We start from the raw sequence: 136410 nt of genomic DNA, 5'->3' as shown, positions 1-136410 counted from the left end.
CATCTCTCTCCATGGATCTCAGCCCCAGGACACCAGGTCCTTGTTTGGTCCCTGGGCAAATCTCAAGAGCCAGAGGCCAGCCAGCATGCAGCAGGTGTTCAGCACACCGCGGACATGGTGAATGGCTTGCTTTTCATCGAATGTCCCTTTGCAGTGTCATCATGCGGGCATCGTCCATGGATTCGGCATCTGTGACTAGAGGGAGATGCTATCCCTTCTCCACAGCTGTCATAAAATAGCCGAGGCCGGTACCTAAAAGGAGAGAGCTTTATTTAGCCAACCAATTTAGAGGCTGAAAGCCCAAAAAGAGCAATCAGAGGGCCCACAGGTAACACGGAGAGAGGGAAGAAGAGAGGGCTGCAGGAAGGGCTGACACCAGGCAGGAGGCACCACCGGGCCGTGGGGGCTCCTCAGGCCTGGCCCCCAGCTGCAGAAGTCTGACTGTCCTGTGTCCTCAAGGCCACTGAGCTTTTCTACTGGGCTTCCCGGGTCATCACTGCCCACCCACAGAGCCTTGGCCAGGACCCCAAGGTGAGCGTGCCCTTACAGAAATAAATCTCATGCTGCCCACCCTCCCTGGGCAACCTCAACAACCCTGTGTAATCCCATCCCCAGGTTTGGGAAGGGGATCTTGGAGCAGGTGCCTGGGCACCTCACCACACAGGCCGGTGCCAGGTGCTCTCCAGCCACACCATGGGAGCTACACCCATTCCCAGTGCCCCTCCCTGCCATCAGGCTGGTCCCCAAGCTGCTGGCTCAAGGGTCCCAGTGGCAACTTCTGTACTCCCCCACTCCACACTCTGTCCCAGGGCACAGGAGCGCTCAGGGTCTGTGTGGCCCGGGCTTGCTTGCATCTGATCGGTGGGGCTGTCCTGCCAAAGACAGAGTCTGGGCAGTACAAGTTCCATGGCCGAGGACACCGATGGCTTTCCAGTAACTCAGAGATGGGGCACCCCAGGCTCGGCCCAGCTTGGGGGAGCCTGGTTCCTTGGTGAGAGGAGTCCCAGGAGTCAAGTGGCCAAGCTAGTCGGGACCAGAGGCCCAGTGGGGCGTGTGAGGAAAGCTTGTGACCCTGCTTGCTCTTCCATCTCTCCTGCCATTCCACTGACGGGACCAGAAGGGAACAGGGGGTCACAGCCTGGGCCCCAGGGAGCAGCCGTGGGACAGCATGAGCGTGGGGCCGTGACTGGACCCTGCACCTGAAATCCCCATGGATTTTAGGTGCATTGCACCGTGATTAAAATAATGTTTAAAACAGGATGTAGAAAAGATGAGAAGCACATTCTTAAAAATAGGGCTTTAGTTCCTTTCTGCCTACACTTGCTGGAACACAGGATGCTCAGGGAGGCTGGGACCCCAACAGCCAGGGCCCCCAAGGCGTGCAGTACTTGTGGAGCATTAATCCCTTCCTCCAGCAGCAGCCCGCAGCCCTCCCCCTGCCACTGCAGAGTTAGCCGGGAGGAGGGCAGGCTGGGGACATGAGCCCGCCTGGGGAGAAGGCTGGGAATTTCAGTAGTCAACCCAGGCACTGCAATTGCAGGAGGCACGCGTGTTTTCTCCCCTGGCTCCTCCGGAAGAAGCCGTGAGGAATTGATGCAGAAAGACTGTTGGATAAGTCTGGGCCCAGGAGGCCTGCGCAGAGCCTGACAGCTGACCCATGGCAGGTTTATCGAGACATAATGATGTCTGCACTCCCATGAGTTGTGGCTTAATACCCCGTGGCTTCGCCTGTGACTGTCTGTGTGTGTACTTGCTTAATGTGACGGCTTTGGGGCTGAGGTGAGTCCCCACCATGCCACTGCCCAACCTTCCGCCCCATCTGCTGCTGGCAATTAGACCCTTTATTGATGGCTTCAATTTCGTTTTTATTGTTATGACTATTTGCTTTTCAGAGTTGGGCCAAGTACACCCAGCACTCTCCTGCCCCCTGGCCTGCCAAGCACAAGGCAGTTTCCTCCCGTGGGAAGAGGAGAAACTGCTCCTCGACATACGAATGTTAATACCTAAACTTAACACAGCTCTAGGTAGTGGGTTCATCTTTCTTTAGATTTGCCTGTTTCCCCACTAGGTACCTGCTCATCGATTCTCCACACCTGAATGGATGGCAGGGTTCCATTTCTGCAAAGTTTGTGTTTCCACACAATCTGTGTTCACAAAGGCCCCTTTTCTTGATTGTCTCAGACCCTTCCCATACCACGGTCTTCCCGTGGTCCTGACCCGACCCACTTCCCAAGTGACGCCTGAGGGCGGGGCTGCCTGGTTGTCATGGTTACCAAGCTGCATCCTGCTGCTCCATCTCTCCTGCACAGTCCCCAGAGAAGCTTCAGCCCCACCCCACCCCCTCCCCAGAGCCCATCCTGGGAGCTCCAGCCCTTCTGTCCTCCCACCGACCCCCAGGTCGGGATGAGTTTGAGGCCAGCACCTCAGAGGGGCTCTCCCCAAGAAGAACCAACAAGCATCACCCTGCCCGAATGTGGTTTAGGACTGGCCATTCTTTGGTCACCTGCAGGTGAAGCCTGGGCAGTCAGGCGCTGTTGTTGGTCCCCTGTAAAGTTTCAGAGGCTTCTCCTGAATAAGCACCTCTGTGGAGAGGCCCTGACTCCCTCCATGAGGGCGCCCGGCAATGGTGGCTGAGGGGTAGATCTGGGGGCCCTCTTCCCAAAGGGCAGCAGGAGGCACCCTGCCCCTGAAGGACTCCTCGCCAGGCATGCTGGTCCCCTGCATCCTCCCCAGCAGGCACTGCTCCTCTGCTCCTGGGTGGTGTCCTTCAGGTGTGGCAGCCACCACAGGGCAGCCAAAGGTCCCCAGCCCCCTCTGGGGCCCAGCCCACCCCCAGCCTGACCTCCAGAGCAGAGCCAGGGAGCCAGTCTTTGTTGAGCCAGCTGCACCTCCTCATCCCTCTGGCCCTGCTGTTCACTGGCAGCTCAGAACTCCCTCCCCCGTGGCTCCTGGCACCTGCCCCTGTCCAGGAGGCTGCTCTGGATCTCAGGCCACCTCTCCTGTAAGAGGCCTGGCCTATGGTGCACCGCACAGAAGAGGCCATCCTGACCTGGTTCTTCACGATAAGCCCGGCCCTCTGCCCTGGTCTAGCCCTCCCACCAGTGCTCAGGCCCACTGTAATGGTCCAGAAGCTGGGCCTAGAGGGCACAGAGCTGGACAGAGGGGAGACACTCATGGGAGAGTGGCACTGGACAGGCCCACCTGGGAGGCAGACGGACAGAGCGAGGCTGGGGGCCATGCAGGGACAGCTGTGGCCCTGACCAGTCCTGCCCGGGAGCTGCCTGCCAGCTGCCTCCACCAAACTCACACAGAGGTGCTCACCTGTGACCTGGGATGTGACTGTCTTTGGAGATGAGTCTTTAAATGACTAAAGTGGAATCAGGTTCCTGGGGGTCCTGGTCCATCCATCTGTGTCCTTATAAGAAAAGGAGATCAAGTCACAGACACACAGGAGCGGCCATGGGGGGTTCAGCGGGGAGCCCCATCTGAAAGCCAAGGAGCCAAGCCTCGAGAAGAGCCAGCCCTGCAGTACCCTGGCCTCAGACTTCAGTGCTGGGATGGGGCTGACCACTGACTGCTGCTGAAGTCCCCGGCTGCAGGGCTATTAGGACTCTCCGCACTCCCTACCACCTTGCCTGGCCTGCATGTGCTGGTGTCAGTGTGAGAGCCAATGTCCAGCTCTGCAGGGCCAGGGCTGCCGGTGGTGCTGTCCCCTCCCTCGGACGAGAGCCCCTTGGAGCAGGTACCAGAGCTGGGCATGGCCTCGTCACCTGACATGTGCAGCGACTGCAGGGTGTGGAGGCCAATGGGAGCCACGCAGCTGCAGTGATGGTGCCCCTGGGAACTGCCGTGGGCCTCTGCTCCGCTCCCTGAGGGGGCCTGGGCAGAGCCTCAGCACATGGGGCTGCTCTTGCCACGGGTCCCCACAGCACCGAGGGTCTCCCACAGAGGGGGCTCCCCTCCAGGAACTCCTGCAGGAATTCAAAGCAGCCACCCCCTTTGCAGATATCTGTGGTGTAATAGGGCTCAGCAGGTGAGAATACAGGAGACCCCAGGATGTTTGACTTTCAGGTACACAAGGAAAACTTTCTCAGTGAGAGTGAAGCCCACACAATATTTAAGACACATTTGTACTGAAAAATAGCCACTGTTTGTCTGTCTTGGGTCTGGCCTGGCAGCTGCACCTGGGCCAGGCGTGTGTGTGTGTGAGCGGGCTAGGCTGGTCGGAGAGGTGGGCTGAGAGAAGGCAGGACACCTTCGAGGGCAGCATGGCCTTGTTCTGAGCCCCTGAGAGCCCTGTTCCTGCTGCCCAGGACCTGGTTTGGTGATGGTGGTTCTACGCACTGACAGGCCAGCAGATGGCACTGGGCAGGTTGCTGCCTCTGGCTTAGGAGCTCCTGTCCACTTTTCCCAGAGGAAGGGCAGTTGCTGGGTCCAGCCTTAGGGCTGGCCTTGTCCCAAAGCCCAGGTAGGGCTTAGTAGGCTGCCCTGCCCTGCCCTGCCCTGTCCACTGGGGACCCTGACCCTGGAGGGGCCAGGTGTCCCCCTGTCAGCTCTGCAAAGGGCAGGCTGAGGGCCTGGGTGAGGAAAGAGCGGTCACTAGCCAGTGCCTGGGCACATGGAGGCTGTGGGTCATGCCCTGCTGCCCACCTCAGCCACCCTCAGCATCACCTGCCTTCAGCTGGGCCGCTGGGCTGGGGGCTGACCCTCCACTTCATCTCTCAGCGGGTCTTACAGTGGTGAGGGGCTGACCTCGAAGCACAGGCTGCTCCTGGAGAAGGTGGCACCTGCAGAACCTCAGGTGATTCCCACACCCACCCCCCTGGGCTCCTGTCCTGAGGCCTTCCAGGCCCCCAGGCTCATAGCATACCGGGCCACTGACCCCACCCCACAGCGCCCACATGTGGCTGCCGCTGTCACCTCCCCAGGCCCAGCCCCTGCTGCCCATGCCCTCTTGTGCGCCCCCCCAGGTGCCCCCTGCACAAACCATCCTAAATCCCAGCTGGCCACACCCTCCACTCCAAGAGGCCCTGGTCCAGCTCCTGCGGGTCTCTCCAGCCCAGGGTCCCTTGTTCAGTCCTCCCTGGGTCCTCACCCAGGTGCCCACATGCAACTTTGAGGGCTGCTCCCCGCCTCCAGGAAGCCCCAGGACTCCTGCTGAGTGGTGGCCACAGGACTGGGCCACCGAGGTGGGGCTGGCTGCTGGGCAGAGCCTGCTCCTGGGCAGGGAGGAGCTTCCTGGTGAGCCCGCCTTGCTCAGCCTACTTTTTCGCTCCCCTGACTCTGCCCACACTTTGTGCACTACACTCTGGCATTATATCGTCTGTGGACTCGACCTCGAGCAGGTCCCTGCTGCTTCCACAACTTGAGCATAAATCCCACAACACTGGGGACTGGTACCTCCTTGGTCTGCTGTTTGAGTTCTAAGAGTGGTGACCGAGCAGAGCCGTTTCCTCAAACGCATCTACCTGTGTTGACCCTACCTGTGCTTTTCAAAGCAGCCCGGCCAGGCGAGCTTCACTCCCTGAGGTCCCAGCTACAGACGCAGGGCTCAGGGTCACACAGCACCCAGCAGCACGTGGTTGCCTGGGGAGAGACCATGGCAGGGAACACTCTGTGGGGTGATGTCCAGAGCCCAGAAAGACGCAGCACTTGGGCCAGGCCAGGCTCCTGGGGCACCTGCTGGAAGAGCAGAGCAGGCCAGGGCAGCCCCGGCAGCTGGATCCTGGAGGGCTGGGGTAGGGGTAGAATCCAGGGCCTGCAGACCATGAGCCCGGGTCAGCATGAGACGCGGCCAGCAGCTACCTCACCTTGGAGGAGGTGGGTAGGGTTGGCTGTCACACCCAGCACTCCCACCTGCCGCTCCGGGACCCCCACTGCAGGGTAGCTTGCAGTCAATTCTGTCACCAGGCACTGGCTTTGCTGCTCTTGAATTCCGTGGATGTGAAGGCAGGATGAGCACAGTCTCCTGCCTGGCTTCTTTCACCCGAGATGACACCGGAGAACGTCAGACGCTGCCTCACAACTTTACAGAGTTCTAGCTGACGTCCACACCATGGTCACAGACCAGGGTCCCCTTCAGAATCCATCCCAGGTCAGATTCATTTGTTAAATCGTGATCAAATCCATGTGACATACAATCACCATCTTGGCCGTGTTTAAGTGCACAGCCGGGGCACGGAGCCCATCCACAATGCAGCCAGCACCGCCATGCACCTCCAGGGCTCCCTCAGCTCTGCCCCTCAGACCCCCCACCCCTCCCAGCCCCTGGCCACAAACGGGGAGCTGGAGAGAAAACCACTCTCTTGGTGTCCCGGCACCCAGAGGTCTGAAGGTGCGGCACGGCCCCGCTCCCCCAGGAGCCCAGCAGGGTCCTTCTTCCCCTCCAGCCGTGGTGGCCCCAGGCCTCCCCTGGCTGAGGTTACATTGCTTCTCTCCGCTTCCTCTGCTCGTCCCTCTTATAAGGACACAGTCTTTGGACCTGGGGCCACTGCAATCCAGGATGGCCTCATCTTAAGATCCTTCATTTAACCTGCAGAGACCTTTCTCTACACTAGGTCTCATCTGAAGGCTCTGGGGTTGGACATAAATGGATCTTTGGGACCCCAGGCAGCACACCACAACCCTCAGTCCATCCGGGTGTCGAGGTGGAGGGGCCGAGCTCCAGGCCTGCACCAACCCTGGCTGTACCCAGGGCTCGGCAGTCCCTTCCTGAAGGCCCAAGCGGTCAGGGTCTGAGGTGGGCACCTGGGCTCCTTCACTCAGGATGCCTGGCTGACAGGCTCCTTGAGCCTGGCCCAGCCCACTTCAGCACAGCTGTTTGGCAGGAACAGTCCCCAGAGGGAGGAGCCCAGCCAGAGCCCTCAAGAGAGCTGTGGCCGGCCTGAGCCTGGCCCCCAGCAGAGCCTGGGCGGTGAGACGCCCACACTGTGCCCAGGGAGCTGTGGCTGCTGGGCAGGAAAGAGGCTCCAGGTCCCCCACTGGCTGCATAGAGGGACGCTGTCTGGACTCTCGTCCTCCTGGGTCCTGTGTCGGGCCAGCAGGGAACCCTGTGTGGAGCTGTTGTCACAGTCACCCTGGAACTGCAGCCCAGGACAGTGCAGGGGACAGCAGACAGCCCTGTCCAGCAGGGACCCGGGGTGAGGGGGACAGGCTGGCCTACCCAGCAGACAGGTTGAGGGCAGGGCAGGGAACCCCTGCCACCCCTGGAGCCTGTGGGTGGGACCCACAGGCTGGGACACTGAGGATGCCACAGGGACAGAGGGAACAAAGGCAGCAGCTGTACACTGAGCCGCCTCCTTGTCAGGCCAGATGGGCAGGTGGGGCCTGGGAGCCGGCCTTTGTGCTGTGGGCCTGGGGACTGCCACCAGCCATCCATCAAACCGAGGCCCTCACTGGCATCCTAATTAGAAGGGGTGGGGCTTCCCCGGGGCTGCCGGCCCAGGTCAGAAGACCAGGGTCCAGCTGTCCCCGGAAAGCCAGGTGTGTGCCCCTCCTGGTCATCCTGGGCACACTGGCGCCCCGCCTTCCTGGCCCAGCTGCTTGCAGTGTGCCATTCAGGGCACCGGGCTGACCTGCTCTGGGCAGGGAGGAAGGGTGCCAGCCATTGGACCCAGCCCCTCCAGGACGCCTGAGGAGAGGACGGGCGGATGCTGTGCCCACAGCTTGGCCAGGACCTGCTGTTCACACTGCAGGAGCCACCAAGCAGTGGCTGGGCAGAAGCTCGGGTCCAGCGCGGCTGGGATGCAGCGCTGGGGAGGAAGCCACACTGCTCTTGGCTCTTCCTGCCGGGTCCGAGACCGAGAGACAGTAGTGGGCTGTGCTGGGCACCAGTGGGTCTGGTAGTCACTGCATGAGGGCGGGGCCGGCCAGCCTTCCGGGCACGGTCCACACCGAGGAATGTCCCCAGCACCCACGTGCCTTTGAACAATCCCTGGGTGCAAGATTCTGTGATATGAGAACTACTTCCTCCCGTGTTTTAGACATCAAGAAATGGGAATGCACAGAGGCCGAGAGGCAGGACAGCCATGTCTGCGCTGCATCCGTGGATTCAGCCGTGCATGGAAAATGTTATCGGAGCACAAGTGGGCCCATGCTGAGCACGCAGACTTTGTCCCCGTCTTCAGTCCCTGAAGCACGCATCACGGCCGCCGTGCACCCAGCGCTAAACAGCACGAGGCGTAGAGGTGATGCACATGTGGTCTGCAATGCATGGGACAGAAGGCTGGAGTTTGTTACCCTCGAGGGCGGGACCAGTCCCCCACGGACCCACAGGGAGTGGCACAAGGCCTCAAGCTCCAGGTGAGATTTGTTTTCAAAGGGCTGGTGCCCTTGGACAGCTCAGCCGAGGGAGCAGAGCCTGAGCCTCTCTCTCCTTGAGAACAGCTGCTCTACTCCTCGCTCCCTCCGCAGACTGCACGGCCTCCGCGATCCCCAATCCCCCGCGATCCCCAATCCCCCGCCAAGCACATTGTGGGCCGTCCTCCTGCTCTCCTTCCAAATGCCACGGTCACCTCGGCTCCACTGATTAAACGCCTCCTCTTTGCCCTGTGATGTGTGGTGCCCTTGGCACGGGCACCTGGTTTAGCCAGGGAGGTCTCAGATGTCCCCAGGTGCTGGGTCCTGCTGCTCAGGGACCCCATGCTGCCCAAACATCTGAGCTCAGCTCAGCCCACCAGGCCCTCCCTGGGCTGGCACAGACTCCATTCATTCACACAGGGAGAGCTGCCGGCCGCATGGGTGGGTGCTCCTGCTCCCTGCCCGGGGCAACTTGTGGGTCTGTGGCCCCAGGGCCCCAGGCAGCACTGCTCGACACCTCGCTGGTGTCCCCCAGTCTCCAGGCCACCGTGGAAGCTCTGATGCAGTGTTCAGTGGGGATCTGCATGACTCACTGCCTCTGAGTAGCCAGAGACCACTTCCTGGGAGGCCACCAACCTTGCTGGGGTGCAGGCGGGGACCTCGATCTCAGTAGCCCTGAGGTGACCAGGACTCAGCAGCCTCCAAAGCCCCCACCCACTGCAGTCTCAACTGAGGGGAAAAGACGCACACCACGATCTAGCAAGTCCAGGAGTCGAGACCAAGGTGCCTGGGCAGTGAATGCACGTAGCGCTGGGAACAGAGTAAAGGAGAAAACCACGTGGTCCCCTCACAGATGCAGGAAACGCTCTCAGGAAAACTCAGTATCCATTCGTGATGAAAAAAACAAAAGCCCTGGGCTGAGGATGCCGATCCACAGTGCAGCCCTGGCCTCCTCACTTGCTGGAGGCCCTGCGTTCCATCCCCAGGAAAGACAGAGAGAGAGCTGGCTGGGGGCTAGCAAATGAGAACCAGCAGGAACACGAGTGGGGCCTGCAAAGAGCCTGTAAGAAAGAGGAGAAAGAGGGAGCAGAGTGGTGCCCTGCGCCATCTGATTGGGCCTCAAGAAATCCAAGTCCTGAAAGCAGCCTGCAGCCAGGCCTTTTTTGGAGACAGGGCCCCGTAAGACACAGTCAAGTCACCCTACGGCCACGAGGGGCCCTAACCCAACAGACCGGTGTCCTTAGAAGAGGGGACCAGGATGCAGACCCCCAGGGACGGCCGGGGGGACCCAGGGGGAACACACCCCTGTAAGCATGGAGGGACCAGCCCCTCGACACCAGTCTCCGCGTCCAGCCTCCGAGACGGGAGGGAGGGGTTTCCACCGGAAGCAGACGCTGCCTGTGGTACTGCTTGGTCACAGTGCCTGGAGCGGGCGCCTGGCTGTTGTGGGCGACTCCAGGGCGAACGGAGAGGGAGGGGAGATCGCAGGAAACGGAGGAGGATCCTGGGAGTGGCAGCGCTGGGAGAGTGGACGGAGACAGACACAGAGAGAGGCAGAGGTGGGCGGAGTCCGCGGAGAGTACACGGTGGGCGGGGAGCCTGGTTGCTGGAAAGTGAAGCTGAGAGACGCTGTGTGCGATGCAGGGAGAACTGGCCGCTCTGTGGGTCGCCACTGACCTGTGCCCCACCTCCGTGCCTGCCCGTCACCTGCTGTGCCACCCGGCTCTGCGCAGCTGCCAGCTGGGGACTGAGGACTCTTCCGGCGGGAGGAGGTGGGCTGGGGACCCGTCCTTCTCACCTCCAGCATTTGGACCCATTTCTACCGTGAGGACCGGCGGCCACAGGGGCCAGCTGCTGCATCTCGGGGACGGGGTGGGGGCTGGGGAGCCCCCATGGAAACGGAGGGCGCACCCGAGCAACCAGAGCTCACAGTCCCCTGGGCCGGCTGTTGTCCCAGCAGCCAGCAGGGTGGCTGGTGTGCTCCTTCGGGGAAGGCAGCGGGGTGCAGGCCAGGGCTAGGTCCGCTGAGAGCTTGGAGGTGGGACCCGTTGCCTCGGCCTCACCTGGGCCGTCAAAGCTGCAGGGAAGGGGAGAGGGAGGAGGAAGAATGGAGCCGTGGCCTGGACCAGGCTGCCCAGGGCATGAGGAGTGGCCTGTGGGACTGAGGTCTCAGGGCTGAGTCCTGAGGAAGAGCCGGGAGCCCACCCGGGGCCCTTCCCTCCCTTCATCCTGACCCCAGGGTGCCTGAGGCAGCTGCCCAGGGCTCACCTCCAGGCACCCCCGAGGTCAGGTGTGCCTGGGCGCAGCCTGGTGCAGTGCACCTCACCTTGGGGTCTCTCCCTCTCTCAGGAGACCCTGGGCAAAGGGCGCAAGGACCCAGGACTGATGCTGGCAGCTGGAGCCCAGGTTTCCCCCATAGGTGGAAATTTCTCCCTGCCGGAGCTGCTGCCCCCAAAGCCACTTGTGATCCCTAGTGGCTGCTAGCATGGAGACGAAATTGGAGTGCTGAGGAGTGAGCAGGCTCCGGGCGTGCATCAGCCCCACAATGACCGCCCGCATGATGGACTGCAAACTCAGACTAACAAACAAGAAAGATCCAAGTGCTGCGTGCCAGGGGGTCCAGCAAGAGGCCTGGCCCAAGGCTCTGAGAGTCCCTGCTGGAGAACTGGGGCTCCCACGGAAGTTCCTGCAGAGCCCCGTGACGTTCACTCCAGACGCTTCAGTGAGACGTGTCTGCGGGGCTGAGAGCTGCATGCCAGTCTGCACTGGGTTGGAAACTTTAAAATCCCTCGTGTGGAGCCCTGCGGTTTCACCTGCCTGTTGAAGAGGAGCTGACAGACGAGCCCTTGGTTTTGCCTTTCCCAAGGACACCAGGATCTGCGAGGAAGCAGTGGCAACATCTGTGGACTGAACTCTGGGCTGTGGACCGGGCTTCAGGATTCTGGGTGGACAGAAGCCACGTCACGGGCCACATTGCTGCCCCGATGAGCAGGCACAGACACAACCTTCGATCGCCAGTAAAATAAGACATGGGCAGCCTCTCGGACCACCCAGGAAAGCACACAGGCTGGCAGCCCCAACAGCCCTCACTGTCCTCATCCTGGCGGCTGAAGTCAAGGTCAAGGTGACCCCGGGCTGGATCTGCCCAGTGGCCCTCACCTGGGCTCGCAGGCTCTGCCTTCCCCCGTGTCTGCCTGGTGGTCGCTGAGTGTGTCCGTGTCCTAGTCGCCTCTTCTTACAAGGACCCCGGTCACAGATTAGGGCCCCAGTGACCCCGTTTAGCCCTGATTACCCTGGGAAGGTCCTCCTACCTGACCAACGCTGTCACCACCTTTTCATGGGCTCATTCAGCATCCACACGTCCTTCTTGAGGAAGTATCTGTCCAAATCTTTCCCCCATTTCAGTTGGGCTGTGGTTTCCCTGTTACTGAGTTTGAAGAGTTCTTGATACATTCTGCATAAACATCCTTTATCTGATACACAATTGGCAAATATTTTCTTAGCCGTGTTTTGCCAGTTTATTCTCTCTCTCTTTTTTTTTCTTTTGGTACCGGGGATCAAAGTCAGGACCTTGTACTCTCGAGACAGGTGCGGTGCCACTGAGCTACACCCCTGGCCGTGTCATTTTATTCTCCTAACAGTGTCTTTACAGGAGCAAAGGTTATTACATTTAATAAAATACAGTAATGTTTTCTATGATGGATTGGGCTGTTGTGCCTAAGAAACCTTCACTTAGCCCCAAATTTCAATGATTTTCTTCTGTTTTCTTTTCTTTTCTTTTTTTTTGGTACCAAGGATCGAACTCAGGTCCTTGCACTTGCCTAGCAGGCGGTGAAACTACTGAGCTAAATCCCCGGCTCTCCTGTTTTCTTCAGGAAGTTTTATGTTCTTATATTTTACACATAAATCTAAAATTAACTCTTAAAGTAATTTTCAGTATGATGTCAGATATTGACCAAGGTCCAGTGGTTCCTCCACCATTTGTTGGAAAGTCTGTCCTTTCTCTGATGAACTGCTTTGGCGCTTTTGTTAGAAATTAATTAATCTGGAATTATTCAAAATATCCAAGAGGCAGTAGCACCCCAATCATCCACCAATAGATGAGTGGACCAACTACTGTGGCCCATCCACCCCATGGAATGTGGTGTCTTAGTTACTGTTCTCAGTGCTAAGACAAAATACCCGACACCCGAAGTTACAGGAGGAAAGGTTTATTTAGCTCACAGTGTGTAGAGGCTTCATTCCATAGTCGGCTGGTTCCAAGGCAGGGTGGCACAGCAGAGGGGCATTGCAGAGGAGAAACAGTCCATGGCAGGCAGAAGGCAGCAAAAGCAGCAAGTGACAAAGGACAAGCAGGGACAGCAGCAGCCCTCTTTCTGTCCCTTAAATCCCATCCAGGCTACCAACCCTTAGAGCAGGTAGCACTCACACCCAGGGTGGGGCAGCCTTAATCCTGGCATCACACTGTGGACCAATCCAGCATCACATCCTGATCCCAGCAGCACACACTCTAGCTCCAGCTGCCTCACAAAAGCCCCACCTATGACTTGTGAGGCTCTGGGGGACATCTAGATAAAAGCCATGGAACCCTGAAACACACTACAAGGTAGAGCCCTGAGGACTTGGTGCTCAGTGAGATCAGCAGGCACAGGACAGCTGCTGTGTGACACCACTCACGGGAGGTCCACAGGTCGGCAGATCCACAGCGAGAGCAGGCCTGGGGCCTGGGGTGGGAGGGCTGGGGCCAGGTCTAATGGGACAGAGCTTCCACTGTGGAGGTGAGGAAGCTGTGGAGGTGGACAGCGGTGCTGGCTGCACTACACACTTTCGCCACAGTTTTACATGTTCAAAAATCACTTAGCCACATGTGGGAGGATCTATTTCTGAGCTCTCTGTTCTGCTCCATTCATCTATATTTAGTCTACACTGACATTAATACCACAGTGGCCTGATTACTGTGACATTAATATGTCTTGAAATCAGGTAGTATAACTCTTCCACTTTTCTTCTTTTCAGTGTTTTGGATTTTCTAGGTATGTTTCCATATGAATTTTAATACGCTTATCAGTTAAAAAAAGAAACACTGCTGAAATCTTGCTGGGACTGTGTTGAATCCATAGATCAATTTGGGAAGAACTGATATCTGAATTTTAAAAGCTGAATTTTAACGCAAGCACAATACATCTTTCCATTTGTTTCAATATTGTTCCCTAATTTCACTAAGAAATATTTGTAACTTTCAATATATAAGTTTTGAGCATTTTGGTCAGATTTATCCCTAATAATTTAATTTTTTGTGTTTTATAAAAGACATTGTTCTTAATTTTTGAATATTTATTGCTATAGAAATACAATAATTTTCTTTTAAAAATGTCCTTAAAATCTCCAACTTGCTAAACACTAATTAGTTCTAATTGCTCTTTTGTAGCATTTTGTAGTGTTTTCCACACCAATTATGTCAGTCACTTGCTCGTTGCTGAGACACAGTACCTGACAACTTAAAGGAGGGGAGCTTTCTCTCAAGTTCTCAGTCCATGGTCAGCTGGCTCCAAAGCAGGCATGGCAAAAGGTCCGGGTGGAGAAAATCTGCTCACATCATGGACACCAGGAAGCTGCGAGAGAAGGAAGGAGCCAGGGCTAGAGAGGCTGCCTTCCAGGCCACGCCCCCAGGGACCCACTCCAGCTAGGCCACTGGTCCCACCAGCAAGTCAGGCGTGTCGCCTGTGAGCAGATCATGTTCCAAAAGCCCCACCTGCGAACACAGGAGGCTTTAGGGACGTTCCAGGTCTACGCCACAACAGCTGCCATCCAGCTGTGAAGACAGTTCGCTTGCTCCCTCTGGTGGGGGTTTTCTCTGCTTGCCTGCTTGCCCTGGGTGCCCCTCCTGTCCCATGCTGAACAGAGCCATAGTGGAATCTCTGTCCCGTTCCTGACCTCAGGAAAACCGGCCCATCTTTGACCGAGGTGTGCAAAGCTGGCTGTACGTTTTTGCAGATGCTCTGTCTCAGTGAAGGAGCTCCCTTCTATTCGAGTTCTGCAGAAAGTTAATTTCTGGAATGGATTTGGGGTTTTGTCAATTGTTTTTTCTGCCTCCCTTCGATGATTATCTGTTTGTTCTTTCCAGTCTATGTAATTTACACTGATGATTTTCAAATGCAAACCACCCTTGTTCCTGAGATAAATGTCATTTTGTGACCATGTTTTGCCCTCGCTACATGTTGATAAATTCAACTTGTTCAAATTTTTGTTAGGAACTTTGCATTGCTATGCATGGTGGGGCATGCCTGGGATCCACCATTCTAGAAGCTGAGGCAGGAGGATTGCTGTGAGTTTGAGACCAGCCTGAACTACATAGTGAGACCTTGTCTCAAAAAACAATTGTATCTTGGTTCATAGGGAAGGCTGGTTTGCAGCTTCCTTTTCTTGTAATGTCTCTGTCTGGTTTTGGCACAATGCTGACCCCATGGAATGAAATGAAAATGTTCCTTCTTCACCTGTTGTCTGCAGAATTGATGTTATTTCAGATATTTGTAGAAATGGCCAGTGAAGCCATTTGAGCCAGAGGTTTCTGTGTGGAAAGGTTTTTTTTTCTTTAATAAATAAAGAACTATTTAGGTAGCTTACTTCTTGAGTAAGCTTTGATAATTTGCATCTTTCAAAGAATTTATTTCATTTTATTACATTTAACTTAATTGAAGTTGTATATAACTTCATTCCTTTATTATTCATTTAATATCTATCAGTGATGTTTCCCTTTTAGTTCTTTTTTCTTTTTTCTTTTTTTGCGTTTTGAGACAGGGTCTCACTATGTAGTGTAGGCTAGCCTTGAACTCGGCAACCCTCCTGCCTCAGCCTCCCAAGTGCTGGGATTATTACAGGCATGAGCCACCATGCCCGACCTTCCTTGTCTTTCTTGACATTGATAATTTGTGTCTTCTATCTCTTTTTCCTAACCAGATGTTTATTAAAGTTTATTGCCTTCTCAAAGAATAAGCTGTTGTCTTTACTGATTTTCTCTGTGGTCTGTTTTCTGGTTCATTGATTTCTTCTCTGACCTCTATTTTCACTTTTTCCCTCCTTATTTAGAGTTTAATTTGCTCTTCTTTTTCTGGTGTTCACAGCAGAATGCTGAGATCTATGATCTGAGACCTACCTTAATTTCTAATGTAGGCACTTAGTGCTACAGCTGCCCCTAAATACTGCTTTTGCTGCCTTCTACGAACTACAGTATGTTCTTATCTTTATTTAGGACACAGTGATGTGCAGCTTTCCTTTGATTTCTCCTCTGAAGTATGGGCCATCTAGTTGTATTGTTTAGTTTCCAAATATGTGAGGAATTTGCAGATATCCTTTTATTATCATTTCTATTTTAATTCCATTTTGGACAGAGAACATACTTTGTATTATTTGAGTTATTTCAGACTTGGTTTCTGACCCAGAATATGGTCTATCTTGGTAAATGGTCAACCTGTATACTTAAAAATATGTGTTCTGCCGTTGTTGGGTAGTTTTCTATAAATGCTAATCAGATGAAGTTGTTTAGTGGTGTTGAAGTGTTTCCTGACCTTACCTAAGTTTGTCTGTCTGTTCTATTACAGGTCAAGAGTGGGGTGTTGAAGCCTCCAACTCTAGCTGTGGACGTATCCACTCTTTCTTGTGGGTCTATCAGTTTTTGCTCCAAGGTGTTTTGTTGTTGGTGATGGTGGTGGTGTTTTGGAATTGTTGTTGTGTTGGTGGTACTGGAGATTGAACTCAGGACCTTTTGCACTGAGGTACATCTCCAGCCCTTTCTTATTTTTATTTGTCTGGTACCTTGCTGAGTCACTAAGTTGCCCAGCCTGGCCTTGAACTTGCAACTAACCCCCCTGCCTCAGCCTCCCAAAGTGCTGGGGTTACAGGCATATGCCCCTGTGTGCAGCTAGCTCCAAGTATTTTTGAAGCCCTGTAACTGGGTACATAAACTTCAGGATTTTTATGTCCTCTTATTTCATTTACATCCTTATCATTACAAGGTGACTCACTCATAGGTGAGACCCTTCCGAGCACTCTGCCCAGTGTCTGCCCATCACAGGCCTCTCACGCTGCAGCTCAGGGTGCCCTCATCAGCATCATGTGGGGCCTGAACCCCTGAGGTCTGGGGGAGCCTCTGCAGGTCTCTGCAGCCCTCTCCTCTCCTGGCCTCAGGGACTCCCAGTCTCTGCCTTGGTTACCTCTCCCTGTCACACACTGCGCAGTTCATTTGTCCCCTGCCTCGCCAGGACCACATGCTTTGCTGCCTGATCTCCACCGACTTGAAAACTGCTGCCTCAGATTTGTCTGGATTTTAAAAATTCACTCAAGTTCTTCCACAAACGTCCGCTCTGCTGGTTCTCCCTGCTGCAGGGAGGAGTCCTGTGTGGGTCCCCAGTGCACTCTGCAAACACCTGGGCAGCAAGGCTGGGAGTGTGTCCCCAGTGAGTCTGCTCAAGCGTTGCCAGGGTGTCGTGGGCATGGCTGCCTGGCAAAGCGAGCCGGCACCCTGCTCATACCCAGCTGGCGGCCCTTCTCGTCCGTGTTGTTCTGAGACACGGATGGTGCACTCTCACTGTTGTTCTCTTATCACCAGCGGGCTTGACAGCCCCTGTGTGTACTTCCTGAGTATTTGGGATTCTCTTTATTTTAGCAATTCATAAAATTTATGTATTTATCTATGTGGTGTCTTTTTCCTTTTGATATTTAGGAGTTATTTACATATTGTGCAAATATGAATCTTTTTACTGTATTTAGGCATTGTAAACATTTTCATCTTGCAACCGTCTCTTATCCTTATCTATAATGCAAACAACCAAACACATACTCCATAGCACTGTGTTGTAAATAAAATATCACTTAGAACAATTCCTGGCACAGCAATACCTTGAACTTGCACTCTCCTGCCTCAGCCTCCCAAAGTGCTGGGGTTACAGGCATATGCCCCTGTATGCAGCTAGCTCCAAGTATTTTTGAAGCTCTGTAACTGGGTACACAAACTTCATTTACATCCTTATCATTACACAGTGGCCCACTCATCCCAGCAACCTAACTGCTCAAAACTGGTAATTATCATTATCATCATTATTATTTGAGAATTCCCCCTAAAGATGTGCAGAAAACTTGTCTGGGGCTCTTGTTCACGAGGATGCTCCAGGGTACTGAGACCCCTGTGTGCCTCAGAGAGATGAACCCTGGGAGTAGAAAGCCAGGGCGAGCCCCTGCTGTGACGTGGACAGGGCCCCACGTGTCCGGCCCTGCGCCCTGAGTCAGGGGTCCCACGGAACAGACGCAGCTTGCCAGCCCACCCCAGGTCAGCCCTCTGCAGTCTGCGCTCAGGACAGAAACACGCTGCGCTGGGCTCCCTTCTTTTCCGTTTTAATGAAAAAATATTTTATGAGTATATGTTTGTAGTACATAATGTTTACATTTTTTGTGGAGCTGATACATGTACGTAACACATTTTAATTCTTTTTCTTCGTCTTCTTCACTCTCTTCTTCCCTCCAGTCTCTTGATTCTTTTCCCCTTTGAGAAAGGTCTATCTCCCTACTTCCTATTATCTATCTTTTATTTTGCTCTTTATTTATTTATGTAGGTACCAGGGATTGAACTCAGGACCTTGTGCTTGCAAGGCAGGCAGCAGAACCACTGAGCTAAATCCCCAGCCCATTACTCTTTATTTATAATTTTGGTTTCTCACGTAAGAGAAGCCATGCAATATTTAAACTTACGTGACTGACTTATTTCACATAAGATTATCATCTTGAGGTACATCCATTTTCCTACAAATGACTCAATTTAACTTTCTTATGGCAGTGCAGTATTCCATTATGTGTAAATATCATTTTTCTTTTTCTTTTTTGGTACCAAGGATCAAACTCGGGTCCTTGTGCGTGCGCAGCAGGCGGCAAAACCACTGAGCTAAATCCCTGGCCCAATACCACTTTTCTTTATCCATTTACCAGTTGATAGATATATAGACCACTTCCAAGATTTAGCTGTTGTGAATTGTGTGACTATAGTATGCATGTACCACTGTAATAAGATGTCTGTAACTCTTTTGGTAAGATACCTAGAAGGGGAATAGCTGGGTCACATGGAATTTCCATTTTTAGTTTTTAGGGTTTTTTTCCCCCAGTACCAGAGATCAAACTCAGGACCTTGTGCTTGAGAGGCAGGCACAGCACCACTCAGCTAAATCCCCACCCCCTATTTTTAGTTTTTTGAGGAATTTCCATACTGATTTCCATAGTAGTTGTAATTTACATTCCCACCAACAGTGAAGAAGGGTTCCATTTTCCTCCCGCAGCCTCTCCAGCATTTGTTATTATGTGATTTCTTAATGAATAGCCATTCTTTCTGGGGTAAGATGAGGTCTCAGTGTTGTTTCAATTTGCATTTCTCTAATGGCCAGTGATGCTGAACATTTTTTCATGTATTTATTGCTCATTAGAACTCAGACTTATTTATTTATTTAAGTTTTTTTGAGACAGGGTCTTGCTATGTAGTTCAGGCTGGCCTTGAATTCACTGGGTAGCCCAGGCTGGCCTCGAACTTGTGGTGATCCTCCTGCCTCAGCCTCCCGAGTGCTGGGATTACAGGCATGCTCCAAGTACTCAGACTTTAAATATAACAAGCTCATAGGTATGTTCCAAAAATAATTTACAGGGATTAAGAATGAGGTGGGATCATCTTTGACAAAGATGCCAACCACCATCATTGGAGGAAAGACAGCCTATTTAATAAATGGTGTTGGAAAAACTAGATTTCAACCTGCCAAAGATTAAAACTAGACCCATACCTATCACCGTGCACTAAACTAAGATCAAAATGGATTAAAGATCTAAATATTAAAACAGAAACACTAAACTTGCTGGAAGATAAGTTAGGTAGAACTCTGGAAGACAGTGGCATAGGAAAAGACTTTATGAACAAAACCTCAGTAGCACGGGAACTAGCAGAAAGAATCAACAACTGGGATCTCATCTTATTAAAAAGCTTCTGCACTGCAAAATAAACCACCAACAGAGCCAATAGACAACGTGCAATGTGGGAAAAAATTTTTAGCAGCTGTACATGAGACAAAGGACTACCATCTAGAATATACAAAGAATTGAAAAAAATCGGACCCCCCAAATTCAAAGACCCAATTCAAAAATGGGCATCTAAAATGAACAGACATTTCTCAGACAAAGAAATAAAAGCAGCAAACAAATATATGAAAAAATGTTCAACATCACTGGTCATTTGAGAGATGCAGATGAAAACAACACTGAGATTCCACCTCATCCTACAAAGAATGGCTGCTATCAAGAAATCAACAAATAACAAATGCTGGCAGGGGTGTGGGGAGAAAGAAACCCTTCTCCATTGCTGGTGGGAATGCAGGCTGGTGCAACCACTGTGGAAATCAGTATGGCGATACCTCAAAGAACTAGGGCTAGAGGTCCCATTTGACCCAGCTATTCCCCTGCTGGGGATCTTCCCAAGAGAATTAGAAGAATCATACCACAGTGATATACGTGCACCCATGTTTATAGCGGCACAGTTTGTAATAGCTAAAGCTTGGAAGCAGCCCAACTGCCCATCAATTGGAAACTGGATAAAGAAAATGTGGTTTTTTAATAAAATGGAGTACTACTCAGCCATAAAGAACGAAAAACTAGAGTCATTTATAGCTAAATGGATGCATATCGAGGCCATCCTCTTAAATGAAATAAATAGGACACACATGTGTAAATACTGAATAGTTTCTCTAGTGTGAGAAACTGATAGTGTAAACAGGGGTTAAAGTGATTAAAATGAATAATTGATCATTTGAAATAGGAAAAAAGGTCCAACGACAAAGGGGTGAAGGGAGGGGAATGGGAAAGATAAAGAGGGAAAGGAAAAACTATGAGAAAAGAAAAAAAAATGGAAATGAAATCTATGTAAATAGGGAAGGGTGGAGGGGGTGAAGGGTGCACAGGTAATGGGGAAAAAAAATAAGAACCCAGATATATCATGTACAGGTACAAACACCCAGTGATAAATGTAAACGAATTGTATACCTAAAATGTACCAATAAAAGAACTTAGTAAAAAAAAAAATGAGGTGGGAAAGGGGGTTTGGGGACCACATAAGGATCTTGGTGGTGGCGACACACAAACCTATGCATACCCAAGTGTATGTGAAACTGGCATAGTCTGAACAAGGTCTGTAGAGTGTACTGATCCAATTTCCTGGTTTTAATAGTGTAGTTCTGTTGGTTAGGAAATAATCTTCTGGGGAAATTAAGTGAAAGATACATTGCTTTTTACAACTTCTGAGAAGTCACCATTTAAAAATAAAAAATAAAAAGATGAAAAATGTTTCTATAAGAAAAATATAGAATTAGTATAAAACACCCCTGCATGGTTCTAAAATGGTAAAACATAAGATTATTTTTTGCTTTGGATAATATTTTACAGCCATGTTTTTCATTTCCAAGTCCCTGATAATGGAAAATTCTGTCTTTGCTGGTCCTCCTCCAGAACTAGTGAACAAAAGAGCGAGTAAAGAGATGACAGCGATGTCGCCGTGTTCAAATAACAGCAGAGTCCTTCGTGGTCCGCAGAGTAAGGCCAAAACTCGCAGGAGTGAAATGACACCCTGCAACTGCATGCTTCAATATTTTGATCCACTGGTGTTTGGTAACAGCCTTCCCCGAAGAAAATAGCTTTTGAAACAAAACCATAAAAAGTGCAGCCCCAAGTTTTAATATGAAAATGAACTGAACAATGTGAACAGTGTTTAGGAGATCATATGATTCAAAAAGTCCCACAGCTTTCAAACATTTAGTGAATCCGCCGCCTGTCTCGCAAGCACAAGGACCTGAGTTCGATCCCCGGTACCAAAACAACAAAACAAAACAAAACAAAACAAGCATTTAGTGAAACAGGAGTTAACACAATGTATTTCGTTAATCGAGCGCTGGGCACATCCACTGCCCAGGCCTATTTCTCCTCGTCCGGGGCTCAGGAGCCGCCGCCACTGCCCGGCTGTGCGGTTGCCTCAGTTCGCAGGTCCCTCCCCCAGGGGGGCCGCCCCACCGCTGTCCCCGCTCCTGGCTCCTGCTCACAGCTACATGCGCGTCGGGACTAGGCCTAGGCTGAGGGCAGCTCCGGCGGCCCTGGCTCCCACTGGGCCCCCTCTTAATCCTCCCGCTCAGCCTCCCTTTCCCTGACGCCCCTTTTTCCTCTAATGCTGCCCACACCCTGTGACGGTCATTTTATTAAAACCCTTTAACTGCAAGTGCACTTTCTAGGTGACGTTCGGCATCAGCTTGTACCCTACATATCCGGTACAGGATTGATTGTTGAGTCACTTTGCTAAATTCTTATTTCTAACCATTTGTAGAGTCGTGTGGGTTTTTCTATGTGATAATCATAGCACTTATACATAGTTTCTCCCCTTGACTGTGTTTTGCTGTTTTCCTGTAAGTTTGTAAGACCTCTTAATAAATTTAGACTAGCAGCCCTGTTATCTATCTTGAAGACGTCTTGTTTTGTCATTGTCTTACTATTGTTCAGACAGAACTTAAGAAGATCAAAATACATGGATCATAAGTATACAACTGGATGGTTTTGATACATTTATATGCTGGTATAACCACTTTACCCTAATCAAATACATAATCTTTCCACACCCCTTCCCAGGAAGTCAGTCCCCTCCTGGCCCCTCCAGGCTCCACCCTCATTTGAGTCTTACACTGTTCATCTCTTACTTACTGATCCTGCATGCCATCTACCTTTTCCATGCAAGCCCTAATACCTCATTGTTACTTAAAAATTCCTTGTCAGATAGTCTAACGTCTGTGTCATATCTGAGTCTAGTCCTATTGATTGCTGTGTCTCTTGGCAGTAAATGAGGTTTTTGTTCCTTTTCACAGACTTTGGCACCTGTTGTTGAAAGCTGGAAAGTATGTGACAACAGCAGATTGGGCTAGCTCCTGTCCCTCTTCCAGGCCCCCAGCGTGGGAGTTGCAGTTGATTCAGTCGGGCTAGATGTGAGGTTTGTTGTGTTCTGATCAGCTTCATTGCGCACAGGCTGGACATTTCTCTAGGACATCCTGGATGGGGGAAGGGTGGCTGGTCTGCCCGCTGTGCCCGCTGTGCCCGCTGTGCCGGGGGCGGGGTCCCCCACACTCTCCAACTGCCTGTTGGTTGCATATTGGTTCTGTATGACTCATTCCTCGGTGCTTGGCAGCCTGGTGGAAGGGGTCGGGGAGAATTCATTGCTGTCCTCAGATTCGGCCTTGGGCAGGCATGACATTCCTGCCTCTTAGGCATTTTAATATTTCTGTCCTTTCCCCAAATGGCTAAAGTCTTGTTTTCTGTTCCTTTCTCCCATCTGGAGTGGGCTTCCCTAGGTCTCTGAGGGTAACGGGGCTTGCTGCTGATTCCCTTTACCTCAGCCCCCAGAAAAACAGCCGGTAAGAGGGTGGGGACTTCCTGCACTGTGCCCCAGCTCCACGCTTCTCACCAGTTCACGTACAGCCTCCTCGGTTTCCCGACTCTTCTGGCTGAATTCTAACTGGCAAGAGTTTGCAGCTCTCTCAGCCCCTGCCTATCTCTCTGCACATTTGGGGCCAGCTGATGGTCCTGTGGCTTCGGCCTTGGGGAATTCAAGAAATATCATGAACTTGCAGTTTGTCAGCCTTTCTTGCTGATTTAAGGCTGAGAATGATGATCCTAGGGACGTGTTTTGAAAGACAAATAATTTTATTATTAAACAAAATAGATTTTTAGTCAATCAAATATATCAGTGCTTTCTTTTGCATCTCTTCCATCACATCCCGCTACCATTTTGAAACCTAAAATATCTACTAGTACGTTAAAGTAAGGGACCCTGTAACCTTTCCAGTAAAAACTCTTCTGATACTCAAGAAATGTGAATGACAGCCTACCATTTATTGCTGTTCAGGTGCTGTGGTGACATCAGTGAACAAGGCATGTATGCACACACACACACACACACCGCACAAGGAGATGGAAAACAAAAAATTAAAAAATAAAAGAAACTGCCATGGAGTAGATCTGAAACATCTCCAAAAGGCTTTTGTGTTGAAGGCTGGTCTCCACCGTGGAGATACTCAGAGGTGGCAGAAACTTTCAGAAGTGTTTGTCAACGGGGGCATGCCCTTGAAGGGTACTCTGGGACCTGGGGCTCTTCCTTTCTCTCTTTTGCTTTCTCTTATCACAAGCTGAGCGGTTTTGCTCTGCTTCCTGCTGTGATGTGGCACCGCAGGTCCAAAAGAAAAGGATTAATCAACCATGGAATGGAACTTCCAAATTATGAGCCAAATAAATCTTTTATATTAGTTATCTCAGCTATGTAACAAAGAGTTGATGAGTGCACAAACATGAAAAGTTATATATTCTGCTAGAAGATATGAAATAAAGAAAAGAATAAAGAGAACAAGGTATCAAGGTAGAAAGTGCTAGTGAACATTGCAGAAAGACAGTGGTTTTAAACAATGTGCCCAAAGTAGGCCTCATGGAGAAAGATTTGAACGGAGTTAAAGGCAACAAACTGAGCCCTGTGGATACCTGGGGGCATGTCAGGTTTCAGTGCTACATCACAGTTAGGGTACTGTAGTGGCCTTATCAGAGTTTCTGTGAGCCAGGAGCTCAGGCACTGCACGGCTGCCTAGGGTCTTACAAGGCTGTGATTAAGGTGTCCTCTAGGCTGCATTCTCCTCTGTGGGCCTGACTGGAGGAGGAATCCAGCTCCCGCTGACAGCAGGCAGAATTATTTCCCTAAGTTACAGGGTGTATGGAACTTGCTTCTTCAAAACAGCCAAGGGCAAGTCAGCTGGTAAGATGGAGTCTCATAAGACCCAGGTAATCATGGGAGTGACATCCAACCACCTCCACCATATTCTATTCCTTAGAAGTGAGTTACAGTTTCCATCCACACTCAAGAGAGAATTATACAAGGATGTGGCACCAGGAGATCCACCTTAAAATCCACCTGCCACACTAGAGAAGAATATTGAGGCAGATGCTGAACCCAGTGTTCAGAAGGTTCTTGCTGGAGATGCACATTTTAGGGTCGTCAGCATACACAGTACGTGGCATTTGAAGCAATGGAATTGAGAATGTGGACAGACAGATGTGGGGGGGGGGCTGAACCCTGAGGCACTCTGGTGTCAAGGGTGAGATTACTGATGGAGACTAAAGATGTGGTCTTTGAGACTAGCGGAAAAACAAGAGGCTATGGTGTCCTGAATGCCAGTGCAGAGCGGTGCTAGGAGGAACTACCACTATATTTATGTAACAGGGACCTAGTGGTTGAACTTGTGGATGCCCACTGGGTAAATAAAAGGATAAGCCACGTGCGGTGGTGCACATCTGTAATCTTAGCACTCGGGAGGCTGAGGCAGGAGCATCATCAGTCACGAGTTCAAGGCCATCCTGGACTACAAAGCAAGACCCCACCTCAAAAAAAACTAAATAAACACAGGATAAAGCTTGATATCTTCTACCTTCATGTCTCTTTTATTGCCTTAAAACTTTGGGACAGACCCTTGTTTGGCTCCACACAGAAGCATGTTAATTGCATAGTGAGTGTCTGCATTATAAAGGTTATTAACCCTAAAAATACCTAACCTATCTCATCCCTCTTCAAGACTGAGGATGCCCAGATAAGTGTAATTAATTTCCAGGATTTGCAGGAGCATCCAATTATCAGCCTTTATAACATCCAGTTCCACACCACAAGCAACGCCTAGAAGTCTCCGGACAGCGTCCTAAGCCTGTAATCGCGTTCCTAGAAAGGCAGAGCCTCGTAGCTACTCCATGATAAGATCACCTCCCCAGCAGAGGCAGTCATCTCACGACTAAAACCAAAGCTGCCACCTCCCAAACAAGGACAATCGCCTCACAGGAAGAAAATTGCCCTCAAACCGTGAGGGTCCCACTGGAGCTATGAAGCGAGGACGAGGCCACAGTCCCGTGCGCCCACCACATTGCCCCACAAAAGGGGTCCCACTTCCTTTGCAGGCAGGCCAGTGCAATCCACCTCCTCCGACCTGCACCCCCTGCCCGCCCTCAACCTGAAGCCCTTTCCCTCTCTCTTCTCACTTTCCTTTGTTAGGGGGCTGACTTGATATTGTCAGAGCCTGCCCCTTCCCCTTCATCTTCTCTTATTTTCCAATTAAAGCTTTTTTTATATAAACTCTTGCTGAAGTCCGCATTTTAATTTCCACTATCACTGGAGCCATGGACCCACATTAGCCGGTGATTAGCAAGTCCGTGTGAGTGGGAACTGAGAATTGACTGACAAGGGTTCAGCGCAGCAGGTGGGCCGGGGTCAAGTCGTTGTAGTCCTCCAGACATCTTCCAGCTCTGCGAACCTGAAGAAGCACCCGTCTGCTCTGCCTCTCTCCAGGCTGCATCCTAAGGACTGAGGTTAAACCAAGGGCCGGTGTGATCATTGGGCTCACTGCGATCTGCTGATGAAGCCACTAAATACTCCAACTCTCCCTGCTCTAGCGGATCAGACATCAGCAGGTGTGGATCCTATAGCTAACCCCGGCCAGGTGTCCGGCCCTGTCCGACTCCTCCGAGGCCCAAGATCTGGCCATTTCCATGGTCCAGGGAGTAGGGCGGTCATGCTTGGAAACACGCAGACAGCTGGGTGGAGGGCCATTTCTCCCTGTTTGTGGCTCAAGGCAAGAGCTACTGCGCGTGCGCCCCTCAGGCTACTGAGCCACCCCCTCCAGCCGGGAGCGCGCGTGCGCAACGGAACTGGAAGGGGCGGAGTCGGAGGGGCGCTTGCGCAGTGGGCGCACCGGGGCGGGGTGCAGCGACTGTCAGCTGACTGAGGCGGCTGCAGTTTCGCGGGGACAACGGTCGGCTACGCAGGCTGCGCGGGGGCGGAAGAGCTCTCCCGGCGCGTCACTGTCGGGTCGGCGAGGCGCGGGGCCTGGCGCAAAACTATGGCGACCACTGTCAGCACGCAACGCGGCCCGGTGAGGGGGGGGCGGCGACCTGTGGCGGCGCGCGGGCGTTGTGCCGGCCTTGTTCCCTCAGCCGCGCGGGTCGCGCGGCTCCGGGGCCCACGGGCCCGGGACTGGAGCGGGAGTCCCGGGGCGGGGCGGGCCTGACCGGCTTGGAGCGGAGGCGGCCGGAGCTGCCGCCCTCGGGTCCCCTAGGAGGAGGGGGACCCAGCCCTGATGGTCCCCAGGAAGAGGAGGTTTCCTGCCGTGATTATCCGTCAGGAGGAGGAGGGCTCCCGCTCTGATGGCCCTTAGACGATGAGAGTCCACAGCCCTCATCGTCCCCAGGTGGAAGAGGGTCCCCAGGTAGAGAAGGACCCCCACCCCTCATTGTCCTCCAGGAGAAAGAGGGCTCCCGGCTGTGATCGTCCCCAGGTGGAGGAGGCATGGCCCTGATTGTTCCTAGGTGGAGGAGGCCGGAGTTTGAGTGGTCACCTCCATGGGTATTACATTCCGTACCCCAGATGAGGCAATTTCCTCTCCATCTCCCGCACAGAGCAAGGGCCATGAGGACCATTTCTGGGGCCCAGTTAGTGGTCCCTGTTCAAAGCTTCAGTTTCTTCATTTGCAAATGAGAGAGAACCATGAGCTTGGAGGACCCTTCCAACTGGAGTTCCTCCTGAGGGGTTGTCTAGGTTTCCACTGTGATCCTGTCTGCCCCTACAGGAAGGCTGCTGGTGTGAGTGACCTCCTAGGGTCTCCCTGAGTCAGGGCGGGGTGGGCTGCTGTGAGCAATGGCTAGGTGTGCAGTGGGTGAACAGGCCCTTCTGCCCACACTGTAGAGCCCTGTCCCTGGAGTCCAGCGATGAATGTACTTGAGAAGCCCATAGTGACTAGGACTCCTCACCCTTAAGGTTGGGTGTTGACAATCTTATTTCTCCTATGCGTGAAGATTCCTTAACATAGATTCTTCTGAGTTTGGGAAAGGTACTTTTTTTGAAGACTGAAGCCCACCTCCTGGCTTATCACACTTGGTGTGGCTGCTTTCTAGAGAGAGAGTCAGGGTTGCTTCCAGTGTTCAGTGTTTCTATCTCTTTGTCTTTAGTCCATCCCAGGGAACTATAGCAAAGATTGGTTGTGTCAGCAGACCAGACAAACAGGGGAGCTGGTGCTTCCCTGTCTTCATATTTTCTGCAGAACAGAGTGTGTAAGAGGCAGGACGGCCCCTTCCTCACCATGGGGTATAGGTGTCCTGCTTTCTGGGAACAGCCTCTCAGCTGGTGTGGGACTGAATTTGCATTCATGAGGTGGTGTGCTCAGTGTGGCAGGCGGGCTGTCAATCAAGGTAGGTCTTCCCTGTTGCTGAGGAAGGCTGTTTCTGGTGCTGTGGCTATGCAGAGCTGGAATAAGTTAGGTGCTGTGATGAGTGATTGGGAGCGTCAGATAATGTTCAGACTTGTGGGATCTGTGGTGCCAAGTTCTGACGTTTGACCTAACTTTCTGCCTGTCCAGTATTGCAGGGATCATGTGGTCACGTATTTTCATTACAGGCAGATGAAGAAGTATTTTAAGGGCACTCTTGGTGCCCTGTAAGCGAGGTAACATTGGGTTTGGGGTTTAAGAAGGTGCCAGCAGCTGGGGTCTTGAGCTCCACTTGGGGTACATGTGACTTATCCATTGAGCAGTGTGAGTGAGCATAATGTCTAGGGCCGTTGTGATAAGTCAGCTTGGCAGGTGTGCGACTTAGGAACAGCTGCATTTGGTAGCTCAGGTGAGCCAGGCAGTGGCAGTTATCATCAGATCTGTGGTCTAAATCAAATCAGGTCCTGTGAGTTTGTTCCCTGGGCTGGGAACAAACTCACACCTCTTTGGGGCAGTTCATCCACCCTGAGACTTGAAGGAGGAACAGGAGTGTGGGGTGGGCCAGGAGGGCTACCATTGAAAGCAGAAGGGTTTGAAGATGGAGAAGGATGCTGGGGCTGCATATCCAGGTAGAGAACTGTCTCTTGACCTTTATCTAGGAATTACACACTTGCTTGACATTTTGGAGCGGGACACACCCTCTTCAGTTTCCACCTTTCCCACCAGCTGCTTCACTTAGAATGACTTGGCTGCAGCCCCTCTGGATTCACTAACATTCACAAAGATCTTTTGGCCAGTTGTTGGGATCTAGGAGAACTACTGTTGCCAGGATTCATTGCTGTTTACCCCTTCTGTACTTTTTCTGTTACATTTGTGGAGCTGGGGAAGTATGATACACAAGGTGTTGGACTTCCAAACGGAAAGAACCTGTGCTCAGCAAGTGTATTTGGTCACTGCTGGGCCCTGGAAGGCAGCCTCCTCCATGTCAGCACCTGCCAGAGTTAGACCGCAGCCCAGGGTCCCCCATCCTAGGATCCTGGCCCAGCCTTGAGCAGCTAACTGAGGTTGACCGTTGCCCCCACGGTGAGGAAGGTGTGGCAGAGAAGGCACTCTGACTGGGTCTGGGAGGGAGCTCTGTCCTTAGTTAGGGACTCCTGGGGTAGGAAGCAGGGCTGGAGAGGCCTCCCCCACAAGCAGCTCAGACCCAGCTGTGAAGGAGTTGAGTCTTTGGTCCAGTCAGCAGAGCCAGTGCAGTTCTTATTCTGGGAGCTGTAGTGCTTCCATCTTCAGGATGTTTTTGCTGCATCCTGCGCTGTGTCCGCCTTTTGAAAAATGCTAATGTTTTAGAATTAACACCTTTTTTCTACAGATGATTAAAAAGCACTTGATGGGTTCCCATAGTGAGTGACTGGGGGGCCCTGACCTCACCTCACCTCACCATGGGGACATAAGCTGCAGCTGAGGTATTACGCCTCGCCGGTCCTGTGGCTGGAGGCTGTGTCAGGGGCAGGCAGCATTTCCAGCGGTGCTCACTCGTGGGTGTGTGCCATGTAGAGTCCTGCTTTTGGAGGTGCCAGGTGACAGCAAGCTGGGCCAAGGCAGCCCGCCCTGCCTTTGCCCCTTGCTGTCTCTTGTCCATGAACCTGTCAGTCTGGAGCGTGTTTGGTGCCGGTTGCTGAACCAGTGCCTGCATTAGGGATGGCAAGGGGTGATGTTTGCATTTGGTCATCTGTTCCTGTTCCTTCACTGTGTGAAGATAAGCTTCTGTTCAGCAAGTCTGTCTGGTTGCTCCTCAGTAGAGAGAAGGACAGATGCCAGGTTCTTTGCCCTTACTCACCAGGGACAGGGGAAGGAGTTTCTGTAGAGTTTATGTTGACTTCCCTCTTTTGAGTATTACTGTGAACCTGTGATTTTCATGCCTCCACATCTGAGTCAGTGAGTGGCCTGTGCATGTGCTCCTGCTCTGCATCCCCGTGAATGTCTGGTTCTTCGATTCTGGGCAAGATTACCTGTGAATACAAGTGTCTCATTACTGTGTCTCCTGTAAATCAGACTGCAGCCACTAACTGCAGCCTCACTGGCCTCTCACTTTTACTTACTTTACTTTGTCTGACAGCAGTATGGCTCCTCCCCCTTCCTTTTAGGTAGCATTTATTTGTCTGATCTTTTCTTTCATTTTGAATGTAGATTTTACTTGGTGTTGTGTTTAAGATAGGTTCCCCATCAACAGCATATAGATTCCTAAAAAGCCAATCTAAGAAGTCCAAGTTTTATTAGAACACGTTAGTCTTATTTGTATGGTCACACACACACACACACACACACACACACACACACATTTTTAACACTTGTGCTTTTATTTGTCCTACTTGTTCCTTTTTCACTCCTTGTCTTCTTTTGGATTTTTTTTTTAAACATAGGTTTTTAAAAATTCAGTTCACACTTACACACAAATTCAGTTCACACTTACACACAAATTCAGTTCACTAGAAATTCTCTACTTAATTGGAAAATTGGTAGTGTATTTCTGTTAGTGGTTATCCTGGACATTTTAACACACACAGTTCTGATGATCTGGGGTCAAGCATCTCAGTTGCCTCCTCAGTTGGTGCAAAGATAGGCCAGCCGTGGTGCAGATGACCTCCTTCTGCCCCAGGAGCTCTCTCTGTGGGGTGTTGTGTGCTGTATGTGAGGTTCTGGGAGGTCTGCCCTGCTGACTTCCAGCTTCCTGCCTCTGAATCCACTTCTGGTCTGTCTTCCAAGTCACTGTGTCTCTTCCACCCATGGAGTTTTTCAGGTAAATTATCTGAGACTAAGTGTAGTGACAGCTCTCTAGCCTTGGACAAGTTGCCATTCTTAAACCCTTTCTCTGTGGCCTCCTGTGGGGATGGGCCAAGGCCACATGGGCCCTGGGAAGTGGACTAAGCTAGTGAGCTGCTGGGTCCCCAGGAGTCAGCTCTCATTTCTCAGAAATCTTGGCCATTCCTGTGGCCAGATCCCTGTACTGACTTAACTCTGACACCATCTAGATGAGGGAAGCTGGGGGCAGGTTGGTTGTGTGGGTGCTGGGGACCCACCAGAAGCAGGGGAGGGGGTTGGCTGGCTGTGAAGGGTGGAGAGGGACAGTGGCAGCTTGTCTTGTGTTCAAAGATCCCAATGAGCTCTGCCCTGGAAGCTGTCCTAGCCATCGGCCCCAGCCCAGCAGCCCCATTCTGGCTCAGGCAGGACACAGGTCACTACAACACTGCCTGCTGGTTCTCCTTGGCAGGCTTCTTCTTCATCCTCCAGAGTCTCACTGGCGCCACAGCTTCACACACCCCAGGCTACAGTGACTGTCCCCTCTCATGTCTTTCCTGAACTGTAGACCCATAGTCCAGCAGCCTTCGCCTGGGTTGTCCCTGACACACAGGTAGGCAGGTTGTTCCTTCCTATTACTCAAGCCAAAACCCTGGAGCAGCCTTTTCTTCATCCATCAGGAAGTCCCATGGGCTCTCCCCTCCCGGGACACCAGGACTGCCGTCTCTCAGGCTCCCTCACTCTGCCTGCCCTCAACTTCGGTCAGGCACAGTCAGGGCCAGGCATGAGGCTCAGCACACCTCTCTCCAGAGAGGTATCTCCTGGGATCATTTTGGGGTACAGGAACACTCGGCTCCTTGTCAAGGCTGTGCAAGGCTTTGTCCTGCAGACACTGTAGATACTTCTGGCCCAGAGAACCTGATGCCCCGTGGAGGCCATTCTTTTCCCTGTAGTGAGGCAGAGCACATCAGTGCTCATACCTGCGCGTTCCCATCCACTGGTCCCAGGAGAAGGGGTGGTTGGGTCTACACAGGGCTTAAAGTTATTTGCTAGTTTTGGGCTCACTATGTTCATGTTTACCGTTAAGCAAAACTGTAGTTTAAATATATATTACATATCCTTTGTCTAGATTAATCATTTTCTTTTTATGTTCCCAAGGTTAAAAGGATGGATGTGAACCAGAATAAAGCATGTATTTTTATGTGGCTATTTAAACATTTGTCCCGTTATAAAATGGCAAAAATATATTTCAGGATTAGCACTGAATTTTAAAAATACTTTAAAAGTGCACATTTACTGGTGATGTTTTCCAGTGCTATTGCTGATGAGAGAGGATTTGGGTCAGTGCCTGGCCTCACCCTTATCTAGGAAGCGTTAACTTTGTTATCAGTGGTGGTTTTGAATGTGTGAACATGTGTCCTTGTCTGAATGGGTTCAGTCTAAATTGAGAACTCATTGAGGACTTGCAGCCATAGGCCACTTGTTTTTCAGTGCATTGTGTAATCTGCTGCTTGGTGAGGGTTGAAGTCTCTCCCCTCCCCTTCCCTGCTGCTTCCCCTACCCTCTCCCTCATTAGGTTAGCTTGAAATTTTTCCTCATAAGCTTCTGATTTGGGAATAATTTTATATTTAAAGGGAAACTGCAGATATGGTAGAGTCTTTTGTATGCCTCATCTAGTTCCCCTGATGTCATTGTTCCCGTTGCCAATAGCCGTGAAGCTGAGGGCTTCAGCTGCCACTGGTTCCAGATTCAGCTTGTTCCCCGTTACTGTTACAGCACCCCCTTGACACCCCACTTTGCTTTTGACCAGCATGTCTCCTCCAATCTGGGGCTGTCTTTCAGGCTCCCCTGGTTTTTCAGGATCATGGCTTGGAGGAGGCTCACTGGTCTGAGCTCGCTGGTGCTGGCTTGGGGGATGGGCTTGGTCACCTGGCCTCCCCCAGTGTGGACCGGCTTCCTCCTCAGTTTACTTTTCTGCCCTTTCTTTTCCAGTCATACTGTTTAACTCATTTTTAAAACCCTCCTTTCCTGTTTGTAATTTTATGGTAAATCCTTGTTGAAAAATAACAACAGTTTGATCTTTTGATGTATTTTCTCCATTAAAAAATGGTCCTACTCTCCAGTGAAAACTGGAAGAATATAATAGAAAGGACCCCTGATGCCTAGAGGCCCTATTCCCAAGAATAGGACAGAGGAGAAATAAAAGAGTGAAGGAAAAGCTCCTCCAAGTGGCCTTTTCCTGACCCTATGTCTGCTGCAGGCCCCGTGACCATCCACACCCTGACCGGTCACTAGGGCACCTGCTGGCCTGGCTGCCCATCCAGGGTGTCCCTGAGGTACGGGCCTTCCCCCCTGCATCCCTAGAAGTACGGTATGTAGGGAGACAGTTGTGTCTCAGGTAAGTGAGCATTTGGCCTGTGTACATTAATCCCGAGCCCTTTGGTTGTTGTGAGTCTCTGTAAAATAATCTTGTTGATGGTGTAGAGACAAGGCTGGTGGTGGGGCCTGGAGGCCAAAGACCACAGGCCTTGAGTGAGCTTGAAGACAGGTTGTCCTGGACCCTTGGGCCATGGGTCCCTTTGGGAGGGTCTGGCATTTCTCATGTGCCAATAGGAGCTGACACCTGTGATCTCAGGGCTCTTCCCAGACTGGCTGGCAATCTGTGAGCTGCATCTCAGGAAGCATGGCCCCAGGAGCGGCTGCAGGGCACCTTGGGGAGCTGGGGCCGTCCTGGCAACCATGGCCCTCACAGGCATAGGTGCTGCAGAAGTGAGGGCTGGGATCCCTCCCAATCCCTGCCTGTGCTTGCCCTCCAGAGGTGCAGAGGGGTGTGCCGCTGTCCTCCTGTGGGAGTGGCTCCTCCGGTGGGGAGGGGATTGCACAGACACGTTGCTGGGGAGACAGGTGTGGAAACCAGGATGGGGGCCTCCCCAGAATCCTTGGGGAGAGGTGCTTCCCCCTTGTAGAGCCCCCCGTGGCATCTTTTAGCAATGCACCTTGCCTCACTCACATTTGAGGCCTTGGTTTCCCTCGAACGCATCCTGGCTGCCAGGACCACTTCAGGCAGCAGGAGCTGTGGGCAGTTGGCCCAGGCCACCAAAGGGCTTGAATTTCTCCAGCAGCCACCCCTGATGCCCACAGGGAGGTTTGGGCCCAGTGGGCTTGGTCATCTCGAGACAAGGTCTCCCTGTGCAGTTCAGGCTGGCCTTGAACTTGATATGTAGCCTAGGCTGGCCTTGAACTTGCAGTGCTCCTCCTTTCTCAGCCTTCTGAGTGCTGGGATCACAGGCATGCACCACCATGCCCAGCCTATCACAGGCATTCTTACATGTGACCTTCCCGACACTGTACCAGCTGTGTACAAGGAGGAGCCGCCATTGCGCTGTTGGCTGGCCTGCCTTGCTGAAGCTGCAGACAGCCATGCGCTCACCCCTGAGGCATCCTCTACTGCCTCTGAGTCTTGGCCCCCAGGCAGGTGGGCTGTTTCTGACTGCCACTGTCTTGCTGTGGAGCCGCTGGGTGCCTTACTCTAGAGCATATCCCTGGGTCTTGCTCTGTGGGAGGGCCCGTACCCTGTGGGCCCCTGCTGAGCTCCAGGGCTCGAGCCTTGGCCAGGGAGTTTCTAGGAATTGTTGTAAACCCTTGCTTTGGTTTCCTCCTGTTTTTCTGGATGACTTTCTTTTTCCGGAGGCCTTCTGGTTTCTCCCAAAGTTCCTGCCCCGAGGTATGTCCTTGAGGACCCCCACTGTCAGGCAAGCCAGTCAGCAGGGTTAAGTGAACAGCAGAGCAGAGTGGTGAGGCCTTCTGAACAAATGTGCTCCTTATTTTCTTCCAGAATCAAATTTGAACTGTTTCAGATGGAAATACTTGCTTATAGGACAAAGGGTTTTCCAAGTAACTTGGTTCCAGGGGTCCCAGTTCATCTCATGTATGTGTTCAAGCCAGTGATGTTGAAGTTTACAGGCCTTGGATTTAGTTGTGGTCCAGGAGAGAAAGGTTATGGGTACAGACATGGAGAATCAGTCCTGGACACCACCCAGCAAGCCTTTTTTGAGGGTAGGAGCCTGATTTTAGGGACTGAAATGTGTTCCCACTTCCCATGGCTGTGGCTTGTCTTGGGGAAAGAAAGCCCTAGGGAGGGTTAGATGGAAACCCTTTGTTCCCTGGCCCTCATTTGTAGGTGGAGAAACTGAGGTGGGGCACAGTCTAGGCTTGACCAGGAATTGGGGTGGAGGTTGGCTGGTCCCTGCACTGACTCTGGCCACTGACCATGCCCCCCTCTTTGCCTGCAGGTGTACATTGGCGAGCTGCCACAGGATTTCCTCCGCATCACCCCCACACAGCAGCAGCAGCAGGTCCAGCTGGATGCCCAGGCGGCACAGCAGCTGCAGTATGGAGGCTCAGTGGGCACTGTGGGCCGCCTCAGCATCACTGTGGTACAGGTGGGCGCAGGACGTTCCTTCTTGCTGGGGGGCTGGCGCAGGTGGAGAGTCTGGATTTTGGCCCTTTATAGCATTCCCCATGTGGACAAATGGAATTTTTCTGATTCTAGTGTTTGCCAAATCATATATCTGATGTTAAAAACCAACTTGTATGAAAAATGCAATTTCCCAGGATTCTGCCTGAAATAATTTAAAAATTACAATGAACATTGGTAGATAGCTACTCTGTACTGGGTACTGTTCCTCCCCAAGGGGAGTCTCACAGAGCTGAGAGGCTGACATTGCCCAGGGCCACACCAGCGTGTGCCCAGCAGTGACGTCTGCTCAGCTGCACAGTCCCATGCTGACCAGGTGCACCCACCCGTTACCAAGGGACTTGCCTATGAAAACCAAAACACATCAGCGTCAAGCTGATTGTGACCACCCAGAATGTCCTGGAAAGCTAGGGACTGGACATGTGAGGACTGGTGTGACTTTGTGGAAAGCCCTGGATGCAGTTGTCAGAGGTGTTGCTGTGGTGCTGAGGAACATGCAGCCTGCACCCTGCTCAGCTGCACTGGTCCCTGTGAGGGGTTTGTAGCCAGCCACCTTTCCTCGTGACTTTGCTCCAGGGCCTGGCAACACGTGTCTAAGGGAATGTGCTGTGTCCAGCTGCCCCACTGATGACCGGGTGCCTCCTGTGTGCTGTCACCTGGTGGGCCATGGTACAAGGGCTGGAGCTGGGCAGGCCTTGAGGTGTCCTCAAGCTGCCTGCTGCCTCTGGCCACCTTGTTCTTGTGGAGCTGTGGAGCCCACCACAGGCAGCCTGTCTGCCTGCACTCGAGCTCGCCCAGGTATGCTGGGGAGAGGCATCCTGGTCCTCACATGGCCTCTTGGTCACCTTGTCCACTGTCTCCCTGCTGCTTCCCTTTGGACAAACCTTCTCTTGGCTTCCAGGAGTCTGACTGCATGATACCCCTCAGCCTCCTGTGATTATCCTCTACCCTGAAGAGTACCCAGGAGCCTGGTTCTAGTCCCTGTTCCTGGCCACACACCCAGGGGAGTAGCCCTGCAGCCCCATGCACGTGACTACCCATGCATGAATCTGACCACAGCTGGACTGCTGGACACAGACGTGGTCCTCATGACCTCCAGATGTCCAGTGTCCAGCTCTCCTCTCTCCCTAGTCCCAGTAGGTGACAACTCCAGCCTTTGGGGGAGCTGAAACCCAAAGATACCAAAACTTCCATTTCTTGCCCCCCACCTCCTATCACTTGGCATGCGTGCGCATGCACACACACCCCCACCCACCCACCCCTGTACTGGAGTGTGGCTAGGGCAGTGTGGCTGTGTGCATGAAGGAAGACCCAGCAGGCTTGGCAGATGGTATGCATAGCGCAAGGGAAGGGGGACCGAGGCTCTGTTAGTGGTCCCTGGAGGGAGGATCCATCAGGGAATGAGTCACAGTCCAGCATGAGACACTCGGGAGAGGACACTTAGGCAAAGTGAGTGGAGATCGTGCTGTTGTAGACTCGAGACGGAGGCCCACATCAGAGCAGGGGTTGACCCAAGAGCTACGCTGCTGCCCACACACATAAGGCCCCAGTGGCTCCATGTTGCTGCACCTGGTTTGATCAGGTGTCATGTTGTTTTGTTGTGGCCATTCTGATAGGTGTGTGGGAGTCTCACTTGGAGTTGTGATTTGCATCTCTCTGGTGGCCAGTGACATCGGACACAACTTATTTCAGTTTTTTTTTTTTTGGTACTGGGGATCGAACTCGGCACCTTGCCCTTACAAGGCAGGTGCCGGAACCACTGAGCTAAATCCCAGGCCCTCACATGTTTTTGTTTGCTACATCTTCACCTCATTCACAAGGGTTCCTGGTTTTGCTCCCCGTGAGACAGTTCACAAGCAGGCTATCTGGTTTGGAGTCGGGTCTCAAGGTTCAGAGACCTGGGCCATGGGAAGATGGTATCCTGTCCCTCTGAGCTGCTGCTGACACTCCCACTCCTGAAGGGCAGTGTACCAGGAGCTGCAGGAGGCTGAAAGCTGGGGAGATGCCTCCAGGTCCTGGGGCTCTGGGGTGGCTGAGCCCTGGGGTATCCTCCCTTCTGCCTCCCCTCAGCTCAGCTGTGTACTGACAGATGTGGCCTCAGTGCTTTTTGCCAGAGTTGGAGTGGCTCTTTGCTCCTGGTATCCTGGGAAGCAAGTTAGTGCCACAGTCAGGTGAATTTGGGTGACTGAAGTTCTTGGTCCAGGAAATATGGCAGTGAGCAGCTGGAGGAGGCTGGCAGCTTAGAGAAGCACCTGCCTTTTCTTCTGGTGGACACTGCATCTTTTTGAACTTGGCTTTATTTCAGGCAAAGCTGGCAAAGAACTATGGCATGACACGCATGGACCCCTACTGCCGCTTGCGATTGGGCTATGCTGTGTATGAGACTCCCACAGCTCACAACGGTGCCAAGAACCCTCGCTGGAACAAAGTCATCCAATGCACAGTGCCCCCGGGTGTGGACTCGTTCTACCTGGAGATCTTCGATGAGGTGAGAAGCACCTTTCTCTCAAGGCTGCATGTGGCTCCGATGGGGCAAGGTGTGATGCGCCACATCATGAGGCCTGCCAGATACCAGCATTTTAGTGGCCAAGTGACAGGGTGCAGCTTCCCCTCAGAAACATCACCCGTGACACAGTGCTGGGCACTCTAGACAAAGTAGCTAGTGTTTGTTCACAGATAGCTGAATTTCAAGGACGTCATGGGAATATTGTTATTGCTAGTGCACATCACAGGCACATAGCAGCCTTCATGCCACAGGTTTCAGGGCAAGGCGGGAGCCTGGAGACTGAGGCTCCCTCAAAACTTGATTTTGGTGGGCCAGGGATGTAGCTCAGTGGTGCCACCACCTGCCTTGCAAGTACAAGGTCCTGAGTTTGATCCTCGGTACCAAAAAAACCCCAAAACTCGATTCTGCGCACCAGGTACCTCCTGAGGCCAGGGCCAGACACAGCAAGCCTGAGAGTGAGAAGGGAGAGGGTGGCCTCAGCACTGGCCTCTGGCTTTTCCTGTCCCTTCCTCCCCTGTGCAGCTGGGGTCCTCAGGAGGGAAGAAGCTTGTGGGAAGCGGGTTGGGTCTGCAGCTGGCAGTCCCGTGTGTGCCTGCCTCCCTTTTGTGCCCACGGGCCATGCCTGGGTCTTGGAGGGTGCAGCAGCAGTCCTGGAGCTTCTCCCTTCTCATCCTAGGCCTGGGCTGTGCCAGGTGCTGACTCAGCAGCAGGGGCGGGGGTGGGCCGGAGCCCAGGCGGAGTGGGAATTCCTTTAAGGGGGCTGGGAGCCTCACGGGAGAAGGCCCATCACCACAGCCCCAGGGGAAGTGGCTGTCTCTGTGCTGTGATGCGCCTGCCTCTCTCTCACCCCCCCTCACCCCCCCCCCCCCGCCCCCAGCGAGCCTTCTCCATGGACGACCGAATCGCCTGGACTCACATCACAATCCCCGAGTCCCTGAAACAGGGCCAGGTGGAAGACGAGTGGTACAGCCTGAGCGGGAGGCAGGGTGACGACAAGGAGGGCATGATCAACCTGGTCATGTCCTACACGGTGAGCACCGAGCCGGAGCAGCTCTGGGGGTGTCCGCCTGGGCCCTTTCCCGGGAGGCAGTGGCTAGCCATGAAGTGATGCATCATCTCGGTGGGGACCCAGGGTGGGCAGTGTGGGGTCCCTGCTCTGGGGGTCATGGAGCAGAGCCCAGTTCTGCTTGGCAGTCACCCATGGTGTCAGGCCTCCATCCTCAGAGCAGAGTGGCTCCAGGGACCTTCAGGGAAGTCACAAGACAGGCAAGTGGGGAGTCTCTCTTACGGTGTCAGACAGGAACTAAAGCTACATCTCTAGCCCTTTTTAATATTAGAGACAGGATCTCACTCAGTTGCCCAGGACAGCCTTGAACTTGTGATCCCCTGCCTCATCTTCCCAGGTAGCTGGGCTTACAGGTATACTGCACCCAGCCTACTGGGTCTTGGGTACCACCTTTTCTCTGCTGTCACTAACTTCTTACTGGGGAGCGCTTCCAGCCATGGGGGCTGTGGCAAACCCTGTGTGGACGGCTCCCTCTGCAGCAACACCCTCCTGAAGACTCATCTCCCTTAGCATGAGCATTCAGTTATCTTAGCACATGGCACAGAGCCACTGTCACACGTAGCCAGTCCACCTGTGACTAGAGCTTTGTGAGCTGACCCCTGGGCTGTGGTGGAAGCTGACATTTTTCTCTCAGGCACCAGACTCTGAAGCATCCCCACAGCACCCAGGCATCACCCTGTGTTCTCCCAGCCAGGGAGGTGGTGTTGGGTTTCAGTGGGGGCAGACGTGGGTGCGAGGGCTCTGTGCTCTGGGGGCCGTTTCGGTGAGGCTGGAGGTAAGATTTGGACCCCATGATCCTCTTGGTGTGTTTCAGTCTCTGCCTGCCGCCATGATGATGCCGCCCCAGCCCGTGGTCCTGATGCCAACTGTGTACCAGCAGGGCATTGGCTACGTGCCCATTGCAGGTGTGTCGCTGCTTCTCCCTTGGCAGAAGGCCTGGGGCAGAATGGGGGGTCAGGAAGGGTGGACTGGGCACAAAGATCCTTTTAAAAGCAGAGTCCAGGGTTTCAGGTGAAGTTCCCAGCATGTAGAAACCAGAATCTTTCCCTCATTATTGGCACATGCCAGAGGAGTGAAACTCATGGAGATGTGGAACACCGAACACGTGTGTGTGAGTCCTCGCATTAGGAGCCCGAGGTCCTGCAGGTGGAGCACACCGTGGCTTTTCAGGTCACACTTCCTGCCAGGATCTTGTACCTGCATGAAGCAGCCATTTGGGGCAGCACACACCATCGTGTTAGAACACAGCTTCTTATGCCTTTGCATCTTCAGATCTTCATGTTAACCTCTTGGTTACCTCACCTGTGTCTGGGGTGGCACCCCAAAGCCATACCGCTGGCCAGGTGTCATTTCCAGGTGTTACCCAGCAGGCAGGGTAGACTGTAGCCTCAAGAGTGGAGATGCCAGGGCTGGCCTGTGGCCACTGGTTCTCTGCTGCAGTCCAGGAAGCTGGGGTCCAAGGGAACAAAGCCACAGTCCAGGGCAGCAGGAGTGGCCAGAGCAGGAAGGTGTGGTCCTGGGCCTGTGGCCTCTGGTTGCTGGTGTTTGCAGCTGAGCAGTATGGAGCATCTAGGGTCCTGCAGCCAGGCAGAGAGTCTTGTCCATGCCCACAGTCACACCAGCATCCAGCTGGGCACAGAGAGGTCCAGGAGTCAGACCTGGCCTCAGACCTGGCCTCAGACCTGCCTGCACCCGGCTGAATCCAGCCCCAAGAGGGGGTAGCACTTGGGCACTCTGGTTGTGCATGCACTTGGAGGTTTCTGCTGAGCCAGAGCTGCTTGCAGGAACAAAGGGCATCATTTTCAGAGGGAAGGGGAGGCCCAGCGTCCATGGGAGACCCTGCAGTGCTGAGCGTGGTAGGAAACCACGCAGTTAACAGAATGACCCAAAACCTTAAAGCAGCGTGGTGTTCAGAGCTCAAGGAGAGATCCTTAGCAAAGGGAGAGCAGAGGGGTGGGGACTGCAGAGACCCAATAAGTGGCGACTGTCAGGCTCAGTGACAGGCTCCTGAGTAAGAGGAATGAGGAGGGAGGAAGAAACCACCCTGTCTGGGGCCAGGGCGAGGGCTTAAAACAGCAGACATCTGCTCTCCCCCATTGGGGAGGCCTGATGCCCAAAGCAGGAACAGCTGGGCTGTACTCCCTCCCGAGGCTTCGGTCATCCCCGCCCGCACCCCCAGCTCCCACGTGGGGCTCCAGGTGTTCCTTGGCTTGTGGCTACCTCACCCCAGCCTGTGGCTCGGTCCTCACACAGCGGCCTCCCCTCTCTGGGTCCCTGTCCTTCCGTCACTGCAGCCTCAGCCCAGCTCAGTGTACCTGTGGAGACCCTGCAGCGTTCATGGGCTCAGGGCTTGACACATCTGTGTGGGGGACGCAGTCCTGTCCCCTTCAGTTACCAACACCAGGGTGTATTTGGTTAATCAAAAGTTAGCTTCCAAAGAGATGAAAGTTACTGACATGTTTATCTTTTTCTGGATCCTGTCCTTCATTCTCTAAAAATGCTGTCTAAGTTTGACCTAAAATGCTTATTTGAGGAAAGGCTAGGTTTCTTTATAAACAGACTTTGAACGTTTCTTTTGATATACATTTTAAAATCTTAAAAGTCTCCTGCTTAAGGAAAAGGTACAGTAAAGAGCAAGAGTTTTCTGCCAGAACCTTGGGAGACTGTGGCCCCTGTAGGGGAGGATACTCCTCGGCCCAGTGCATGTGTGTGCACCAGTGTGCATGTGTTGCCGGTGCCCGGTGGCCCTCGCCTTGCTCTAGAGGGTGCATTCCAGGCCTGGCCCCAGGTCCATCTGTCCAAGCTGCTGCCCCTTTTCCATTGTCCTGGTGCTGACCTGGCTTCTGCCCAGGAAACTTAGCACTTTCGTCCCTGCCCTTGACTGCTTGTGTTTGTGTGGGGTGAGACGGTGACTCTGCACAGTGGTGGCTCATCCTTGAGTTTTCTTGGTGTCCACGTGAGGTTTTGCCTGTTTCTCACAGACTGAGCTGTCCACTGTGGGTGTCTCGGTGTAGGCTCACAGTTGGTTTAGTTCCCTGGGCTATAACCTGTTACCTTATTATTTATCTTGTCTCCCAGAGGAAGTCCAGGTGGGACTCACTGTCCCTTTGCCCTCTTGTCTCTTAGTGCATTTCCTGCTTCCGCCCTGGACTTAGCAGCTTCTTCCAGTACCCTGGGTCCTGGTAGTTAGTGGAGATTCAGTTCTAGAAGCCTCTGAACTGTTGTTTAGTGATCTTAGTAGTGTTTAGTGGCTTCCTTGAGAGTCAGGCCAGTTCTCCCAAGCCATACAAGTCCTGAATGTTTGCATTGGCAAATATTCATATATATATATATATTCATATATTCAAATATGTCCTTCCAGAGCACCAAAAGTCCAAAGCTTAAACTGATGTGAGCTCACACATTTTGTACTTCAGTCTCTTCTGCAGTGGAGCCCTCAGGCCCTTGGCTCTGGGGCCCTGTGCATGGTGACCGGCCAGGGCCAGCAATGATGAGGCCAGTGCCACAGGCCAAGGGTGGGCAGAGAGCGGTTGAGTCCCCAGCTGGTCGGCTGGGGCCCATCCACACCTGCCCTGTGCTGGGCAGTGGCTCGTCCCTCGCAGGCACTGGCCGCCTTGGTATCTGAGGAGCCCTGTCCTAGAAGCCCTAGGGCAGTGGTGGCAAACCTATGGCATGTGTGCCGCAGCTTGTTGTTTGTATCATTGAAAGCTCTAAAAGGTTTGCCGTCGTTGTCCTAGGGTGTCTGGACTCGGACAAGGCTGCTGCCACTACAGCAGTGCTTTCCAGTCTGTGACTTGGAGGCTGGAAGCCCGGGAGAGCCGGGACTCTTCCAAGATCCTTTCCTTTGTGTTTTCCCTGAGCTGTGGCCATCACCACAGGGTGAGGCTGGCTGGAGAACAGGACCTGGCAGGCAGAGCTTTCCTGCTGTCAGTTGCAGCCCTGGGTTGTGTTCATTTGCTTTGGTGTACTGGGGATTGAACTCAAGGCCTTTGCAAGGACCTGTATCCCCAGACCTTTTTTAAATCAGACAGGGTGTCCCTAAATTGCCAAGTTGCCTGGGCAGGGCTCACACTTGTGGTCCTCCTACCTAGCCTCCCAGAGTGCTGGGATTATAGCTGCACGCTGCCTTGCCTGGCGGCTTCTTTTCCCCACATGTGGATTATCAGATGCATGAGTTTTCATCGGATGTGGGTAGGTAGCTGACAGGCATCACATGGTTTCGGGGAGGGGCTTGACCCTGACTGGAGAAAGGGCTGACTGGTGATGGAAAGGTGTGTGGCTGGGCAGACTGTGTCGTTCTCCTTCTAGGGGACAGCTGGGTGGACTCGGCCTGCTGCTGCTTTCTAAATGTCCTAGAGGCGGGGTCCGTTGTGCGCTGCTTCTGCTGGTGGCCTGGGCAGAGCTGTGGGCTGAGGAGGTCAGGCCATAAGTGTGGGGCCAGGTCTGTGTGTGCCTGCTGGGAGCGGTGACCTTGCATCAGGGTGCAGGCCTCTGCAGAGGGCAGGCAGCATGCACCACACGCTGTCTCTTTTGGGGAAAATGACCTTGTTGATTTTCCTAATTCTCTGGCCTGCTATTTTGCTGCCTTTTTCCACACAGCAGGAAGAGAGTTGATTAAAAGGCTGATTCCCACTATCTGCCTAGCAGGGCCTCTGATAAACACTCCAGGTGAACTCAGCTCCTCCCGCTTGCTGGGGGCGGTAGCTCCTCCCGCTGTGGCCACAAGTGAAGGTTTCTGTCTGTGCCCTCCCACCTTTCCATCCTCACAGCTGGTGTCATAGCCCCCTTGGGCATGTACAGTGCTAAAGGAGGCAGTGAGTGCGCTGAGAAACCATGGACGCAAAGCTAAGCGTGCATCCACAGAGTCCTCTCCCTGTCCTGTTATGGGTCAGGAAGGAGCAGTAGAAGAGGCTGCATTGTGGCAGTTTCCACGCATGTAAATGGCCAGCGTCAAAACCACTTTCATGCCTCCATGGGCGGCGTGTCACCATGTCCCTCGCAAGGAGAAATCACAGCCAGTGAATTTGAAAGTAAACTGCACACACTGTTCATAACATGGAAATGTTTTGATTTAGGGTGGGAATTTAGTTCGTATTAACTTCCCAAACTGTTGCTTAGAGTTCTTTCCCTCATAGGTACCATGCATTACGAATCCACAGTCGGAGCACTCTGAAATGCAGCATAGTGAGGTCGTTTTCTCCTTGTGGCACACGCATAAAGCCACCCTGCACCTGGCTCTGCAGGCTTCCTTCTGGGTACAGGAGGCTCCTTCCTAAGAGGACCTTGGCTGTCAGGGTCCTGCACGGTGTGTGACTAGGCAGTGGCCACCAGGTTGCAGGAGCCCCGTGTGACGTGCACTGCTATCCCCTTGCTCGTGCTGGTGTGGCCTGTGCTGTGGTGGGAAGGTGGTCTCTTCCCACTTTGATCTGGGCAGCATTCTGTCCATGAGTGGACACCGAGAGTCCTCTATTTGTGTCTGTGCACGTGGGCAGGGGTGGCAGGGTGACATTGTGGGCACCATGGGCTCTGGTTCACTGTCTCCCATGGTTTCTTCCCTACATTGGCCCAAGCCCCAGGGGACCTCATTTGAGTCCCACCGAGGCTGCAGGCCCTCATCCATCCCTGCCTCCTGTGTCCCCAGCTGTACATGTCCCACGGCTCACCCAGGGTTTGATGAATGATTGCACATTCAGTTGTGGTGACAGTCAGGCCCAGGTCAGGAGTGTGCGTCCCCCGTATACGCAGTGGCCCAGGCCCTGAGGTCTGTGAGGATGGGTGACAGCAGAAGATGTCTCACCCTCCCTCCTTCCTTGCCTGGTGTCTTAGTCACTTTTCCTATTGCTGGGACAAAATCCTCCAAACCCAAAGTTAAGGCAGGAAAGGTTTACTTTGGCTCACAGTTTGTAGAGGTTTCAGTGCATAGTCTCCTGGCTCCAAGGCAGGGTGGCACAGCAGGAGGAGCATGGCAAAGGAGAAACAAGCAGGAGACAGTGAAGCAGCAAACCAGCCTCATCCAGGTTACCACCCTTTGGGCAGTGCCACCCTGTTACGGTTTGTGTCTAGATGTCCCCCTAAAGCCTCGTGGTCATGGGCTATTTTGGAGGTGGCTGAATCTAGTGTTTGATTGATTCATGGTGAGACTAGGCCCGAGGGCACTAGGATTAAGGGCTTGAGTGATACTTGCCCTAAGAGGTCTGAATAAAATAAAAGAGACAGAAAGATGCTGTGAAGGTCTCTTGTTGCTTTTGCTACCGGGTGGGCTCCATGAACTGTTTCTTTTCTGGAAGTCCTGTCTGCCACACCACCCTGCCTTGGAGCCAGCTGATTATGGACTGAAAGCTCTACAACTGTGAGCCAAATAAACCTTTTCCCCTTTAACTATGGGTGTCCGATATTTTGATCTCAGCAATGAGAGAGAAGTAAGACACACCCACACCCAGGGTGGAGCACTCTTAATCCCAGCGTCATACCTTAGATTCAGCCACCTCTGAAAAGCCCCACCTGTGAATGCATGAGGCTTCAGGAGATGTCTAGATATAAACCACAGCACCTCCCCAGGCTGGTGAATACTGGGGAGAGAGCAGGCTGGCTGCACTGGCACGCGTTTCCTGACACCTTTGTGTGGATACAGCACCATGTCCCTGTGTGAGGCTGCCTAGGTCCCTCTGGAACAGGCTGCTGCCCCAGACCTGGGCCAGGCCAGGTAGCACCCTGGCTGTTGTCCTCTGTGAAAGTGGCCTGTTCTCCCCACCTGACCCTGCTATGGTTTCCCTTCTCCTTGACAGTGCCACAACCTGCACCTGTGAAGTTGGGCGACAGCCCGTCTGAGGTTGGCCAGACAGGTGTCAGGAGCACAGCCAAGTGTTTAGTGGAGGCTGGGCCTGGAGGGCTGGAAATGCTGGCTTTCTGCCCCTTTCTGCTGGGGCAGTCACCTCCACGTCAGTTAGGGCTCTTGATGCTCTGGTTCAGCTGGTGTTGCAGACAGCATTCAGCTGCATTTACGATCTTCTGAATGACATGGGGAAAGAAAAGCCATGTCCCAAAGTGATGACTCTGCCTCACTCCGGTGGGCCTACTTGGGAGGATTGTTCATGCTTTAAAGATTAAAGAAGTAAGGGCATCGTAAGCCCTTGTAGCCCTTTAGAGAGGAATGTGCATGGGAATTCTATGACCTGTGGTCATTCAGTGTCACTAGCACCTCCTGTCCCCAGCCTGCCTGTGTCTCCAGCCTGAGGGGCATGTAGGTTCCACAGGTCTAACCTTTGAGTCCCCTCTGTGGACTCCACCTTCACTCTGTCTCCTCTGCCCTGTGATTGTAAAATAGGCTCAAGTGAGGTTTGAAAGACCTGACTTGCATTTGGGACAGAGAAAGGAATTCAGAGAGGGCATCACATGTGGAGGAGCCCAGCCTCACCTGCCCCTGGTGGGTGTTGGAGGCTGCCAGCCTCGTGTCCCTCAGGGTCCCTGTCTTGTGAGGCTTCGGATGGCCTCTGTCCTCGAGGCTGCAAAAGTGTCATTCCTTCCTGCAGCTCAAGCCAGCCTGCACTTGGTGTCACTGTTTTCACCAGACTCCCTCTTTTGTTTCCAGGGATGCCTGCCGTCTGCAGCCCTGGCATGGTGCCTGTGGCAATGCCCCCACCAGCTGTGACCACACAGCCCCGCTGTACGGAGGAGGACCTGAAGGCCATCCAGGACATGTTCCCCAACATGGACAAGGAGGTGATCCGCTCCGTGCTGGAAGCCCAGAGAGGGAACAGGGATGCCGCCATCAACTCCCTGCTGCAAATGGGCGAAGAGTCCTAGACCTGCTTGTTGCCCTTGGACTGGCCACCCCGGGCTCCTCGGGGTCATCGTCCCAACAAGATTCCTACGAACCATCACCTGTACCCTCTTCCTCAGACACCTGTGCGCCCCTCCCCACCTGTTCTCGGGATGCATGTGGTCTCAGTTTGAGGCAGCCCTCGTGGCCAGTGGTGGGGTGGGACAGCTCCCTCCTTGTCTTGGGTGGGATGATGGTGGTATGGCCATATCACCACACAGACCCACTCACCTGTTGCTGGGGATACGCATCTCTCCTCTCATACTGTCCTGGAAAGCATTCTTGTAGAAAGCTGCTGCCTCTGCTAGGGCAATAGAAGCAGTCGAGCATCTTTCTGAGCTGTTGAGTGGCACAGAGTCACTCAGCCTATTTGGGGTGGACCTAGTAGCTTACAGCACACAGATCCACGTGCATTGGCTAATGGGTCGCATTCACAGATCTCAAGCTGAGCATTCATATCCTTCCCTGACACTCTTTACAGCGTGGGCCTCTTGCCTGGTTTTCCTGTCCACGTAGCTGGCCAGGCTCTGTCTTGCCCTGGCTGCATAGGCTCGCTGTCTCCTGCTGACCATGCCGGCTCTACAGGCCTTCTTCCAGCTTCTCTTCCTGAGAGGGCCTCGGGGTGGCGCTGTTTACAGACGGTGTTGAGACACCGGCCATGCTGTGCACCAGTGCTGTTGTCAAGCTGGGGGACTGAACAGAAACCCGGTGAATGGTCATATTGGGAACCTTTCTGAGGCAGAGCTGCCTACACTTGGCTGGCTGGTCGCTGCTGTCATCTCTTGGGCTGCAGACTAGATTTAGGGCCATATGGGCTACACTGTGTTGAAAGACTCAGAGCCTTGCAAGGCTCCTCGGAGATGCACTTTCAGCAGGACGCACACGTTGGGAAGCCCGTGCACCCTGGCATGTCTCGGTGTGTAATTCCACGTTGAGTTGCAGGTGCTTTTCATTCTTGCGAGTGTTTGTACCCAGCCTCTGACATGAGAGCCTGCTCACACGGGCACAACGGTCAGCCCTAACTGTGGACTTTTTTGAACCACTGAGATTGAGGAAGTTAGTGCAGTGCTTAAATTCCAGTCGCCATCCCCCCCCCGCCCCCGGTCTAAAAAGATAGGGTAAAATTTAATGTCAGCTACAAAATAAGCTTTCTACCACTGATTGGGGGTGGGGGTTGTCAAATATATTGTTCATAAATATTTATTTTTGTAAACTGAAGAAGAATGGAGCAGTGGTACAGGTGGCACGGTGGCACTGAGGGCTTTGCTTTAGCTGGGAACCCTTACAGCTTTTAATCTCGTAGTGGAAAAGAAAGACACAATGTTTGTTAAGTAGAGTTGACCACTCACTGGGACAAGCCCGTCCCTGGAAGTTTTCATTCCACGCTGCTGTGTGGCCTTGTGCCTGTAGCAGGCCCTGCCCTTGGAGACAGGTTTGTTGGCAGAATGGGACCTTCCCCAAGGGGGTTCTGTTAGTGCCATCAGCAGACTCGGCCCAGGACAGCACAAACCTGCAGCGCCTGCTTCTGGGCCCAGTTGAGGCTGCAGGTGCCTGGCCTCTGCCTTAATGTTGCTGAGGTGCCAACACTGCCACCCTGCTTGCAAGTGGTTCTGTGGAGTCCATCCTGGAGAAGGTTGGCGCCTGGAGCAGCTGCCGTGGCCCAGGGAGGCAGCGTTCATGTCAGGGAGCCATAGTTTCCAGATGAGTCTGAACATACTGCAGTCTCTTTCCTTTTTCCTGAACACTGTATTTTTTTAATAGATCAAAGATAGATCACATTTTATAAGACCTTTCGTCAGTAAGATCCTACGTCCCTTCGTTGTGTGCTGCTTCCTGTTTGAAGCTTGTCATGTCGCAGCCTGTCTAGTGCAGTGGCAGGGGGCAAGGCTTCAGTGCCTGCTCAGGAGCCTGAGCGTCAGCATGATCCATTCAGCCACTGTCACGTCCTGTGTCCAGTTTGATCACCGTCGGGAGGAGTGGTTTGTCCCCTGCTCATAGACAAAGGCCACAGTGGGTTGGGGCGGACGTAGACGGGGCTGGGACCTTTCTGGGTCTTGCTGCTGCTCCTACCCATCTACCTACAGATTCGAGTTGCTAGCAAAGCCACAGGGATGGACGGGGGAACATCCTGCCTGGGGCAGGCGTCAGGGCAGGGCTTGGGCTGTTTTCTTGAGGTAGGTGATGGTTGGACTCGGAGCCCCCGTGGCCTCCAGCTCTGTCTCACCCTGTGAGTGATGAGTGTATCCGAGACGGGAGAAGTGTTTCTCGTGGTTTTGTTCTGCCCTTCCCCTCTCCAGACTGCCTCTTTCTCTTAGCGACACTTTGGCATTTGCTGGTACACATGAGATGGGTGTTGGTGGGAATGAGTCTCAACTTTTGTGTTCCTGGTGGTTATGTTCAGAGCGGGTCTGTGTCCAGGTTTTTCTTTGATTGTAAAATACATTTCTACTTTTCAGCCTTCTAATTTAATAAGTGGCCCATATAAAAATAGAGAAATAAAGTCCCCTAAGGGAAAGTTTACCATTCTTGTACTGGAGTGTTTTGTAACAGCTCACAGCATTCAGGAGTGACTTGCCGGTTAGAATCGCAGGTTCACTCATTCACGCTCGTTCCAGGACTGCGTGAATGAAGACAGTGTGAGTGGGAGCAGAGGCTGGGGTCTGAGCATGCAGCACGGGCTGCTGTCTCCCAGGAGATCTGGGAGAGGATTCTGCCCCAGTTCCGCGGTGGTGGTTGTGGCTCCTCAGCGAGCATCTTCGTGTTACTTTGTTCTTACACCTGTAAGTTCTCCTCCAGGCGACCTGGAGTTAGACACGTGGGTGTGCCCTGTGCCTGCCCACTGCACTCAGCAGCAGCCCACCATGCGCCGCTGCACACCCGCAGGGCAGGTAGGGCTAATAGCTCGTTGGTCACAGTGTGGGTGCTCTGTCCTCGCAGCCAGCAGTCATTGTGTGCAGCGGGCGCAGCTGGCATGGCTTTGTCCACCCAGTGCTCACCTCCCCTTGAAGCAGGCAGGGGGCCGCCCTGGGCAGTGGGTGCCACTGTCGTGCTGACTGGGCCTCATCCTGAATGTAGGGCTCCTGCTAAGCTTGTGATCTGCCAGCCGTTAACCTGCCACACCATGAGTGTCTTCTGCCCAAAGCAGCTGACAGCTGAGTTGGTGTTGGAGTTGGGCACGCTGCAGAGAAGCAAGCAACGCTCTTAAGAAGCTCCACTAGGACCAGGCCTCGAATGTGTTGGGGCGAAGACACAAATAGTCTTCCTTTATGTGCAGAGATGCACCCATGAGAAAGTGAAGGAAGTCCCCAAGGTTTGGGGATTGTGTGGGATGTCGGTGGCTGGGAGAGGACTTAGCATTTGTGGGTGGATGTAGAAGTATGAAGCCCTGGGTGCTAGTTGTGGCAAGCCCAGAGCTCCATCAGCTGGGACAGGGCCTGGGTGTAAGACCATGACCCTGTCAAGCTAGGGGTCAGAGGGGCAGTGCCTTCATCATAGGTGAAGCTAGGAAAGAATCCACTCCTGGACCAGGGACTGAAGCAGTGGGGGCTGCCTGAGCTGCCAGAGGGGCTTTGGTCCGAGAAACCTCAACTGTGTTCCTGTGGGAGGATGGGGTAGCTGACATCTCAGGATTCCAGTGCAGATGGAAACCGCCACCTGCTGGCGACCAAAGGCACTGGAAACCAGCTGTCCGCAAGGGCTGTGAGATCCCACATGGCGGGACTCCCCGGAATGAGGTGTGCTGGACTTCAGGTGCTTTAAAAACAGACTAAACTACAGGGCAAGCAAAGAGCAAGACATTAAAGTGCTCACATGGCATTGGAACAAACAAAAGGTTTAGAAATGAGAAACACAGGCAGCTGGAATGAACATCACAGACAAGTTCATGAGCAGGTTGGGCGGCCAAGAAAGACAGGGCTGGAGAGATTGCCCAGGAAACAGCGGGCGGAGCAAGGGAGTCGAAACAGGTCAGGGCTCTGTGGACTGCAGCCTGGAGAGGAGAGTGGCTGAGAACACGCAGGACTGGTGGGATTCAAGAGCTGTCTGAAGCTCAGGGGGCGTGAGGTAGATCTGTACTGAATGCAGGGTGAAATAATTTTACCACTGGGACAGCAGTAACGGGGAAGATGAGGACCAGCATTGCAGTGAAGGAGGGTCTCCCCTGCCTTAAAGGAAGGAGGAGACCATTAACTTCCATCTTCGTGAGGCTGCATGTTAGTATTTCCAGAGCAACATCGAAACTGGAGCCCCATCCCACACCCAGTCAGGCTGCGGGGGCACTGTGAGCCACTGTAATCTTTCTGGGCTTTGCCGGCCCAGAAGGGTGAATTAAACGAGGCTTGAGGGCCTCTGCTTCTGAACTTCCCGTCCTCAGAGTGGCCCCACTCCGAGCTCCTGGCTCCAGCTCCTGGCACTCTGGGTTCTTCTGGGCTCTTGACTTAGGGCTCTGGGCCTTCAGGTTTCTGCTCTCAGGTCTGGGCTCTCAACAATCCACTCCAGACATGGGGTGGGTTTGCTTTACCAGATTCAGGCCCCCTGGGCTTTCCTGCTGTAACAGCTCTTCCTGAACGGTCTGGCCAGCCGCTGGGTTGACACCAAGGGCGAGCATCCATGCAGCCAGGCAGGATGACCAGAGGGTGCATCATGAGTGGATGGAGAGGGCCCACAGCCTGCCTTTAGGGCTCAGGGTGGTGCCACTCCAGATTGGTGACGGCTCTGTGTCGGCACCATGAGGGGCTACGGTCTCCCGTGTGTGCGGAGCAGATGTCACAGAGTCCTTGGGAGGCCCAGCTGGGGTCCCTGCACCTGTGAGGCCCTTTCCCAGGGAACCCAGCTGGCCTGGAGCTGGTGGCCTAGAGCAGGGTACCCTCCCCTCATGCTGTTATGTGGCCCTAGGGACTCTGGCCAGGACCTGTCCCCATGGACACTGCCAGTAAGGGCCCAGCCATTCAGAGCTTACTTATCTTGGGACTCTGGCCCGAGGTACTCCATCTCCCTCTGCCACCCCAGGTCCTGTGGTCCCTGCTGCTGGGGAGGGAGGCTGATTTCATGACAGATCTTCTGTCTCAGCCCCATGGTACAGAGGACGGCTCCTCCCGAGGCCCCTCCCCTGCACATTCCCGTGTCCTTCGTGGGCAGTGTGTCCTCCAGGCCCCAGCACGGTTCCTTTGCTCGCCATCCACGAGGGTTGTTCTGTGGTCTTTACCCCCAGAGCTGGTGCATGCCAGAGTCAGCTCCAGGGTTTGTGGCTGCCAGCCCAGCAGCCTCCACCCCAGCTGTGACCTTGGCAGGTCCGGATTCACCACCCTCACTGCACAGGTCCCCTTCCTCCAGGTGCTGGTGAGGAAGAAGCGGGGCAGGGCCTCCCTCAGAGGCAGTGGGGAGCTGCTCTCCTCCAGCAGCAGGGAGTGGGCTGTGCCCATAGTCTGTGCAGATCTGGGGAGTCTGAGTTTTTAGGGGCATCTTCGTGACATTCCCAGGCAGGTCTCCGGGTCCCCTCCTTCCCACCAGGGCCCTGCATCAGCAGAGGAGGCCCACAGAGGCACCACCTACCCAGCTTCTGCGCTCGAGTTCCCAGGCCCTCTGGCTGAGGAGATGGCAGTGTCCTTAGGCCCCAGGGCGGCCTCTGACTCTCCCACGGCCTGCTCCTGTGCTCCTCCTGCTGCGTGGTGCTGCTGCACGCTGCACCCCGCTGCACCCCGCCCTGGCTCTGCAGGGACAGTGCTGGTCTCAGGAGCTCAGGACAGCAGCGGGAGGCCATCCAGGTGGGAAGGGACCCGAATCCAGCCCCATGTCCTCTGCCCCAGGTCCCCCAGGTCTGGATCCTGATCCCAGGAACAGACCCAAAATAGGACCCTGCGCTTCCTGGCGAGCATGACCCCAGGAGAGAAAGCCAAACGCAGCAGAGTGAGTGAGGACCTCCGGCAGGGTGCAGTTCCAGTCAGGCCTGCCTGGCCAGGTCACGAGCGTGCTGTGTGCTCAAGAGACAGTGGGACCAAGGGCCAGCTGCTGGCACAGGGCTCTGACTTCCTGTTGGTTTTGTTTTTAAACTATTAAGTTTTGTTTTGTTTTGTTTTTTAAATAAAGGAAGATGGTTTATTTGGAAGCGTGAAAAACAGAGAAGAAAGCTACTCTGGAAGAGTAGGAAACGTCATAAAGCAAAGGCCCTCGTTTTTGTTTTACATACTGTATATATTATTTTATATTTTTATATATTAAAATATTTTGTGGTTAAAGTCAAAATACAAAAAGCTAAATTCACAGAACCAAGTTCTCTCCTGGTCCCTCCTCCCAGTGCGTCCCTCACCATGGGCAACCGTTTTCATGTTTCTGGCCTGTGCCCCCGTGTGACACGCACACCCCCGGGCGGCCCCCTGGCCGTCCTCTGAGCAGCCGAGCCACATGGCCATGCTCCTGGGTCACACTTGAAACCTGTCCTGGACAAGCCTGCTGCTCCTCCCAGCTGCCAGCTGTCCCACCGTGTGTCTCCCCGGGGACGTTTGGTTGTTCCGGCTGTGGCTGTGGCAGGTCCCGTACATCTTTGGGACCTATCCCTGGACCCGGGGCTCCTGAGCCCAGGGTGGAACTGTGCTTTTCAGGTCTCCAGATCCCCTCTGGTCCGTGCCTGCCAGAGCGCCATCCAGCACAGCTGCCACTGGGACCTCCCTTCTGGGAGCAAGGTGGAGCGTATTTCCACGTGTTCGGGGCACTGCCTCCCCTTCTTACAGTCTCTTCCTGTCTGGACGTGTTCTCCCTGGGACCACTGGCCTGTCTTTAGTGGCCGTTGGAGGCCTTAACTGATACACACCGCAGGTACGTCCCTGTCTGCTGTTGGCCTTTCTGTGATACTCTTGATTTTATTTCATGTAAAATTTTTCTCTTTTAAAAATGTTGTCACATCCCTTATAGTTGCTGGATTTTAATTCATAATTAGGAAAGCACTTTAACCTCTTTCTTTGCCTTTCAGTCCCTGAGCCCAGCAGGGGACTGAAGGAGGGGCTGGTCTTCGGCTCCAGAGCAGAGCCCTGCTCAGTGCACACGAGGCCCAGGCTTCTGTCCCAGCACTGAAAACCAGCCTGAGACCTGCAGGTTGCATCCGAGTCGCCCTTCTGTGGGGCTGCCCAGTTGTCACTCTCCTCCCTGTCCCGGCCGGCCACCACCAACCTGCACTGCGTCCCTTAGCCCGGGTCCTGCGCTTCCTCCCCAGCTACCTTTCTGTTCACACTCGGGGCAGGGCTGGGCCACACCATCCCTGTTCTCTGGCGTTTTTCTGTCTATTCTTGTTGGAACTCAAAGGAACTTTACAGTTTGTTTAGCTCAAGAAAAAAAGGGCGATAGTATTTTTGTTTTGTTTTTGCAGTACTAGGGATTGAACCCAGTATCTTTGACCTGAGCTGTATCTCCAACTCCCATTTTTAAAGTTTTAAATTTTGAGACAGAATCTTGGTAAATTGCTCAGGCTAAACTTGACCTTTTGGTCCTTCTGCTTCAGCCTCCCAGAATGCTGGGTTACAGGTATGTGCCACTGTGCCAAGCTTATAAATTAACTTAGAGAAATCTATGTATTAGGTATTACGAGGTCAGGAATCCCCCACAGGATTTCGTGTCTTTGTTTACTCAAGTCTGTCCCCTGTAGGTGCAGGACATTCTGCCACAGTTGTGCGTAGGGTTGCTGGTGCTCTGTAACAGTTTTCTGTGGGGCTTTATAGCCCACACTGCCCTCCAGCCATTACTGTCGGGGCAGTTGTCTGCTGGTTGGATTCACACCTGCCTCCCACCACTGCCTTTCCCAGGTCTCTGGTTTGTGGTCCAGCCACTGATACTTTAGAGTCTTCTGTGCATGTTTCAGGTCAGCTGGAAGTAGTGCTGGCCTCCGATTTCCTTGCCAGTGCTTGACAGCCCGTGGCCTCCATAGGAGTAGACTAGTGACCCATTTTCTCCAAGCCCCAGTGCAGGATGAAGTCAGCAGGCGCCCAAGAACTAAGGCTCCAGAGCAGAGGGCAAGGCAGGCAGCTGCAGCTGAGGAAGTGCAGCTGCAGAGTGCACCCGCCACCTGGTCGGGCAGTCAGACACCGCAGGCCCTGGGGCGGAGCAGACCCAGGCGAGCCTGGCCCAGGTCTAGGGGAAGAGAGTGGCCCCTCAGAGGAGTCCGGGGGGGAGGGCATGGCTGGAGGTTTCCTGAAGGTTGACCCTTTCCAGGACGTCAACAGGAAGGCTTGGTGGAAGAAGAGCCCAGCTCGGGGTGCAGCAGGAGCAGCAGGCAGCAGCGGCGGAGCGGGCCATGCTGGAGGGAGGACACAGATGCCAGCGAGGGTCCTGCTTCTGCTCTTCCTTGGTGGCTTCCTGTAGCCCCTCCACGGCCCCTGGACCTCCCCTCTCAGGCAACCTCATGTCCCTCAGGGCCCAAGCACCATGGCCCCATCTCACTTGGGGCAGCAGGGGCCTTTGCACAGCTTCTCCCCTCGGCATCCCCTTCCCACCGCTCCCTGGGGAGCACCGGCCAACATGTCCTCCCAGCTGCTGTCTATGCTCACAGAGGGCTATGTGTATCCGTGGCACCTGCGTTTGCCTGTGAGGGGTGATGCTCACCCTGTCCTGCTTGGGGCCTGCACAAGTCCCAGAACAGCCTGGGGTGCATGAGGTGGGGTGGCAAACGCCTTCCTGGGGGGCACCCAGCCTTCCTTTGGGGCAGCCTCGCTGCTGCACGCAGAGCCACCTTTGTCATCATTAGCCCAGGTGGAGGACCGAAGTGGCTCCCACTTTGCTTTTAAAAATAAATCTCAAAGGGCAGATTCTGCAGAGCAGGCTGGAAGCAGGACCCCGCAGCCAAGGTCTGTTGGAAAGCCTCAGGACCTGGGTCTGGGGACAGTAGGGAAGGGTGTGGGGACACAGCTGCCCCCACCATTTGGCAGCATCCCATGCCTCCTAACATCTCGGCCCAGGCAGAGCCTGCCAGTGCCATCCCCACCACTTGGTTCTGCCGGCCCAAGCTGTGTGGAGCCCTCGCAAGGCCAGCAGGCTGTGCTTGCTCCTGCAGGAGGGCAGGGCGGGTCCTACAGAGAACTGAGTCCTTGACACATCCGCACAAGCTCGGCACCTCCGACGCTGAAGGAGTGTCCCCTTCCCTGTGACACTGCCATTAAGAGGACAGAGGCCGAAGCCCAAACCACAGAGCTCACTTAGCAGAAAGTGGGCAAGTGAAGAGTCCTAGCAGAGACGGCTCCCCGTGTGGGACAGCGTCCGTGCAGCGGCCTGTGATGCTGGTGTGTGCCTGTGCTGCGGGGTTCGGGTGACCAGCAGGTGGAGCCAGCTCCGCAGCCTGGCTGAGCCGGGCCTGGTGCCTGTGCAGGGCAGTGATGGACGTGTCCACGCTGGCTGCCGCAAGGGACTCTAAGAAGTTGGGTGCGTGGCCACCCTGGGCAGCTTGCACCCTGGAGGGATGGGCGTTCCATCCATGCACTGAGGCCCAGTCCCACTCTGTGCCCATCCCCCGCCCCGGCATCAGCCAGGCTTGGGAGAGCACTGGAGGGAGCAGGTCAGCAAGAAGGAGGGCAGGAGGGCAGGGCCCGGACTGACCACCCAAGGGAGGCTGCTGTGCAAGGCCTGCGAGGTCCCTCAGTCCGAGCCCTTTCAGGACAGCATGGGATAGAGTCGGGACAAGTCTTGAGCATAGGAGCACTGTAGGCAGCTACCACTGTGCCCTGCACAGATGCACGATCTGCCTCATGTCCCCAGCCCTGCCTGCCACTCGGCAGTTGTCCCGGGGCGGACCCTCCCCTGCAGCCAGCATGGGCAGAGACGGTTCCTCTGAGGCCCAGGCTCAGCAGGCCGACACCACTGCGGGAGCTGGGCTGGGCCGAGCTGAGGGGCCAGGCTCTCAAGGCCAGGGCTGCAGTCCCGGGCGGTGGGGACCAACCGTGTCCCGCATTCAGGGCCTGCCTAGGCCAGTCAAGAAAGGACAGCTGGACAGGGGTGGCCCGTGGCTCTTTTTGAAGCCTGAAGAGAATGTGCCTTTCCAGGACCACCCTGGAGCCCGGTGGGTTTCCTGAGACCCTGCTACCGAGGACAACTTAGAACGCTGGCAGCATGTGCTTGCCAACTCGGCCAGCAATGTGGACAGAGCTCGGGATGTCAGGGTGACAGGTATGCACTGCAGAGGTGGACTAAAGTATGAATACGTAAGAGGCTTGATTTCCCTCACATTAGCCCCCAGTCCCACTGCCCGTCACCCTCCCGCCGCCCTGGCGTGTCTTCTGAGGTTGCCTGGAGAGCTGGTTCTGAGTGCTTTCGGGGAGTCTGGGGGACTTGCTCCCCTAAAACACTGAGACCCCCCATGTTAGCCAGCAGCCAGGCCAGGGGAGGGCGACATCTACACCGTGCCACCGTGGCAGATCAGGACTCGAGAGTGGAAGGTGAAATCGTGGAGCTTGCCAGACCTAACCCGGAAGACAGCATTCCTCACCCCAGGGGAGGGAGGGCTTTCCTAACGAGACCCCCGGCACCAGCCACGAAGGGGTGCAGGACACACTGGTGTGAAGTGAGGAGCCGTGTCTGGCCTGTGGTCTGTCTCTGGGCCCAGGGCACATGCTTCCACTCTGCCCACCTGGTTAAAATCTTCCGGGCCAGCCGGTGCCTCGGGTCTAGGGGGGCAACTCAGCCCTCGCCTTTTCTCCCTGTCACTCTTACTCGATAGTGCAGCTCGGAGCCAGCCCCCCTGCCACTTCGGAACGCGTGCCCAGCCTCAAGTGTGCACGTCATGACAGGAACCACACACTGCTGCCCCACACGGTGGGTGAGATGCAGCTTCCTGCTTCCCCCGCTCCCTGGCATCGTGAAGTCTCAGCACTGAGTCCCTAGGCCTGGGTCTGAGTGTGTCTCCTGTGTGCAGTCAGTCTAAGTTCACGTTTTCAGTTTGGAAGGGACGTTGTTAGTTTTTGAGTAGTGCCTCTCCTGCTCTCTTTTCTTTCCTTCTGGAGCCCATTAGGAGAATATTGAAACTTTGGATCTGACGTCAATGTCTCAAATCTAAAAAATAAATGCACAAACACACCTCTTCTTACACCTGTGACCTTTTATCCCATTTTGTTTATTGAGCTTTGGCAGGGTGCTGGCCACCTTGAGGGGCTGGCCATTTGGGAGTAGATGTGGGCTTTCTTTTCTCTCTCCCCCCTCCCCCCATTGAATCCAGTATTGAGCACTGAGCCACATCTGCAGCCCTTTTCATTTTTATATTTTGAGATGGTCTCACCAGGTTGCCCAGGCTGGTCTTTGCTGGGGACTGCAGTATTGACGATGCCCAGAATGTGCTGTAAGCGGTGCAGGCTGTAAAGAGTTAAGTCCCTCCACTGGCTTTCTTTAGGAAGCAGTCTGACTGAAGCTACAGGACTCTCGGAAGCACCTCATGGGCACTGCGGTAGCTCGCAGGTTAGATGACCTCCCTGCTAACAGCTAATTTTGTCTTTGAGCTTTTCTTCAGCCTTTCATCACACACTGAGCAGGAGACTAGAGCCTGCTGCAGAGGTTTCTAGCAGGTCTTGAACTTTGAACGCTCCTGCCTCAGCTTCCCCAGTAGTGAGCCACCGCACTGGCTTGAATGTGCACTTTCGGTAAGGAAGGGCTTTACAGAAGCCTCTCGGCGTAGCGCTTCCCAAATGCCGCCATGTCAGGCGTCCGTCTTAGCAACTCACCGGCCATCTTAAAATGTCTTTCTGGGGCTATCTTGGTTTCTGTCTATGGGGCAGAGAGGTGCACATTCCCTCTGGGACCCCCGGGGTCTAAGCTGCACTGCTGGTTTGTCCCGCCTGGGGCCGATAGTCAGCCTTGCAGTTCAGAAGGTGAGGCCACACCCGACCGACTGCCCGACTGGCCTTGCCTCCTGCACCAAGTCACTGCCAGGCTCAAGTCAGCACTGAGCAGCCGGGCCCCAGAGCCATCGGCAGGGCAGGGGCAGGACTAACGCAGAGCCGCCCGACGCGTCCCCAGGCAGGACAGTGGGCAGGGGCCCGCTGCTCACCCCACCAGAGGCTTCCTTGGTGGAGGCCAGGCAGTCTGCGCCTCCTCAGGCTGTGGCCCTGGCTGTGCCCCAGAGGGCACTTCTCACCCTTTCTTGGAGGCCGAGCCCAGAGCCAGGTTCCCTGTCCTCCCTCACTGCGCGTGAGTCTGCCGGACACATTTCCTGTCCACCTCCCTCACACAGCAGCCCCAGCCCAAGCCCCACACACCCCAGGCCCCTGCTGCGTTCCATGGAGGGACAGGAGACAAAGGCACAGCCGGCGGCTGAGGCAGGAAGGCCAGGTGTGCAGGAGGAGGATTCGAGATGGGCAGCATGGACAGGCACGGGCTGCACCCTCCCACCCCCAGGGAGCCCCGTTGGTGTCTGGGCCCCTTTCCCTGAAGCTCATCTTCGTCCACACCCTACTTTCCTATGCTGCCCTGTGTCTGAGTGGTGGCTGGGCTGGGCCCCTGCCTGAGCCACTGTGGCTGTGCACCCACACCCCGAGGCTGATCCCCAGGGGTGCCCATGGCTGGAGAGGACCGCACGGCCCCCCACTCTGCCACGTCCCTCCCAGTGGCTCTGTGGCCCCTGACCCTGCAGGGTCCTGCTCCACCTCGGCTGCTGGAACAAGGTGGTAGGAAAAGGCACAGCGCGGACGCACAGTGTCAGCGTTTATTGCCGCAGGGCTGGCCCGCCCCTCCCACCCGCCCTGCAGCATGGTGACCTCAGGCCCAGGTGCCCTCCCGCAGGCAGGCTGTGGGGCCGGACACAGGCCAGCGGCCACCTTGCCTGACACAGCTCCGGCCCGGGTCTTGCAGACAGGCCTCCGTGCCCCCAGCTGCTCAGCTCCAGGGCTGCTTGGTGCCAGCAGGAAGCGTGAGGCCTGAGGGTCTCTGAGGGCAGGACCCCCACCCAGCACCCTCCTGCAGCACAGCCTCGCTGGTCCAGTGCCCCCCCAGGTGCTGCAGGGGATGGGGAGGCAGCGGCGAGGGAGCCTCACGTGTCTTCGTGGGCCCCAGAAGAGGCCCCAGGTCCCGGTGGTCAGTGGAGCCTGCTCTGGCTCTGAGGGCTGCAGGGCCCTAGACGGAGGCGCCCCTGGGGCTCATGGGCCAGGGCCTGCAGGCTGTGGTGCAGCTGCATGCGTCCACCTGGGTATAGGTGTGCCAGATGGCCGTGCCGTCCGGACACTGCAAGGTCACGGCCTGCTGGTGGGTGCTGCTCTCCTGGCAGCAGCTGCACTGGTGCTGCACAGTCTGGGCCTCCATGGAGTACCTGGGAGGTGTGGCCGGTCAGGCAGCCCCCTTGCCACCATGCCCGGTTGGCTCCCCTCCCTCATGCTCAGGCCTCCTCGACCCAGCTCCGCCTCTGTGGCTCCCTTCCCGAGCCCGCTCCTGCTCTGCTGACCCCAGCCAGCCCCACCTCTGGACACCTCCCCTAGGCTTCCAGCCACTGGACTCCCCCTCTAGCCACTCCCGCTCACCGTGGACACAGCTGGTTCGCTGGACACAGGTCCAGAGCCCAGGTGCCTAGAGACCCTGTGGGCACTCCGCTGGCGGGGGCCAGCCAGGCTCTGTGCAGAAGCACTCTTTCCCATGCCAGGCCTCCCGGGGCCGGGAAGGTCAGGCCCCCACTCACTTGGACACTCCAGGGCAGGAGCCTTCGCAAAAGGTGACAGTGACCACAGCCTCGCAGCCCTGGTGCCGCAGGACAGTCACGTTGGCGTGGACCTGACATGCATCTGGGAAGATGACAGGCAGCTGCTGAGCCCATGGACCCTTGCTGAGGCCCAGCTGGGTGCAGCCCACGCTCCAGGCAGAAACTGCCTTCCCATAACCTGGGGCTCAGGTGGGCTCTGGGCGCCAGGATCCCACTGCTGCCCGGGGAGAAAAATGGGCAGCTTCCAGCAGGAGCCCTAGGCTGGGACTGGACAGACTGAGTGGGAAAGAGCCTCAATTTACCCTCTTCTGTCTCACAGGTGTAGCAGCAGCCAGTTCTCCTGAGGATGCCCTGCAGGGCCAAGGACAGGGGGTGGAGCTAGAGGCAGAGCCGGAGCCCAGGGTGGGGATCAGGGCAGGGGCTGGGGGTCGGTGGGTGTGGCAGGGAACAGAGGGGCCTTGCGGGGGCCTCCCGGCACACACCCTGCAGAGGGACACGTCCTGGCAAGACACGGGCTGTGGCGTCAGCACAGGCACCCCGCTCTGGGCCTCGCAGAGGTACTTGGTGCAGTTGTTCACATGGTTGTCGACCCAGGTCTCGTTGGGCTGAAATGCGTGGCAGAGGGCGGAGCCCCCATGGCGTCAGATCAGGGCCAGCCCTGGGGTCTCCTGGGGAGGGCCTGCCCAAGTGCAGCACTCACCTGCACTATCTGGCCCTCTGGAGTGAAGCAGGCAGCCTGCACGCAGTTCCCACAGCACTGCCCAGACACCCTGGAGTGCACGAAGCCCTGTGGGCACAGGAGGTGGTCAGGTCTCCCTCAGCCCAGCCTGTCGTCCTGTCTGTACCCCAGGGCCCAGCATCACTTCCTCTCCCCAAAGTTCCACTCGGCCTCACCCCACCTCCAGCACCTCCTCTGTCCACTGCTGCCTCCCGGAACCTGACTCAGGCTCCCTGGCAGGGCAGGGGCTGCTCCACACCCTCCCTGTAGGGGCCAAGCCTCTGTGTGCACCTGGGGGCAGGGGCTGCAGGTGCGCTCTTCACACTGCACGACCGGCTCCTGGCTGGGCCCGGAGAGGCAGGTGCACGTGTGGCAGGGAGAGAGCGCTGGGAAGGTTGCACCAACCTACAGGGACACCGGGTGGCATGAGGGCAGTGAGCACAGGCAGGTGGGGACACTTCTGCCGAGAGTCCCCAGGGCTGGCTGCTCCCAGGCACGGTGCCAGCTCTGCAGGGCTCTCAGAAGAAGGCGCTGCCTGTATCCCGGCCCAGAGCCCGCAGACCTGAGCAGGGACCTGGACCGGGCCGCCCACCCACTGCCTGCCCAGCCGCCCTGCCTGGTGGAGCCCTTACCCCATAGATGGTGCCGTTGTACTCGCAGAGTCTGGGCTCTGGAAGAAAGGGGCCGAGTGTGGCTGGCAGAGCCCTCCCAGCCTGAGCCCCACCCGGCCGGCTCCGCCCCGCCCCGCCCCGCGCCTCCCCGCCCCGCCCCGCCCCGCCCCGCCCCGCGCCGCCCCGCCGGGCTCACGGCATCGGAAGGTGGGGCAGCAGTGGCCTTCCTCCGGGATCAGCTCCTGGCCCGGGGGACATGTGGGTGGGGCCTGGAGGCAGGTGCTCACGTTGCAGACTGCAGAGATGTGGGGCCTGTCAGGGCGCTGCGGCCCACCTGGGACCCCGGCGATGCCCCTTGGGGGCTGGTGCACTGCATCTGTCACCCCACCTCCAAAGTCCCCGGCTGTCCCAGAGGTCACAACCTCACTTGCAGGTGGAAGCCAGAAGCTCCATGACCACCCCGTGCTCCTGCAGGGCAGGGCTGCCCCGCCCCCCCGCCGTCAGGTGCTCACCACACAGCGTCTCGGGGCAGCAGGGGCTGTGAGCCTGCGGCCTGGTCACTAACACAAAGCCGTGCTGCTCGCATGGTGGGGCAGGGCCCTGGGCCTTGCACTGCACGGGCGAGCACTGCACGGACACCGAGGCCATGTCGCACACACAGGCCTGGCAGTCACTGACCCACCGCTGGCCGGGCTGGAACAGACCAAGGCAGAGCCGAGGACCCCAGCATGAGGAGGGCAGGAAGGACACCCCATCCCTTGGGGTGCACCCTCTCCACTTCCCCCTCAGCCCAAGCAGGGTGGGCAGTGCCACTCACAAACTTGGGGAGTCCATCTGGCCCCACACAAGCTGGAAGGGAAGGAGAGGAACAGTCACAGGGTGCCGGGCACCAGGCTGGGGGTGGGGTCACAGGGACAGAACCCCCAACCCCGGAGAGCCTGTGGGGTATGAGCTGGTGAGGCCGGGCTGGGATTGGACATGGAGGATTCAGCTCTCTGGGGCCCTCGCGGTGGCAAAATGGAGCAGGGGCTAGGGGCAGGGTCAGCGACGGAGTCACAGGAGGACGCATCTCCCCATGCACCTCAAGAGGCCCTTGGGACTCAGCAGGGCTCCAGGCCTCACTGTCCCCACCCTGCCCTGCCCAGAACAGGGCCCCAACTGTGCTTCCAGTGCTTACGGCATTCTGGCACGCAGATGTCCATGTGTGAGCTGAAGAGGAGCTGGTCCCCAGGGCAGAAGCAGCCCTCGGCCAGGGCCAGCCCATTATCCAGGGGGCTCTGGTTCCTGCACAGCCGGGAGAGTGGGCCTCAGAACCAGAACGGGCCACTTGAGGATGGCCAGGGGCCAGGGGCCAGGGCTGGGGGCCAATGGGTGTCCTCCGAGGGCTCGGCCATGACTGGCCCGGGGGCCGGCAGCCCCAGGACTGGGGGCACATGCAGCCCCATCCCCTGTGGGCCTAGCTCCTCCTGAGAGGTGCTCCAGTCCCGCTTACCTGGAGTCACAGGAGACTGAATGCATGGGGCCGCAGGGCTTGTACACCTTGGAGGCTGGGCAGGAAAGCTCTGTGTGCAGAGATGGGTGTCAGGGAGGCACCCAGCGGGCCCAGGAGGCTGCGCCCCAGGACTGCCCTGCTCACCACACAGCCCGCTGGTGGCGTTGCGCCAGTCTATGCACACTCCCCGGGCTCGGCAGAGCGCCGCATAGGCTGCCAGGCTCTGGCAAGGCACCTCCCGGTCACCCGCCTGGCAGTGGTCGCTGATGCAGCTGCTGAAGAAGGAGTCTGGCGGGACCAAAGCGTGGCACTCGGCGAAGACCCTGAGGGGAGTCAGGGCGGGACTACAGCGCCCAGCAGCAGCCTGGCTGGCAGGGGGGCCCCAGCCCACCCCGACCCCGGGGTGGAGGACTCACGAGCTCAGTAGCAGCTTGCAGAGGGGCCCCGGGGCGCACGGGGTGGAGGTGGTGGCCGTGGAAATGCTGGGCACCGGGGGCAGGGGGCTGGCGCTGGGGGGTGGGCTGGTTGGTGGCCTGCAGCCCCCTCCACTGCTGCCAGGCACCAGCCAGGTCGGAGCCATGTCCTTGCAGGTGGGGGCCATGGTGCCGTCTGGCCGCCGGCAGTCATCACTCTGGCTGTTGGTGCAGGTGCCTGGGAGCGGGAGGGTCGCTGTGGAGTCTGAGGGGCCTCCGGTCCCTGCACCCTGCGCAGTGCACAGGCCCTGCTGGGGGTGCCGGAGGGCAGGGGCACTCACCGCACTGGCCCTCTGTGTTGTGGCTGAAGTGGCTGTAGGACAGCCGGACCTGGAAGACCCTCCCGCTAAAGGAGATGCTCACGCCGATGGCCGGGATGTCGATGTGCATGTTGGTGGCCGCGGTCACGGACACGCTCACCCCATCCTTGCTGAGGGGCCCGCTCACTCGCACTCCATTGAACAGGACCTGGGACCAGGGCACCCATGACCAGGGCCAGACAGGGGCAGCGGGGCTGCTGTGGGGCTGTGCCTCAGGGCACCCTGCTCGGAGTTTCCCTCGGGGCCTTCGTTGCTCAGGCCTCTGGCTGCACCCACCCCCGGCCCATGCGAGCTCACCAGGCTCTGCTCCACACCCCCCACATCGGCAGTGGTGAGGATGATGTCCATGGACAGGTACAGCACTTGGAGGGCGCGGGGGCAGCTGGCGCCAGGGCCAGTGGCGCAGTAGTGGCTGTGCAAGAGGATGCTCAGGTTCCCGTGGCGCGGGTGGATCTCCTTCACGAGGATGTAGGTGCAGTTGCCCGGGAAGGAGTAGGTCGTGCCGTCGAACGTGGAGTAGTGCGAATGCCCCCACCCGCTGCAGGAGCCTGGGGACAACACAGGCTGGAGGCCGCTCCCCAGCCCCCCAGCACCCCACGCCGCCACGGCCACCTCAGGGGAACCACACAGACCCCCACGCTTCAGTCGCCTCCTCTGTGAAATGGGTGTCATGGCCTAACTGCTGCCCCCAAATCTGCGTCTACCTTGGACCTGGGTACGTGACCCTGGGAAAGGAAGGCGTCTTTGCAGATGAAGGGGAGGGACGGTCCCAAATGGCCAGGCGACCCTTGCCCAGTGAGAGACAGGCCTGAGAGATGAGGGTCGGAAACAGGGAGGAGGCCACAGGAGACAGGCAGGGTGGAGAGGCGTGGCCTGCCAGCCTGGGTTCCTGACGCTGAGCCCTGGGCCTAGCCGGTCAAGAGGCCGAGGTGGAGGAACCCAGCCCACTCCCCGCACCCCAGCCTCGCCCCCTGGCAGCACAATGAGCCCTGTGCTCACACTCGCACTCGTAGTGGGAATGGCAGGGCTGGTGCTCGTGCCACACTCTGATGGGCAGGTGCTTGTTCACACAGCTCACGTTGGCCACGGGCTCTGGTGGCAGCAGGACCACGTGGTTGTCACCCTCGCACCTGGCCACTGTGCAGTTGTCCAGCGTCCAGGATTCATTCACCTGAGTGGGGAACAGGTGCGTACTCACCTGGGTGCTGGTGGGGCCCAGCCTGGCACTCAGCCCACCCAGCCTGCAGCCCGAAGTGTCCACACCGGGGCCACAGGCCATGCCCCTGACCCTGTGTGCCTGACCTGCCTTCAGTCACAGGGGAGGGTCGCCCAGCCAGGGCAGCAGGGCATTGGCAGTCTGGCCAGACCCCTGGCAGAGGGCGGTGGAGGGACAGCCGGGCCCACCTGTCGGGGAGGGACAGCGTTGTCACAGCCAGGGAGTGGGGAGGGGGACGCCACAGAGGTGGAGGGCATCGGAGGCTGGGACGTGGGGCAGGTGCCCTGGAAGCGGTCGATGTCACAGTGTTGGTTGCAGATGGCGGAGAAGTGGCATCCAGCTCTGTCAGTCTTATTATAGATGACGTCCCCTGTGAAGGAGAAGCCGTCGGAGGCCGGCCACAGCCCAGGGGACAGGCGGGCCAGGGGCAGGGCCGGCAGGCGAGGCCAGCAGGGGACAGGGACGTGGTGGGGCCGTGAGGCTCATCTGCTCACCGGGTGAAAACAGCTGTCCAAACGCCCAGCAGAAGCAGAGCTGCGTGGAGGACGCAGTGGGCCCGAGTGTGGTGAGGCTCGAGGAAGGACCAGCAGACACACTGGAGGTCAGCAGGCTGCTGGTGGGGACCCCGGAGGTAGGGACGGTGCCTGGGGTGGAGGCAGGGGGCCTGAAGGAGCCGGTGGCTGGCGGAGGGCCTGCCGTGGTGGTCAGCACTGGGGTGGTGCCTAGAGTACTGAGAGGGTGGGAAGTCACAGGCACCGCTGAGGAAGCGCTGCTGCTCAGGGGCCACGGCGTCCATGGCGCGGAGGTGTGTGGAAGGCTGCTGGTGGAGGCGGGAGGCACAGAGGGACTCTCGGAGGTGATGGGGAGGCTGGCACTTCTCCAGGTGCTGGTCTCTGTGGAGAAGCCTGTCCCCGTCCACCTGCTGGTGGCCAAGGTGGTCAGGGTCTGGGTGTAGAGACTAGGCCACAGTGTGAAGGTGGGAGACGGCATGGTGGGGCAGTGGCTACGGTCGCAGCAGAGCACACGCACGTTGTAGTTGAAGCACATAGTGAACATGCCTGTCTGGTCCTCATTGCGGCACACCAGCCCAGTCTGCAGGCTGCAGACCACCACCTGCCCAATCTGGTCGATGCTTACCTCTGGGTAGTTCTCCGCCCGACACTCAATCTTCTCAGGTGCTAGGCACATCTTGCCCCCTGCGGCCCTGATGTTGTCGTAGGTCTCCACATCCCCACCTGGGACCCCCGACGTGGGGAAGTCCACATCAAACCACTCTGTCCACTGGCACTTGGGCTGGCAGCCGGTCGTGCCCTGCCTGGTAGTGGCCTCGGTTGTGGTGCCTAGAGATGTCTGCATCCTGCGTGTGCTGACCTCGGTGTAGGGGGTGGATGGCCGGTGTGTGGTGGTCGTTTGCACCAGGCTGGTGACCAGAGGTTGTGTGGGGACAATGCTGGCAGTCAGGGGAGTGGTGGCCGTGCTCAGTGTGGTGGTGGCCGTCTCCTCTGTGGTGCTCAGTGGTGTGGTGGTGGCCGTTCTCAGTGTGGTGGTAGCCGTCTCCTGTGTGGTGTTCAATGGCGTGGTGGTGGCCGTGCTTAATGTGGTGGTGGCTGTCTTCTGTGTGGTGCTCAGTGGTGTGGTGGTGGCCGTGCTCAGTGGGGTGGTGGCTGTCTCCTGTGTGGTGCTCAGTGGTGTGGTGGCTGTCCTCAGTGTGGTGGTGGCCGTCTCCTGTGTGGTGCTCAGTGGTGTGCTGGTGGCCGTTCTCACTGTAGTGGTTGCTGTCTTCTGTGTGGTGCTCAGTGCTGTGGTGGTGGGCGAGCTCAGTGTGGTGGTGGCTGTCTCCTGTGTGGTGTTCAATGGTGTGGTGGTGGTCGTGCTCACTGTAGTGGTTGCTGTCTTCTGTGTGGTGCTCAGTGGTGTGGTGGTGGCCGTGCTCAGTGTGGTGGTGGCCGTCTCCTGTGTGGTGCTCAGTGGTGTGGTGGTGGCCGTGTTCACTCTGGTGGTGGCCGTCTCCTGTGTGGTGCTCAGTGGTGTGGTGGTGGCTGTGCTCAGTGTGGTGGTGGCCGTCTCCTGTGTGGTGCTCAGTGGTGTTGTGGATGTGCTCAGTGTGATGGTGGCTGTCTTCAGTGTGGTGCTCAGTGGTGTGGTGGTGGCCGTGCTCAGTGTGGAAGTGGCCGTCTCCTGTGTGCTGCTCACTGTGGTGGTGAGTGTCTCCTGTGTGGTGCTCAGTGGTGTGGTGGTAGCTGTTCTCACTGTGGTGGTGGCCGGTTTCTGTGTGGTGCTCAGTAGTTTGCTGGTGGCCGTGCTCAGTGTGGTGGTGGCCGTCTCCTGTGTGGTGCTCAGTGGTGTGGTGGTGGCTGTGCTCACTCTGGTGGTGGCCGTCTCCTGTGTGGTGCTCAGTGGTGTGGTGGCGGCTGTGCTCAGTGTGGTGGTGGCTGTCTTCAGTGTGGTGCTCAGTGGTGTGGTGGTGGGCATGCTCAGTGTGGACGTGGCTGTCTCCTGTGTGCTGCTCACTGTGGTGGTGAGTGTCTCCAGTGTGGTGCTCAGTGGTGTGGTGGCTGTGCTCACTGTGGTGGTGGTCGGCTTCTGTGTGGTGCTCAGTGGTTTGCTGGTGGCCGTGCTCAGTGTGGTGGTGGCCTTCTCCTGTGTGGTGCTCAGTGGTGTGGTGGTGGCCGTGCTCAGTGTGGTGGTGGCCTTCTCCTGTGTGGTGCTCAGTGGTGTGATGGTGGCCGTTCTCAGTGTGGTGGTGACCGTCTCCTGTGTGGTGCTCAATGGTGTGGTGGTGGCCGTGCTCACTCTGGTGGTGGCCGTCTCCTGTGTGGTGCTCAGTGGTGTGGTGGTGGCTGTGCTCAGTGTGGTGGTGGCCGTCTCCTCTGTGGTGCTCAGTGGTGTTGTGGCTGTGCTCAGTGTGGTGGTGGCCGTCTCCTCTGTGGTGCTCAGTGGTGTTGTGGCCGTGCTCAGTGTGGTGGTGGCTGTCTTCAGTGTGGTGCTCAGTGGTGTGGTGGTGGCAGTGCTCAGTGTGGAAGTGGCCGCCTCCTGTGTGCTGCTCACTGTGGTGGTGACTGTCTCCTTTGTGGTGCTCAGTGGTGTGGTGGTGGCTGTGCTCACTGTGGGGGTGGCCGACTCCTGTGTGGTGCTCAGTGGTGTGGTAGTGGCTGTGCTCACTGTGGTGGTGGACGGCTTCTGTGTGGTGCTCAGTGGTTTGGTGGTGGCTGTGCTCAGTGTGGTGGTGGCCGTCTCCTCTGTGGTGCTCAGTGGTGTGGTGGTGGCCGTGCTCACTCTGGTGGTAGCCGTCTCCTGTGTGGTGCTCAGTGGTGTGGTGGTGGCTGTGCTCAGTGTGGTGGTGGCCGTCTCCTCCGTGGTGCTTAGTGGTGTTGTGGCCGTGCTCAGTGTGGTGGTGGCTGTCTTCAGTGTGGTGCTCAGTGGTGTGGGGGTGGCAGTGCTTAGTGTGGAAGTGGCCGTCTCCTGTGTGCTGCTCACTGTGGTGGTGACTGTCTCCTTTGTGGTGCTCAGTGGTGTGGTGGTGGCTGTGCTCACTGTGGTGGTGGCCGTCTCCTGTGTGGTGCTCAGTGGTGTGGTGGTGGCTGTGCTCGGTGTGGTGGTGGCCGTCTCCTGTGTGGTGCTCAGTGGTGTTGTGGCCGTGCTCAGTGTGGTGGTGGCCAACTCCTGTGTGGTGCTCAGTGGTGTGGTGGTGGCTCTGCTCAGTGTGATGGTGGCCGTCTCCTCTGTGGTGCTCAGTGGTGTTGTGGCTGTGCTCAGTGTGGTGGTGGCTGTCTCCTGTGTGGTGCTCAGTGGTGTGGTGGTGGCTGTGCTCAGTGTGGTGGTGGCCGTCTCCTCTGTGGTGCTCAGTGGTGTTGTGGCCGTGCTCAGTGTGGTGGTGGCTGTCTTCAGTGTGGTGCTCAGTGGTGTGGGGGTGGCAGTGCTTAGTGTGGAAGTGGCCGTCTCCTGTGTGCTGCTCACTGTGGTGGTGACTGTCTCCTTTGTGGTGCTCAGTGGTGTGGTGGTGGCTGTGCTCACTGTGGTGGTGGCCGTCTCCTGTGTGGTGCTCAGTGGTGTGGTGGTGGCTGTGCTCGGTGTGGTGGTGGCCGTCTCCTGTGTGGTGCTCAGTGGTGTTGTGGCCGTGCTCAGTGTGGTGGTGGCCGTCTCCTCTGTGGTGCTCAGTGGTGTTGTGGCCGTGCTCAGTGTGGTGGTGGCCGTCTTCTGTGTGGTGCTCAGTGGTGTGGTGGTGGCTGTCTCCTGTGTGGTGCTCAGTGGTGTGGTGGTGGCTGTGCTAAGTGTGGTGGTGGCCGTCTCCTCTGTGGTGCTCAGTGGTGTTGTGGCCGTGCTCAGTGTGGTGGTGGCTGTCTTCTCTGTGGTGCTCAGTGGTGTGGTGGTGGCTGTGCTCAGTGTGGAAGTGGCCGTCACCTGTGTGCTGCTCACTGTGGTGGTGAGAGTCTCCTGTGTGGTGCTCAGTTGTGTGGTGGCTGTGCTCACTGTGGTGGTGGTCGGCTTCTGTGTGGTGCTCAGTAGTTTGCTGGTGGCCGTGCTCAGTGTGGTGGTGGCCGTCTCCTGTGTGGTGCTCAGTGGTGTGGTGGTGGCTGTGCTCACTCTGGTGGTGGCCGTCTCCTGTGTGGTGCTCAGTGGTGTGGTGGTGGCTGTGCTCAGTGTGGTGGTGGCCGTCTCCTCTGTGGTGCTCAGTGGTGTGGTGGTGGCTGTGCTCAGTGTGGTGGTGGCCGTCTCCTGTGTGGTGCTCAATGGTGTGGTGGTGGCCGTGCTCACTCTGGTGGTGGCCGTCTCCTGTGTGGTGCTCATTGGTGTGGTGGTGGCCGTGTTCACTCTGGTGGTGGCCGTCTCCTCTGTGGTGCTCAGTGGTGTGGTGGTGGCTGTGCTCAGTGTGGTGGTGGCTGTCTCCTCTGTGGTGCTTAGTGGTGTTGTGGCCATGCTCAGTGTGGTGGTGGCTGTCTTCAGTGTGGTGCTCAGTGGTTTGGTGGTGGCAGTGCTCAGTGTGGAAGTGGCCGCCTCCTGTGTGCTGCTCACTGTGGTGGTGACTGTCTCCTTTGTGGTGCTCAGTGGTGTGGTGGTGGCTGTGCTCACTGTGGTGGTGGCCGACTCCTGTGTGGTGCTCAGTGGTGTGGTGGTGGCTGTGCTCACTGTGGTGGTGGCCGTCTCCTGTGTGGTGCTCAGTGGTGTGGTGGTGGCTGTGCTCACTGTGGTGGTGGACGGCTTCTGTGTGGTGCTCAGTGGTTTGGTGGTGGCTGTGCTCAGTGTGGTGGTGGTCGTCTCCTGTGTGGTGCTCAGTGGTGTGGTGGTGGCCGTGCTCACTCTGGTGGTGGCCGTCTCCTGTGTGGTGCTCAGTGGTGTGGTGGTGGCTGTGCTCAGTGTGGTGGTGGCCGTCTCCTCTGTGGTGCTTAGTGGTGTTGTGGCCGTGCTCAGTGTGGTGGTGGCTGTCTTCAGTGTGGTGCTCAGTGGTGTGGGGGTGGCAGTGCTTAGTGTGGAAGTGGCCGTCTCCTGTGTGCTGCTCACTGTGGTGGTGACTGTCTCCTTTGTGGTGCTCAGTGGTGTGGTGGTGGCTGTGCTCACTGTGGTGGTGGCCGACTCCTGTGTGGTGCTCAGTGGTGTGGTGGTGGCTGTGCTCACTGTGGTGGTGGCCGTCTCCTGTGTGGTGCTCAGTGGTGTGGTGGTGGCTGTGCTCAGTGTGGTGGTGGCCGTCTCCTGTGTGGTGCTCAGTGGTGTTGTGGCCGTGCTCAGTGTGGTGGTGGCCGTCTCCTGTGTGGTGCTCAGTGGTGTGGTGGTGGCTGTGCTCAGTGTGGTGGTGGCCGTCTCCTGTGTGGTGCTCAGTGGTGTGGTGGTGGCTGTGCTCAGTGTGGTGGTGGCCGTCTCCTCTGTGGTGCTTAGTGGTGTTGTGGCCGTGCTCAGTGTGGTGGTGGCTGTCTTCAGTGTGGTGCTCAGTGGTGTGGTGGTGGCAGTGCTCAGTGTGGAAGTGGCCGTCTCCTGTGTGCTGCTCACTGTGGTGGTGACTGTCTCCTTTGTGGTGCTCAATGGTGTGGTGGTGGCTGTGCTCACTGTGGTGGTGGCCGTCTCCTGTGTGGTGCTCAGTGGTGTGGTGGTGGCTGTGCTCAGTGTGGTGGTGGCTGTCTCCTCTGTGGTGCTTAGTGGTGTTGTGGCCGTGCTCAGTGTGGTGGTGGCTGTCTTCAGTGTGGTGCTCAGTGGTGTGGTGGTGGCAGTGCTCAGTGTGGAAGTGGCCGTCTCCTGTGTGCTGCTCACTGTGGTGGTGACTGTCTCCTGTGTGGTGCTCAATGGTGTGGTGGTGGCCGTGCTCACTCTGGTGGTGGCCGTCTCCTGTGTGGTGCTCAGTGGTGTGGTGGTGGCCGTGTTCACTCTGGTGGTGGCCGTCTCCTCTGTTGTGCTCAGTGGTGTGGTGGTGGCTCTGCTCAGTGTGGTGGTGGCTGTCTCCTCTGTGGTGCTTAGTGGTGTTGTGGCCGTGCTCAGTGTGGTGGTGGCTGTCTTCAGTGTGGTGCTCAGTGGTGTGGTGGTGGCAGTGCTCAGTGTGGAAGTGGCCGTCTCCTGTGTGCTGCTCACTGTGGTGGTGACTGTCTCCTTTGTGGTGCTCAGTGGTGTGGTGGTGGCTGTGCTCACTGTGGTGGTGGCCGACTCCTGTGTGGTGCTCAGTGGTGTGGTGGTGGCTGTGCTCAGTGTGGTGGTGGCCGTCTCCTGTGTGGTGCTCAGTGGTGTGGTGGTGGCCGTGCTCACTCTGGTGGTGGCCGTCTCCTGTGTGGTGCTCAGTGGTGTGGTGGTGGCTGTGCTCAGTGTGGTGGTGGCCGTCTCCTCTGTGGTGCTTAGTGGTGTTGTGGCCGTGCTCAGTGTGGTGGTGGCTGTCTTCAGTGTGGTGCTCAGTGGTGTGGTGGTGACTGTGCCCAGTGTGGTGGTGGCCGTCTCCTCTGTGGTGCTCAGTGGTGTTGTGGCCGTGCTCAGTGTGGTGGTGGCTGTCTTCAGTGTGGTGCTCAGTGGTGTGGTGGTGGCTGTGCTCATGGTGGAAGTGGCCGTCTCCTGTGTGCTGCTCACTGTGGTGGTGACTGTCTCCTGTGTGGTGCTCAGTGGTGTGGTGGTGGCTGTGCTCACTATGGTGGTGGCCGGCTTCTGTGTGGTGCTCAGTAGTTTGCTGGTGGCCATTCTCAGTGTGGTGGTAGCCGTCTCCTGTGTGGTGCTCAGTGGTGTGGTGGTGGCCGTGCTCACTCTGGTGGTGGCTGTCTCCTGTGTGGTGCTCAGTGGTGTGGTGGTGGCTGTGCTCAGTGTGGTGGTGGCCGTCTCCTGTGTGGTGCTCAGTGGTGTTGTGGCCATGCTCAGTGTGGTGGTGGCTGTCTTCAGTGTGGTGCTCAGTGGTGTGGTGGTGGCCGTGCTCAGTGTGGAAGTGGCCGTCTCCTGTGTGCTGCTCACTGTGGTGGTGACTGTCTCCTGTGTGGTGCTCAGTGGTGTGGTGGTGGCTGTGCTCACTGTAGTGGTGGCTTGCTTCTGTGTGGTGCTCAGTAGTTTGCTGGTGGCCGTGCTCAGTGTGGTGGTGGCCGTCTCCTGTGTGGTGCTCAGTGGTGTGGTGGTGGCTGTACTCACCGTGGTGGTGGTCGGCTTCCGTGTGGTGCTCAGTGGTGTGGTGGTGGCCGTGCTCACTCTGGTGGTGGCCGTCTCCTGTGTGGTGGTCAGTGGGGTGGTGGTGGCCGTGCTCACTCTGGTAGTAGCCGTCTCCTGTGTGGTGCTCAGTGGTGTGGTGGTGGCAGTGCTCATTGTCGAAGTGGCCGTCTCCTGTGTGCTGCTCACTGTGGTGGTGACTGTCTCCTTTGTGGTGCTCAGTGGTGTGGTGGTGGCTGTGCTCAGTGTGGTGGTGGCCGTCTCCTGTGTGGTGCTCAGTGGTGTTGTGTCCGTGCTCAGTGTGGTGGTGGCCGTCTCCTGTGTGGTGCTCAGTGGTGTGGTGGTGGCTGTGCTCAGTGTGGTGGTGGCCGTCTCCTGTGTGCTGCTCACTGTGGTGGTGACTGTCTCCTTTGTGGTGCTCAGTGGTGTGGTGGTGGCTGTGCTCACTGTGGTGGTGGCCGTCTCCTGTGTGGTGCTCAGTGGTGTGGTGGTGGCTGTGCTCAGTGTGGTGGTGGCTGTCTCCTCTGTGGTGCTTAGTGGTGTTGTGGCCGTGCTCAGTGTGGTGGTGGCTGTCTTCAGTGTGGTGCTCAGTGGTGTGGTGGTGGCTGTGCTCAGTGTGGTGGTGGCCGTCTCCTGTATGCTGCTCACTGTGGTGGTGACTGTCTCCTTTGTGGTGCTCAGTGGTGTGGTGGTGGCTGTGCTCACTCTGGTGGTGGCCGTCTCCTGTGTGGTGCTCAGTGGTGTGGTGGTGGCCGTGTTCACTCTGGTGGTGGCCGTCTCCTCTGTTGTGCTCAGTGGTGTGGTGGTGGCTGTGCTCAGTGTGGTGGTGGCTGTCTCCTCTGTGGTGCTTAGTGGTGTTGTGGCCGTGCTCAGTGTGGTGGTGGCTGTCTTCAGTGTGGTGCTCAGTGGTGTGGTGGTGGCAGTGCTCAGTGTGGAAGTGGCCGTCTCCTGTGTGCTGCTCACTGTGGTGGTGACTGTCTCCTTTGTGGTGCTCAGTGGTGTGGTGGTGGCTGTGCTCACTGTGGTGGTGGCCGACTCCTGTGTGGTGCTCAGTGGTGTGGTGGTGGCCGTGCTCACTCTGGTGGTGGCCGTCTCCTGTGTGGTGCTCAGTGGTGTGGTGGTGGCTGTGCTCAGTGTGGTGGTGGCCGTCTCCTCTGTGGTGCTCAGCGGTCTTGTGGCCGTGCTCAGTGTGGTGGTGGCTGTCTTCAGTGTGGTGCTCAGTGGTGTGGTGGTGGCTGTGCTCAGTGTGGAAGTGGCCGTCTCCTGTGTGCTGCTCACTGTGGTGGTGACTGTCTCCTTTGTGGTGCTCAGTGGTGTGGTGGTGGCTGTGCTCACTGTGGTGGTGGACGGCTTCTGTGTGGTGCTCAGTGGTTTGGTGGTGGCTGTGCTCAGTGTGGTGGTGGCCGTCTCCTGTGTGGTGCTCAGTGGTGTGGTGGTGGCCGTGCTCACTCTGGTGGTGGCCGTCTCCTGTGTGGTGCTCAGTGGTTTGGTGGTGGCTGTGCTCAGTGTGGTGGTGGCCGTCTTCTGTGTGGTTCTCAGTGGTGTGGTGGTGGCCGTCTTCTGTGTGGTGCTCAGTGGTGTGGTGGTGACTGTGCTCAGTGTGGTGGTGGCTGTCTCCTCTGTGGTGCTCAGTGGTGTTGTGGCCGTGCTCAGTGTGGTGGTGGCTGTCTTCAGTGTGGTGCTCAGTGGTGTGGTGGTGGCTGTGCTCATGGTGGAAGTGGCCGTCTCCTGTGTGCTGCTCACTGTGGTGGTGACTGTCTCCTGTGTGGTGCTCAGTGGTGTGGTGGTGGCTGTGCTCACTGTGGTGGTGGCCGGCTTCTGTGTGGTGCTCAGTAGTTTGCTGGTGGCCGTTCTCAGTGTGGTGGTAGCCGTCTCCTGTGTGGTGCTCAGTGGTGTGGTGGTGGCCGTGCTCACTCTGGTGGTGGCTGTCTCCTGTGTGGTGCTCAGTGGTGTGGTGGTGGCTGTGCTCAGTGTGGTGGTGGCCGTCTCCTGTGTGGTGCTCAGTGGTGTTGTGGCCATGCTCAGTGTGGTGGTGGCTGTCTTCAGTGTGGTGCTCAGTGGTGTGGTGGTGGCCGTGCTCAGTGTGGAAGTGGCCGTCTCCTGTGTGCTGCTCACTGTGGTGGTGACTGTCTCCTGTGTGGTGCTCAGTGGTGTGGTGGTGGCTGTGCTCACTGTAGTGGTGGCTTGCTTCTGTGTGGTGCTCAGTAGTTTGCTGGTGGCTGTGCTCAGTGTGGTGGTGGCCGTCTCCTGTGTGGTGCTCAGTGGTGTGGTGGTGGCTGTACTCACTGTGGTGGTGGTCGGCTTCCGTGTGGTGCTCAGTGGTGTGGTGGTGGCCGTGCTCACTCTGGTGGTGGCCGTCTCCTGTGTGGTGGTCAGTGGTGTGGTGGTGGCCGTGCTCACTCTGGTAGTAGCCGTCTCCTGTGTGGTGCTCAGTGGTTTGGTGGTGGCTGTGCTCAGTGTGGTGGTGGCCGTCTTCTGTGTGGTGCTTAGTGGTGTGGTGGTGGCCGTCTCCTGTGTGGTGCTCAGTGGTGTGGTGGTGGTTCTGCTCACTCTGGTGGTGGCCGTCTCCTGTGTGGTGCTCAGTGGTGTGGTGGTGGCTCTGCTTACTCTGGTGGTGGCCATCTCCTGTGTGGTGCTCAGTGGTGTGGTGGTGGCTGTGCTCAGTGTGGTGGTGGCCGTCTCCTCTGTGGTGCTCAGCGGTCTTGTGGCCGTGCTCAGTGTGGTGGTGGCTGTCTTCAGTGTGGTGCTCAGTGGTGTGGTGGTGGCTGTGCTCAGTGTGGAAGTGGCCGTCTCCTGTGTGCTGCTCACTGTGGTGGTGACTGTCTCCTGTGTGGTGCTCAGTGGTGTGGTGGTGGCTGTTCTCACTGTGGTGGTGGCCGGCTTCTGTGTGGTGCTCAGTAGTTTGCTGGTGGCCGTTCTCAGTGTGGTGGTGGCCGTCTCCTGTGTGGTGCTCAGTGGTGTGGTGGTGGCTGTGCTCACTCTGGTGGTGGTTATCTCCTCTGTGGTGCTCAGTGGTGTTGTGGCTGTGCTCAGTGTGGTGGTGACCGTCTCCTGTGTGGTGTTCAATGGTGTGGTGGTGGCCGTGCTCACTGTGGTGGTTGCTGTCTTCTGTGTGGTGCTCAGTGGCGTGGTTGTGACCATTCTCAGTGTGGTGGTGGCCGTCTCCTGTGTGGTGCTCAGTGTCGTGGTGGCCGTCTCCTGTGTGGTGCTCACTGTGGTGGTAGCCGTCTCCTGTGTGGTGCTCAGTGTGGTGGTAGCTGTCTCCTGTGTGGTGCTCAGTGGTGTGGTGGCTGTGCTCTGTGTGGTGGTGGCTGTCTTCTGTGTGGTGCTCAGTGGTGTGGTGGCTGGCCTCAGTGTGGTGGTGGCTGTCTCCTGTGTGGTGGTCAGTGGTGTGGTGGCCGTGCTCACTGTGGTGGTAGCTGTCCCCTGTGTGTTACTGGCCGTAATCAGTGTGGTGGCCATTGGGGTGTTGGTGCGCAGGCTCTTGCAGTGGCTGATGTCATCACAGCACAGAACGCGGATCCTGTAGTTGTAGCACATGTGGAACACTCCCTCCTGTTCCTGGTTGTGGCACACGAGGCCGAAGCTGAGGTTGCAGTGCACGTGCTGTCCTAGCTCCTCGGGGTCTTTGAGGGGTAGTTCTGGGCCCGGCACTCGATGTCCTCAGGCTGTGGGCAGAGGGCTCCCCCCGCAGCTCTGATCCTTTCGTAGGTCTCCATGTCTCCCCCGGCCCTCTCAGATTTGGGGTAGTCCACGTCGAACCACTCTGTCCACTGGCATTGGGGCCGGCAGGTAGAGGTACTGGGGGCAAGGGTGCTACTGACCCAGTCAGTTTTGGGTGTGGCTGATGAGCGGGACCTGGTCTGTAGGGTAAGCTCTGTGGTCAACAGAGAGCTGAGTGCCGTGGATGTGGTGATCCCTCTGCTGGATGAGGTCAGGGTGGGGCTGGACAGGGCCCAGGGAGTGGTGAGTGTTGTTGTGGAGGTAGGGGGAGCTGGGGAGGAGCTGCAGGGCACAGGATCACAGCACAGGACCCGCAGCTGGTAGTTGTGGCAGAGTGGGGGGCTCTGCTCACTGTTGAGGCAGATCAGACCCTTGGCTGGATCACAGTCCACCTTCTGGCCCAGCTCTTGCAGGGGTGACCCTGGGAACTGCTCCGCACGGCACTCGATGGCAGCAGGTGCCAGGCACAGTGGGTACCCCTGCTCCCTCAGTCTGGTGAGCATCTCGAAGTCCCCACCTCCCATGCCGGGCTCTGGGTGGTCCCCATCGAGCCAGGGGGACCAGCGGCAGACCTTTCGGACACACACGGTAGAGGCGGTGGGAACGGAGCCTGCAGAGGGTGGAAAGACCACTCAGCCTTGTGAGGGGAGGAGGGGGCAGGCCCTCACCCCCGGGCTGGCCCGAGGCTTGGTGGGGCTGTGTCTTTCTGAAAGACAGGGCCTGGCTGCAGTCTGCAGAGCACTGCTGGAGGAGGGGTCTGTGGCATGGGCAAGAAGGGATCTGGGGAGCTTTGAGGGGCCGGGGCAGTGTCCCCAGTCACTATGCTGGGGGATCCCCAAGACAGGCACCTGCCTGGGAAGCAGGCAGATGCCAGATGAACCCAGGCAGCAGCACCAGATCCCCACAGCTTTCATCCCTTGCCAGACATGGGACGTGTCCCTGGGGTGCAGCTGCCTACCTGTGGTGGGGAGGACGTTGGAGGTGGTGGTGAAGGTGAATGGTGTGGTAGACGGGGTTCCGGGACACTCCACCACCCTGCGGATAAGGGTCCCGTTGTCTCCACAGATAGCCGTTAAGCAGGCGCCAAGGCCATCAGTGGTGTTGTAGACGAGGTCTCCGTAGCTGTAGGTCCGGTCCTCATAGGTGCACGTGCAGGCTGGGGGCAGCAGGGACCAGGTCACTTGGGGCCTCCCAGCCCAGACTCCAGTCCCATCCCTGGCCCCTCCTTACCCTCGAGGCTGTGAGTGCACTGGAGGCCATCTGGGGTGCAGCGGCTGGGGGAGAAGGCAGTGAGGGCATGCAGCAGCTCTGCCCCACCCTGCCACCCCGCTGCCTGCCCCGTCCTCACCAGCGCTGGCAGTTCTCAGCCGTGGGGACCTGTGCTTCGATGTCGTAGTACTTTCCATCCTCACTGTAGCAGCCGCACTGGGCCACACACTGCATCTGGTCCTCACTGAAGAAGGGTTGGCTAGGCGGGCACTTAGGGTAGCAGCCTGGAGGGGGCGGTTCACTGGGCCGTTGGCCCTCTCGGAACAGGACAGGGTGCTCAGGGAAACCCTCCCCGCCCCAGTTCGGACGCCTCCCAGGATGCACCCTCACCTTCAAGCCCCGGCAGGTCAACCAGGCAGCGGCCACTGGGGTTCCGGCAGGTGCGCAGGCAGGGCGCCCCACAGGGCTGGTAGTGCCACTCGCACTCCCCAGTGGGGTTGTAGTAGTCGCAGAACAGCGCTGGGCACAGAAGGCAGAGGCTCAGGGGGCACCTGCCAGGCTCCCTCCCCAGCAGGTCACTCGGGGCTCTTTCCCCAGCCTGGTGTCAGGGCCCCACCCTTGAGCTCCTTGTCAGGAGCTGCCCTCTGGCTCACACAAGTCCACACCTGCACGTGGACGGCACACACACACGTCAGGCACACATGTCCAGCATCTGAGTGTGGCCATGTGCCTGTCAGCACCGGCCACCCTGCCCTTCAGCACCACGGACAGAGCCCCACTCACGGCAGATGTCGGGCGTCCTCCAGGACACGCACACGCCCACGTCGTGGCAGGCCTGGGCGTAGGCGGCCACAGCAGTGCAGAAGCACTCGCAGTCGCCCCCCGAGTCACAGGCGCACGCATCACGCACACAGGCCTCGTAGTACTTGGTGGAGTCGACCTGAAGGGGGCAGAGGTGTGGCTCAGGGAGGCGGCAGCATCCACCCAGTCAGGCTCACCAGGCCTGGGTGATCCCTGGAGCAGTTGCAGGCCACGCCCACACCGGCGATCTGAGATCCCTGACCCCAGGGCAGCGGGTGCCTCAGTGTGCCCTGAGCCGAGCTGCACCCAGCACCACCTCTCCAGCTTCCCGGGGTCCTTGTCCTGTCCACCTGCCCACCTGCCTGCTCGGCCACGTCTCTGCCTGTCTGCCTACCCTCCTGTCTGCTTGCCCCCCTGCCTAACTCTCCACCTGCCTGCTTGTCTACCTGCCCATCTGTCTGCCTGCTCCCTATCTGCCTGTCCACCTGCTAACCTGTCCATCTGCCTGTCCATCCACCTGCCACCTGTCCACCTATCTACTCATCCACCTACCCACCTGCTCACCTATCTACCTGACCTCCCGTTCACTGTGAGCAGTTACTTCTCCTTGGATTCTTTTATCACTGAATCTTATTGTGTGGCATACAGACTGCCACTGGCTGATCATTGCATCCTGGTCATCCTCTGCCCATGTGCCCGACCTGCTCTGTCCCTGCATGCCAACCACTGTCCCACTCTGCTTTCCCACTGGCTGAGTCCTCCTCTGCTCCCCATCGGCTCTCTGCGTAGCGCGCCCCCCCCCCCCGCCCTGAGCCTCTCTTCTGAAGGTAAACTCCCTGTGGAGCTGTCCCTATTCACAGCAGCAAGCCTGGCCCAGGACACACCCCACCACAGACCTGGTGGGCATCCTGAGGATGTGGTGGGATGGGAGCCTGACTACCAGACCCCACACGTCCCCAACACGAATGGCCACCTGCCTGTCCTGGTGAGCGAGAGCCCTGGCCCAGGCTGTTCCTGGGCAGAGGGCGTGGAGGCACCCCATCCTCACCTGTGCCACACAGCAGCCTCTGAAGCTGAGGCCAACTGTCAGGCCACAAGGGACCTTCCCAAAAGTGGACCAGGGTGGCCAGGGGCCTCTACCACCTGCTCCAGGAGACAGGTGCAGAGAGGGATGGGCTTACAGTACAGGCAAAGCAGTTGAGCACCAACTGCACCTCTGTGAGGGGCTCCCTTCATCACTGCCCAAGGTCCTGACCTAGGAAGCCTGTCCCTGCCTGCGTAGGCCCTTGAGTCTTTGCCGAGGCACAGGACATGGCTTTCAGAAGCCTCTCCTGAAGGCCGGTCCCACTTCCCCTGGGAGCCCTGCCAACCTCCTGTTCATGCTGTAGGGTTGTTAGGTGAGCTCTGTGCCAGGGACAGGGAGGTCCAGACCCCGTTCCCCCAGAGCAGGAGGCAGCTGCCAACCCCTTGGCCCTCCCTGCCAAGCTGGAGCCCTGGGCCTTTCTGGGCCCCACCTGGGAGCGGCAGGCGGCGAAGGTGGCGCTGTTGATGATGCTGCACTGCCTCTGGGCCCAGCCCTTGCGGTATGGGTTGGCCGTGCAGGGGTCCTGGGGTGCCCTGGCATCTGGGCAGGTGGGCGAGAACTTCCAGCTGTTTCCGAACTCCAGCGCGTCGCTCACCACGGCCTGGCTGCGCGTGGTCAGGTCGTTGATGGCATTGTCATCGAAGTTCCCACACAGGCCACAGACCCTGCCCTGAAGGAGGAGGGAGACGTGGAGCATGTCAGCTGGGGAGTTGATACAGAGCCCATGAGGCAGCACCCGGGGACTTCCTGGAACCAGGAATGACAGGGTGTTGGCCAGGCACATGGGCGGCTTCTGCCCTTGGAGAGCCCTCTGCCACGGTGAGGTCAGCAGGCAGAGCTGGCTCTCTACATAGTGCTGCAATGCTTCCCTTGGTCAGCACGGGCTCAGCATCCCCTCTCAGACCCTGACGTGTGCATGGCCTGCTTGCCAGGGCTTTTCTGAATGAGAACAGAGCAGGGTCCCCTGGCAGGGCTCACCTTGTAACTCTGTGGCAGGCGGATGAACACACTGGTCTTCCGGTCCCAGGACACAGCCATCCCGCTGCGGGTCTCAATGACCAAGAAGATGCCCATGTAGCGGACCTTGTAGGGCAGGTCGCTGCTCTGCCCCCTTTCCACCACCTTGAAGCCCCCTTCATGGAGGATCAGCTCATAGCTCTGTGGACAGAGACACATAGGGGCTGGAGGAGCTGGGGACCCACGGATGCCAAGCCTGGCAGGGATTCCAGGGGCCTGGGGTTTGTGCTGTGAGGGGCATGGCCAGAGGCAGGCTTGCTGGGAGTAGGGGAGCCTTGTGCTGGAGGGGAGACCCCACAGCTTGCTCCATCCAGTGCTGTACCCTCAGCTGCTCTGGGGCTTCTGCCTCTTGTGGCTGGATGTGCGTGCCCTGAGCATGGTGGGGTGAGCCATGGCTTCAAGGGTCTCTGAATAGCTAAGCCCCAGAGCCTGGGACGCAACCCAGGGAAAAGCGTCTTTGCAGATGAGAGGGCTAGACCGTCCTCAATGATGAGGGGGCCTTAACCCCAGTGACAGGGAGTGGGTTGGACAAGGGGCGGCAGCCACGAGGAGACAGGTAGGGTGGAGGGGTGTGGCCCCTGACTGAGCCTGTTGGGGTGTCGGTGATCAGGTCACCCGAGACCCAGGCTCGGTCACTCCTTGTGGAGCCCTTTGTGCCTGGGGCCAGGAGATGCTCCTCACGGCCACGTGTGTCCCACCTCCACGAAGATCTTGATGGCCTTGGAGCAGGTGGTCCCCGTGGTTCCGCAGGGGACGTTCTCGGTGACGATGCGGAAGGTCCCCTTGGCGCTGCCGTTGCCCCTGCAGTAGTCCTGGAGCGGGAAGAGACGAGGCAGTGCTGCCATAGGCCGATCAGCCAGCCAGGGCTGGGGGCCGTGCGAGGGGACCGCGAACCTGGGCCAGCGTGTACTCGCAGCTGCCTCCGAAGCTGTAGCGCTCGCCGTCGAAGGTGATGAAGTGGCCGTCCCCGTAGGCCACACAGGTGCCCAGGCAGGGCCGGCTGCTGCACTCCCAGCGCCGGTTCCTGCAGGTGCTGGGGGAGGCTGTCACGGTCACTTCCCAAGACCCCTGTGCCACCTGTCACATCAGGTCGAAGGCCAGCCCCACTGCCACCCCAAGTCCCTGCGGTGGCTCCCTGCCCGGCCCCTGCGGCCCGAGACACACCAGGTATTGCAGCCGACGCGGATGGTCTCCCGGGCCGGTAGCTGGCCTCGTTGTGCATGCAGGGACAGTCCTCCGCGGCCACGCAGCCCCCACGCCCGTCGGACACCAGCCCCGGGGGGCACACGCAGCCCGAGATGCAGTGTGTGCTGAACTGTGGGACACGGCTGGTCGGGACTGGGAGCATGGCCTACTCGCTGGTCCCCCAGGCTCCCAGACCCCAAGGCAGCGGACACTGCCCATCCTGGGGATGACAGGGGCAGCCATGCAAGCAAGAAGCACTGGGGTCAGTAAGGCCACAGTCACTGCCTCCAGCAGCACAGGTACCCCAGGGCCCGGGAGCTCAGAGCCACACCCTCCGGCCTCCCTGAGCTGGGGGCTGAGCTGGGGGCTGGCCCTGCGGCCGTGCCTGGACTCACGCATTCCACGTCCAGCGTGTGGCAGCTTCGGAGGCACTCGGCCCCAGGGGTGCCGGCCGAGGCATTGCTGCAGTCCAGGTACACCATGGGCGCCGCACAACCTGGGGCCAGAGCACACGGCAGGCCAGGCGGAGATGAGCTGATCCTGCCAGGGCCAGCCCAGCACCTGAGTCCCCGGTGCCCTGCCTCCCTCACCATGCCCGGGCAGGCGGGCAATACCTGGGCTGCTCTGCAGCAGGGCTCCCAGGCAGCTTAGCTTCCCGCTCGCACACGAGCTACGAGAGAAGACTCACTACATGCAGTGTTCTGGTGGTCCTCACCCATCACCCCGCACCGGGCCAGGACCACACTGCTGCTGAGGTCTCCGTGCCAGCCCAGTCCGGAGAGGTGCCAGGTGGCAGAAGGCAGGGGCTGGGGCCAGGGGCAGGGGCTGTGGCCCTCAGCTCGGGCTAAGCTTGGGAGCTGGAGTGGCCCCCAAAGACCAAGTGCTGAGGGCTTGGGCCTCGGTGGGGTGCTGTGGGGGGCAGCAGAGGATTTGGGGCCCCAGCCCCTCCCATCTCTCCTGCGATTTCCTGAACGGGGTGAGCAGTGTGGCAGCCACGTTCTGCCTCCTGCCAGGGACTGGAACCTCCACTGGAGGTGGGGGAAGGGGCACAGAGACCCCTGGTGTGCACGATCTGCCCCGCAGACCCCACTGGCTGGGAGCAGGCCAGGAGGAAGGTGGCCTGGAGCCCAGGGCCCCTTACCAGACCACACCGTCATCCTGCACCACCTCCCCAGGCGCCACCACGCTGCCACGCAAGTAGCAGGGGCACTCGTGGGCCGGCACGCACGTGCCCGCCTCATCCAGGAAGGTGCCTGCCGGGCAGGCGCAGCCGTCCACGGGCACGAAGGACACGCCGCAGGTGACATCGGCCTCGCTCAGGCCGCGGCAGGTGGGCTGGCAGGCGTCCAGCACGTATGCGTAGCTCTGGGACTTGGGGCAGCTGCTCATGTACTTGGCTGCGGGGGCGGGAATGGAGTGCAGCGTGGCCGGACTGTGAGGCTGCCCACGGGGTCCCCGAAGTCTCCACCCCGCCTGGATGCCCGCCCGGCCCAGCCTGCGGGGCACTCACTGCAGACGCCGTCCCGCCAGCCGCGGAGCAGCACGCCCTTGGCGGCGCAGGCGTGCACGTAGGAGGACAGCGCCGCGCACAGGCAGTCCTCGCTGCGCTCGCAGTTGCACGTGTCGAACATGCAGTTCTGGGGGCGGGCGGCGTGTCAGGGACCCGGCCAGTCCCCCGGCACCGCCTGTCCCACCCCCTCCCTTCCTGCTGGCTGGTGGGGACGCAGGAGAGGGGGCAGGGGCAGAGGTGGGGGGGACCCAGGGCAGCAGCGGGGAGTGGGAAGCCAGAGAGGCGGGGCCGGGGAGGGGAGGGGCGGGGCCCCACAGGACAAGGGCGGGTGGAAGCTGGCTGCGTGGGGGCGTGGAGCGGTGGGGAGGGGCTGAGGCAGGGGCTGGCAGGAGAGGTGGGGGTGCGCCAGGAGGGTGGGCTTGAGGGTGGGCTTGGGGATGGGCTGGGCTCTGTGTTTGGGGACCCTGGGGGGAGTTGGGTGCGTTTCAGGACTTTGGCTTCCAGGATCGTGGTCCTGAACCGTCGTCCTCTGGTCGAATCGTCCCTGTGAAGCCTCCCTGGGGTTGGTGGAGGCTCACTGGGCGGAGGGTTTCACAGGTGGAGCTGAGGGGCGGAGGCCGTGAAGGGAGCCTGGGGCGGCGAGTGGTGTCCTCACAGGAGGGCACCCAAAGGCAAGGGCAGGAAGGGCCTCCCCGGTGCCTCTCCTCCGTGGTCGGACTCCGGGGGTCCCCACACGCCCCGCAGGCTGGGCCCTCACCGAGTGGAAGGGCTCAGGGTTCACGGAGGAGTGGCAGGCAGAGAAGACTCCGGCAGGGTCCATCAGCAGGGCGCACCAGTGCTGGGCGTAGTTCTCTGCGGGGGGAGACAAGGCGCTGCCCTCCTGCCCTCAGGCTGCCCGGCCTCCTCAGGAACCGGGCTGCGAGGCGTGACCACCGCACCGGGGCCTGCTCCCTCCTTAGCCCCGGCCTGGGCCTGGGGGAGAGGTACCGTTCTCCACGCTGAGTGAGCACGGGTCCTCGAAGCTGTTCTTGGCGTTGGGGCAGGAGGCCTGGGTCTTCCAGGTGTTGGCGAAGGCAGCGCCGGTGCCCTCCACCACCCCGCTCAGGGCCGTGAAGTCATCAGCCTGGTTCTGGTTGAAGTTCCCACACAGGCCTGGGCCGGGCCAGGGCATCAGCGGCTTCCTGCCTGGCTGCTGTGCCCTGGCCTGTAGCCCCCGCCGGCACCACCCAGGACAAACCAGGCCTGCTCGGAGCCATCCCAGGTGAGCTGGGTCCCTCTGCCCGCCTGGCCACCCCCCACGTCAGCTGTCCTGGGCCTCCCCATCCCTGTCCGCCCTCACGCTCCAGCCCCACCCCGGAGCTGGCAGGCCTCACCACACATCTGGCCGTGGTGCAAGGGGTCCAGGGCAATGTGCACCTGCATGAGGGGCACTAGCTGCACCTGCAGCTGCAGGCCTAGCCCTGTCTCCACCAGGATGAAGAAGGATGAGGGCTTGAAGACGGTGATGTTGGCTGCGGATGAGGACACAGGGCTGCAGAGGACCAGTGGTGGCCCCACCAGACCCGAGCAAGCCTGAGAGGGTGAGCACACCCTACCCAGGTCTCCTCGGCAGCCAGGGGTGGGACCCCATCACCCCTAGCTAGGCAGCCAGCCCTAAGCTACTCTGGAACTGCCTGAGACCACCAAGAACTCAGCAACGACCCAGCCGGACCCAGCTGGGCTGCCCTGAAGGTGCCCACCTCACCTGGCTGGCGGGAGCCACGTACCTGCCGACACGGGCAGCCGGGTGTAGATGGAGTTCATGAACACAGCGCCACTGGCCTGGACGCGGATGGCCTGGGGAGCAGAGGGGCAGGCTGGGGTCAGTGTCCACCGTCCACTTGGGAGGGGCAGCAGGGACTGCCTGGGGCTGCCCTGAAGGGGGTCCTGGGACTGTCCCTGGGAAGGGGCTGCCCTTGCCCTGGGGCTCCGCCTCTGCCTCTCCCAGCCTGTGGCACGGGTGGCAGGGGCCCTTACCGTGTTCCCGTCATTGAGGCTGAGCGTCACTGCTTTGAGGCAGTTCTCAGTGTCTGTCAGGCCGCACTTCCGCAGCTCAGCCAGCACCGTGAAGGTGCTGTCCGTGCATCTCTGTTAGGAAACGCAGAGTGAAGGGCCCAGTGCAGGGCGGGTGCAGCCCCCGGGGAGCCGGCCGGTCCGCAGGTCTGGGCTTCCCTCTCAGCCGGGGCTGAGTCCACTGATGGCCACTAGGGGACCCTCCCAGGGCAGAAGGGGCCTCACCTTGGACAGGACGTAGCTGCAGTCGCCGTGCACATCGTAGAGCTTCTCATCATAGGTGGAGATGTGGGACCCACCTCGCACGGAGCAGGTGCCTGGGCACGGCTGCTCCTGGCACTGCCACAGCCCCTCAGAGCAGGTGCTGCAGGGAGACCATGAGCGAGAGAGGTGTGGGAGCAGGCGCCCCACCCACTCAGCCCATGAGGAGGTCGGGCCCTACCAGGAGCTGCAGCTGGTGGTGAAGGAGGTCCCAGGGGCAAAGGTGCGGCCGGCATGCGTGCAGGGGCACTGAGGCAGCGGCACACAGCCGGCGTGCGTGATGTCGTCCAGCACCGTGCCTGGGCAGGAGCAGGCAGTGGGCCCGGGTGAGGACCGGGGCGGGCGAGCGCTGTGCTCTGCTGGCCTGGTCCCCACTGAGCCCGGGGCCTCGACCCCTCTCTGCCTCTCTCAGACCCGCAGACCTCTGCCTCCTCACGGTCAGTGTCCACCCACCCTGGACCCTTGGGTGGAAGATGGCCAGGGCCCGCCGCCCGCTCCTGGGCAGGGGCAGGGTGGAGGTGGGCAGAGGGCTCAGGGCCTGCCTGGGGGGCAGAAGCAGCCATCCACACAGTGGTCCTCGCACAGCTGGGAGCGCTGGGGGTTGGAGCAGGTGTCGGTGCAGGGCGAGCCGCACTCCTGGTGCTGCATGCCGGGCGCGCACGTCGGGGCTGCAGGGGGAGGCAGTGCTCAGCGAGGTGCGTCCCACCCTGAAAGCCGCCCTGCCGCAGTCACGCCCACCCCTGCCTTTATGTGCCCCCATACCCAAGGCCACCTGAGGCCACAGCAGTCCTGGGCTCCCAGCACCTCCAGGCCTGTCTTGGCCTCGGCTCCCCCAAATCCTCTCCTCTCCCACTCTCGCTGTGGCCCCTGAGTGGCCCCCTGAGCCCGTCTCCCCAGCCACACACCAGGCCCCCATGTGAACCTGGCCCAGGCCCTGTGGGGCACTCACGGCAAAGGTCGGGGCCCCTCCAGTTCTGCGGCTGGCCCCCCCCATGGGCGCACTGACGGGAGTACTCGGCAAAGGTGGCACAGGGGCACGTGGGGCAGCGGCACAGGTCCTGGGCACAGGCAGCCGCGTACACACTGGCATCCACCAGCCCATTGCACTCAGTGAAGGCCGGGCCAAACAGGATGCGGCGGCAGAAGTCCCCCTGAGGGCACAGGAAGGTCAGGCACCCTCTGACTGCTGGGCAGAATGGCCACGCGTCTGTGTGGGGACCCTGCCCCTTCCAGACAGGGCCAGGGAGCCCCTTCTTCACCTCAAGCTCCTTCCACCTATCCGTCTACATACCCACCCATACATCTACCCATCCACCCACTCATCCATCCGCCCATCCATCCATCCATCCTTTCATCTACCTGGGGTTCCACCCAACTCTGAATTCGCAATTGCTGGGCACAGAGCTTTGCTTGGCTCTGGGGGGGTGACCTAGGACTCTGGACCCCTCATACCCAAGCTCCAGGACACACCTCCCATGTGTGAGGGCACAGGAAGTGAACTTAGGGTCCACCCTGGTGGTGGCTCAGAGAAGAGGGAGACAGAGGTACTCATCTGTCCTCAGGCAGCCCCAGCAGGCTCCATGCTGCTGTGACAAATGTCCTGCCCAGGACCCCAGGCGGTTGATGTGGGGCTGCAGCTCCCAGGTTCCCTTCATGATTTAGGGATCAGGGATTCTGCTGGTTTGGGGGCTCCTGGAGCTTCCAGGCCAGATCCAAAGGAGGTCTGCCCGGCTTCCTCGAGCGGCTCGCTCGGGCTCCTTGCGTGCCCCCGGGTGCACATTTGCTCCACACACAGTCGCTGCACACTTAGCCATGTCCACCCTGGTGTGCGATGTGGAACTTCCCACGGAGGTATCTCACTCCCCCTGCTGCCCTCCTCGGCCCCGACCCCAGGGTACAAGGGTCTTCCCTCAGTGTTGCTGGGAAGGGGACCCTCTCTTGTCTGGTCACTCGGGGCCATCTTCAGGCCTCAGCTCGACTGTCCCTGTCCCACTTCAGCCACCCACAGGCCTCCTGCTGACCCCACACCTGGGGAGGGCGCTCACACCCATCCGTGCAGTTGTCGGGTGGTGAGGGCAGCGGGTCCTGGCACTGCTCCGTGGGACCGTCTAGCTTCTGCAGGTTTCCCGAACTGAAGAGGGCTCAGCCTGGCGTCTGCTGCCCAGGAGAACGTTCAGTGTGGGAAGCTGTCTGGCTCCCTGAGGCTGGACCCCCTCCCAGCTCACTCCAGTCCACCCACTCTGCCCAAACCAGCCTCTCACACGTGGCCCCTGGCCCCAGGCAGCACTCACTGTGCACATTAGAACTCGCCGACATCGGGGAGCCCGTTGAAAGTCTCCGCATAGCCCGCAGGTCTGGTTGGCAACTTGGGGTCCAGCTCCAGCTGGGGGCAGGCAGGGCAGCTCCAGCCTTAGGCCTCTGCCCTGGCTCCCCAACCTCCCACCCTGGGGCCCCTGGGGGCCTGGCGTCCTCACCAGAGCACTGTCCTCTCCGTTCCACAGGAAGGTTAGGACCAGCCGGACATTGACCTTCACGTAGTCACTGCTCTGCTCCACCAGGAGCCCAGCACGGCTGTAGGGCAGGTCCTCCCTAGGGGAGCGTGAGGTCAGGCCCTTGCTGCCCAGGCTCTGGGCCCACTGCCACCCCCGGAAGGAAGGCTGGGCCTGCTCACCGCTGCCCGTCGACCAGGACGGAGCCGTTGGATAGCTCCAGCACCAGCCCCTGTGCCTTGAGCACGACGTGGGTGATGGTGGGCCTGGAGCCTGCGAGGCCCCGGCGCAGCTGCACGTTGAAGTCCTCGTAGGCGGCGCCGCAGTGCGAGGAGAACACGTAGTTGCAGAGGCCGGGGAAGCGGAAGACAGCACCATCGAAGGTCTTGTAGTGGAAGTCGCCCCAGGTGCTGCAGACGCGCCCCGTGTGCGCGGGGTTCAGGGCTGCCGAAAGATAGGAAATGGGTCACTGCCAGGCACCTGCCTCCTGGAGACCAGGCGCCCCAGTGCCCTGCCTCGCTTCCCCAGTGCTTGACTTCCTGGAGCCCCCGACTCATCCCTGGCTCTCCCCGGCCCTGGGGCTGCTGGCCCCCAGGTGGTCAGCAGATTCCACCTGGAGGGCGCCAGCCTTGCTCAGGGACGCCTGGTGTCCACAGGTACCTCATCCCCAGGCCCACAGACTCCCTCCCCGTTTGGCAGGGCAACCTCCTACTTACGGCTCACACTGGGGAAGACGGCGAGGGGTGGGATGAAGGTCAGGCGCCGGGCAGGCGAGGCCGTGGGATAGGCTGCAGGGCAGGGCTGCGTCATGCTGAGCCCGTGGCTGGAGGCACCTTCTCTCAGCCTGCCCACTCCATGCCCACCCTGGGCTGACCAGGGCCTGGGGCAGGGCTGTCCAGCTCCTCTCAGTCCCTGCTGGGCCCTCCTGGGTGCTCCCCTTCTGCCGACCCAACCCAGTCCAGCCCTCGAGCTCACAGAGGTGCGCTCCACCTCTGCCCTGCACCCTGGTCTCTCTGGGAGCCCCAATCCCTGGGCACCCAGCACTGTCCCAAGACAGACCCGGGAGGGCCTCAGGGTGACTCCGCCCGTTCAGCCTGCCTGCGTACCGCTGTCCACCGAGGTGGGCTCTGTGTTCCCCAGGCTCAGCTCTGCCGGCGTCTGGGTCTCTGCAGGGAAAGGGGTGGGAGTCAGCAAAGGAGAGACACACGGCCACCTGACCGGGGTCACTGCCACGGTGGGAGGAGTGTGGCAGGCTCTGGCCTGAGGCTGAGACTCCTCCCCAAGGGGACCTGATGGCGACTCTACTTGCCCTCCTGGTTTGCACATGTGGGGTGGCGACCCTGTCCCATGAGGGACAGGGCAGTGGCCCCGGCCACTCAAGGAAGAAAATGGAATCAGGAAGCAGGCCTGGTCCCAGAACGTGGCCACCCAGGGTTCAGCCCCCTCCCTCCTGCCCTTGGAGGACAAAAGCGAGCTTTGTTGGAAGGACACGGTGGGAGGTTTTCAGGAAGGACTTAGCAGAAACCCAAGATCAGAACCGGCCCAGAACTGGAACCAGGAGTCGGGCAGAGCAGCAGGAGGCGTCAGCCCCAGGATGGCACCCAGGGTGGCCTCCTCCAGCAGCCTTGCCCCAGGGCCTGGACGAGGTGCACCACCCACACAGCTAAAGGGCCGAGTCCCAGCAGCTCCCACTGCTCCACAGGGACCCATATCTCCGGCTGGAACTCATGCCCCGAACCATGGGCATCTTGCTTCCTGTTTGCCTTTCCCACCCAGCCTGCTGACATTTGGAAACCACAGGGCTGGGTTCATCCCTCCTCTTCAGGCCCCACTTGACTTCGTTTCCCAGAGGGCCGGCCACTCCCTCTGTCCTCCCGGCCTGGGCCCACGGCCTCTCCTCCAGCCCGGAGGACGCTGACCAGCTCCCAGCCTCAGCACCACGATGCCTTGACATTGGTCTCCCCACCCAGGTGCCGCCACTCAGGGCCAGCCACTCCCACCACGAGTAGCCTGCGTGTCTGGGCGACTCCAAGGCCACTGTGTGGGCCCTGCCTCCCCGCTGGCTGGGTCTGTGACAGACGATGCTCTCCGAGGCCTCAGGCAGTCAGGCCAGGCACTCGGCCTGGAACAGCTTGGAAGCAGGGGTGCAGCTGAGCCCCACAAGCCAGCCTCCCAGCTGAGCCTCAGGCAGGGCCTCTGAGGACAACGCCCCTGACCACACCCTTCACAAGCAGGGGCTCTCGGGCCGGCTCCCCCCTTGTCCAGGCCAAGCTGGGTAGGGAGCAGAGCCCAGGGCAGCCGTGGCTTTGGTGACCAGGCTCCAAGTCAGCCCAGCCGGCTCATGCTGAGGCTGCCAGCGCTGCCCAGCGGCCACATGTTTCCTGCTAACAGTGAGCATGGCGGGGGTAGGACAGTGGTGGCTTTCCCAGGAATCGCCTGAGGCTGCAGCCCTGCTCACAAGGGCCATGTACCCTGAGATGCCTGGTGGGAGGCAGGATGGCTGACAGGACTCGGCCCAGGCGTCAGGCTGTGGCCTGGGCACCCTGCTCTCTGCTCTGTTCCAGCCTGGCCACCTGGAAGTGGGGTCCACCTGCGGGGAGGCCCCACGGGTCCAGTGTCAACTGAGACCTCATCCATAGAGAGCTGTCACTGCCTCTCTGATCGCCGAGCCTCTCAAGACCCTGGGATGCCAGCCCCTAGCCCTGGTGCACTGCCCACACCTGTCCTACCCCAAGCCCTCCCTGACCCCCCACCCAGGCTGGGCCTCTGAGTCCCTGACACCGCACTCCCCACATGAGACCGTCGAGAGCCCAGAGCTCGCAGTGCTGGGGACACCGGCAGTGGGCAGCAGGATCGGCCTGTGCCCCTCAGCAGGGCCCAGAGAAGGCCCCCCGGCAGGAAAGCATCAAGGTGAGGGGCTCTGGCCTTACCTGCCAGCCGCACCACGAGCAGGGCCACGAGGGCCCAGGCCAGCGCCCAGCTCCTGCTCCTGGTGCCCATCCTGGGGGCTGGCAAGGCAGGCAGGTGGGCAAGGAGGGAATGGGGCTCAGCGCCTGCTCCCCAGGGGCCTGGGCTTATGTAGCAGAACACCTTGGCCCTGTGCCCACTCCTGGCCAAGCAGGGCCGCGTCCATTCCCTGGGGCAGCCACGTGTGTTTGCTCTCGGGGAGGGGCTGTGGCAGAAAGCGGCCCAAGGAGGAAGGATTTGACGCCACCAGATGCAGGTGCCCCCCACCCTGCACGTCTCTGAGTGGGAGGGAGAGGCCAGGCACTGCCTGGCTGAGGCGGGGCCAGCCGCTGCAGGCACAGAGAGGCCTGGGGTGTCAGCCGGCAGGAAGGGCCCTCTGAGTCGACCCACCCTTCAAAGTCTCTGCTTGGCTTGGGACACAGGGCCCAGGGCTCCTGCTCAGCCCCGTCTGGGGTACTCTGGGTCATGTGCTGGGCCCTGTGCTGGCCTGTGTGGCTGGGTGGGGGTCCCAGGAGGAGGCTCCAGGCCTAGAGGCCCCAGTGGAAGCAGGCAGAGCCCCTGCAGACTCTGGAGCTTTCGGCCCCCCTCTGCTGCAACGTTCAGCTCAAGGGGAAACTGAGGCCCAACAGTCCTGGCCAAGGCAGGCCAGAGGCCCCAGCCCAGCATCCTGCTTGGTGAATGACAAAGGCAGTGGCCACTCACTGGGGGCTGGGGCCCGCGTGGGCCTCTGCTGACAGGCACTGTGACGCAGGCACAGGCCGCAGGGCAGTGGCGACAGCTCCGGGTGTGCTGCCCGCCCCAAGTGACCTAGCAGGGTGGTCAAGCTTCCAGGGATGCAGGCAGCCTTTCCCAGCAGTGATGGCCCACGGACACCCTCCCTGTGGGCACCGTGACTTCCTCCCGTTGGTGCAACTTGAGCTGTGCCCATTCTTACAGCGAGGCCGCAGGCTGTGGCACACACGGGCCGCATGTGGGAATGTCCCCGGGACGCATGCCAGGGGCAGGGGCCACTGGCCCTGCGGCTTTGCCTGCCCCGGGGAGGCCTAGGGTGATGTCTAGGTTGCTTTGCTTGAACCCTGAGCACCTTCTGCCTTCCCCTTGGAGGACACTGGCAGGGTGGCCCTGCTGGGAAGAGGGACCCGTCAGAAAGCCGTGGGGATGGCACCAGTGTGGAGCCGTCAGGAACCTAAGCGTTGTTGTGGGAATGCAAAATGGGGCAGCCACTGTGGAAAGCAGTGTGGCAAGTCCTCAAAAAGGGCAGTATCGGCCAGAGGAGGAGGTGGTGCCCTTCTGTAATCCCAACACTCTGGGAGGCAGAGGCAGGAGGATGGCAAGTTCAAGCCCAGCCTGGGTAACTTAGCAAGACCCAGCCTCAAAAATAAATTAATTAATTACAGGGGCCGGGAATGCAGCGCAGTGCAAAGGGCCAGGTTCAATCCCCAGGAGCCCCGCACGGAGTTAAGCAGAGCTGCCACGTGACCCAGCAATCCTTTCCTTCTAGGCCCAGTGGAGTTGCAGGCAGGGGCTCAGGCTCTTGGCCGCCCAAGATCTCAGCTGCGTCATCCAAAGTCGCTAAAACAGAGGCCACCTACGAGCTCGGGGGACAGTGGGCCCTACCGTGGACATCACACAAGCGTTCAGAGGAGGAAGTTCTGACACGGGCTGCAACATGCTGGCCCCCTACACTGCTCTGCGAACAAGGCCGTCACAGACGGACAAGCCGCACAATCCCACTGGTATGAGGCCCCAAGCCTCGGGTGCACAGGACGGCAGGTCGAGAGGCGTGGGCGGAGTCAGACGGGGCAGACAGGGGCGCTGGCTGCACGCTGTGCGGAGGGGCTTAGGGCCCCAACTGTGCACTTCAGTTAAACACGGCCAAGACCGGAAGTTGTGTCAAGTCCCTGTTACAGCAGTAATGACTTCGAAAAGCTTGCGGTGGACTGTGCTGACGGCCACCCCACGCATACCCAGCAACCTTGCGGATGCCGTGAGTGTGCCGCCTCTGGCACACGAGTGGCTGGGCTGGGGGCTGGCGTGGACCGGCCAGCAGGCTCCCTGCCCAGCGTGCCCTCCTGGGCCTGCATTTGAGCAGCTGGATCCTCCCCAGCCCCCGTGTTCCCAGGTTGGAGAATCTGAGACTGGGTCTCCAGGGCTCTCCTTCACCTGCAGCTGGCAGCAGTGCCACAGGAGGGCCTTGAAGGACCCTCAGACTGGACCCCTGCCCGGGCCCTGGACCACCGCCAGCCGCCCCTCCTTCCCTCTGCCTGCTCACTAATGCCCACGCACACTGTGGCACCAGGCCCACTGCCTAGACAGCAGCTCCCCTTCCTCTGCCTGGTGCCTGGGCAGCCGCCCTCCTTGACCACTCGCAGGTGGTGCCAACAGCCTCCTTCCTCACCCTGCCTGGAAGGGCCCCATGGGGCAGGGGGCACACAGTAGGCACGCGACACCGGCCCCAGATCCCGCCCTTTCCTGGGACAGTCCAACTACTGCCACTGCCCAGATGGTCTGCTGCGACTTCCCGGATGCAGCCGCCCAGCCTGTTTGCTCAGCCTTGGGGAGTTTACCTCTTCACAGTCGAAGGGCTGGAGAGCGGGGCAAGGGAAGAAAGGGACCCGGCTGGCCCGTGGGGAGGGACCGAGGCCGTCCTGGGACATGGGGTCACATCACCACCACGGTGCCAGGAGCCTGCCCTGCAGCTTGGACCTGGGCGGGAACCTGGCCCTCATTTCTGGGCCAGAGAACAAAGCGGACTGCCAGACCATGTAGGGCCTGGGGTGGATGCAGTCCCCATGGACAGAGACCTTCCCCGCGGGTGACACAGAGCCCTTACTGGGCTCACCTGTCCCGCAAGAGTGAGCCCAGGCCCCACTTCCCAGGGCCCCTCCTGCACCCTCCATGGCGACCCCAGGCTCTGCTGGGCTCCTCCACACAGGCCCCGGCCCAGAGCAGCTGCCCACCTAGGGCTTGCCCACAGCCTGGGTATAGTCCAGGCCCTGCCTGCCCACCCCACCTTGCCCTCCTCCTGCAAAGCGGAGCAGAGCAAGGTCACAGGGCCAGGTCTTCTGGTCCTGGGGCGCGGGCCGCCGTGACCTGCATCCCCGCGGTGGACTCCTCCGGGGGCTCACTGGGCGTGGGGTTGCTGGCCCCGGCAAGTTCCACAGGCTCACTCCGCGTGGCTCCCGAGGACCTGCTGCCCTGTCTTCCAGCCACAGTCGAGGGTCCTTTCCCCTGCGTCTTCTCCAGACCTCTTGGTCCTCCTCCTTCCCTCTGTCTTCCTGGTTCTGGGGTTGGAACCGGGGCCATCCTATCAGTGCACTTCATCCTCGGTCCTTTTATCTTATATTCTAACACAGGCTCTCATTAAGTTGCTGAGGCTGGCCTCAAACTTGCAATCCTCTTGCCTCAGCCTCCCGAGCAGCTGAGACAGCGCCTGGCTGTTTTCCACTCTTGGTAGCGGGTGTGGGGTGTGCGGGATGCTGCGCTGTGGGTGGATAACCACTTCTCCGACGGCTCTGACACCGAGCACGGGAACTGGCTGTCGACATCTGTGGAAATGTGTCTTTTTGAGGATTAGCTCTTGTGTGTGTCTTTGATCTATTTCGAGTTCATTTTTTGTAACTGGTGTGAGGTAGGGGTCTGACTTTGTTCTTGTGCAGGTGGATGTTGGGTCTCCTAGCACTTCGGCAGGGAGTGAAGACCCCGAACCACAGCGAACATTTAGGTCTGGATGCACTTTGCAGAGCTGTTCTGGCACGGGCCCCACACTGGGGATTCCTGCAGCTTCTTGCTAAGTTTTAAGTCAGAGAGTGTGATCCCTCCAACTTTGTTTTTTCTTTTGTAAGAAGATTTTGGCTACTCAGGGTCTCTTGAGATTCCACATGAATTTTAGGATGGATTTTTCTTTTTCTTTTTTCTTTTTTTTGGTACCAGGGATCGAACTCGGGACCTTGCGCTTGTGAGGCAGGCAGCGGAACCACTGAGTTAAATCCCAGGCCCTGGATTTTTCTGTTTCTACACAAAACATTAGAATTTTAATAGGGGCTTAGTGGGACCTGTAGCATTATAATCTGACCAATATTAAGTCTTCAGTACATGAACACAGGATATTTTTCAACTTTAGGTTTTTAAATTTTTTCAGCAGTGTTTTATAGTTTTCAGTGCACGGGTTTTTTGGCTCCTTGATTAAACTTATTCCTAAATATTCTATGTCAGTGAACTTGTTTTCCTAACTCCCCTTTCTGACTATTCCTTGCTAAGGTACAGTCACTTGCTGCTTGCTTTTATTAGTTTAAACCGTGCTTCAGTGGGATCTTCAAGGTGTTCTTTATATAAGCTCTTGTCATCTTCCTCCTTCTCAGCTTGGGAATCTTTATCTCGTCTTCTTACTTCTCTGGCTAGAGCATCCAATATTATGTGGAACAGAAGTGGTGAATGCCAGTCCAGGCGTGGTGGTGCACACCCGTAATCCCAACGCTCAGAAGGCTGAGGCAGGAGGATCATGAGTTCAAGGCCAGCCTGGAAAACTTAGCGACTTGTGAGGCTTTCTCTCAAAAGAAAAAATTTAAAAAGGACTGGGATTTAGCTCAGCACAAAGATCCCCAGTTCAATCCCCAGTACCAGATGAGACAAGGTGGTGAATGTGAGTATCATTGCTTTGTTCTTCCCATCGATCGTGGATGAAACACTTTCAGTCTTTCCCTGCTGAGGATGAGATTAACTGCAGGCTCTTCATAGATGTCCTTCATTATGTGTGGTACTTTCCTCCTATTTTTAATGCGTTGAGTCCTTTTATTTTTTATCATGAAAGGATGTTGAATTTTTGCCAATTCTTTTTCTGCATCGATTGAGATGATCATGGATTTCCCCGTCCATTCTTTCGATGTGGTATATTTCATTAACTGATTTTCATATTTCAAATGAATGAAAACTGCTTGCTCATGGCATGCTGCCCATTTTCAGTACTACTGACTTCAGTGTGCTAGTGTATGTTAGAGGTTCTTGCACCAATATAAATGGGGGATATTGGACTATGCTTTCTTTTCATTGTACAGGCTCTTCTATGCATTCCAGGCTGCCTAGAACTCACTAGGTAGCCCAGACTGGCCTTGAACTCCCAGTGATCCTCCTGCCTCAGCCCCCTGACAGGCTTGTGTCCCACCATGCCTGGCCAAAGTGGTGAGTCTTATACAGTACTCCTGTGAAAGTTTGCAACTTAAATGTTTGTAAGTCGGGGACTTACTGCAGAACCTTTGTCTGGCTTAGGGAGGAAGGTAAGCCTGGCTTCAAGAGTGACCTAAGAAGTGTTCCCTCTTATTCAATATTTTGGAAGAGTTTGTGTTTTTGCAATTCACCAGGAAAGACATAGGGTTCTAGGATTTTGTTTTGGGGAAAGGTTAGTTACTGATTTAATGTGATATATCTATTCACTTTGTCCATTTCATTATGGATCAATTGTTTTTCTACTAATTTGTAATTTCTTCTAGGTTATTAAAAGTGTTGGCATATACTTGTTCATAGTATTCTCTTATAATCATTTTTATTTCTGTAAAGTTAGTGATAATGTCCTGTTTATTTCTAATTTTAATAATTTGAATCTTCTCTATTTTTCTTAGCCAACCTAGACAAAGGTTTGCAATTTTGTCGATCTCTTCAAAGAACTAACTTCTCTTTCCATCAGTTTCCCTATTTGCTCTTCTGTTGTTTTATTATTGCTGCTCTGCCCTTTTTTATCCCCTCCACTTTTCCAGCTTTAGGTTTAGTTTGCTCTTCTTTTTCTTCGTTAAGGTGCAGTCAGGTTATTGATTTGAGATCTTTTTTCTTTTCTAATGTAGGCACTTGCAGGTATACATTTCCTTCTTATTCCTGCTTTTGTGTAACCTTACATGATGTAGTATGTTGTGTTTTTGTGTTCATTCGGCTTTAGGCATGGACTAGTTTCCCTTGTGGTTTCTTGTTTGACCTGCTGGGTGCTTAGGAGTAATGATATTTAACTTCCACAGATTTGTGAATGTTATCTTTCCATCTATTATTGATTTGTAGTTCCATCCCTTTTTGGTTAGAAAACACACTTTATGTTATTTCAGTCTTTTTTTAACCATTTCGTTGTTCAAATTTTCTTAAATTAAAAAAATTGCATTGGTCATATTTGCAGTACGTAATGATCACGTTCACCGTGGGGAGTTGGTGCAGGTGCATGACACAGCTTAGTTCTCCTTATTTCTCTTTCCCTTCCCCTCCCACCATCTCTTGGTCCTCTTCCAATTTGGATTTTAGTCTTTCAAAATTTGTTAAGGGGCTGGGGATTTAGTTCAGTGGCACTGTGCCTGCCTCTGCCTCGCAAGCACAAGATCCTGAGTTCGATCCCCAGTACCGGAAAAAAAACATTAAGACTCTTCTTTGGCTCCTATTATATAGTCCATCCTGGAGAATGTCCTGTGTGGACTTGAGGAACATGTGTGTTGTGTTGTTAGGTAAAGTGTCCTGCGTGTGTGCATTAGGTCCAATTGGCACATGGTGTTGTTCAAGTCCTCTGTGTCTTTACTGATCTTCTGTCTCATTTTGTTATTGAAAGTTAATGTTAAAGGCTCAGGTGATTATAAAACTGTCCATCTCACCTCAGTTCTGTCAGTGCTGGTGTCATGCATTTTTGAGCTCTGTTGTTTAGTGCAGATCTGTTTATAGTTGTTATAGCTTCTTGTTGAACTGACCCTTCTGTCAATGCCTAGTGTCCGTCTTTGTCTCTGGTAAACTTCCTTTGTGTAAATTGTTCTATCCTGGATATGGCCATCGAAGTCTCTTTTGGTTAGGATTAGCATGGAGTGTCTTCTCCCATCCTTTCACTTGCAATCTATTTGCATCTTTGATTCTAACTGGAGTCTCTTATAGACAGCATTTCATTAGACTGGGCGAGGATCTCAACCAATTCTTCCAGTTGCTACCTTTTCAGTGGAGTTTAAACCCATGTACATTTAAAGTGACCACTGACAAGATTGGATCACCTATGCCATTTTGCCATGCTTTCTTCTAGTCTCTCTATCCCTCATTCCCTCCATCAAAGTCATCTGTGTTTAGCTGAATTTTTGAAGTGACCAATTTGACTTCTTTCTCATTTCCTTTTGTATGTATTCTACAGAAGTCTTCTCTGTGCTTACCATGGAAACTACATACAACAGTCTGAAGTTATAGGATCTAATTTGAATTGATATCAACTGAGCTGCAGTTGCACACAAAAATGATTTTTATGCAGCTCACTTACCTCCCTTTATGTTCCTGATGTCACAAATTATAAAAATGAAGTTACAACCAAAATGACAAGAGTGCTGGATTTTATATTTATTCATATATGGTGATATCTTGGTTCACAAACTCAATTTTCTCTATGATTCTGGTTGCAAACTGAACTGGACAAATCAAATTTCCCCATAAGGTTGACATTGACCCTAACCATAGAATTTGACTCAGTTCTTGTCCAATTCAGTTTGTGATTAAAATAATGGAAAGAATTAAGTTCATGAACTAAGGTACCACTGTTGTTCATTTCACTAGAGATTTAGTCCTTCACACAGCTCTGAGATCCTTCATTTCAACCTGAAGGATATCTTTAGCACTTCTTCCAGGGCAAGCCCAGTGGCAGCAGACCCTTTGGGTTTTATATATCTAAGAATATCTTAATTTCTCCCAAATTTTTGAAGGACAATTTTACCTGATATAGAACTCTTGGTTGACAGTTTTTTCTATTGATACTTTTCACACATCTCCCACTGCCTTTCTTGCCTCCATGGCTGATCTTACTGAGGAGCCCTTGAACATGACAATTCTCTTTTCTCGGTGCTTTCGTATTCTTTCTTTGTTTTTATCTTTCAACAGTTTGATTATAGTGGATCTCTTTAAGTTTATCCTGCATGGAGTTTGCTGACCTTTTTGAATTTGTAGATTTATGTCTTTCATCAAATTTAGGGTGTTTATGGCCATTATTTCTTTGGGTAATTTCTCTTCCCCTTTTCTGCTCTCAGACTCTCACTGTGCATGTGGGGCTTCCCTGACAGTGCTCCATTTCCTGGGCTCTATTCACTCTTCTTCAGTCCTTTCTTCTTTCTCCTCTTCTGAGAAGATAATTTAATAGCCTTACATTCATGCTCAGCATCTTTCTCCTGCCTACACATATTTGACTCTGAGGCCTTCAGGGATTCTTTTTGTTTCAGTTGTCATGCTTCTCAGCTCTAGAATCTCTGCTTGGTTCTTTTTCTGTTTTAAACCTCTCACTTTACATGTGCTCTGTTTAAACTGATTTCCTCTGGGTCTTTGTTCCTGTGCTCCTTTGTATTTGTAGTAGTTACTTTCAGTCTTTGTCTAGTGGGACTGAGGTTGGGACTTGCTCGTGGATAATTTTTGTTGGTTTCTTTTATTCCTTTAAGTGGGATATGTTGTTTTGCTTCCCTATAAGTCTTGTACTATTTTGTTGAAAATCTGGATTTGACTGTTACAATACGGTAACCTGGAAATTGGATTCTGTTCCTTCTTCAGTGTTTACTGCTCTTCCTTTTCTTTTTTATTATTGAAGACTGTAGGGATCAATTATTTCTTTCTTTCTTTATCTGTCTATAGATAGGGTCTTGCTAAATTGCCCAGGCGGGCCTTGGGCTCATGATCCTCCTTCCTCAGACTCCCAAGTGCTAGCATTGCAGGCATGCACCACCACGCCTGCCTGAGGTCCACTGGTTTTATTTTAGTTTTTGTTTTTGTTTTTCGGTACCAGGGATTAAAGTTGGGTCCTTGCGCTTGCACAGCAGGTGGTGAAACCACTGAGCTAAATCCCCGGCCCAGTCCATTGTTTTTTAGATGTTTTCAGACTTGTTTTGTAGAGATTATTCCTTCTGTCATGTGGCCGCTGAAGACTCTTCTTTCACCTTGTGTTCCACTCACATTCTGACAGATTTCCTCTAACATTAGACACCTCTCCAGATTCCCCATCTTTTGACACCGAGATTGGCTCATCTGAGCCCAGGGACCAGCCAGAGGCACAATCTTGCCTGGGGTGCCTGGGCATGGCTGCCTCTTTCTAAAGTCCCCTGTATACAAGGGGACATTCATGGATGTCCTGATTTCTGGAGACTCTTGCCCTGTCTAGGCCTTTGGTGGTCTGTTGGATGTCTCCACTGTAATCTCTTGTCCCAGAATGCTGTGGGTCTGTAGAAGGTGAAGCTCTCCCAAGCAGTGCACTCATTGCTTGAGTTCCAAGTTCAGCAAGACAGATGGTGCTTTGTGTCAGTGCTCCAAGAGTCCACCACTTGGGTCAGAGCCATGGCACAGGATTTGCAAGGCTGGCCTTCCCCGCTTCTTCTGACCTACTGGTGTTGGGGGGAGAGACCAAACTGCCCATGCCCTGGGGGGATACAAAAGTGGATTGAAATGCCCTCTAACCTTCCTCTCTTTGAAGATGGCTTTTTATTGTTGGGCATTTGGTTGGTTGCTGCAAACCTGATTGTCTCCAGAGCCTTGACAAGGTTGGTCAGAAAGCTTCTCCTTGTTCTGTCTTGTTGATGTTTCTGTGGAGAGCTTAGCGCTCTCTGGCCCACAAATTTTGGTGGATTATTTTTATCTTTTAAAAGGGCCATTCTGAAAATAGAAGTTTATGAATCTATACTAAGATAAATGAAAACGCAATAAATAAATAAATGGGAGAGAAGAGAAAGCCCTTCTGACAGCAGAACAAGGAAATCTGGTGCACACTTGCAGTAGTCACTGTGGGCAGGCTGAAGGCCCTTCCTAATTCCCCCAGGAGTAGTGCCTGCCCAGTGGGGAAGCCCTGAACCAAGCCAGGAAGGTGGGCATCTGCATTACGTGCTTGCAGACACAAGGTGCTGGGAAACACGGCTATGCTGAGTTCCACCGAAATGTGCTCCCCAGCATAACCCACCACACTCCTCACAAGGCCAAGGTCAAAAGACAGAGTGCAGGCAGAAGGAGACTAAAAAGAGAACTCCTGTGTCACATGGGCCTGCACTAACCAGGGTAGAAAGTGAGCAACTGTGACAGGTGCAGCTGGGTGAAGGGGTGCGGGGCCATGGCAATGTGCACTCCTCTGGATGCGACACCAGGACACACGCTCGTATCTAGGGGCGAAGGGACATGGTTCAGAAAATATGTAGGTACAGAGTGAGAGCGAGCATGCACAATGGCACGTGCTGAGCAGAGTGTGCAAGGATGAATCAGGTGCAGGGCTCACGGGGCTCTTTGCTCTGTTTCTGCAACTTTATAAATTCAGAATCGTATCAAGATAAAAGTTCCCAGAAAGCTGGGTGCCAGCTGTCATTCGAAGAGCTGGCCAGTGGGAGATCAGAGTGGGGCCAGCCTGATGGCTTCAATTCATGGAGGTGAATTTGGGGGAGGGAAGGAGGAAAGGAAGCTCGGGGGGGAGGGGTGTTGTCTGTGGGCTGCAGCGGCACAGGAGCACAGCCAGGCCCAGCCCCGGGGCAGGTACACGCAGACCCAGCTGGTCCTGGGGGCTTGGTGCCTTGTTCCCTCCTCCCCGCCCTGCACCCTGAGATGAGCCCTGGTCCTGGTGGAGCCTCCACAGGACACAGGGCAGGTGTGCACAGAGACTGCAGAGTTTGCTCAGGATTAGATGGCCCTCGGGAGAGCAAACAGCGAGGGTGCAGTGTCCTGTCTCGGGACAGAGGTGCCAAGTGTCAGCAGGCAAACAGGCCCTCCCTTCCCTCCAGGAACCCCGGTGTTGACTCAGCACCGCAGGATTTGCAGAGGGGCCTGAGGCAGCAGAGGCCACCCATCCGATGGCCCAGTGCTGACAGAGGTACCTGGCACGAGGCTGCTGGGCATCCACACCTAGGCCCCGCTGGCCCTGGCCCTGCCGCATTCCAGTCCTCTGCAGGCCCAGGAAGGGAGGCACAACCTGCACGCACCACAGGGTCCATCCCTCAGAGGGACACAGGCCCAGGGAGAGTGCCGGCCCCCTCCAGCCACGCAAACAGGGACATGGCCCAGCTTGGGAAGGAGTATGGAGTGAGCCAAGGGCTGGCACCTCAGGACCCCACCCTGCCCGGGCCAGGGCTGCTCAGGGACTCAGGCACAGGGGCTTGGGGCATGGCAGGGAGAGCTCTCATCAAGGATCAGCACCGGGGCAGGAGGCGGGTGGGTAGTGACCAAGACACCATGACAAGGATGGTGAACGTGGAGGATGGGACAATAGTTCCTGCCATGGGGGCACAGCCACAGACTCCTCCCTGCCCGTCCTCTAGACACCTGACCCAGGTGCCCCTGAACAGCTACCTCAGGCCATGCCACAGTCACCCCAGGGCTTGCTGGTCTGTGTCCTCTGAAAAGAGCCCCTGCCCAGTGGCCTCTTCTGTGGGTGCTGTCTCAGGGCCTCTGCCCTGTCTCTGTCCTTCCTATTTGTCCCCCAGGGGTCCTCCCACCTTGGGCTGCAGAAGCAGACCCCCACATCCTGGTGGGGGCACCCCAAGCCCTCTGGCCCCTAGACAGGTCCCCTGCCCTGCCCTGCCCCCCAGAGTGACCCCAGTGCCCCGGTGCCTGGCTCAGGCCTCCACCCAAGCACCCCAGTGGGTCAGAGCTGGGATGAGGTCTGTGAGCTCCACCCTGGGGGTGCAGAGCGAGAGGCCCAGAGGGGGTGGGCCCCCCAGGGCAGCCCTGCCCTGCCCTTCCTGCTCCCAGGTGACGGGTGACAGGTTGTTCCGCCCCCTTGAACCTCTCACTCCCTCCGACTTGTGAAACCTGCCAAGCTGCGGCCAGGGCCAGGGAGGGAGGGCAGCCGCTCCCACCTGGGGACGTGCGGCAGGGTTACTTCCTGCCATGCCGTGCTCCAGGCAGGGAGGGACACGGTGGCAGGAGCGAGTGCCCAGGGGGTGGAGGATTAGTCACCAGGGAGGAAGAGGTGGCTCGTGGGGACACCTGATCCGCCCCGGGGGCAGCTCTGACCCTGGCCTTGGCAAGCTGAGAACAGCAGGGTCAGCCGATCGTCCCGTGCAGGACCTAAGGGCCGGCCACGCGGGCTCAGGGCCTTGTGTGGCCCAGGCGTTGAGGGGCTGGACGGCAGTGCCCTGACCTCCAGGCCTGCCAACGGGGCAACACATGGCACCTTGGACATCTTTGCAGAACCCAAGCTGTATGCCTTGGAGGAGGGGCCCGCCTGACTGTGTCAGCTGTGACCTGAGCAGGGGGTGCTGAGCCCTGGGGGATGGGGGATGGGACCCCGGTCGCAGCCTGGGGACGCAGTGGGGCAGACCAGGCAGGACCCACTGTGCCCTACCTCGTGGCAGCCACCAGGAGCAGAGATGCCCAGGGCCGGGCTGGGGGGTTGGCCGCACAGGGGAGGGGACACAGCCCAGTGTCCACCCCTTGCTGGGCCTCAGTTTCCCCAAAAACAGAGCCTGAGTGTGAGAACATGGCCCCATGCCCCTGCCTGAGGCCCGCCCCATCCAGCCTGCCATCCTGGCCCCCATGTGTGTCCAGGCCTGACTGGCAGATGTCTTCAGGCGCAAGCCCCTCAGCCTGCCCTGTGTTGTTATGCAGAGCACAGCCCAGCTGCCCTCTGCCCCGACACCTGGCCCTGCCCAGTCACCTCCTCGGCCCTGTGCCCGCTCCTGGACCATGGGCCCTCCTGGCTTTGCTATGTGGCCGGGCATCAGGGAGTTGGGGCATCTGGGGCTCCAGGAAGAGGGGCTAGGTACCAAGACAAGCGGGCAGGGTGGCTACAGCAGAAGCAGGAGGGCCTGGTCCAGGGCCCTGGCCACCCTGCAGGGCCTGCGGTCCCTTGGGGAGGGGGTGGCAGTCCAGTGCTCACACATCGCACGCCCCACTCAGCTGCATGAGGAGCCCACAACTTCCTGCAGGGGAGGAGCCCGGCAGGGGGCGGGAACGTGGGAAAGGCGGTGATGAGCCAGGGTGCTGGGTGCTCCCGCAGTCAGGCATCACTCACTCATCCTCGAACCCACCGTCACCCACCGCTCCTTCGTTCATCACCCCCTCCCCGTGCGCCCCTCAGTCACTCGCTGGCTCATCTACCCAGTCCCGCCTTCATCCGTCTCTGCATCCTTCACTCGGTTACTCATCACCGACTCATTCCCTCATTCAGGCTCACTCACTCTCACTGTGCTCCGACGCTGTGCCCCTTAGAGCATGGCCTGTCCCCAGCCATGGAGGCAGCAGGGCTACCAGTGGCCCTCCCTGGCTGCTTGTCCCCAGTGGCCCATGCGGGCTTGAGCCCTGGGCTGGGCTGTCCCACGTGGTTGGATGCGAAGGTTCAAACAGAGTCCACAAGGTGCAGTGCTGCAAATGTGTTTATGGAAAGAGGGTCGGGGGCCTGGGAGGGGCTTAGCACAGGCTGAGCCAGTGTGAGGCAGGGCTGTGCCTGTCACCTGAGGCCGGTGCGGTGCTGAGTCCACCCCCTCTCCGGGAGTGGGGGGGTGAGGCCAGGCCTGGGGCGAGGGTCAGAGGACGTGAGGGCAGGCGTCACTGAGGAGGCCTGGGCCCCTGCTCCTGGCTCTCCCCGGACTCCGCCTCCCATGACGCGGGCGCCTGGCACTGCAGGCCCTGGCAGCCACACTCCTCCACCTGGGTGTAGCTGAAGGCCCGGCTGGAGCCGTCCGCACAGCTCAGCATCACTGTCTTCCTCGAGGTCCGCCGCTCCTGGCAGCAGCTGCACTTGTGCTCCGCGGTGTCGGCCCCCAGGGAGTACCTGCAGGTGCGGCTCTCAGCCCAACCCGGGCTGGATCCCACTGCCCTGCGGTGCCCTCCGCCCACCCTCCCAGCACCCGTCTGCCCCCCAGGCCTGCCGCACCCCACTGCCAGCACACAGGGGCTCCGGGCCATACCTGGAGGTGCTCTCTCCGCAGTTGCCCTCACAGTAGGAGAGGCGCACGGGCGTGGTAGAGCTGCAGTTCTCGCGCTGGAGGACCTGCTCGCGGTGGTGCAGGGTGCAGGGCCCTGGGGAACACGGGCATGGGTTTCCTGGGTCCCAGGGGCAGTGTCACCCCCCCAGTCACAACACTCACATTCCTGGGGCGCTGTTGGCACCAGTGGACAGAGGAGGCAGCAGCCATCCTGGCTCAGCTGGGCCTGGGCCTGTGCCAAAGAGGGGCTGGTCAGTGCCAGGGAGGCCACCCCACAAGGGGGCGGTGGGAGCCAGCTCCGAGAAGGGGTGGGCCCCACGGGAGGGCAAGTGACACGTTGGATGTTCCCCCCAGAGGGGTGGGGAGGGCGGAGCCCGGCGGGCAGCTCACCCGAGGGCAGCTCAGAGGGGGACACTCCCTCTTCACTGTCACCACCTCCAGCTGCTCTCCAGAGGCCTCACACTCATGGTGCACGCAGGGGTTCCCGGGGTCGGACCAGGACTCGCCAGGCTGGAAGGGGGCCGCACTGCAGGGTGACCCTTCCTGGCACCCCACCACTGTCTGCCCCAGCCCTGCCCACCCAGGCTGAGGGCCCCTGGCCACCTGGCCTGCACTCCCACAGCTGCAGGAGGGCGGCTCTGTCCCAGCCTGGCTGGAGTCTGCCCTGGCATGGCCGCAGCTACTCACGTAAAGCAGGCGGGCCGGCTGGTCGGTGCCGTTCACAGCGACGACACAGGCCTTCTGAGCACACTCACCGCAGCACTGCCCAGCGCGGGGCTGGTACTCAAAGCCCTGCGTGGAGTCGGGGACACTTGGCCTAAGCACAGGCAGGCACCAGCGGCGGGGCAGGGCGGTGGGGGGAGGTCGCGCTCACCATGGGGCAGTCGGTGTTGCAGATCTGGGTCTTGCAGCTGACCATGAAGCCGTCTAAATTGGGGCTGCTGGGCACCTCACAGCGGCACGTCTGGCACAGGCTGGAGGAGACCACGGCGCCAGGCTGGGCAGGCAGGGCCAGGCTTAGTGAGCTGGGCTGGGGGCCAGGAGAGACCACCCTCCCCCACCGGACAGTGTCCCGGCTACCCACTAGGCTGACCATGTCCTGGGGCGGCCCTTGGTGTCCCCCCCTGACACAGAGCCCTCGGGGTGCCCAAGGGTGGCTGTCAGTGAGGTCACTCGGGGCCGAGCTGGGACAAACAAAGCCAGAGCCCAGTACAACCAGAAGCCATGGGTGGGCCCAGCGCCCTGGGAACAAGGGACTTTAGGCTTTGCTGTGTCCACTGTGCAGCTCCAGGAGGGGTCGGCACCAGGGGCTCAGTGCTCAGGGCCACCTAGACCCGCCAAGGCCCCCTGACCCCAGGGCCCAGGGCAGGCTCACCTGGTAGAGGGTCCCATTGACGCTGCATGCGGTCCAGTCTGCGGGAGACACGAGGCTGCACCTGCCCTGCACCACCCGCTTGGCCCCCAGGCACAGGCAGGTCCCGCCTGCCAGTCCCCCTCCACAGGATCTCCGTAGCCTCATCCAGGCCGGGGATCCAGCCAGGGCGGCAATGCAGAACAGTAGCCAGCATGGCTGGCCAGGACGGGACACTCACTGCATTTCTGGCTCTGGCAGCAGGCTCCCTCCTCGTGGGTCAGGATCGGGCGGGAGCCCTTGGGGCAGTCCTGGGGCTTGGGGCAGTAGGTGGAGTTGCACACTGTGTGGAAAGGGACACCGTCAGGGGCCAGGCCACTCCACACACACTATCCTTGGGGACACCAGGAGCAAGAAGCAGCACCCTTCCCCCAACATGCAGGGCCCAGCCTCACCGCAGCTGTACTGGGGACAGCACTGGCCAGCCCTGGGGAGAGTGGACACTGACACGAAGCCAGGAGTGTGGCAGGCAGGTGGCAGGGGGCAGGCCTTCTGTTGGCAGGTCATGGACTTTGTGAGCGGGTCGCAGACACATTCCTGGCAGTCCTTGCTGACGATCTGGCCCGGCTGTGGGGAGGACATGTGAGCCTTCAGGATGGCTGTGTGGATGGGGCAGCTGCAGCCAGGCTGACATGCAGAGGCACAGGGCAGGGTCCAGGCAGCTGGGTTCAGAAGGCAGCTGGTTTCAGGGCTGGGGGAAGGGGTCCAGGCATGGCAGGGCACAGCCAGAGGGACTCAGCACCCACAACAAGAGTCAGCTCCAGCACTGCCCCAGAGCAGGCAGGGAGAGCTGTGGGCAGTGCCTTCCTGGGCCCTGCAGGGAACCGAGACCCCACCAGCCCCATGGCTGCTTCTCCAGGGAGCTGGGGCAGGAGCCCATGGACAGCCGCCATCCACACGCACCTGAATCGGCTCCCCATGGGGCCCGGGGCAGCCTGCAGGGAGAGACCAAGGTCACAGGTCATGGGGTGGGGTGGGTGGGGTGGAAGCCCGCTGCCCCCCCAGTCCAGGACATACTGGGGCAGTCTTTGGGCACACAGACGAGGGCGCTGTCGCTGAACAGCTTCAGGTTATCTGGACAGAAGCAGCCTTCTGTGATGCGGCCAGCCTCAGGGAGGGCCCTGTGGGGAGGGAGGTTTGGCTGTGTCCTCACAGGGTGGCCAGGACAGCCCTGATTCTTGGTAGGTGGGTGGGTGGAGTGGGCGGGACATACGGAGAGCTGGCGTTGCTCCTATAGCAGTAGGGTGGGTCCGACAGGCCGCAGGGCTGGTACACCTTGTCCGAAGGGCAGGGGAAGGCTGTGGGCAGGGCCCCCGAAGGACCAGCTCAGGCCAGGCCTCTGAGCTCCCTGGGCCCTGGGCCCCCACTGAGCCCCAATCCCCTCACAGGAGCCTTTGGGGGCTGCTGTGGCCATTCATAGGGCCAGGGTACACGACCCAGACCCCTTGTACCCAGCTTCCCAGGGCAGAGACCCCACCCTGCGCCCTCCTCCTGGAACCCACTGGGCCAGCCCTGAGCCGGCCCTCTTCCTCCTCCTCCTCCTCCTCCTCCTCCTCCTCCTCCTCCTCCTCCTCCTCCTCCTCCCCTTCTTCTTCCTCCTGCAAGCCAGACTCTCCTGGCTGGGGACTCACGGCACGAGTTGTTGGTCCGAGCCCTCCAGTCCACGCACACGCCCTGGGCCGCACACAGCGAGGCATACAGCTCCAGGCCAGAGCACACCACCTCTGGCTTCGTCTCATGGCAGTGGTCAAAGACGCAGCCCTCGAAGAATGGCAGCGGCTCAATCACAGAGTGGCAGAGCTCAAAGACCCTGTGGAGGGAGGGGGTGGCGTGGTAGGCATAGCCCTGCCTGTCCTGCTGGCCACTGACAGTCCCGCAGTGGGGCTTCCAGGCCTGGGACACCCCAGGGGCTGCCGTCTGTGCACTTGGAGTTCAGCCTGCTGGCAAGTGCTCGCTGCAGAGCCGCAGCCCCAGACGCCCCCTGCTGGCAAAGCTGGGTGTTGCCCAGTGCAGGGCCTTCGGGCTGAGGAGCAGGGCTTCGGGCGACGGACCAGCTGGCTGTCAGGCTGCTCCTGGCCCTCCTGGGGATCCCGAGCTGGGTCCCCCACCACCACCAAGGGAGACTTACTCGCTCAGGATCAGCTCACAGATGGGCGATGACGGGCACAGGGTGTGCCGGGGGCGTGTTGGGGACTCGGGCACCCCAGAGGTGGGTGCCGGGGACTCGGGCACCGCAGAGGTGGGTGTGGGGGGTGGCCCTCGGCAGAAGGGCTGGCCGGGGGTGTCCACCCGCCAGTGTTTGGACATCTCCGAGCAGGAGGTGGCCACTGCACCCCCGGGCATCCGGCACTCGTCCTTCTGGTCATTGGTGCAGGTGCCTGGGGTAGAGGACAAGTGAGCTGGCGGGCAGCACACGGGGCCTGGCCCCGACCCTCCCGTGCAAGGCAGCACCCGCGGCTCACCGCACTGGCCCTCAGTGTTGTTTGCAAACGTGCTGAAGGGCACCTCCACGGAGAAGATGAGCCCCGAGAACATGACCTGCACGCCCAGCTCGCGGATGGTCACGTACATCTTGATGCCCACACGGGACACGGCGATGCCATTCTCCTGGAAGCCAGGGCTGACCACCTCGCCGTTGAAGATGATCTGCGGGGGCATGGCCACGGAGTCAGCAGGGCCCCACGACCCCCACGGCCGCCCTGCTGTACCGCAGCCTCACCTGGTTGGTCATGGCCCCCCCGACCAGCCTGCGGGTCAGCACCACCCGGTCCTCATGGTACTCGACAATGATGGACTGTGGACAGGACACCCTCTCCTCCACATCGCAGAAATCATTGTCCACCAGCACACGGAAGTGGCCGAACACCGGTACGATCTGCTGCACCAGCACATAGGTGCAGGCGTCCAGGAAGGTGTAGTAGGTGCCATCGAACGTGATGTAGTGCGGATCACCCCAGCCGCTGCACACGCCTGCGGGCCGGATGGCCACGGTGAGGCAGGGCACAGGGGCTGAAGCCCTCCCCACCCAGAAAGCCACGCGGCCTGGCCCGGCCCAGGTTCCCCAGCCCTGCGCCCTCGCTCACACTGGCACTGGTAGTGCTGGCAGCAGCCGTCGGCATTGGCCACCTTCAGGGCCGGGTAGCCGTTGGCACAGAATGGTGGCGTCAGCTCCGGGCACAGGCGTGGGCTCAGGGAGACGATGTTGTCACCCTCACAGGTGGCTTGGGAGCAATTGGGCATCGCCCAGGTCTCACCTTTCTGGAGAGGCCGAGACAGCGGTGTCTGAGCCACCCCCATGCCTGGGGTCCACAGGGAGGGCAGCTGTGCCCTGGGGACCCCACCATCCTGGTGCCCACCCAAACCAGCAGGCAGAGGCGCTGCTGGGGAGCTGCCCTCACCCAGGCCCGCCCCGCTGTGCCTCTGCTGCGGTGTCTGCTGTCTGCTCAGACCCCATTCTCCCTCCTGCTGCAGAAGCACCCTCCAAACCCCGGAGATGGAGTGTGGGCTACGGCAGCCAGCTCCCAGCTTGGACCCCTCTGTGATGCACTGCCATCTCCCTGGCCTGGGGACCCTGACAGGCACGGAGGTTACCTTTCTTTGGGGGACCACATTCAGGCAGGTGTTTGAGGAGGTGGTCGGGGACACAGGCAGAGCTGGTGTGGGGGTTGTGGTGAGGGTCGGGCAGGTGCGGCCCACACCCCTGACCACATGGCAGTCCCGGCTGCACAGTGCGTGGTAACAGTGGCCGTCAAGGTCCACCTGGTGGTATATGACCGCCCCTGGAGACAGGGATGCAGTGTGGTGAATGGCCATGGGAACAGATGTCCCTGCAGGCCAGCCAGTGACCTTGCACAGGGCCAATACCTCTGCCAGAGGTACCATGGGAGCAGCTGGCCCTGCTCACCACACCCAGCCTTTCCTCCCGGGCAGCACAAGGACCCACCTGCAGAATACAGCTGGCCAGACACAAGGCAGAAACAGTTGAGGGGTGAGGAGACCGCAGAGCTGGAGGACGTCATGGAGGACACGCTTGAAGAAAAGGTCTCTGGGCTGGAGGTCACCGGGGGGGTCACTGTGCTGGCGGGGCAGCCATCGGGCACATGGCAGCAGAGCACGCGCACCTCATAGTCCAGGCACAGACCCACGGGCCCCTGCTGGTCACGGTTCCGGCACACCAGGCCCACGTGACGGTTGCACTGCACCACCTGGCCCAGGGTGGCGATGGGGACCTCGGGGTGGCTCTGAGCTCGGCACTGCAGCCTTGTGACCTCCTCAGGCCGGTGGCAGATGCTGTGTCCCCTCTGGAGGATGTGGTTATAGGTCTCCAGGTCCCCACCACGGGACCCGGGCTTGGGAGAGTCCACGTCAAACCAGGGGGTCCAGGTGCACTGGGGCCGGCAGTTTCTGGCCCCGGTTAATGAGATAGAGGCTGAGGACGAGAAGCTGGGGCTGGACCCAGAGACAGAGGTAGCCCTGGTGTGGGGTGCGGGTGTAGAGGTGGTGCTGTGGATGGAGGGGGAGCTGAGTTTCGGAGTGGAGATTGAGCTGGCTGTGTGCATGACGGTGGAACTGATGCTCCTGGTGGAGGTGGAGGTGGAGCTGGTGCCTGTTGTGTCGGTGGGTGTTGAGCTGGTGCCTGTTGTGGTTCTGGGGGTTGAGCTGTTGCCTGTTGTGGTTCTAGGTGTTGAGCTGGTGCCTGTAGTGGTTGTGGGTGTTGAGCTGGTGCCTTTTGTGGCTGTGGGTGTTGAGCTGGTGCCTGTGGTTCTAGGGGTGGAGCTTGTTGCTGTTGTGGTTGTGGGTGTTGAGCTTGTGGCTGTTGTGGTTGTGGGTGCTGAGCTGGTGCCTGTTGTGGCTGTGGGTGTTGAGCTGGGGCTTGTGGTTCTAGGGGTTGAGCTGGTGCCTGTTGTGGCTGTTGGTGCTGAGCTGGTGCCTGTTGTGGTTCTAGGGGTTGAGCTGGTGCCTGTTGTGGCTGTTGGTGCTGAGCTGGTGCCTGTTGTGGTTCTAGGGGTTGAGCTGGTGCCTGTTGTGGCTGTGGGTGTTGAGCTGGTGCCTGTTGTGGTTCTAGGTGTTGAGCTGGTGCCTGTAGAGGTTGTGGGTGTTGAGCTGGTGCCTTTTGTGGCTGTGGGTGTTGAGCTGGTGCCTGTTGTTCTAGGGGTGGAGCTTGTTGCTGTTGTGGCTGTGGGTGTTGAGTTTGTTGCTGTTGTGGTTGTGGGTGTTGAGCTGGTGCCTGTTGTGGCTGTGGGGGTTGAGCTGGTGCCTGTTGTGGTTCTGGGGGTTGAGCTGGTGCCTGTTGTGGCTGTGGGTGCTGAGCTGGTGCCTGTTGTGGCTTTAGGTGTTGAGCTGGTGCCTGTTGTGGTTCTGGGTCTTGAGCTGGTGCCTGTTGTGGTTCTGGGGGTTGAGCTGGTGCCTGTTGTTGTTCTAGGGGTTGAGCTTGTTGCTGTTGTGGTTGTGGGTGTTGAGCTTGTGGCTCTTGTGGTTGTGGGTGCTGAGCTGGTGCCTGTTGTGGCTTTAGGTGTTGAGCTGGTGCCTGTTGTGGTTCTGGGGGTTGAGCTGGTGCCTGTTGTGGCTGTGGGTGTTGAGCTGGTGCCTGTTGTTCTAGGGGTTGAGCTTGTTGCTGTTGTGGTTGTGGGTGTTGAGCTTGTGGCTGTTGTGGTTGTGGGTGCTGAGCTGGTGCCTCTTGTGGTTCTGGGGGTTGAGCTGGTACCTGTTGTTCTAGGGGTTGAGTTTGTTGCTGTTGTGGTTGTGGGTGTTGAGCTGGGGCCCGTTGTGGTTCTAGGTGTTGGGCTGGTGCCTGTTGTTGCTGTGGGTGCTGAGCTGGTGCCTGTTGTGGCTGTGGGTCTTGAGCTGGTGCCTGTTGTGGTCCTAGGGGTTGAGCTTGTTGCTGTTGTGGGTGTTGAGCTTGTGCCTGTTGTGGTTGTGGGTGCTGAGCTGGTGCCTGTTGTGGCTTTAGGTGTTGGGCTGGTGCCTGTTGTTGTTCTAGGCGTTGAGCTGGTGTCTGTTGTGACTGTTGGTGCTGAGCTGGTGCCTGTTGTGGTTCTAGGCGTTGAGCTTGTTGCTGTTGTGGTTGTGGGTGATGAGCTTGTGGCTCTTGTGGTTGTCGGTGCTGAGCTGGTGCCTGTTATGGTTCTGGGGGTTGAGCTGATGCCTGTTGTGGCTTTGGGTGCTGAGCTGGTGCCTGTTGTGTTTGTGGGTGTTGAGCTGGTGCCTATTGTGGTTCTGGGGGTTGAGCTGGTGCCTGTTGTGGTTCTAGGGGTTGAGCTGGGGCCTGTTGTTCTAGGGGTTGAGCTTGTTGCTGCTGTGGTTGTCGGTGCTGAGCTGGTGCCTGTTGTGGCTGTGGGTGTTGAGCTGGTGCCTGTTGTGGTTCTGGGGGTTGAGCTGGTGCCTGTTGTGGCTGTGGGTGTTGAGCTTGTGGCTCTTGTGGTTGTGGGTGCTGAACTGGTGCCTGTTGTGGTTCTGGGGGTTGAGCTGGGGCCTGTTGTGGTTCTAGGGGTTGAGCTTGTTGCTGTTGTGGTTGTGGGTGTTGAGCTTGTGGCTGTTGTGGTTGTGGGTGTTGAGCTGGTGCCTGTTGTGGTTGTGGGTGTTGAGCTGGTGCCTGTTGTACTAGGGGTGGATCTTGTTGCTGTTGTGGTTGTGGGTGATGAGCTTGTGGCTCTTGTGGTTGTCGGTGCTGAGCTGGTGCCTGTTATGGTTCTGGGGGTTGAGCTGATGCCTGTTGCGGCTTTGGGTGCTGAGCTGGTGCCTGTTGTGTTTGTGGGTGTTGAGCTGGTGCCTATTGTGGTTCTGGGGGTTGAGCTGGGGCCTGTTGTTCTAGGGGTTGAGCTTGTTGCTGCTGTGGTTGTCGGTGCTGAGCTGGTGCCTGTTGTGGCTGTGGGTGTTGAGCTGGGCCCTGTTGTGGTTCTGTGGGTTGAAATGGGGCCTGTTGTGGTTCTAGGGGTTGAACTTGTTGCTGTTGTGGCTGTGGGTGCTGAGCTTGTGCCTGTTGTGGCTGTGGGTGTTGAGCTGGTGCCTGTTGTTCTAGGGGTTGAGCTCGTGCCTGTTGTGGCTGTGGGTGTTGAGCTGGTGCCTGTTGTGGTTCTGGGGGTTGAGCTGGTGCCTGTTGTGGCTGTGGGTGTTGAGCTTGTGGCTGTTGTGGTTGTGGGTGCTGAGCTGGTGCCTGTTGTGGTTCTGGGGGTTGAGCTGGTGCCTGTTGTGGCTGTGGGTGTTGAGCTTGTGGCTCTTGTGGTTGTGGGTGTTGAGCTTGTGGCTGTTGTGGCTGTGGGTGCTGAGCTGGTGCCTGTTGTGGTTCTAGGGGTTGAGCTCGTGCCTGTTGTGGCTGTGGGTGTTGAGCTTGTGGCTGTTGTGGTTGTGGGTGCTGAGCTGGTGCCTGTTGTGGTTGTGGGTGTTGAGCTGGTGCCTGTTGTGGTTCTGGGGGTTGAGCTGGTGCCTGTTGTGGCTGTGGGTGTTGAGCTGGTGCCTGTTGTGGTTCTGGGGGTTGAGCTGGTGCCTGTTGTGGCTGTGGGTGTTGAGCTGGTGCCTGTTGTGGTTCTGGGGGTTGAGCTGGTGCCTGTTGTTCTAGGGGTTGAGTTTGTTGCTGTCGTGGTTGTGGGTGATGAGCTTGTGGCTGTTGTGGTTGTGGGTGCTGAGCTGGTGCCTGTTGTGGTTCTAGGGGTTGAGCTCGTGCCTGTTGTGGCTGTGGGTGTTGAGCTCGTGCCTGTTGTGGTTGTGGGTGTTGAGCTGGGCCCTGTTGTGGTTCTGTGGGTGGAGCTGGGGCCTGTTGTGGTTCTAGGGGTTGAGCTTGTTGCTGTTCTGGTTGTGGGTGTTGAGCTTGTGGCTGTTGTGGTTGTGGGTGCTGAGCTGGTGCCTGTTGTGGCTGTGAGTGCTGAGCTGGTGCCTGTTGTGGTCCTAGGGGTTGAGCTCGTGCCTGTTGTGGCTGTGGGTGTTGAGCTGGTGCCTGTTGTTCTAGGGGTTGAGCTTGTTGCTGTTGCGGTTGTGGGTATTGAGCTGGGGCCTGTTGTGGTTCTAGGTGTTGAGCTAGTGCCTGTAGTGGTTGTGGGTGTTGAGCTGGTGCCTTTTGTGGCTGTGGGTGTTGAGCTGGTGCCTGTTTTGGTTGTGGGTGTTGAGCTGGTGCCTGTTGTGGTTCTGGGGGTTGAGCTGGGGCCTGTTGTTCTAGGGGTTGAGCTTGTTGCTGCTGTGGTTGTCGGTGCTGAGCTGGTGCCTGTTGTGGCTGTGGGTGTTGAGCTGGGCCCTGTTGTGGTTCTGTGGGTTGAGCTGGGGCCTGTTGTGGTTCTAGGGGTTGAGCTTGTTGCTGTTGTGGTTGTGGGTGTTGAGCTTGTGGCTCTTGTGGTTGTGGGTGCTGAGCTGGTGCCTGTTGTGCCTGTAGGTGTTGAGCTGGGGCCTGTTGTGGTTCTAGGGGCGGAGGTGGTGCCTGCTGTGGTTCTAGGGGTTGAGCTTGTTGCTGCTGTGGTTGTCGGTGCTGAGCTGGTGCCTGTTGTGGCTGTGGGTGTTGAGCTGGGGCCTGTTGTGGTTCTAGGGGTGGAGGTGGTGCCTGTTGTGGTTCTAGGGGTTGAGCTTGTGGCTCTTGTGGTTGTGGGTGCTGAGCTGGTGCCTGTTGTGGTTCTAGGGATTGAGCTTGTTGCTGCTGTGGTTGTCGGTGCTGAGCTGGTGCCTGTTGTGGCTGTGGGTGTTGAGCTGGTGCCTGTTGTGGCCGTGGGTGTTGAGCTGGTGCCTCTTGTGGTTCTAGGGGTTGAGCTTGTTGCTGTTGTGGCTGTGGGTGCTGAGCTGGTGCCTGTTGTGGTTCTGGGGGTTGAGCTGGTGCCTGTTGTTCTAGGGGATGAGGTTGTTGCTGTTGTGGTTGTGGGTGTTGAGCTTGTGGCTGTTGTGGTTGTGGGTGCTGAGCTGGTGCCTGTTGTGGTTCTGGGGGTTGAGCTGGTGCCTGTTGTTCTAGGGGTTGAGCTTGTTGCTGTTGTGGTTGTGGGTATTGAGCCAGGGCCTGTTGTGGTTCTAGGTGTTGAGCTAGTGCCTGTAGTGGTTGTGGGTGTTGAGCTGGTGCCTTTTGTGGCTGTGGGTGTTGAGCTGGTGCCTGTTGTGGTTGTGGGTGTTGAGCTGGTGCCTGTTGTGGTTCTGGGGGTTGAGCTGGTGCCTGTTGTTCTAGGGGATGAACTTGTTGCTGTTGTGGTTGTAGGTGTTGAGCTTGTGGCTGTTGTGGTTGTGGGTGCTGAGCTGGTGCCTGTTGTGGTTCTGTGGGTTGAGCTGGTGCCTGTTGTTCTAGGGGTTGAGCTTGTTGCTGTTGTGGTTGTGGGTATTGAGCTGGGGCCTGTTGTGGTTCTAGGTGTTGAGCTAGTGCCTGTAGTGGTTGTGGGTGTTGAGCTGGTGCCTTTTGTGGCTGTGGGTGTTGAGCTGGTGCCTGTTGTGGTTGTAGGTGTTGAGCTGGTGCCTGTTGTGGTTCTGGGGGTTGAGCTGGGGCCTGTTGTTCTAGGGGTTGAGCTTGTTGCTGCTGTGGTTGTCGGTGCTGAGCTGGTGCCTGTTGTGGCTGTGGGTGTTGAGCTTGTGCCTGTAGGTGTTGAGCTGGGGCCTGTTGTGGTTCTAGGGGTGGAGGTGGTGCCTGTCGTGGTTCTAGGGGTTGAGCTTGTGGCTGTTGTGGTTGTGGGTGCTGAACTGGTGCCTGTTGTGGTTCTGGGGGTTGAGCTGGTGCCTGTTGCTCTAGGGGTTGACCTTGTTGCTGTTGCGGTTGTGGGTGCTGAGCTGGTGCCTGTTGTGGTTCTGGGGGTTGAGCTGGTGCCTGTTGTTCTAGGGGTTGAGCTTGTTGCTGTTGTGGTTGTGGGTATTGAGCCAGGGCCTGTTGTGGTTCTAGGTGTTGAGCTAGTGCCTGTAGTGGTTGTGGGTGTTGAGCTGGTGCCTTTTGTGGCTGTGGGTGTTGAGCTGGTGCCTGTTGTGGTTGTGGGTGTTGAGCTGGTGCCTGTTGTGGTTCTGGGGGTTGAGCTGGTGCCTGTTGTTCTAGGGGATGAGCTTGTTGCTGTTGTGGTTGTGGGTGTTGAGCTTGTGGCTGTTGTGGTTGTGGGTGCTGAGCTGGTGCCTGTTGTGGTTCTGGGGGTTGAGCTGGTGCCTGTTGTTCTAGGGGTTGAGCTTGTTGCTGTTGTGGTTGTGGGTATTGAGCTGGGGCCTGTTGTGGTTCTAGGTGTTGAGCTAGTGCCTGTAGTGGTTGTGGGTGTTGAGCTGGTGCCTTTTGTGGCTGTGGGTGTTGAGCTGGTGCCTGTTGTGGTTGTGGGTGTTGAGCTGGTGCCTGTTGTGGTTGTGGGTGTTGAGCTGGTGCCTGTTGTGGTTCTGGGGGTTGAGCTGGTGCCTGTTGTTCTAGGGGATGAGCTTGTTGCTGTTGTGGTTGTGGGTGTTGAGCTTGTGGCTGTTGTGGTTGTGGGTGCTGAGCTGGTGCCTGTTGTGGTTCTAGGGGTTGAGCTCGTGCCTGTTGTGGCTGTGGGTGTTGAGCTCGTGCCTGTTGTGGTTGTGGGTGTTGAGCTGGTGCCTGTTGTGGCTGTGGGTGTTGAACTGGGCCCTGTTGTGGTTCTGTGGGTGGAGCTGGGGCCTGTTGTGGTTCTAGGGGTTGAGCTTGTTGCTGTTCTGGTTGTGGGTGTTGAGCTGGTGCCTGTTGTGGCTGTGGGTGTTGAGCTAGGCCCTGTTGTGGTTCTGTGGGTTGAGCTGGGGCCTGTTGTGGTTCTAGGGGTTGAGCTTGTGGCTGTTGTGGCTGTGGGTGTTGAGCTTGTGGCTGTTGTGGTTGTGGGTGCTGAACTGGTGCCTGTTGTGGTTCTGGGGGTTGAGCTGGTGCCTGTTGCTCTAGGGGTTGAGCTTGTTGCTGTTGTGGTTGTGGGTGCTGAGTTGGTGCCTGTTGTGGTTCTAGGGGTTGAGCTTGTTGCCGTTGTGGCTGTGGGTGTTGAGCTTGTGGCTCTTGTGGTTGTGGGTGCTGAGCTGGTGCCTGTTGTGGTTCTAGGGATTGAGCTGGTGCCTGTTGTGGCTGTGGGTGTTGAGCTGGTGCCTGTTGTGGTTGTGGGTACTGAGCTGGTGCCTGTTGTGGTTCTAGGGATTGAGCTGGTGCCTGTTGTGGTTCTGGGGGTTGAGCTGGTGCCTGTTGTTCTAGGGGATGAGCTTGTTGCTGTTGTGGTTGTGGGTGTTGAGCTTGTGGCTGTTGTGGTTGTGGGTGCTGAGCTGGTGCCTGTTGTGGTTCTGGGGGTTGAGCTGGTGCCTGTTGTTCTAGGGGTTGAGCTTGTTGCTGTTGTGGTTGTGGGTATTGAGCTGGGGCCTGTTGTGGTTCTAGGTGTTGAGCTAGTGCCTGTAGTGGTTGTGGGTGTTGAGCTGGTGCCTTTTGTGGCTGTGGGTGTTGAGCTGGTGCCTGTTGTGGTTGTGGGTGTTGAGCTGGTGCCTGTTGTGGTTGTGGGTGTTGAGCTGGTGCCTGTTGTGGTTCTGGGGGTTGAGCTGGTGCCTGTTGTTCTAGGGGATGAGCTTGTTGCTGTTGTGGTTGTGGGTGTTGAGCTTGTGGCTGTTGTGGTTGTGGGTGCTGAGCTGGTGCCTGTTGTGGTTCTAGGGGTTGAGCTCGTGCCTGTTGTGGCTGTGGGTGTTGAGCTCGTGCCTGTTGTGGTTGTGGGTGTTGAGCTGGTGCCTGTTGTGGCTGTGGGTGTTGAACTGGGCCCTGTTGTGGTTCTGTGGGTGGAGCTGGGGCCTGTTGTGGTTCTAGGGGTTGAGCTTGTTGCTGTTCTGGTTGTGGGTGTTGAGCTGGTGCCTGTTGTGGCTGTGGGTGTTGAGCTAGGCCCTGTTGTGGTTCTGTGGGTTGAGCTGGGGCCTGTTGTGGTTCTAGGGGTTGAGCTTGTGGCTGTTGTGGCTGTGGGTGTTGAGCTTGTGGCTGTTGTGGTTGTGGGTGCTGAACTGGTGCCTGTTGTGGTTCTGGGGGTTGAGCTGGTGCCTGTTGCTCTAGGGGTTGAGCTTGTTGCTGTTGTGGTTGTGGGTGCTGAGTTGGTGCCTGTTGTGGTTCTAGGGGTTGAGCTTGTTGCCGTTGTGGCTGTGGGTGTTGAGCTTGTGGCTCTTGTGGTTGTGGGTGCTGAGCTGGTGCCTGTTGTGGTTCTAGGGATTGAGCTGGTGCCTGTTGTGGCTGTGGGTGTTGAGCTGGTGCCTGTTGTGGTTGTGGGTACTGAGCTGGTGCCTGTTGTGGTTCTAGGGATTGAGCTGGTGCCTGTTGTGGCTGTGGGTGTTGAGCTGGTGCCTGTTGTGGTTGTGGGTGTTGAGCTGGTGCCTGTTGTGGTTGTGGGTGCTGAGCTGGTGCCTGTTGTGGTTCTAGGGATTGAGCTGGTGCCTGTTGTGGTTCTAGGTGTTGAGATGGTGCCTGTTGTTGCTGTGGGTGCTGAGCTGGGGCCTGTTGTGGTTCTAGGGGTTGAGCTTGTTGCCGTTGTGGCTGTGGGTGTTGAGCTTGTGGCTCTTGTGGTTGTGGGTGCTGAGCTGGTGCCTGTTGTGGTTCTAGGGATTGAGTTGGTGCCTGTTGTGGCTGTGGGTGTTGAGCTGGTGCCTGTTGTGGCTGTGGGTGTTGAGCTGGTGCCTGTTGTGGTTCTGGGGGTTGAGCTGGGGCCTGTTGTTCTAGGGGTTGAGCTTGTTGCTGCTGTGGTTGTCGGTGCTGAGCTGGTGCCTGTTGTGGCTGTGGGTGTTGAGCTGGGCCCTGTTGTGGTTCTGTGGGTTGAGCTGGGGCCTGTTGTGGTTCTAGGGGTTGAGCTTGTTGCTGTTGTGGTTGTGGTTGTTGAGCTTGTGGCTCTTGTGGTTGTGGGTGCTGAGCTTGTGCCTGTAGGTGTTGAGCTGGGGCCTGTTGTGGTTCTAGGGGTGGAGGTGGTGCCTGTCGTGGTTCTAGGGGTTGAGCTTGTGGCTGTTGTGGTTGTGGGTGCTGAACTGGTGCCTGTTGTGGTTCTGGGGGTTGAGCTGGTGCCTGTTGCTCTAGGGGTTGACCTTGTTGCTGTTGCGGTTGTGGGTGCTGAGCTGGTGCCTGTTGTGGTTCTGGGGGTTGAGCTGGTGCCTGTTGTTCTAGGGGATGAGCTTGTTGCTGTTGTGGTTGTGGGTGTTGAGCTTGTGGCTGTTGTGGTTGTGGGTGCTGAGCTGGTGCCTGTTGTGGTTCTGGGGGTTGAGCTGGTGCCTGTTGTTCTAGGGGTTGAGCTTGTTGCTGTTGTGGTTGTGGGTATTGAGCTGGGGCCTGTTGTGGTTCTAGGTGTTGAGCTAGTGCCTGTAGTGGTTGTGGGTGTTGAGCTGGTGCCTTTTGTGGCTGTGGGTGTTGAGCTGGTGCCTGTTGTGGTTGTAGGTGTTGAGCTGGTGCCTGTTGTGGTTGTGGGTGTTGAGCTGGTGCCTGTTGTGGTTCTGGGGGTTGAGCTGGTGCCTGTTGTTCTAGGGGATGAGCTTGTTGCTGTTGTGGTTGTGGGTGTTGAGCTTGTGGCTGTTGTGGTTGTGGGTGCTGAGCTGGTGCCTGTTGTGGTTCTAGGGGTTGAGCTCGTGCCTGTTGTGGCTGTGGGTGTTGAGCTCGTGCCTGTTGTGGTTGTGGGTGTTGAACTGGGCCCTGTTGTGGTTCTGTGGGTGGAGCTGGGGCCTGTTGTGGTTCTAGGGGTTGAGCTTGTTGCTGTTCTGGTTGTGGGTGTTGAGCTGGTGCCTGTTGTGGCTGTGGGTGTTGAGCTAGGCCCTGTTGTGGTTCTGTGGGTTGAGCTGGGGCCTGTTGTGGTTCTAGGGGTTGAGCTTGTGGCTGTTGTGGCTGTGGGTGTTGAGCTTGTGGCTGTTGTGGTTGTGGGTGCTGAACTGGTGCCTGTTGTGGTTCTGGGGGTTGAGCTGGTGCCTGTTGCTCTAGGGTTGAGCTTGTTGCTGTTGTGGTTGTGGGTGCTGAGTTGGTGCCTGTTGTGGTTCTAGGGGTTGAGCTTGTTGCCGTTGTGGCTGTGGGTGTTGAGCTTGTGGCTCTTGTGGTTGTGGGTGCTGAGCTGGTGCCTGTTGTGGTTCTAGGGATTGAGCTGGTGCCTGTTGTGGCTGTGGGTGTTGAGCTGGTGCCTGTTGTGGTTGTGGGTACTGAGCTGGTGCCTGTTGTGGTTCTAGGGATTGAGCTGGTGCCTGTTGTGGCTGTGGGTGTTGAGCTGGTGCCTGTTGTGGTTGTGGGTGTTGAGCTGGTGCCTGTTGTGGTTCTAGGTGTTGAGATGGAGCCTGTTGTTGCTGTGGGTGCTGAGCTGGGGCCTGTTGTGGTTCTAGGGGTTGAGCTTGTTGCCGTTGTGGCTGTGGGTGTTGAGCTTGTGGCTCTTGTGGTTGTGGGTGCTGAGCTGGTGCCTGTTGTGGTTCTAGGGATTGAGTTGGTGCCTGTTGTGGCTGTGGGTGTTGAGCTGGTGCCTGTTGTGGCTGTGGGTGTTGAGCTGGTGCCTCTTGTGGTTCTAGGGGTTGAGCTTGTTGCTGTTGTGGCTGTGGGTGCTGAGCTTTTGGCTGTTGTGGTTGTGGGTGTTGAGCTGGTGCCTGTTGTGGTTCTAGGGGTGGTGCTGGTGCCTGTTGTGGTTGTGGATGTTGAGCTGGTGCCTGTTATGACTCTGGGGGTTGAGCTGGTGCCAGTTGTGGTTGTGGGTGTTGAGCTGGTACCTCTTGTGGTTGTGGGGCCTGAGCTGGTTCCCCTGGTGGACACTGAGCCCCGGGTCCGGGTGGTCCTGCCCTCCTCTGTGGTCACGGTCACAGCTGTGCTGGCCGTCGTGCAGCTGTGCACCACCTCACAGCACTCTATGCGGATCTGGTAGTTGTAGCAGATCGGTGGCAGCTGCTCCCGGTTCAGGCACAGGAGCCCCACTTCAGTGTTGCAGGTCACCTGCTGCCCCAGCTCAGCCAGTGGTGTGTGGGGGAAGAACTGGGCCCGGCACTCCACATTCCGGGGCCGGTCACAGAACTTGTATCCTCGCTCCCGCAGTTCAACCAAGGTGTCAAAGTCCCCGCTGTCTCTGCCAGGAGCAGGGTAGCTGCCGTCGAGCCACCCAGTCCAGTTGCACTGATGTCTTAGACAGGACAAGGCGGTTGGCTCCACTTTCGGGCTGGAGGTCAGGAGCGTGGCTCTGTCTGGTGTGGGACTCCCTGGGGCAGGTGCAGTGCTGGCCATGAGGATGGTGTCTGGGCCCTTAGGTGTGATGTGAGCTGAGGAGGAGGCTGTGGGGCCAGATGAGATGGAGCAGGGCACAGGGCGGCAGCACAGGACCCGGACCTGGTAGTTGTCGCAGAGCCCGGACACCTGGTCCCGGTTGTGGCAGGTCAGCCCCACAGTGGAGCTGCACTCCACACGCTGCCCCAGGACACCAAGGGGCACATCAGGGGCGTCCTCTGCCCTGCACTGCACCTCCCTGGGCGCGTGGCACAGCCGGTGTCCATGGGCACGGAGGTTCTCCAGTGTGTCAAAGTCCCCGCTGTCGATGCCGCTTCCTGGGCGGCTGACGTCCAGCCACGGGGACCACACGCACTCCTCCCCACAGGCAGTGGAGGCCACGGCCCACGTCTCCCCAGAGGATGTGTGGGTGGCAGAGGACTTGGTGCTGCTCTGGGGGCTTGGATGTGCCATGCTACTGGTGGGGCGGGGCCATGTGCCAGGGGCATGCGTCGAGCTCTCGGCTGTGGGCAGAGGGAGGCGGGGCTGGGTGTCGGGGCTGTGCTCAGCTGCCTCCCACCTGGCCCCAGCATCCCCACTGCCTGTGAGCTGCTTGGTTCCGTGTCCTTGGCCATCTGCTTAGGCCCAGCCTGGCAGCAATAGGTGCAGGACACAGCTGTCCCCAACCTCATTCCCCTTAGGGGACTCACTGTGGCTGCCCAGGCAGAGCTCCCATTTGTGCTCCTGAGAGCCAGTGTTTCCTGCTCATCACTCAGAGGTCCTGGTGATGCCTGGGGGCCCTGAGACCCCCCCGGAAGTTTGAGGCCCTGGGGCCCCTGGTGCCCAGGCAATGTCCCTGGGCCCAAGGCTGAGTGGCAGGGAGGCTGCAAGGTGACGGGTGGTGTGAAGGAGCAGTCCCTCGGCAAGCGCCAACCTTACCCGTGGGCGCTGTGGAGAAGGCGAAGGTGGTGGGCGGGGCGGTGCTGCTGGAGCCACAGGGGTAGACCCTCCTCTCGATGGTGCCATTGACCCCGCAGCTTGCAGAGAGGCAGCCACCCATGCCATCCGTCGTGTGATAGAGCTCAGCCCCTGGCCCGAAGCGCCGGCCGTCATAGGTGCAGAAGCAGGCTATGGGGAGCAGCGACCGCCTGTGAGAGTCTGGGGCACAGCCAGGGCCCCCTCCCAGCCCTGGGCACCCACAGCTCCTCACCCTTGGTGTCATAGGTGCAGTGCACACCGCTCTCAGTGCAGACGCTGGCGAGGGGAGGAATGGTTGGCATTAGGGCCCCTGAGCCCAGTGCTGGTGGCCAAAACAGTCGCCCCAGTTCCTGCCAGGCCTCTTCACCAAGACCATGACCGCCCAAGGACAACCCCAACAGTGACCCCTCCTGCTGGCCGGTGGCGGAGGGGTGTCACCCCCTGCATCCCTGGGGGCTGTCTGGCCTCAGCATCCCCCTCTGCACCCACGAGTCCCCCAACCTGGGACCCCCTGAGACATCCTAGAACCCAGCCAGGGAACTGGGGCCACAGGGACGGGGCCACAGGCAGCTGGTGAGCTCAGGCTGCAGCTCCTGCTGCAGGGACTCACCAGGAGTGGCAGTTCTCCCCAGAGGGCACCGTCGTGCCCACCCGGTACGACTTCCCGCGGATGTGGCAGCGTGGCGCCGGGGTGGGGAGTAGGCACTCGGCCACACACTGCATCGTGTCCTCGTCGAAGATGGGGGCCCCCGGGGGGCACTTGGGGTAGCAGCCTGCAGGCCAGGGGGCCCTGAGTGTCCCGGAGGCCCCTGTCCTGCCCCAGTGCCTGCCGGCTACTGCTCAGCCAGCTCAGGCCACGGGCCCACGGGGCAGACCCACCTCGCTCGGAGCCCAACCCACCTTCCAGGCCACGAAGGTCCTGCAAGCAGCGGCCGCTGGGGTTCCGGCAGGTGCGCAGGCAGGGCGCCCCGCAGGGCTGGTAGTGCCACTCGCACTCCCCGGAGGGGTTGTAGTAGTCGCAGAACAGCGCTGGGTGAGGACGGGGGTCAGCCGGAGTGCAGCCCGCCCCGGCCCTCTAGACCACCCCGCCATGCTCCCTCCGGGCCATGGCCAGGTTGAGGCCCCAGCCTCAGGAGGAGCCACCCCAGGGTCCCAGCCAGAGCTGCCCCAGGCCCCCCAGGCTGTGCCAGGTTGGACCTGGGAGCACAGTGGCCTCCACTCCTGAATGACCGCCGCACTCCCCAGCCGGCACACTCACGGCAGATGTCGGGCGTCCTCCAGGACACGCACACCCTTGCCTCGTGGCAGGCCTGGGCGTAGGCGGCCACAGCAGTGCAGAAGCACTCGCAGTCGCCCCCCGAGTCACAGGCGCACGCGTCGCTCACACAGGCCTCATAGTACTTGGCTGGCTCCACCTGAGCGACATGGGTTCAGATGCTGCGGACCCCAGCTCCCTGGGCTCTTGCGGGGTCAGCATGGCTGAGTGGCCTGGCCGGTTTCCCAATGCCTGACCCCAGCTGGCCGGCCAGGCCTGTCACTGCGTCCCCAGACCAGTGGGACCTGACCAGCTCCAGCTGCATGGGCCCCGGGCCAGCCTCGGCAGCAACACCCCACAGCTCCAGAGCCATGGCCAGAGGAGCGGTGCTCCAGCCCCACAGACCCCGCCACACCAGCAGATGGTCTCAGCCCTCCCTCTCAGCCCTGCCCTGGGTGCACCCGGGCTTACGTGGGTGTGGCAGGCGGCAAAGGTGGCGCTGTTGATGATGCTGCACTGCCTCTGGGCCCAGCCCTTGCGGTATGGGTTGGCCGTGCAGGGGTCCCGGGGTGCCTGAGCGTCCGGGCAGGTGGGCGAGAACTTCCAGCTGTTCCCAAACTCCAGCGCATCGCTCACCACAGCCTGGCTGCGCGTGGTCAGGTCGTTGATGGCATTGTCGTCAAAGTTCCCGCACAGGCCGCAGACCCTGCCCTGCAGAGGGGCGAAGGAGTGGCCCGCTGGGGTTCTAGGGTACACACTGCCTTCCCTGTCTAGGGCTGGAGCTGCAGGCAGAGGCTCAGACCAGCCATGACCCCGGGAGGCGCCCCCCCTCACGAGCACCTCCTCCCTCCTCCTCTGACTCAGCCTGCAGGGGAGGCCTGGCCACCGCAGGGGGAGCACAGACCGCACAGGCCAGGCTGGGGCCGGCCGTGCAGACAGGAAGCCGGAAATGCCCTCACTGCCTGCCCTGTCCCCCGATCTCCACCTCTCTGCCCCAGGCCCCTCCTCTCTGCCTCTGTCTCTCACTGTCTTTGTCTCTTGTCTGTCTGTTTCAGTCCGTCTTTCTCTATTTCTCTCCATCTCTCTCTGTCTGTCTCTCTCTCTGTCTCTGTCCACTCCCTGTCTGTGCATCCAGCAGAGCCCAGCAGGGCCAACAGCGATGGCCTCCCTGGCTGGGCCTCACCTTGAACTCAGGGCTGAGCCTGAGGAAGAGAGTAGTTTTCCGGTCCCAGAGCAGCACAAGGCCAGCATCGGTGTCCACTACCAGGTAGATGCCCATCTGGCGCACGGTGTAGGGCGGCTCCTGCCCGGCGCCCATCTGGACCACCTCCACCTTCCCGCTGCTCAGCTTCAGCTCGTAGCTCTGCGCGGCAGGGCTCCCTCAGGGCCTGGCAGGGACCCCTCTCTACCCACCCATGTCCCCATACCCATCCCACAAGCCTCTCGCACCCCCAGGAAAATCTTGATGTCCTTGGAGCAGGTGGTCCCCGTGGTGCCACAGGGGACATTCTCGGTGACCACGTGGAAGGCTTCCGGGGCACTGCCGTTCTCGCCACCCTGGTCCTGGGAGCAGAGGCTGTGGTCAGATGGGCCAGGACCCCCAGGGCAGCCAGGAGCCCCAGCAGCCCCGAGCTGCCGCACACCTGCACCAGCGTGTACTCGCAGGCCCCGCTGAAGGTATAGCGCTGCCCGTCGAAGGTGAGGAAGTGGCCGTCCCCGTAGACTGCACAGGTGGCCAGACAGGGCTCGTCCGTGCACCGCCACATCCGGTTCTCACAGGTGCTGCAGGGGCACCGGGTCAGACAGGTCCCGGTGCCACGAGGGTCTCGGGGCTGGGCTGGGCTGGGCTGCCCACCCACCCGGCCTTCAGGCGCTGTGCCAGTGACTTGGTGCTCAACAGGGCCCTCGGTCCAGGCCACTGGTGGCCACCCGCACCCCGAGGCTCAGCCCCGCTCACCAGGTGTTGCAGCCCTCAAGGATGGTCTCCCCGGGCCGGTAGCTGGCCTCGTTGTGCACACAGGGACAGTCCTCCTCGGCAACACAGCCTCTGTCGCCGTCGGCCACCAGCCCGTTGGGGCACACGCAGCCTGGGATGCACTGGGTGCTGTACTGTGGGGCGTGGGCACACAGCTCAGCAGGCAGGGGCGGCTGGCGGGACCCTCCGTGTCCCCGAGAGTGAGGTGGCCATGGGATGCAGGGCCACAGGAGCCCAGCCACAGGGCAGGCAGTGTCCTGGGGGGCACCCGAGGAGGCACCCAGTGGCCCCCACTCGAGACAACACGGGACCTGAGCAGGAGGCTACAGGGGCCACAAGGAGTGGGGGTCTGTGGGTCCCCAGGGTGACGGGCACTCACGCAGGCCATGTCCAGGGTGTGGCAGCTCTTCTGGCAGCCGGCCCCAGCAGCCCCCAGCGTGGCGTTGCGGCAGTCAAAGTACACCATGGGAGCATCACACACTGTGGAGCGGACATGTTCAGGGGCCCCAGCCTGGCCCCGCAGGCCCACTCAGGGGACACAGGCTGTGGTGTGGCCTCGCCTGTGTGTTCCCAGCAGCTGAGTGTGTGCCCACCTGCGCCACATGTGTGGGGTGTGCACTGCGCATTGCGTGTTGTGTGTGTGTCTGTGTTCACGAGCACGTGTGCAGGAGACCACGCCCTGTGCTCCCCGCCACTGACTGCGCCAGCCTGGGGCATCTCACGGGAAGGGGAGCAGGCTCACCTGGGCTGGGCACAGGGCCCCCGATGCAGGTCAGTGCGCCCCGTGTGCAGGTGCTGCAGGAGAGGGTGGTGAGCGCATGCATCCCACGGGGAGCAGAGCTTCCTCCCCACCCTGGCCCCGGCCTCACCAGACAGCCCCACTGTCATGCACAGATTCACCGTTGGGGACCATGGCACCCCTGTGGTAGCAGGGGCACTCGTGGGCCGGCACGCACGCGCCCGCCTCATCCAGGAAGGTGCCTGCCGGGCAGGCGCAGCCGTCCACGGGCACGAAGGACACGCCGCAGGTGACATCGGCCTCGCTCAGGCCGCGGCAGGTGGGCTGGCAGGTGCCGAGGTGCTCCTGGTAGGCCATCGACTTGGGGCAGGTGGTCGTGGGCTTTGCTATGGGCACAGGAAGAGGGACGCTCAGGTCCAAGGGTCCGGGCGAGCATGGGGGCGGCGGGGGCTTCCGGGCAGGCACGGGGCACTCACTGCAGACGCCGTCCCGCCAGCCGCGGAGCAGCACGCCCTTGGCGGCGCAGGCCTGCACGTAGGAGGACAGCGCCGCGCACAGGCAGTCCTCGCTCCGCTCGCAGTTGCAGGTGTCGAACATGCAGTTCTGGGGGCGGGCGGCGTGTCAGGGACCCGGCCCCACCAGCGCCCCTGCTCCCTCCAGGGCCCTCCCCAGCCCCCAGGCCTCATCCAGGAGCCAGGCCTCGCGGCCCGACCTCCCGTAGCTCTGCGACTCAGACACCATGCACGGCTGCACCGCCATCCCTGCTGGCTGCAACCTTGGGGGCCGGCCCCGTGCCGGGCACCAGGCACACAGGTGGGCAAGGGAATGAGTGAGTGGGGTGGAGCAGGGAGTCTGGCTTGGGCCCTGGGCCCTGCCTGGCCTGTGGAGCGGTCACATGGTGCCCTCCCAGCCTCCCTGGGCACCACAAGGCGGCACAGGGCCATGCAGGGCCTCGGCAGCAAGTATTACCGAGTGGTAGGAGCTGGGGCTCACGGTGGCGTGGCACTGGGCGAAGGGGCCATCAGCGTCTGTCAGCAGCGAGCACCAGTGCTGGGCGTACTTCTCTGTGGGCAGAGGGGGCTATCAGCCCGCATGTGCCTTAGCAGCTCCCGCCTGGGGCTGGGAGTGCCCGGCACAGCTGGTACTTGGCCATGTTACAGAAAGTGCCAAAGGCAGGGATGGGGCGTCCCCCAGGCCGTGGGGCATGGCGAAACCACAGCATCACCACCTTCCCTGTTCCCAGCCACCTCCTGGGGCACGAAGCCCATGCCACAGACAGACGGGCAGAGGCCCCTCCGAGCCTTCACCTGCTTCCTGGGCACAGAGGGAGGGGACATGGCAGCCCAGTCCCAGCAACCCACCCAGCCTGTCCAGTGGCTGCACGGGCAGGGTCACCGGTAAGTGAGACCAGGACTTACGTCCTTCTTGTGGCCCTGAAGCAGGGCCCAAACTTGGCCCCTGGATAAAGCAGCAGTGGCTGGCAAGCGCTGGTGGGCAGCACTGACACCCCCTCCACTTGGCCCTGGAGCACCCAGATGCAAGCTACACACACCATTCTCCACGCTAAGCGAGCAGGGGTCCTCGAAGATGGTCTTGGCGTTGGGGCAGGAGGCCTGGGTCTTCCAGGTGTTGGCGAAGGCAGCACTGGTGCCCTCCACCACCCCGCTGATGGTCCGGAAGTCGTCGGCCTGGTTCTGGTTGAAGTTCCCACAGAGACCTAGGGTGGGAAGGCAGTTGAGGCCCCATGGGGCTCAGGGACAGGGACAGGAGGAAGATGGGGACTCGGGGTGGGCTCCTACCGCAGGTCTGTCCCCGGAGCTCGGGGGCCAACCGCACGAACAGCTGCATCGTGGGCACCAGCTGGACACGCAGCTGCAGCCCCAGCTGGGTCTCCACAATGATGAAGAAAGTAGAGGGTTTCAGGATGGTGACATTGGCTGTGGACACAGAGGGTACAGCTTGCTGGGCTGCATGGGTTGGAGCCTGCTGGCGGCTGGGGCAAAAGAGGGTGGGGAGCCCTCACCTGCGGAGACTGGCAGCTGGGTGTAGAGCTGATTCACAAACACCGCCTCGCCGGCCTTCACCACCACCACCTGGGGCCGCGGCAGCGGGGTCAGCACAGGGCCCTGTGGGTCCCCTTCCTCCCCAGCGCAGAGGCTAGGAACTGGTGCTGGGAGACTTTGCCCACGAGCCATGCACCCCTAGGTGGGCTAACGCCCTGAGTTCTGCCCTAGGGCTCATCCTGATTTTCTGAACTGTTCATGAGGACCAAACATTTTTTAAACAATGCAAAAACCAAAGTTAATTTATAAATCAACTTCAGTAGATGCTCAAGGCTCTCTTCTTTGTGGCCAGGAGGGCAGCATAGGAGCCGGGCCTCATCCCTGCTTGGGGACAGTCACCCAGAAGACCCGACAAAAGGCCGCAGCCCACGCCAGAGGGACCTGAAGCCCTGCCCTGCACATGCCACTGCAGACCAGGGCTCGGGCAGAGGTGACCCCCGACTCACCGTCTGTCCCCCGCCCAGGCTCAGTGTCACGCTCTTCAGGCAGGACTCACTGTCGGTCAGCCCACACCGGCGCAGCTCGGCCAGCACAGCGAAGGCACTGCCATGGCAGGGCTGTGGGGACGTGGCGTTCACACACTGCACTACCGCCCTCCTCCAGCCGGAAGTGTCCTCTCATTGGGCCACCCACGCCCTCTGTGGCTCCTGGGCGGAGCCGTGGATCCAGGGGGAGGGAGGAGCCTTGCAGTCCCAGATGGGGACCAGCACCCTGAGAACGTGGCCACCATGGGATTCCAACCCAGGACCTGGGGGGAAAGGCCCAACCATGCGAGAGGTAGAGGCAGGGTGGCAGGGACAGGCCCAGGGTGTCGGGCAGTGACACTGGTGTGTGTGGTGCTGGTGGCAGACACAGGACCTTACACACGGGACAGTGAGCCTGGTGGACACCATGGCCGATGGGTACCGTGGCCCGTCGAGTCTCTCATCAGCAGTGACAGATGCACCGGAAAAGTTATTAACAGGGAAGGTTGGGGGCGGGTGGGATCCCTGTGCTTCTTGCTCAATTTATTTATGAATCTAAAACACAGTCTACTGTAGAGCAAAACCCAAGGTCAGAGAAGTCACCCAGAGCTCTGGCCAGGAGCCCAGCAGCCCTGTGGGCCCCAGAGGCTCAGCGTCTCCCCAAATGTGGTCCCAGGGACCCCCAGGTCTCCCCAGTGCAGCAGTGCTGTGAAGCTGGGCGGGGAGCCCAGGCTCCCATACCTTGGTCAGCACATAGCTGCAGTCGCCATGCACTGTGTACTGCCTCTCGTCGAACGTGGAGAAGTGGGCACCGCCCAGCACGGAGCAGGTGCCCGGGCATGGCAGCTCCCGGCAGCTCCAGTGACCTCCAACGCAGGAGCTGCACATAGTGAGGAGGCAGCTGTGTGTGGCCTGGGGATAGCCAGCCTGCACGGCCTCCCGGGCTGGGGACCCCATGGCTCTCCGCAGGGCCCTGGACCTACCACTCGGTGCAGTCCCTGGAGTAGCTGGCCCCCGGCGCGTAGGGCGTCCCGTTGTACATGCAGGCACACTGGGACACGGGGACACAGCCAGAGTGGTGGACATCATCCAGCACCGTCCCTGCAGGGAGCAGCACCGCAGCACGGCAGGACTCAGCCTCAGGGTCCTTCCCAAGGCCGGCCTGACCCTGAAGTCCCGAGCAGGGCGCAGCTCACCCTCCGGGCAGAAGCAGCCAGCCACGCAGTGGTCCTCACACAGCTGGGAGCGCTGGGGGTTGGAGCAGGTGTCGGTGCAGGGCGAGCCGCACTCCTGGTGCTGCATGCCGGGCGCGCACGTCGGGGCTGCAGGGGACGAGGGTGGGCTCACAGCAGGCCCTTCCCTGCTTGCCCGAGGCACAACCGGAAGACAGGGCAGGGCACTCACGGCAGAGGTCGGGACCCCGCCAGTCCTGGGGCTGCCCGCCAGCGTGGGCACACTGCCGGGAGAGCTCGGCGAGGGTGTGGCAGAGGCAGCTGGGAAGGTGAGGGTGCTCGCAGTGGCAGACGTCCTGCTGGCAGGCCTCCAAGTAGCTGCTGACGTCCACCAAGACTGCACAGCCCGCAAAGGGCTGGCTGCTCAGCAACTCCTCACAGATGCCCTGGGGGTGGCCAGAGCCCGAGGTCAGGCCAGCCTCACAGGGCGTCCCCTCCACCGCCCTCCCTGCAACCCGAGCACGGAGGCTCACGGGGCTGGTGGAGCAGTTCTGGGGTGTGGGCCTGGGGTCCTGGCACTGCTCCGTGGGGCCATCCATCTTCTGCAGGTTCCCGAACTCCAGAGCAGTCAGCCTGGCGTCTGTGGGGAGACAGCATCTCTGCTGCAGGCCCAGGACCCCAACCCAGCATCCCAGGGGCCCCCACTGAGGAGGGCCGGGCACCCCTTGCTGTTGGGCTGCTCGGGGCTCCATGGGCCCCGGCAGGGCACGGCCGGGCCACCAAGATCAGGGTCCAGCAGGTGCTCGCAGCTGCATGCACCTGGGAGGCACGAGGGTGTGCTGTGTGCCTGTCGCTGTGTACGGGTGCTCCCAGTGTGGGAAGTGCCTGGGCTTACTGTGGGACAGGAACTCGCCAGCCTCAGCGACGCCATTGAAGTCTCCACAGAGCCCGCAGGTCTTGTTGGCATATTTGGTGTCCAGCTCCAGCTGCGATGAGGGAGGACGTCAGATGTGGGCCCCACCAGGGACGCCCAGGGCACGAGAGACAGGTGGCCGGGGTCTCCTGGCAGGGTCACAGGCTGCAGACCCCACCCCGCCATCTGCACAAAGCCCTGGCCGGCCCCAGGCGGGCCTGGAGGAGATGCCCCTCAGGCAGGGCCATCTTGGGGTGCAGATCCTGGGCTCTGTGGGCATCTGAGTCCCCATCTTCACCGGCCAGGTGGGGGCCCAGCCTTCTCACCCACCTCACCCAGAGCTCTTTCTACCCTCTCTGGAGAGGGGGTCAGCACAGGGACCCCCAGCCCCCAGGAGGCTCTGCCTCCCACTTCGTCCTCACCGTGAGGCTGTCATCCAGGTTCCATGTGAACACCAGGCCCAGCTTGGCCACCACCTTCAGGTGGCCACTGCTGCGCTCTATGAGGACCCCGGCCTGGCTGAAGGGCAGCTGGACCCTGGGGGAGGGGCTGAGGGTCAGGATGGGAGGTGACCCCACCAGGAGGGGCCCCCATGTGCATCCCTGGAGAACTGGGCCTGGCCCACCACCCTCCCCCTAGATGCCCCACAGCCCCAGAACTCACAGGTGGCCGTTGACCCGGACAGAGTCCCTGGTCAGCTCAACGACCAGGCCGCTGAGCCTCATGATGATCCTGCTTGGCGCCGTGGTATTGGATGCAAGGCCCCGGCGCAGCTGCACGTTGAAGTCCTCGTAGACGGCACCGCAGTGCGAGGAGAACACGTAGTTGCAGAGGCCGGGGAAGCGGAAGACAGCGCCATCGAAGGTCTTGTAGTGGAAGTCGCCCCAGGTGCTGCAGACGCGCCCCGTGTGCGCGGGGTTCAGGGCTGCCGAGAAAGATGGGAAATGGGCCACTGCCACTTGCCCCTGCCCATGCCCAGCTGCCTCCACCACAGCCCCGGCCCCCCAGGACAGAGTCTGGCCTCTGCCTGCCTCGAGGGGCTCTGTCCCCTTTCCAGACTTCTTCAGTGTCACCCCAGCAGTGGGCACCCCATTTTTTGTCAACCCACCTCCACACCATGCCAGCCCACACGGTGTCCCCCACAGGCCTTGGGGCTCCAGTTACCTCGTAGTACAGGGACGGCCATCAGAGGGGGGATGACAGTCACCCCAAGGAGTGAGTGGCCTGTGGAGACAGGGCTTGTGGGAGGCACACGGGGCGGGAACCCCTCCAGCCTGACGCTGCGCCCTGAGTGTCAGGCACATTAGGGGTGCAGTGCAGGGCCCCCCGACCCCTGTGTTCCCCAGAACCATCTGCCTGCATGCAGGGACCTCCTTGCCCTGGGATCTCAGACACCCGGGTCTACTCAGTCTCGGATGCTGGGCTTAGACTCAGGCACCCTCAGTGTGGCCCGGCTTCAGGAAATGCAAACAGGAGGCTAGGTTGGTCCCAAAGCCCCCAGCCAGCTCTCTGGGCCCTTTCTTTGCAACAGAGCTGGAGGGAACTTTCTAGGCCAAAGTGCCATTCACAGTACAGGCCTCGTAGAGATGTGCTGCACAAGTCTGCACTGCAGAGAGGCAGACGTTGAAAGGACTACGGTTTTACATCATGCCTGGAGTGGAGCTGATTGCCATAGCACAAGAGTTCTAGCTGCTTTCTCTGAGAAGGAACTGCACTTTCTGTCATCCCCTTCCATTGACTTGTATGGGAGAGCTGGTGCCAGGAAATTGTTTGAATGAAAACTGCGGTTGAAACTGCAGAACCATTCTTACCCCTCCGTGGCACCTGGCTGCCCGCCGGCCCCCAGTTCCCCTGAGGCAGGAAGGCCTCTGCCCATCCACTGCCCCGTATTCCTGTATGGAAGCTATGGGTGACCTTGCCCACTGCCCTCACCCCAGCAAGGCTTCAGCTCAGTGCCCGTGAAGCAGGGGTGTCCCCCGGGGGACTTGCGGCCTGTCCGGCAGCCTTTCTTTGGCTCTCACAGGGGCAGGGCGAGGGATGGACCGGCAGGGCTGTGCACACTGGATGCCCCCAGCCCCCCAGTCCTGAGGCCTCACAGTGGCCCCTGGGCTAGGTGCAGAGGGCTGAGACTCACCGCTATGCCCTCGCTGGGAAGAGAGGTCGGGGGAGATCTCATGGCTGAGTTTTGCGGCGTCCTCCTGAGCCCAGCCTGCGAAAGAGGGCACAGCCTGAGCAGGGTCCAGGGCATCTCTGTCCCCGGGGCTGGGTGTCAGATCACCCTAGCTGGGACTGTGCCCTGGCAGGTGCTGCCCTGCACTTACGGAGCTCCAGCCCCCACCCCTGGCCTGCCCTGGCTGGCCTTTCTCCAAGCGCCCAGGCAGCGTCCCAGCCTCAGGGAGCAGGAGTCCAGCGTGGGCACTCTGGCCCAGATGAGCCGTGCCCAGGGGAGAGGGTGACCGGGCAGGGCAGTCTGCAGCTTCCTCAGAGGCCTTCTGCTCTGGATGGCACATGACAGGGAGGGCAGCTGAACCCACCCCACACCCACCCAGGGGCTCTGTCACCCCTACACCTGCCACAGAGGCAAGGACCTGCTGCCCAGGGGAGGGGTCATCCGGACCTCACAGGACCCTGGGGACAAGGCCTGGACAGGATGCTCCCTGCAGCTGTCACCCCGAGGGCCTGCTGCCCAGCGAGGAGCCCAGCTTCCAGCCCCACACACTGCACACGAACTGCCTGGCCCCTGCCATCCTACCTGAGTGCTGGGCACAGGCCAGGGCCCAGAGCAGGGCCAGCATCCCCGGGCCGGCGCCCATGGTGTGAGTGTGGGAAGGTCCCTGAGGTGGCCTCTGAGGAGGGACTGGGTGGCAGTGGCCTTTTGTAGGGGCTCCTGGAAGGCGGGGCAGCCCCTCGCCCGGGTAAACAGGCAGAGGGTGTGCCCTTGGGTGGGGCCGCTCCAGGTTCCCTCCACGGTCCCCACCCGAAGGCTCCCGGCAGCTCTGTGGACAGGCTGAGCCATGTCCTACTGCCTCCAGAGGTCGCTGAGCCTCTGGCTGACCCACTCAGCGCACATGCAGAGTGCCTGGGCCTCCGTGTCCCTGCCAGCCTTGGCCCGAGCGCTAGAGAGGGTGTCACCTGTCACAGGCCCGTGAGTGAGGGGAGGCACGCTGGGTGAATGAGCCACCACACAGGGAGCAGCTGGGGTCCAGACTCCCAGGCACAGCCAGCCCGCCCCGGCCTCGGCACTGGACATGGGTGCCTTGCTGCTGACGGAGGTGCGGGATATGCCGTGGAGGGCAGGTGGCTTCAAGGCTGGGACCCAGGGCTCTGGGCCCAGTCCTGTGGTGGCCAAAGGGCTGTAGGCCATGACAGGACCAGGCGGGAGCAGTAGAGTAACAAGGTCCTGCACTCCTGTCTCCTCCAAGAGGCAAGGAGGTGGCACAGCCAGTGCCTGCCCCTGGCACAAGGCCCAGGCCTAAGTCACCATGGGGTCCATACCTTGGACTCTGCCCGAACTGAGTCACTGGCCAGCCTCAGGTTATCGTAGCCCCTGCATCCAAGGCTGGGCTGAGTGGCCCACAGCTAGCGAGGGCCCTGCGGCCAGGCTCCAGGCCAAAGTGATGACCCTGGAGCTTGGGGATGCTGACCAGGCAGGGCTTCCTCTTGTGCTTATGAGCCTTGGAGTGTGGCCCCTCAGCCCCACAGAGAGCCAGGCCCAGGCACCCCGTGGGTGCCCTGAGGAGAGGTTCAACCTCCTCACCCCCACCTCTCGGCCCTGTGGCTCACAGGCCAGTGCCCTGAGGGTGCCAAGCCAGGGACGTGGCCTCCAGGGGCCCTTCTCCCCTGTGACTTAGGGAAGCAGGTGCCCAGGCTGGGGACTGTGCCAGGCCAGTGAATCTCACTCCTTGGGGACCCTCACATGGGTGGCATGAGGGGCACCTGCCCAAGGCCCTGGAAGCCCTTGCCCGGGTCCCAGAGTTCCTCAGCTCTAGGCCTGGATCTGGTAGTCATGATTACTGGAGTCCAGCAGGAAAGGTCTGGGAGTATGTCCCAGGTGTTGCCATGGAGACAGAAAAACACTGGGGACCGGACAGGGTGGAGGCGGTGACCATATCCCAGAGCATCACTGCCATGCTGTCATCAGGCTGCTGATCCTGCCTCCACCGGAAGCAAGCAAGCAAGCATCCAATAGCCCCTTTGTCCTGGTGGCTAAACCCTGATGACTCAGTGGAGATTAAGCCCCGGGCAGGTCCAGTTGGGATCAGGCCCCAAGGTAGGGCAAAAAATGGCTGCATCTGCCAAGGGGTGTCTCCCCACAGCTGCCCTGGCCCATGCGCCCTTGAGGGTGAAACCAGGCTGAATCCTGAACCCCCAGGACCCTCCAGGGCTCCACCTCAGTGCCCTCAGATGGCAGCACGAGCATCCATGCTGACCGTCCCGGCTGGGGAGCAGGGCTGGGATCCCCACCACCCCTACAAGGTGACCTGCTGGGTGTCGGTCAGCCCGAGGCTCGGAGGGGCCCAGGGCCTTGCCTCCAGCTCAGAGGACGAAGCAAGCAGATGAGCCCTCGAGGCATTCTCTGTGCTGCATCTGATCCCTGACACGGGGCACCCAGAGGTCGGCCACCCGCCAAGAGCAGCGGACAGCGCAATGGGCAGGCAGGCAGGGGAAGACCGTGTCCTCCCGTGGGGTGGGACTTTGAGCCGTAACTGGAGAGTGACAGAGAGGTCCCTCCAGCTGGGGAGGAGGGAGTGGGCTCCAGTGAGGGGTTCCTGGGTCCTGGTGCGGCAGCCCTGACCCAGAGCTGTGTGGACAGAGGGAGGGTTCTCAGGGTTACCAGCAGGGACTTCCTCGAGGAGAGGGAGATCGGCCTGAGCTTTCCCCTGGGTGAAGGAAGCTCCTGGGCCTGGGGTGCCAGGCAGGGGCTGCCCCCTGGCACCACAAGGAAAGGAGCAGCGCAAATTTGGTTTTGCGGCGGGGCCGCACTGATCTGAAGCCTGTGTGTGTTTGTTTTCTGAGTCACAGAGCAAACAGAACTCCTCCCACGACCGGGCAGGAACCAAAGGCCATCCTGCCCCTCAGATTTGAAGTTTGGCCACAGGACCGGCTCCCTGCTCCGTGTCCTCTGCACGGACCTCCCTGGCAGCCTCTGAGGGCCGATGCCAGCCTTGCACAGCTGGGACCCCTGCACCCTCTCCACCTGCCCCGTGTCTCCCTCCTCCTGCCTCTGGCCCCGTCACCTCTCACCTCCCGGGCCCAGGTGTCACTGGAGCAGCCTCAGTGTGCATCCCCCCACAGGAAACTTAGGGGGTTCCAGGCCCTGGGGCAGATCCGTGGACCCCAAATCCTCTTCTGGGGCCACTGCCAGCCAATTTCCTCAGCCCAGCGAGAGCCCCGTGTTCTGACAGTCAGGGGACTCTGCTGGCGTCATCCCCCAGCCACCGTCTACAACGCCAGGCTGCAGGCCCAGCCTGGGACACCACAGACCCATGCAGATGCCCTCAACTGCCAGGCCAGACCACCGGGACTCTGGCCCGGGAGAAGAGGGCAGTATGAGTGCCGGCAGGGGTCTACCAAACAGGCCTGCAGTGTTAGGGCGCCATGCTCAGAGTAAAATCTACACATAAGCACCAAAGTACCACGCCTGGGCTCAGACTAGGAACAGTGGAAAGCAGGGTCTCTAGAGGGTTTTGCACACTCAAGCTCACAGCAGCATCCATGACAACACCCAATTGTGCGAGCAACCGAGTGTGCACAGTGGACAAATGGACCTAGGACACGCAGCCCATCCACACACCGGAATACGATTCTGCTCTTAAAAAGAAGGAAAT

At 58.4% G+C, this 136410-nt stretch overlaps 3 protein-coding genes across 5 annotated transcripts; 1 reads left to right on the top strand and 2 right to left on the bottom strand.

The window, feature by feature from the left end:
* Nucleotides 1–26112: 26112 nt before the first annotated feature.
* On the top strand, nucleotides 26113–48816 carry Tollip (toll interacting protein). 3 transcript variants are annotated; one of them, XM_004851627.3, is made up of 6 exons: nucleotides 26113–26303; nucleotides 34721–34870; nucleotides 37211–37393; nucleotides 38289–38441; nucleotides 39292–39382; nucleotides 46066–48816. In XM_004851627.3, the coding sequence occupies exons 1-6, from the start codon at nucleotides 26271–26273 to the stop codon at nucleotides 46278–46280; spliced, it is 825 nt and encodes a 274-aa protein (XP_004851684.1). In that variant the 5' UTR covers nucleotides 26113–26270; the 3' UTR covers nucleotides 46281–48816. The 3 variants fall into 3 exon arrangements, with proteins under 3 accessions (XP_004851684.1, XP_021119668.1, XP_021119666.1); XM_021264009.2 differs by lacking the exon at nucleotides 26113–26303 and adding an exon at nucleotides 26453–26618; XM_021264007.2 differs by lacking the exon at nucleotides 26113–26303 and adding an exon at nucleotides 26456–26636.
* A 10239-nt stretch (nucleotides 48817–59055) lies between these two features.
* Muc5b (mucin 5B, oligomeric mucus/gel-forming) lies at nucleotides 59056–90701 on the bottom strand. The gene is given in 54 exon segments (XM_087212022.1): nucleotides 59056–59560; nucleotides 59924–60026; nucleotides 60247–60295; nucleotides 60427–60549; nucleotides 60645–60731; nucleotides 60954–61067; nucleotides 61295–61332; nucleotides 61470–61568; nucleotides 61786–61966; nucleotides 62091–62122; nucleotides 62451–62557; nucleotides 62766–62835; nucleotides 62910–63088; nucleotides 63182–63416; nucleotides 63520–63706; nucleotides 63856–64106; nucleotides 64558–64729; nucleotides 64963–65144; nucleotides 65269–70006; nucleotides 70040–74377; nucleotides 74648–75993; nucleotides 75996–76703; nucleotides 77052–77249; nucleotides 77324–77367; nucleotides 77442–77586; nucleotides 77693–77821; nucleotides 78086–78242; nucleotides 79618–79857; nucleotides 80166–80345; nucleotides 80903–81016; nucleotides 81099–81237; nucleotides 81369–81393; nucleotides 81396–81519; nucleotides 81785–81885; nucleotides 82004–82059; nucleotides 82531–82786; nucleotides 82900–83026; nucleotides 83657–83751; nucleotides 83887–84051; nucleotides 84273–84410; nucleotides 84666–84735; nucleotides 84916–85026; nucleotides 85177–85315; nucleotides 85394–85511; nucleotides 85755–85880; nucleotides 86162–86363; nucleotides 87241–87343; nucleotides 87523–87577; nucleotides 87580–87595; nucleotides 87687–87801; nucleotides 87884–88145; nucleotides 88418–88489; nucleotides 90352–90421; nucleotides 90645–90701. Coding segments are annotated over 54 exon segments (17481 nt in total). The 3' UTR covers nucleotides 59056–59367.
* A 13275-nt stretch (nucleotides 90702–103976) lies between these two features.
* Muc5ac (mucin 5AC, oligomeric mucus/gel-forming) lies at nucleotides 103977–133395 on the bottom strand. The gene is given in 50 exon segments (XM_087212020.1): nucleotides 103977–104382; nucleotides 104519–104630; nucleotides 104699–104768; nucleotides 104927–105046; nucleotides 105224–105328; nucleotides 105411–105533; nucleotides 105912–105949; nucleotides 106129–106230; nucleotides 106343–106514; nucleotides 106851–106882; nucleotides 106965–107068; nucleotides 107161–107245; nucleotides 107579–107757; nucleotides 108076–108325; nucleotides 108410–108593; nucleotides 108667–108917; nucleotides 109031–109205; nucleotides 109539–109726; nucleotides 109891–119464; nucleotides 119467–121547; nucleotides 121963–122151; nucleotides 122234–122277; nucleotides 122612–122774; nucleotides 122902–123030; nucleotides 123260–123416; nucleotides 123728–123967; nucleotides 124440–124619; nucleotides 124706–124819; nucleotides 124900–125038; nucleotides 125214–125365; nucleotides 125611–125711; nucleotides 125974–126026; nucleotides 126101–126356; nucleotides 126447–126573; nucleotides 126940–127034; nucleotides 127523–127687; nucleotides 127770–127907; nucleotides 127994–128063; nucleotides 128480–128590; nucleotides 129239–129377; nucleotides 129481–129598; nucleotides 129694–129819; nucleotides 129902–130115; nucleotides 130203–130309; nucleotides 130565–130655; nucleotides 131005–131119; nucleotides 131246–131507; nucleotides 131747–131806; nucleotides 132717–132791; nucleotides 133335–133395. Coding segments are annotated over 50 exon segments (18162 nt in total). The 3' UTR covers nucleotides 103977–104156.
* Between the last annotated feature and the right edge of the window lie 3015 nt (nucleotides 133396–136410).

Source organism: Heterocephalus glaber, unplaced genomic scaffold (genome assembly GCF_053883595.1).
Source record: "Heterocephalus glaber isolate CG9 unplaced genomic scaffold, H.glaber_assembly_v1.0 deba00001428, whole genome shotgun sequence".
Lineage (NCBI taxonomy): Eukaryota > Metazoa > Chordata > Mammalia > Rodentia > Bathyergidae > Heterocephalus > Heterocephalus glaber.
The sequence above is the reverse complement of the archived record's forward strand: the minus strand, read 5'-3'. Positions and strand labels throughout refer to the sequence as shown.

Bases quoted from the DNA above. Each gene is read 5' to 3' on its own strand.
- Tollip (XM_021264007.2), top strand. From the start codon at position 26,589: ATGAGAGTCCACAGCCCTCATCGTCCCCAGGTGGAAGAGGGTCCCCAG. The intron at 34,871-37,210 runs GTGGGCGCAGGA...GCTTTATTTCAG, and splicing joins TCAGCATCACTGTGGTACAG to GCAAAGCTGGCAAAGAACTA. The intron at 38,442-39,291 runs GTGAGCACCGAG...GGTGTGTTTCAG, and splicing joins ACCTGGTCATGTCCTACACG to TCTCTGCCTGCCGCCATGAT.